At 41.5% G+C, this 144,179-nt stretch overlaps 2 protein-coding genes across 8 annotated transcripts in view; both read left to right on the plus strand.

Annotated features, from left to right (window-relative positions):
* Window positions 1–22,557, plus strand: part of celsr1a (cadherin EGF LAG seven-pass G-type receptor 1a) — a 149,348-nt gene extending 126,791 nt beyond the window's left edge. For 3 of the 5 annotated variants that reach the window (XM_075471305.1, XM_075471307.1, XM_075471310.1), the window contains 11 exons: window positions 9,762–9,936; window positions 10,040–10,152; window positions 10,506–10,585; window positions 10,675–10,801; window positions 10,888–11,013; window positions 12,932–13,068; window positions 16,616–16,716; window positions 16,949–17,089; window positions 18,432–18,695; window positions 18,789–19,167; window positions 21,388–22,557. In XM_075471305.1, the coding sequence (XP_075327420.1) occupies window positions 9,762–9,936; window positions 10,040–10,152; window positions 10,506–10,585; window positions 10,675–10,801; window positions 10,888–11,013; window positions 12,932–13,068; window positions 16,616–16,716; window positions 16,949–17,089; window positions 18,432–18,695; window positions 18,789–19,167; window positions 21,388–21,415 (1,671 nt within the window). In that variant the 3' untranslated portion in view covers window positions 21,416–22,557. Of the gene's footprint in view, window positions 1–9,761; window positions 9,937–10,039; window positions 10,153–10,505; window positions 10,586–10,674; window positions 10,802–10,887; window positions 11,014–12,931; window positions 13,069–16,615; window positions 16,717–16,948; window positions 17,090–18,431; window positions 18,696–18,788; window positions 19,168–21,354 lie in introns of all 5 variants that reach the window. The other 2 variants (XM_075471306.1, XM_075471308.1) reach the window with 2 other exon arrangements.
* A 10,559-nt stretch (window positions 22,558–33,116) lies between these two features.
* On the plus strand, window positions 33,117–99,331 carry gramd4a (GRAM domain containing 4a). Of its 3 annotated transcripts, XM_075471311.1 has the most exons (20): window positions 33,117–33,531; window positions 45,368–45,581; window positions 55,261–55,381; window positions 76,722–76,842; window positions 79,018–79,082; window positions 81,039–81,174; window positions 81,338–81,363; window positions 81,467–81,558; window positions 82,304–82,395; window positions 83,649–83,697; window positions 83,770–83,841; window positions 83,925–83,968; window positions 85,105–85,214; window positions 87,135–87,289; window positions 88,885–88,902; window positions 89,690–89,834; window positions 91,140–91,233; window positions 91,316–91,406; window positions 91,491–91,559; window positions 93,904–99,331. In XM_075471311.1, exons 1-20 carry the CDS (start codon window positions 33,503–33,505, stop codon window positions 94,012–94,014), a joined length of 1,854 nt encoding a protein of 617 aa, XP_075327426.1. In that variant the 5' UTR covers window positions 33,117–33,502; the 3' UTR covers window positions 94,015–99,331. The 3 variants fall into 3 exon arrangements, with proteins under 3 accessions (XP_075327426.1, XP_075327427.1, XP_075327428.1); XM_075471312.1 differs by lacking the exon at window positions 88,885–88,902 and having other exon boundaries at window positions 33,118–33,531; XM_075471313.1 differs by lacking the exons at window positions 33,117–33,531; window positions 45,368–45,581 and adding an exon at window positions 54,887–55,172.
* The last annotated feature ends 44,848 nt before the right edge of the window (window positions 99,332–144,179 follow it).

Consider the following 144,179-nt stretch of genomic DNA (forward strand, 5'->3'; position numbering starts at 1 on the left):
TTTGTTACGCTTCCATCGGTCTGGCTTCATAGATTTAATTTAAGGAGGAGAATCGGACGACAAAAAGCACACGCTGTTGAGCAGCTTAAATCCTGCGTCCAGCAAAGATGGACTCAAATTCAAATAATTAAGAGTCATAAGGGCGATGGAACACAAACAGAAATCTATCCCAGCTTTTTACAATGGATCAAATTCACTCAGTGGGGTCACATGGCCCTGAAAGGATCAGATTATTGGCTAAATTACAATCAGACTGAGCTGAGTAAGGGTAATTCTCCTTGGATATGTGGCGGTGAATGAATGGGATCAGAGGCACAAAGCGTGTCATACCCCGGTATGATAGGTGGCGCTGTACCCATTCCAGCTGTTGCTAATAGAGCCACTTCCTGTTGACCTCTTCACCACCAACAACAACAACAAACTCAGGCGTTGGAGAAAGATGGAGAACGCAGAGCCAGATGAAGCTACGTCCCTCTACATTTGCTCTGTGATGAGCTGCTTGTTGCACAAACTCGATGCCCAACGGAGCATTCTCCATCGCGTTGTTTGTTTCTTTCTGACGGCGACAACAACAGGAATATCGTCTCCTTTGACTTCCGGGTCACGACCCCGGGAAAACATCTGGAGCATGCGCAGAACGCAAAGTCTGATTCACCACGTGCTTCAGCGTCTACAAGCAGGTTTAGAGTGACTTTCAGCCCAGTTATCTCGGGGTCTGAATCCCATCCGATCCAGTTCTTAGTCAGATTAAGGTGTCTACATGCACTTAATAACTCAGTCTGATTGTGATTTAGCCAATAATCCGATCCTTTCAGTGCCATGTGACCCCACTGAGTGAGAAAGGCATCTCAAAGTGGAAAAAAAACTGCCCTGATCTGCTCAGCATCACTTTAACCCCAAGATTTGCGATGGTTGAGCTGATTTTCTGGGCCACAGAACCCAGATCTACGTTGGGGGGGGCAGTCGATCACTTCTGTCTTTTCTGCTTTAAAATTCAGAAAGTCGACACCCATCCAGGCTTTTACGTTGTTTCAGTAACCGTCCGCCAGAGTTCCTTTTAAGAGCCACAGAAATCTGACCCTCGCCTGTAAAACAGTCGAATCAAACGCCGCGTTTTTTAAGCATGAAACCAAGCGGGAGTGAATAGAAAGAGAGAAGAGACGGGGGCCGGGATGTGAGCCCTGTGGGACCCCCCCCCCACAACAGGGGAGCAGAGGAGGACATTATTTTTATCTTCTGAAGGTTTTTTGACAGAACCATCAGTTCATAGATTGGCCTGCAGACCTCACACCTGCCGTGACGCTGCAGCTGTGTCGCTTTGAGCTCATTTTAAACGGGAAACGTGTGGAATTCGCCCGCCTCAAGCTGTTTGTTTCGGCTCGACTCCAGTGCGCTGCAAACGGGTCGATATCTCTGATTTATGTTGGACGTTTTCACCAAATTAACGTCACAACCCAACGAATCCACACATACGGAGACATGAAGGCAAAGAAGTCAGTGAAATGACGCAGGGAAGCGCGTTTATTCATTTATTTATTTACTTTTAATTTATTTGAGAGAATGAGCATTGATCAAAGTTATTCAACATACATATTTTTTTCTTATTTCCCCCCCCACCCCACCATGCTGCCTATACAAAAAAATAAGCTGAATAATAAAAATAAACATAGTGAGTGAAAAGTACACCCCAAATGTTACACTAGAAAAAAGTTAGACATGAAAATATACAAGATTAAAATAATAAAAAAAATAAAAATAAAAAAAGACAATAATGATACAAAATGAAAATAATTTTTAAAAAATTTATAAAAAAAAAGACAATAAAGATTCAAACTAAAAATTAAAAAAATTTAAAAAGACAATAATAATTCAAAATAAAAATTTAAAAAATTTCAAAAAGACGATGATACAAAATAAAAAATAATAAAAAAGAAAATAAAGAAAAAGTGGATATTCAGAACAGTACCAGTAGGCTGTTTGCTTTCTTTAATTGTCACGCCACAGTTCTTCTGGGGTCTCTGAGTCTTCATTCCCGTTTACTTTTCAGTCATCTGGGAGGGCTTCAAGCTTCTCAAAATAAGATTAAAGTGGGGCCCAAGTTTCATGGAATGTTTGGGTCGATCCTCTAATGCAATATTTTATCTTTTTTAACTTAAGTAATAGAATCAGGTCAACCAGGAGCAGGCTTTGGGTGGATGTGCTGATTTCCACTCCAGTAGGAGAGTTGAAAAAGCATAGCATTCCCTCCCCTGGGACTCCAAATACAGCAGTTTCAGCATTGGGTTGGATATCTCTGTTAAAAGCTTCAGATAACGTTTGAAATATCGTAGTTTATTACAGGAGCAGAACATATGGGCTCAGCTATACGACAACGCTCACATGTTCCTCTGACATTCGGATCCTGTAACCTCTGTAATACACTTTAATACACTTTAATACACTCCTGTAACCTCTGCAATACACTTTAATACACTCTAATCCACTCCTGTAACCTCTGTAATACACTCTAATACACTCTAATCCACTCCTGTAACCTCTGTAATACACTCTAATACACTCTAATCCACTCCTGTAACCTCTGTAATACACTCTAATACACTTTAATACACTCTAATACACTCCTGTAACCTCTGTAATACACTTTAATACACTTTAATACACTCTAATCCACTCCTGTAACCGCTGTAATACACTCTAATACACTTTAAAACACTCTAATACACTCCTGTAACCTCTGTAATACACTCTAATACACTCCTGTAACCTCTGTAATACACTCTAATACACTCCTGTAACCTCTGTAATACACTCTAATACACTTTAATACACTTCTGTAACCGCTGTAATACACTCTAATACACTCTAATACACTCTAATCCACTCCTGTAACCGCTGTAATACACTCTAATACACTTTAATACACTTTAATACACTTCTGTAACCTCTGTAATACACTTTAATACACTTTAATACACTCTAATCCACTCCTGTAACCGCTGTAATACACTCTAATACACTTTAATACACTCTAATACACTCCTGTAACCTCTGTAATACACTCTAATCCACTCCTGTAACCTCTGTAATACACTCTAATACACTCTAATACACTCCTGTAACCTCTGCAATACACTTTAATACACTCTAATCCACTCCTGTAACCTCTGTAATACACTCTAATACACTCTAATACACTCTAATACACTCCTGTAACCTCTGCAATACACTTTAATACACTCTAATCCACTCCTGTAACCTCTGTAATACACTCTAATACACTCTAATACACTCCTGTAACCTCTGCAATACACTTTAATACACTCTAATCCACTCCTGTAACCTCTGTAATACACTCTAATACACTTTAATACACTCCTGTAACCTCTGTAATACACTCTAATACACTCCTGTAACCTCTGTAATACACTCTAATACACTCCTGTAACCTCTGTAATACACTCTAATACACTCCTGTAACCTCTGCAATACACTTTAATACACTCTAATACACTCTAATACACTCCTGTAACCTCTGTAATACACTCTCTAATACACTCCTGTAACCTCTGTAATACACTCTAATACACTTTAATACACTCTAATACACTCCTGTAACCTCTGTAATACACTCTAATACACTTTAATACACTCTCTAATACACTCCTGTAACCTCTGTAATACACTCTAATACACTTTAATACACTCTAATACACTCCTGTAACCTCTGTAATACACTCTAATACACTCCTGTAACCTCTGTAATACACTCTAATACACTCTAATACACTCCTGTAACCTCTGTAATACACTTTAATACACTCCTGTAACCTCTGTAATACACTTTAATACACTCTAATACACTCCTGTAACCTCTGTAATACACTCTAATACACTCCTGTAACCTCTGTAATACACTTTAATACACTTTAATACACTCTAATCCACTCCTGTAACCGCTGTAATACACTCTAATACACTCCTGTAACCTCTGTAATACACTCTAATACACTCTAATACACTTCTGTAACCTCTGTAATACACTTTAATACACTTTAATACACTCTAATCCACTCCTGTAACCGCTGTAATACACTCTAATACACTCCTGTAACCTCTGTAATACACTCTAATACACTTTAATACACTCTAATCCACTCCTGTAACCGCTGTAATACACTCTAATACACTCCTGTAACCTCTGTAATACACTCTAATACACTCCTGTAACCTCTGTAATACACTCTAATACACTCTAATACACTCCTGTAACCTCTGTAATACACTTTAATACACTTTAATACACTCTAATCCACTCCTGTAACCGCTGTAATACACTCTAATACACTCCTGTAACCTCTGTAATACACTCTAATACACTCTAATACACTTCTGTAACCTCTGTAATACACTTTAATACACTTTAATACACTCTAATCCACTCCTGTAACCGCTGTAATACACTCTAATACACTTCTGTAACCTCTGTAATACACTTTAATACACTCCTGTAACCTCTGTAATACACTCTAATACACTCCTGTAACCTCTGTAATACACTCTAATACACTCTAATACACTTCTGTAACCTCTGTAATACACTTTAATACACTCTAATCCACTCCTGTAACCTCTGTAATACACTCTAATCCACTCCTGTAACCTCTGTAATACACTCTAATACACTCTAATACACTCCTGTAACCTCTGTAATACACTCTCTAATCCACTCCTGTAACCTCTGTAATACACTCTAATACACTCCTGTAACCTCTGCAATACACTTTAATACACTCTAATACACTCCTGTAACCGCTGTAATACACTCTAATACACTTTAATACACTCCTGTAACCTCTGTAATACACTCTAATACACTCCTGTAACCTCTGCAATACACTTTAATACACTCTAATACACTCCTGTAACCTCTGTAATACACTCTAATAGACTCCTGTAACCTCTGCAATACACTTTAATACACTCTAATACACTCCTGTAACCTCTGTAAGACACGTTAATACACTCTAATACACTCCTGTAACCTCTGTAATACACTCTAATACACTCCTGTAACCTCTGTAAGACACGTTAATACACTCTAATACACTCCTGTAACCTCTGTAATACACTCTAATACACTCTAATACACTCCTGTAACCTCTGTAATACACTTTAATACACTTTAATACACTCTAATCCACTCCTGTAACCGCTGTAATACACTCTAATACACTCCTGTAACCTCTGTAATACACTCTAATACACTCTAATACACTCCTGTAACCTCTGTAAGACACGTTAATACACTCTAATACACTCCTGTAACCTCTGTAATACACTCTAATACACTCCTGTAACCTCTGTAATACACTCTAATACACTCTAATACACTCCTGTAACCTCTGTAATACACTTTAATACACTTTAATACACTCTAATCCACTCCTGTAACCGCTGTAATACACTCTAATACACTCCTGTAACCTCTGTAATACACTCTAATACACTCTAATACACTTCTGTAACCTCTGTAATACACTTTAATACACTTTAATACACTCTAATCCACTCCTGTAACCGCTGTAATACACTCTAATACACTTCTGTAACCTCTGTAATACACTTTAATACACTCCTGTAACCTCTGTAATACACTCTAATACACTCCTGTAACCTCTGTAATACACTCTAATACACTCTAATACACTTCTGTAACCTCTGTAATACACTTTAATACACTCTAATCCACTCCTGTAACCTCTGTAATACACTCTAATCCACTCCTGTAACCTCTGTAATACACTCTAATACACTCTAATACACTCCTGTAACCTCTGTAATACACTCTCTAATCCACTCCTGTAACCTCTGTAATACACACTCTAATACACTCCTGTAACCTCTGTAATACACTCTAATCCACTCCTGTAACCTCTGTAATACACTCTAATACACTCTAATACACTCCTGTAACCTCTGTAATACACTCTAATACACTCTAATACACTCCTGTAACCTCTGTAATACACTCTAATACACTCCTGTAACCTCTGTAATACACTCTCTAATCCACTCCTGTAACCTCTGTAATACACTCTAATACACTCCTGTAACCTCTGCAATACACTTTAATACACTCTAATACACTCCTGTAACCGCTGTAATACACTCTAATACACTTTAATACACTCCTGTAACCTCTGTAATACACTCTAATACACTCCTGTAACCTCTGCAATACACTTTAATACACTCTAATACACTCCTGTAACCTCTGTAATACACTCTAATACACTCCTGTAACCTCTGCAATACACTTTAATACACTCTAATACACTCCTGTAACCTCTGTAATACACTCTAATACACTCTAATACACTCGTGCACCTTTTTCCAACAACCTGCTGTTTCCTTTAACCCGAATAACCGACTTTGATCCCAGTGGAATCGGTGAAGAGTTGTTTTCAGATGAGATATTTCAAATTAAACGCAGCCTTGCACTGGAAAAAATGCCCCTCCAAAAATAAGTAAGAAAAACAACAAATAAAAGACGTTTTTGCTTGAAATAAGCAAAAAAATCTGCCAATGGAACTAGTGAAAATCGGCTCGTCAAGATTTCTTGAAATAAGATGTGATATTTAGGACTTTTGAGTTAAAAGTGATCTTGAAATTAGCTTAAAAACCTCTTCAAATGAAAAAAAAGCTTGTTTCATATGATATGTGACTCAAAAACAATTTGTTTTCAAGACTTTTTCATTTAACAAGATATTCCAGATGTATTGTATTAAAACAAGTCCCTATATCTGGCTGAAATGGTGCTTGTTAGGCAGTTGTGTCTTATATTAAGTGTAATGAGATATTTTGACTAGAAATGAGACAAATATACTTGGTAAGGCTTTGATTTTTCCCAGTGTGCCGGCCCGGTGCAGCAGGATAAAGGGGCCCACTGTGAGAACCTGCCAGACAGCCCAACATATTCATTTGGCCTCTAACGCTGGGTTAATAGCGGCTTTACGAGGCTTAATGGGCCGGGCCTCCCGGGGACTCTTCCTTTATTTGATTTTGTGTTTTTGATGTTCCACTAATGACTGTAATTTTTGGGAATGTGCAGGTTTGTGAGTTAATTCTCAGCCCGCCGCTGGATGTAACTTTATTATCGCGGCGTCAGGTGCAGCAGGAAATGCATCGAGCCGGTCTCAGACGTGCACGCTCGTGCACTCTGAGGGATCAGCAGGGTGACGGGCTTCCTTTTAAAGCCTGCTGCCACAGATGTGTGGACACACTCGTGCTCTGACTGGTACCTGTCTGCAGAGGCAGGCCTCGGGGGGGCAGGCCCTGGCAAAGCTTTCCCAAAACAAGCTCTTACTTTCAGCTTCATCAACCTCTCGCACGTCTGCTGGATGCAAACATGATTAATCTTCTGATGCTGAGGCCTGGAAAGCCGACACGCTGAGAGACTGGAGGACAGATTGGGCTGTTAACCCGAGTCGGTTACCTCCGTGTGAGCTTATCTTTAGCTAACCGTGAAGGTTCAGTTCAGGAAAGTGAGACGTTTAAAACGAACGGCCGTGTCTGGTCTGGCTGAACCAGATGTTTCTGCACAGCCTCCAGCTGTCATCCAGATGTACGTTTTGGAAGCTAATCAGAGCTACACTGGGAAAAAAATCAAAATTACCTGGTATATTTGTCTCATTTCTAGTCAAATATCTCATTAATATAAGACACAACTGCCTAACAAGTACCATTTCAGCCAGATATAGGGACTTGTTTTAATACAATACATCTGGAATATCTTGTTAAATGAAAATGTCTTGAAAACAAATTGTTTTTATACCGATTTCACATGAAACAAGCATTTTTTTTACATTTGAAGAGGTTTTTAAGCTAATTTCAAGATCACTTTTATCTCAAAAGTCCCAAATATCACATTTTATTTCAAGAAATATTGATTTTCACTAGTTCCATTGGCAGATTTTTTTGCTTATTTCAAGCAAAAACGTCTTTTATTCGTTGTTTTTTTACTTTATTTTTAGAGGGGCATTTTTTCCAGTGTAAAACTCAGGTTTACGGGGCTTTCGCTGCTGCTGCTGCTTCTGCTTCTGCGGTTTTAGTTTATTTATGGAGAGTTCACACCTCCAGCTGTTTGCAGTGCCAAATCATTAAAGTCCGGATCAGATCGGGATCGGATCGTTCCAGGTTCCAGGTTCCAGGTTCCAGGTTCCAGGCGCCTCTTCCTGTAAAACTCTGACTCACAGCGAGCCGGCAGGGATGAGGCGGGCCTGACCGAGCATGCGTTCGCTGCCTCTGTTCTTGGTTCTGTTCAAACCGTGAGCCTCAGCAGGGGAGAAGGTGGGCGATTTGCTTTCTGCACGCAGAGTTGAGGCGTGTGCGTGTCAGACCTGTGGAATGCTGCCGGTGTGCGCCCCAGGCCGTCTGCAGGATGATTTATACCGCTGTCAGAGCTGTCTCCGTCTCCCTCTGATCACACACACAATCACTCAGATGCGCTTTATCACGAGCGCTGGGACATTCCCTGACAGCCTGCATTCCTGTGGCAGGGCGAAGCTCCTTTAACACGAGCTGGGATTGTTGTTGTGCAGCCGCAGACATACAGTAGCTGATGTGAAGGAGCTGAAACGCCATCCAGAAGTGTTCAATTTCCGTGTTTTGAGGCGTTAATGGATTGATTCAACCCTTTCTTTTTTTTTTTAAATTCTCTTTTTTATTCAGAAAGTTACATCTCCATCGCATACATCACAACACATACAATAACTCAGTTTGCCAGGGATTCAGTGATGTAGTCCATGCTGCCCTTCTGGTTCCCAAACCATTCCAGGTGGAAGTAATAACACAAACAACAGAGTTGGGGAGCGCACCCCTACATGCAATCAATATATCGCACACACTAAAAAATTTAAAATATTTATATATATATATATATATTTTTTTTTTTTATATATAAATATATAATTTTTTACCCTCTTATATTTTTTGTTATATATAATTATTTTATATATATATATATATATATATATATAATAAATAGAAGAGGGTAAAAAATTAAAAATATGTATATATATTTATATATTATTATTTATATATAAATTATTTATATATATATATATATATTAAAAAAATAGAAAAAGGTACATTTTTTTTAATATTTATATAATTATTTATATATTATTTATATTATTATTTATATATTAATTATTGTTATAAAATATATATAAGAGGGTAGGTTGAAACAAAGCACGAGTATAGTCAGATATAATCAGATCTGATTGGTTTTACATACTCGGCCCACTTGGTCCAGATCTTATAAAAATTTTCTTTCTCAACTTTGAGGGAAAAAGAAATCTTCTCCATAATATAAATCTCGTAAACAATTTAAATCCATTCGTTGATGGTGGGAGGTTCCACTTTTAACCATTTCCTAGTGACACATTTCTTACTAGCTGCCAACAACATGGTCAACAATTTTTTTGTCTTTTATGTTCCATGTTTCAAACTTTATATTTATCGCCCAAGAACACAGTTTCACATTTTAATGGAATATTCACATTAAATATATTTTCAATATGTTTGTGGATCTCTTCCCAGTAGGGTTTTATTGCTTGGCAGTCCCAAAAGTGGTTGGCTCCATTAGATCCACTGTAGTTGGCACATTTTCTCCCAGCTCTCCATAAATTATCCTTATTTCCGTTTCCTCTTTACGTATTCTCTGTCTTCTCTGGTTGATTCGACCCTTTCTCGTCCAGTTTGTGTGCACAGTGATCGCCATCCTGTTGCATTACTTCTACATGTGCACCTTCGCCTGGATGTTCGTGGAGGGGCTGCACATCTACCGCATGCTGACGGAGCTGCGCAACATCAACCACGGCCACATGAGGTTCTACTATGCCATGGGCTGGGGCATACCGGCCATCATCACCGGTGAGAACCGCCCGCCATCCGTCACAATGAGACTTCTGATTCCTTGCTGCCGGGGTGGATGGGACTCAAGTGTTTTTGCCCCTCGTGTGTTCTGTGTGTGCAGGTCTGGCGGTCGGCCTTGATCCTCAGGGTTACGGAAACCCTGATTTCTGCTGGCTCTCCGTCCACGACACGCTCATCTGGAGCTTCGCAGGCCCCATCTTTGTGGTCGTTTTGGTAAGAGATTTACACTTTGTGAACATTTAATTCCATTTATCTCATTTACAGCCCCCCCCCCCATCATGTTTGGGACAGAGTTCCATCTTTCTCCTACATCTCAGCTCCATCATGTAGACGTTACAACTCTTTTTATCCTCAGTCCCCCTCATTTCAGGCTCCATAATGTCTGGGACAGGTGGCTTCCAGGTGTGTGTCATGGAGCCACCATCACTCTGTCCCAAACATTATGGAGCCTGAAATAAGAAGGGTTGTAGTGTTGTTTGGTCGTTTAAAATGCGTTTTAAAAACTCTAAAGCGGTGGCATGAAAGGAGAAGAAATGAGTCTGACTTTTTACTCCCCGTTCTTAAAGGTGAACATCGTCATCTTCATTTTGGCGGCGAAGGCCTCGTGCGGTCGCAGGCAGAAGGCGTCGGAGAAGTCCGGAGCCATGTGAGTTTCTCTTTTACATTAATTATTCAAACTACAGCCCATCAGTTACTCTTTAATGCAGCTTTAACGTTTCTCCGGGTCTTCTTCAGTCCTGCGCTGCGCATGGCGTTCCTCCTCCTGCTCCTCATCAGCGCCACCTGGCTGCTCGGCCTCATGGCGGTCAACAGTGATGTCATGACTTTCCACTATCTGTTCGCCGTCTGCAGCTGCCTGCAGGTAACAAAGTGGGACTCTCTACCCCGCCGTGAATCCATCCTCAGCTCACACTGTGTCAGTCACGCCGGGTTTTGCCGTCTCTGCAGGGAGTCTTCATCTTCTTCTTCCACGTGATCTTCAACAAAGAAGTGAGGAAAAACCTCAAGAACGTCTTCTCGGGAAAGAAGAACGTACAAGACGAGTCCAGCACCACGAGGGCGTCCCTGCTCACGGTGAGAGAACAACCTTGTGTGCTTGTTTTAGATGGATATGTATGATCCCTGCTGAAGGAGAGGCGGAATATCAACCAAAAACCCAGAAAAAACACATGAAATCCAAGTGAAATAAGGAAAACTTTAGGCTTTGGGGGGAGTTTAGCCTCGTTCCCTCAGCCAGAACACTGAGGATGGGCCAAAACATTACACCAAGGCGACAAAAGAGAGACTAAAGAAGAAGAAACTAGGGATGCTAGTATCAGGTATCCGACCGATAAATCTAATTTACTCGTTAAAGTTAATTGATACCAATTTATTGCATGAAGGACGCGATCAGAGGGTGGTTGTTGTCATTTTTGTTGTGCTTTTTTTTGATTGGCGGCTCGTGGAAATGCCGAGCAAATCAGGAACAGTTTGGTTAGGCCAGTGAGACCGAAACCCGTCTTACAATTCATTGCATTTTTTTTGTGGTAGAAGTATCGGCAAGTACTCAGATCCAAGTATCGGCATCGGTACTCGGTATCGGCAAGTACTCAGATCCAAGTATCAGTATCGGTACTCGGTATCGGCAAGTACAAAGATCCAAGTATCGGTACTCGGTATCGGCAAGTACTCAGATCCAAGTATCAGTATCGGTACTCGGTATCGGCAAGTACAAAGATCCAAGTATCAGTACTCGGTATCGGCAAGTACTCAGATCCAAGTATCAGTATCGGTACTCGGTATCGGCAAGTACTCAGATCCAAGTATCAGTATCGGTACTCGGTATCGGCAAGTACAAAGATCCAAGTATCAGTATCGGTACTCGGTATCGGCAAGTACTCAGATCCAAGTATCAGTATCGGTACTCGGTATCGGCAAGTACTCAGATCCAAGTATCAGTATCGGTACTCGGTATCGGCAAGTACTCAGATCCAAGTATCAGTATCGGTACTCGGTATCGGCAAGTACTCAGATCCAAGTATCAGTATCGGTACTCGGTATCGGCAAGTACAAAGATCCAAGTATCGGTATCGGTACTCGGTATCGGCAAGTACTCAGATCCAAGTATCAGTATCGGTACTCGGTATCGGCAAGTACTCAGATCCAAGTATCAGTATCGGTACTCGGTATCGGCAAGTACAAAGATCCAAGTATCAGTATCGGTACTCGGTATCGGCAAGTACTCAGATCCAAGTATCAGTATCGGTACTCGGTATCGGCAAGTACAAAGATCCAAGTATCAGTACTCGGTATCGGCAAGTACTCAGATCCAAGTATCAGTATCGGTACTCGGTATCGGCAAGTACTCAGATCCAAGTATCAGTACTCGGTATCGGGAAGTACTCAGATCCAGGTATCAGTACTCGGTATCGGGAAGTACTCAGATCCAGGTATCAGTACTCGGTATCGGGAAGTACTCAGATCCAAGCATCTGCATTGTATCATATATAGTAGAGCTTCTGTAATCCCTCCTGAGTAGGGCTGAGCAATTTTATCGATACTGCGATATAAATCGATATTCTGTTTCCCGATAAAGTATCGATTTTTCAGCCGCGAGTATTATTTTTTTATAAAGCAAACTTTATTGAAAAGTTAGCCGTTACAGATTAATATAATACAATACAATACCAAGGGGGTATTGAACAAATTATACAAAACATTATACAAAACAAATTTTTGATAAATTAGTGAATAAAAATCGAATCGTTGGCTGAATATCGTGTATCATATCGTGAGATTTGCTACTCCTGAGATGTGTGCAAACCTGGAACCAACTCAGTTTATACCTTTCATGTGTTGTTTCTGGATTTTTGGTTGACTCCCTGTCTCTCTCCTTTAAAATGAAACAACCACAAAGATAAGAGACAAGTTGATCAGTTGATCCAATCATCATTGTGCCGGTTCGCCTCATAAATGTGTTGTTGAGGTGTAAAAGTCCCGTTTCCGCCCTCAGCGCTCTCTGAACTGCAACAACACGTACACGGAGGACGGCCCGCTGTACCGCTCGGCCATCGGCGAGTCGAACGTCTCCCTGGACAGCACGCTCAGGTCAGCAAAGAGCCGCAGCAGCTACCTGGCTTACACACTCAGGTACAACACGCCACTGACCGCACGGCCGCTTTACTAAACCGCTGCATGACGAGTGAGTGTCTGTTTAACTGCTGCTGACGTCTCACACCTACTAACACGCCTCTGATTTATCCGCACATGCTTCTCCTGCCGAAGCTCGGTGAATTCGCTCCATCGGGTGTCAGTGCTCGCCGTCTTATGATGGCGAGTTCTGCTTCTTGTGTGAATGACCATGATGAAATGTGCCGGTTGCATGGCTCATGGCCGGGCTGCAAAAACCCAATGCACACATACAGGGAAACACACGAGCATGTGAACATCTGATACAGATTTGAAGCACCTGGACAGACGGTTTGTGTCTGTTTCCGGTTCTGATTCACTGAAAGTCACCTGTGGTGTACCACAGGGCTCCGTGCTGGGCCCCAAACTGTTTATAGTCTACATAAATGACAAATGTAACGCGTCTAAGATGTTAAAGTTCACTTTATATGCTGATGACGCTCATTTATATCGCTCTAATAAACGTTTGGAAGTGCAGCAGAAAGGCTTTGATGTAAAGAATGTAAATATATAGAAATTATACATAAAATGGATGACATTATAATAATTAAATGTTGTTTTGCTCCCGAATAGTTCCACAGGGCTCCATGCTGGACCCCAAAATGTTTATATTCTACATAAATGACAAATGTAACGCGTCTAAGATGATTAAGTTCACTTTATTGGCTGCTGACGCTCATTTATATATCGCTCTAATAAATGTTTGGAAGTGCAGCAGAAAGGCTTTGATGTAAAGAATGTAAATATATAGAAATTATACATAAAATGGATGACATTATAATAATTAATCATGTTGTTTTGCTCCCTAATAGTTCCATACGTGACCTCCTGTGTGGAGGTTTGAGGAAACACAAAAAAAAAGCAACATTAATCCAGTTTATATGCTGCAGAAGCTCCAGTTTATTAAACAGTTTATTCTTCTCTTTCATCAGCTTTAGCTTCAGTCGACGCCTTTTTGCTCGATAATTTCTTCATTTAACTTCTCATTTTTGTTGTTTTGTGGGGAGAAAAAAGGTGAAATTAGAGGAAATGTGAGAAATATCCACTTGATCCTGGTTCGTTCGGTCGCCGTCTGCCACCAGAAGCTGAACAAATCAAACTTTAACTCCAGATTTTCCAGCTTTGATTCTCATGAACGACTTCATGAGTGTCTGTGAAATACTGTACAGGCTGAAAGGTGATGAAATATAAGAATATATATTCATGCTGGTTTTATTTTTGAGCAAATAATGCCAGTTTTTCACTGTTAAAGCTCCAAAATGAACCATAAAACCAGTTTAACTTACTCTTAACATGCAGCAGAATTTATCCAAAGCCAAAACCTTTTTCTATTCTAAGTCTAACAAAAAATATCCAGATAAATCAAATTGGCTCCAACTGTGGCTTTAAAGTGTTGTTGAATCCATCTTTTTAATCATTAATATGATAAATTGGCCAGAAATCCACTTTTTTTCCCCCCATAAAAAAACTGTTGAGTTTGTAATGGAGCAGCTTGGAGGAGTGATTCAGTTATTTCCTGCCTGATGTGATGATTTAATGGCTTTGTGGACGTAATAATGAGATTTTAACAGATGTCAAAGGTTAATGCATCCATAAATCATCTTATTATTGGTTTGATCCAGGACAGAAAAACTAAAGTTTGGAGTTGAAACAGTTTCAGAGTTTTTAAGATTTTTCCCCCGAATGGAGCCGACTGTACGCCTTCAGGTCGTAAAGCTGTCGTCTGGGTAATTGGAGCTGACATCGGGGTCAATGAGAGCGAAAACGCTGGCGGGGGGAAGATGTGGCGTGCTGCCTGGATGGTTGGGGGGGGGGGGGGGGGGGGCAGGACGAATGGGGAGAAATGCTAAAAGCGAGAAAAAGAGAGATGGGATGGTACCTGTTGAGGTGGAGTGTAACGCATACCTGCTGCCTGCAGCTGCTTCCAGAAGCTTCTCTCAGATCAGCCGGGTCAGACGGATTCAGCCTCAGGACGGATTCTCAGTCCGACCCGGAGTAAAAGCGTTCGGGAGGGAAACTTTAATGATTTAAAGGGACAGTTCGCCTCTTTTGAGATGAAGCTGTGTAACATCCCATATCAGCAACATCATTTCTGAACATCTTCTTACCCCCTGCTGCGTCCTGTTAGCAGAGTTCCAGCCTCGTTTTGGTGTTGATGAAGGTAGTCCGGCTAGTTGGCTGGGGTTTAAAAAATAAAGCGTTTTGCTTCTCAAAACAATATGCGTTCAACAGAGTAATACATTTGCATCACAAAATCGTTCTTCAGGAAAAAGTCAGACCTTTCCTTTCCTTTCTTTCCCTTTCCTTTCTTTCTCTTTTCCTTTTGTTTCCTTTCCTTTCATTTAGTTTTGTTTCCTTTCCTTTTGTTTCCTTTTGTTTCCTTTTGTTTCCTTTCCTTCTCTTTCCTTTCCTTTCCTTTTGTTTCCTTTCCTTCTCTTTCCTTTCCTTTCCTTTCCTTTCCTTTCCTTTCATTTCCTTTCCTTTTGTTTCCTTTTGTTTCCTTTTGTTTCCTTTCCTTCTCTTTCCTTTCCTTTCCTTTTGTTTCCTTTCCTTCTCTTTCCTTTCCTTTCCTTTCCTTTCGTTTCCTTTCCTTCTCTTTCCTTTCCTTTCTTTCCTTTCCTTTCCTTTTGTTTCCTTTCCTTCTCTTTCCTTTCCTTTCGTTTCGTTTCCTTTCCTTTTGTTTCCTTTCCTTTCCTTTCGTTTCCTTTCCTTCTCTTTCCTTTCCTTTCTTTCCTTTCCTTTCCTTTTGTTTCCTTTCCTTCTCTTTCCTTTAATTTCCTTTCCTTTTGTTTCCTTTTGTTTCCTTTCCTTCTCTTTCCTTTCCTTTCCTTTCGTTTCCTTTCCTTCTCTTTCCTTTCCTTTTATTTCCTTTCCTTTCCTTTTATTTCCTTTCCTTTCGTTTCCTTTCCTTTCCTTTCTTTCCCTTTCCTTTTGTTTAGTTTCCTTTCCTCTCCTTGTCTTTCTTTTCGTTTCCTTTTCTTTGTTCTCCTTCCTGTTCCTTTCCTTTCCTTTTGTTTCCTTTCCTTTCCCTGCTGCACAGACCGAGCAGTCCCCTGCTTCCGAGCAGTAAACACCGTAACAGGCGCGGCTGTCGGCAGGCGGCAGCAGGCAGTGATACGAAGGGAGAGAAAATAGGGCCAAGAGATTGTGAGGTCTGACTTTTTCCTGGAGAACCATTTTGTGATGCAAATATATTACTCTGTTGAACGCATATTGTTTTGAGAAGCAAAACGCTTTATTTTTTAAACCCCAGCCAACTAGCCGGACTACCTTCATCAACACCAAAACGAGGCTGGAACTCTGCTCACAGGACGCAGCAGGGGGTAAGAAGATGTTCAGAAATGATGCTGCTGATATGGGATGTTACACAGCTTCATGTCAAAAGAGGCGAACTGTCCCTTTAATGTGCGGACAGGAAGAAACTGCAGTTTATTCCCTCAGCGTGTTGATGTTCTGTAAGAGGAGATGTGGAGGCGTGACGCTGTGCTTCCTCTCTGAATCTTCTCAGGGACGAGTCGGCGCAGAAGCCCGGCGTCTCTGCGGGGACGGCCAAAGGACACACGGACCTGGACGGACCGCTGTTCCACAGGAACGGCACCAAAGCAGACGGTGAGCTACGCTCCTGGGCCATGTTCCCTCTCATTTTTCATGTGTCTGGGCCTATGAAAAGCTCCCTGAGCACACTGAGCACCACTACAGATGTGCACGCTGTGGCCACACACCAGTTTCACACCTGTTCAAAACCTTGGATCATATGTGCGAGCAGCTTAGAGGGAACGTTGCTCGTGGGGATGATGGCGCTTGTTTCTGCTTGTTGCTCACGCTCGTGTGTTTCCATCAGACTCCGACTCGGACAGCGAGCTGTCGGTGGATGAACACAGCTCCTCCTACGCCTCCTCGCACTCCTCCGACAGCGAGGACGATGACGTCGACGTCAAGCCGAAGTGGAACAACGAGAGGCCGGTTCACAGCACGCCGAAAGGTTTGTGTTGGTTCTGAAGCTGCGTCCGACGGGCTCTCCTGTCGCTGGTTTCCTCACGTGGTGTACCACAGGGCTCCGTGCTGGGCCCCGAAATGTTTATATTCTACATAAATGAGTAATGTAACGCGTCTAAGATGTTAAAGTTCACTTTATTGGCTGATGACGCTCATTTATATATCGCTCTAATAGACGTTTGGAAGTGTAGCAGAAAGGGTTTGATGTAAAGAATGTAAATATATAGAAATAATACATAAAACCGAAGACATTTTAAAAATTAAACATGTTGATTTGCTCCCGAATAGTTCCACAGGGCTCCGTGCTGGGCCCCGAACTGTTTATATTCTACATAAATGAGTAATGTAACGCGTCTAAGATGTTAAAGTTTACTTTATATATGCTGATGACGCTCATTTATATATCGCTCTAATAAATGTTTGGAAGTGCAGCAGAAAGGGTTTGATGTAAAGAATGTAAATGTATAGAAATTATACATAAAACCGAAGACATTTTAATAATTAAACATGTTGTTTTGCTCCCTAATAGTTCCATACGTGACCTCCTGTGTGGACGTTTGAGGAAACGCATAAAAAGAAACATTAATCCAGTTTATATGCTGCAGAAGCTCCAGTTTATTAAACAGTTTATTCTTCTTTTTCATCAGCTTTAGCTTCAGTCGACGCCTTTTTGCTCGATAATTTCTTTATTTAAATTCTTATTTTTGTTGTTTTGTGGGGAGAGAAAAGGTGAAATTAGAGGAAATGTGAGAAATATCCACTTGATCCTGGTTCGTTCGCTCGCTGTCTGCCACCAGAAGCTGAACAAATCAAACTTTAACTCCAGCTTTGCTTCTCATGAACGACTTTGGGTTGTTTTTTTTGAGTAGTTTGTGTTCATGAGTGTCTGTGAAATACTGTACAGGCTGAAAGGTGATGAAATAACAGAATATATATTCATGCTGGTTTTATTTTTGGGCAAATAATGCCGGTTTTTCCACTGTTAAAGCTTCAAAATGACCATAGAACCAGTTTAACTTACTTTTAACATGCAGCAGAATTTATCCAAAGCCAAAACCTTTTTGTTTCCTCAAAGTCTAACAAAAAATATCCAGATAAATACACAAATGAGGCATTTTAAACATGAATCTATTCAGCAGTAAAGAGGTTAAATCAAAATGGCTCCAACTGTGGCTTTAAAGTGTTGTTGAATCCATCTTTTTAATCATTAATATGATAAATTGGCCTGAAATCGACATTTTAATAATTTTTAATAATGAAACATGTTGTTTTGCTGCGACGGGCTCTCTTGTCGCTGGTTTCTTCACCTCTTCTTGCCTTCTCTGCAGGGGACTCCGTGTCCAACCACGTAAAGCCTTACTGGCCGAGAGACGGCACCACGGCGAGCGACAGCGAGGACCCGGGCGGGGCGGAGAGGCTGAGGGTGGAGACCAAGGTGAACGTGGAGCTGCACCCCGAGAACAAACTGAACCACGTGGGTGAAAGAGAGAGGGAAGCTCTGCAGGAGAGAGACCGGCAGACGCCGAGCGACGCCAGAGAGGCGGCGCCCGTCACTCAGTCCAACAGCAACCACCAGCCGGAGCAGAGAAAAGGTGTGGGCGGGCGGCGTTTCCCCCCCGAGCTCCACCAATCAGTGAGTGGCGTTTATCTGAGGGGCTCTAACCCGAATCCCTGCTTCCTCTCAGGTATCCTGAAGAACAAGATCAGCTACCCGCCTCCGCTGACCGACAAGAACATGAAGAACCGCCTGCGGGAGAAGCTGTGCGACTACAGCTCCCCCACCATCACCTCCCCGCCGCCCAACAACAACAACACCTCCCCCCCGCCGCCCTCCTCCATCAACATCATGGCGCCGTCGTCCCGCCCGCCGTCGCAGGCCTCCAACGACGGAGGAGGTCGCCTTCCCAACCACGAAAACAACTCCGTCACCAAGCCGCCCGTCGCCCCGCGGCCTCAGGTGCCCGTCGGCGCGCCGGCAGCCGGCGTCTACCGGGAGACCAACGGTGGGCTCGCCATGCACTTGAAGTCGGGGACGGTCAACGGAGGCAACGAGTCCGACTCAGAGTAAGCAGAACACGCGGTTCCACCTCAGAGAAAACTAACGCGTGGCGTTTAATCGTGAGGAATCATTAAGATAACGAAGGCTAAAAAAAGCAATAACATCTGCTTATCAGAGTGGATCAAACCCTGTTACCAGGGGCAACGGTTAACAATGCTTCCATGGCAACACGCTCTCTAACTCGATAAGTTCAGGAAGCCGGTTGGTTCTGCTCAGAAACCCAGAACACATAGAAAACAGCAGGAAAATATCAGCTCATCTTCAGCTTAATGGCAGCCACTGTGCAGCACCCCCCCCCCCCCCCCCTTCTTCTTCTTCTTTTAGCAACATCTGTAAACATCTGGAACCGAGGAGACCAGCTGCCGGACCTCTGGTTGTCCCGTTCCTGTCTGATGGAGGATTCTAGCTGGTTCTGGTTCTTGCTGCCATCAAACTGAAGATGAGCCGATATTTCTCATGAAATAGTTAAATATCTGGTTTCTGTGCTGTAGCCAGAAGTGGGTAAAGTAGCCAAAAACTTTACTCAAGTAAAAGTACTGTTACGTCAGAATAATACGACTCAAGTAAAAGTAAAGAGTAGTCATCCAAATAATTACTTGAGTAAGAGTAAAAAAGTGCTTGGTGAAAAAACTACTCAAGTACTGAGTAACTGTTGAGTAACGTCTGATTTATTTGTTAACACAAGCGTTCAATCAGACAGACAAACATACTAAATAATCATCTTTAGGCAAATTAGAGTTCATCCAATTGATAAAATAAATTAAAATTAATTCATTAATAACAAAATAGCTTAAATTTAAAATAATCCAGGTAAATTCAAGAACTTCAATAAAGAATAAAAGAGACTTAGGAAATGTTTAAAACATATGTAACCCATATGTAACCTAAAAAACAAACATTCACCTATCCATGGGGGAAAAAACGAGTTTAAACTCTGTAAACTATAGCAACATTTGAAACATTTTCAGGTGAGAAAGTAGTCGTTTAGATCCCCAACGTGTTGAAAACCTGACAAAATACCGGCTGTTTACAATTTTGTTCCCACGAATTCGGCGCTACTAAAGCTAGCCGCAGTGAGCAACGCACTTCCGGTTATTTTCACAAAATAAAATACCCGTTGCCTTTTATCATAGGGAAAGCCATTACCATACAATTGGTGCTTTTGTTTTGAAAACAGGAAGTGAACCTACCCTCGTTGTAGCTAGCTTGAAACTGCCGTTTTGACAGGAAATGACGATCGGCGACGTCACGTTACGTTGCATCTTGGGTAGTTTGAGTATGAGTAGTAACCTCATGATGCATACCCAACATTTCAGAGAATCTAGTATGCATTCGGGAAAAAAGTTAGTATGTGTAGGTTGAGTAGTAGGAGAAGTATGCGGTTTCGAACGCAGCCTCAGTCTTAGTTCTGCTGGATCGGAGTGCTGCCTTTGACACAGTTGGCCATGCAATCTTATTACAAAGGTTAGAAGACTGGGTGGGAATCTCTGGTAGTGCTTTAAACTCCTATCTTGAGGACAGGAAATATTTTGTTGAAATTGGTAACTGCGTCTCAGACCAAATGGCTATGACCTGTGGGGTTCCCCAGGGGTCAATCCTGGGCCCCCTATTGTTCAATCTCTACATGCTTCGGAGAATCTAGTATGCATCCCGGAACTTAAAAAAAGTTAAAGTTAGTAGGAGTAGTGGGAGTAGGAGGAGAAGTAGGCGGTTTCGAACACAGCCTCTGTCAGAATAAAACATTAAAATGAGGCGTACGCGGGGGGATAAAAATAATGAGGCGTAGAATACCAAAGAGGTAAGAAGAAAAGTAACCAGCTCATTGTAGCCTAATGTAGCGGAGTAAGAGGACAGTTTCTGCTGCACACATCTACTCAAGGAAAAGTAAAAAGTATAGAGATTTAAAACTACTCCTAGAAGTATAATGTTTTCAAAACATGCTCAAGTAAATGTAACTCGTTACTACCCACCTCTGGTTGTTACTCACAGTTATTTTAACTCAATCTGGGTAAAAAACATGATTATATTTCACAAAATGTGCGACTTTTCCTTGAAGTGTAGCATGAAACGATGTGTCTGTCCTCCTTAAATGCTGCATGCAGACTCCCTTTTTATACCTCGCATGTTCTCACCCTCCCCTCCCTGCATCCCCTCCCTGCTGCCCCCCCCAACACCTTGTCCTTCTTTAACAGTGGCAGTAACGAGACTTCGATCTGACCTGTTAGGGAAATCCAGACCAGCCTGCCCTTGTGAGAGAAGGCGTCTGCCCGGGGGAGAGAAGAAAGAAAGAAAGGAGAGCTGGAGAGGACGGAATGAAAGCTGTCAGGACGCCCGATCCATCCTGCCTTTCATGTTTCCTCTCACTGCAGCAGTATTAATAACAGACTGTGGGACCAGGAAGCCGGCAGAGATGTCTGGACAGATGTGAGAAACAGAAAAGGGAATGCTCCGTTGGACTGAGACGGGGAAGTGTGCCAAAAAAACACCGAAGGAAATGGGATGGAGGTTAAAAAACACCCCCAGAATGCCTTGCAAACCTTCCACGATGCTCCTCTGTGGAGGTCACAAAGAGCCCGCCGGGGTTCGTTACGTCGGACCGAAACTGTAAAGTTCTGAAACACTGAGGACAACACGGAGGACGCCATCTTTCTCACGGAGAAACGTGTCCGACAAGCTGGTACAACACACACCAAGTGCTCTTTTTTTTTATCTCCCGGGCCCCTTCAGCCTCACTTCAGTGTATTTAGAGTGTAATTAATGTGTAGATATTTTTTTAAAGCGAAAAAAAGAAAATGATCTATTTTGTATTTCAGTTTGAAGCAAAAGGACGTGTTTGTTAAGCTGAAAAAGAGTTTTGCCCGCTTTCCTCTGGGAACTCAGCTGTGAAAATCACTAAATGTGCTGGTTTATCTGGGAGCAGGAGGTCCGTTGGTGGTTCATTCTGTGAACAGCTGGACCCAAAGGAACATTAATTACTGTTTAAAGCTCACCTGAGGCCTTTTTCCAGTGTCTGTCCCGCCGGTTTGTCTGATAAAACAGGTTAAAACTTTGAAAAATCGTTGAAAAATGGACTTTTTAAATCTTTTTTTTTATCATTGAAGTAAAGGTTAACGTTTTTTAGCATTTAATAACAGATACATACACTTTTTTTTTTTAGATTGTCTGAATACAAATTGCAGCTAATACGTGGCAACTTACACTGTACAGTCCATTTACCACTGAACCCAGAGTGTTCCCCTCATGCAATCATGCCTTTGATGAATGTCCTCGTTTTTGTATGATCTGAGACACTGGAAATGATTTGTAACATAATGTATATTTATTTTTTATGGTTTTAAGACACTGGAAAAAAAGATGATTGTGTTTGTAAAATTAAAAGTGACATTGATTTTTAACTGTCTCGTGACTTTTATGTGTTTTATGTACTTAAATATTTACTTAAAACTCGTGTTTTGGCGGTAAAACGGGATGTTAAAAAGTCTGTTAAAGTTAAAGTATGAATTCAAATAGAGGTGAAAACATGGTGATGTATCAACGAAGCAAGATTAATGTCTCTATCTGTGGGCAATTCAGCAAGTCTTCAGGGTAAATTTGTGCCTCTTTACGTATATAAATGACACTCAATAGTACTTTAATAATCTCCAAAAGGAAATTATATTTCTGGAGTATTAATGATTATTAAATATATGTCATTGTTATAGATAGACGGCAAAATAGAAAATAAATAAGCTGAGAAATGTGTAGAAAGATCTGTTTCTACAGGGTCTGTCCTCATCAGAGTCCAAGCTCGTCCATTTTTATCTCGTGATGTCACATTTCCAATGATGATCAAGGAAAGAAATGCTTGAAACTTCCTCTTCCTTTTCCTCCATTTTGTTCCTGCTCTGCATCCTCGTCGTCTCCTCTTCAACTCATCTTGACCTGGGGTTTTATTCCAGGCATTACTTGGGCTTTGGAAAGCTCAGTTAGCTGCTGTAAGAAGATGTAAACAATAACCAGAGTTGGCAGCAGAAGTCCTTCCAGCAGCACAGCATCCAAACCAGCACAGAAAAATGTTTCCCTATTTTCATGTGAAGTGTAGAAACTGGAAATTGTGTATGTAATTACTGCCAGCAGTTGGTTAGCTTAGCATAGCCTAGCTTAGCATAAAGACTGTAAACAGCAGATGAAAGTAGTTTCTTTCAACATTGTTATCATGAATTTAAAAAAACATTAGAGCTTATTTTCCCCTCCATTTTGTGTATAAACTGTTTAAATTGTGTATTTAATAACAGCTAACAGTTGGTTAGCTTAGCTTAGCACAAAGACTCTAAACAGTAGTTTCTTCCAACATTGTTATCATGAATTTAAAAAACATTAGAGCTTATTTTCCTCTCCGTTTTGTGTATAAACTGTGTAAATTGTGTATGTAATTACTGCCAGCAGTTGGTTAGCTTAGCGTAGCCTAGCTTAGCATAAAGACTGTAAACAGCAGATGAAAGTAGTTTCTTCCAACATTGTTCTCGTGAATTTAAAAAACATTAGAGCTTATTTTCCTCTCCGTTTTGTGTATAAACTGTGTAAATTGTGTATTTAATAACAGCCAAGAGTTGCTTAGCTTAGCTTAGCTTAGTTTAGCATAAAGACAGTAGCCAGACTCTAACCAGGCTACCTCACAGCCAGGAAGATATTTGAAGAAACACGCCTTCCTTTCCATTGATTCCCATCAAAGTTTCACATTTTAAAGTATGAACTCTTTTCTTTAAGCAAACACTCTGTTAAAAAGACATGAAAGTGATACCAAACTTTGCACAAACATTTTGTGAATTGACCAAACAACTGTCACTGCTTGAAAATGACTCTAAAATATGCCTAAACTGATATTATTTATAGATTGTGGAACTTGAATCCAAGGCTGCTTTATGATTCTGTATAAATTATTTTCACTTATTTTTCACTCTTGTGCCCTGCTGGCACAATGCTCTATTATTCCAAAGTAAGCAAGCTATAAACCACACCTCATGATAGTGTTTGTCAGTTGGGCTTTTTTCCTCAGCCATATGTAATAGATTAGGGGAGATGGGTTTACTGTAGCTGGTGGTGAATCAAAGAACTCTGTCAGATAGCTTTGTGTTGAGAGAAGTCTGTAAATATAGCTACAAAGAATCCCTCCTTTTTTATATTTTTGGTCATTGTAGGTTATGTATCATCTTGGCGAAGTTGGGTATCATTTCAGTGATCAGATGCCATCTGAAAAGCTGGAAATAGCAACCGTGTAAAGTAAACTTCTTCACAAACACATAAAGAGTTGAAAGTTTAGACGGCGGCATCGTGTTTCACAGGCCTATTTGATGGTTAGTTGCTATGGAAGTTAGTCCTCCCTTCAGGTGACAAAGATAAAGAAAGAAGTTGGAAGAGAAGGAAAAGTTATCACAACCTAGAAACCTGTTTGTAGTTTGAATAGATAAGTCTTTCTGAGCCTACACTGCAAAAAATCTAAATCTTACCAAGTATATTTGTCTCATTGAGTATCTCATTACACTTAATATGAGACACAACTGCCTAACAAGCACCATTTCAGCCAGATATAGGGACTTGTTTGAAGACAATACATCTTGAATATCTTGTTAAGTGAAAAAGTCTTGAAAACAAATTGTTTTGAGTCATATTTCATATGAAACAAGCTTTTTTTTTTCATTTGAAGAGGTTTTTTAGCTATTTTCAAGATCACTTTTATCTCAAAAGTCCTAAATATCACATTTTATTTCAAGAAATCTTGACAAGCCGATTTTCACTAGTTCCATTGGCAGATTTTTTTGCTTATTTCAAGCAAAAAAAAAATTGTATTTGTTGTTTTTTTACTTATTTTTGGAGGGGCATTTTTTCCAGTGTGTCTTTATTTATTCTATTTATTTTATTTATTTATTTATCTGTTTGTAGTTAGTATACATAAGTCTTTCTGAGCCTACATTACATTACATCAACCTATATAACAGTCAATACTCTTTTAGCCTGAGACGCATATTTGGCTCAAAGCTCAGTCTCAGAGCTCCATCAAACTGACCCAGTGGCATCTTTTATTTTTATTTTTTTTATCTCTGTCTCATCACAGCCAGGCTAACTGAATTATTCAGACTCATGAGAGCCACACTTGGCATCCTGTCGTAACCACAATGCTGTGCACAACCAAGCAGGAAGACATTACATGATTGGTTTAATTGTGCCATCTACTGGTAAACTATGCGAAACACAAGTAACCTGTGTGTAGTGTCGTTAAAGGGAGTCCATTTAACTAACATCACTTTTTTAATGGTGTTTACCTGCCACAGCCCCATTCGATTTGATATAACCAGTAGCTTATAAGCTAATGCTAGCCTATGTTAGCTGATTTAGCTATGATGTTAGCTATGTTAGCTGATATTAGTGAGTCTTTACTTGGCTTAGGTTTTAACTAGGGCTGGGCAACGATTAAAATGTTTAATCTAATTAATCACATGATTTCCCTGATTAATCACGTTTGTACGCAAAATCCAAAAATGAAGTTCGTGGAACTAAAAAAAGATTCAAATTACTTACTCCAGAGTTTTGATTTATAGAATAGAAATAGAATAGAAATAGAAAAATACTTTATTTATCCCCCAATGGGGGAAATTCAAATTCGTCAAGTAGCTCAACATTTTTTTAAATATTTACAATGATTGAATTAACAACAATAAAACAACAATAATAATTCTACTACCAACTAAATAATAATAAATGACTAAATGGCAAAATAAACAAATGTATAAAAATCAATCAATTTGAGAAAAACTCAGCAGTCACTGTTATAAAGCCTTATGGCTGTGGGAACAAAGGACCTGGAGAGGACCTTATGAATATATCAACAAAAGCTGAGCTGAGTTAGCTAAAAAGCTAACGTGCTAAACTAAGTTACACGTTTCAAACAAGCCACAAAATGCAAAAAATATTTGCATTTTCTCTCAGAAATGTTCGAAAGATTCGTGTCAGTATCGTTGTTAATAAGACTGGGCAACGATTACATTTTTTAATCTAATTAATCACATGATTTCCCTGATTAATCACCATTAATCGCATTTGTACGCAGAATCCAAAAATGAATCCAAAAGTAGCGTATAGCTTTTAGCATTTAGCTTTATTTTAAATGTGCTGCCATATGAATGAAAGTGCCATAACATTTGTTGTGCAAACACACTTTTAACATCAGCATCTTTCTGTAGTTTTTATGTAGAAGCCTCGCTCCACTGTCTGTTTCCTTGAATGACTTGCTGCTATCAGTTGTGTGTTTTGCCTTTAAGTGATATTTTAGACTGGAACTACTACGCTGAGAAGACAATTCAACTTGGCTGTAAATGCAGGAGTTTTTTAAAAATTTATTTTGAAATACGTGCTTTTATGTTGAAACAAGTAAAACAGGAAGTAGCGCCGGTTAGCTCCGTGAGTTTGTTTTTATTTTATTCCTCCATGCTTCGTGGTGTTTGCTGTAACTGTGATGCTTTCAACAGACTTTTACAATAATAAAACCTGCGTTAATGCGTGATAAAATATTTATCAGCGTTAAATAATTAACGAGTTAACGCGATAATAACGAGTTAACTCGCCTCGCCCGAGTTTTAACACAGCAAGTCATTGTAAGTTTAGCTTTAAACCTAAAAAAATTCTCATTCAACCTGAAACGTTCATGACAAAGTGAGCTACAAACAGAGCTAAAGCCTTGGATGAGATGTTATTTGTTGCGATTTATTCAGGGTTAACGAACTTTTTCCACTTTGGGGTTTCGCGTCTTCTCCAAACAGTCAGGTTGCACCTCACACCCATGTTGGGATGGGAATTTATAAGATTTTTACGATTCCAATTCCATTTTCGATTCTGCTTAATGATTCGGTTCTTTGTCGGTTCCCTTATCGATTCTCATTTGGAGAAAAAGGACAACAAACCGGTCGATTAGCATCAACTTTGTTTAGTTTAGAAGTAACACGAGTCATGACCTCACAAACCCAACAACGGTGAGGTCCACATTGGTCTATCCTGGCCTGGGTAATTTAACTCTTCCTGCTCTGGTGAAAGGAGAAGCTGGAGGTAGAGGTGAACTGGGGGTAGTACCACCAGCCTCTGGCTCTGAGCCAGTCAGGCTCTGTCTCTCATGATTTCATCTAAATGTAATGCCTGAGAAGGCTTTCATTTAACCTTAACCGTTACTAACAGCAGCTTTTACACTGAGGCAAATGGTGCTAACATGATAGGCAGTGTTTGTTAGTTAGTTACCTGCAGTGTTAGCCGAGGACATGCTAACGTTGCTAACGCTGCTAACGTTGCTAACGTTGCTGAGTTCAGATTCACCGACGTTAATCATTCATTCATAGTTATTGCATGTTGGTAGTATTACCTCCCTTTGGTGAAATATTCACTTTGCAAGTTGCCCTGTTGTCGTCTTTTTTAGGGATGTGGAACCAAACTTTCGAGCGTTTGTACCGCTTGGGCGCCATGTTTACTGTTGGCTGCTGGCTGCGCTGGACGTCATTCGCGCCCACTGGAATCGATAAGGGAATCGTTTGCAAAATCGCCAAACGATTCCAAGGAATTGAAACACTGGGAACCGGTTCTCGATTCCCATCCCTACACCCATGTGTGCCCAGACTTATGTAACATATTGCAGAAGTCTTGAGCTGCCCCTCATTCCTTTATGTAATGTCATGGAAAATGGGACGTGGGCATAAAGTGATGCTCAGCAGTGCTATTTATACAGAAGCCCAATAACCGGTGCTTCTGAGTCCAAAGAACAACTTCCACTTGTGACTCGTCAGTATGGACACATCTACGAAAAATGACATCACCACCAGTGTAATGTTTTTATTTTAAGAACTGAGAACAAGTTTTGGCGTCCGGGTCACAGACGCTGTTAGCGTTAAGCTAACTTCAGGGAACCAGAAGTGTATTAAATGACCTCAGATGTACCGACATAAAATGGTCCAAACAGTTATAAAACAGCTGGAACTGCGACTGTAATCCCACATATATTTAATTACGCTTGCAATGAAGAATCCAGCCTCATGAAATCATGTCTCAGTATTTATTTTTATTCCGACAGAGAGATAAACATCACCCTTCCTCCAAACTGTTCTAAAATTGACTCTGGATGCTCCTGCCGTTGCATAAGACATGCGTGGTTGTGCAACCTTCCAGAAAATACCGGTTTGGGATTAAGAGGTTTATTTCAGAGATCCCAAATGAGCGCAGAGAGGGAGGATTTGGGCATTTTTAAAGTCATCTGAAAAGTAATCACATTAAAGTCACGTGTGTGATGCTCTGACGGGGACTCCCCGTCTGAAAGCATCAGTGAGTACAAAGGGAGTTTTTACAGGTCATTTTCCATCATTCAGCAGCAGATTCCAGCAAGCTAACGTGTTAAACAACTGCTTTAAGAACAGAAGATGAACTGAACTCCCAAAAGCCTTAAAGGGACAGTTCGCCTCTTCTGACATGAAGCTGTGTAACATCCCATATCAGCAACATCATTTCTGAACATCTTCTTACCCCCTGCTGCGTCCTGTGAGCAGAGTTCCAGCCTCGTTTTGGTGTTGATGAAGGTAGTCCGGCTAGTTGGCTGGGGTTTAAAAAATAAAGCGTTTTGCTTCTCAGAACAATATGCGTTCAACAGAGTAATACATTTGCATCACAAAATGGTTCTCCAGGAAAAAGTCAGACCTCACAATCTCTTGGCCCTATTTTCTCTCCCTTTGGATCACTGCCTGCTGTGCAGACCGAGCAGCAAACACCGTAACAGGGTTTCCCAAGCTCGTCACGGTAGTTAAAAATGTTGTAGAAGGTTTATGCGTATTTGTTTTTGTAGATGTTGTACTACAAAATGTATAGGCTATAAAGATACAAGTGCTTTTTTTTGGCTAACCATAACGAAGTGCTGGAGGAAGTGGCCGGGGACAGGGACGTCTAGGTCTCTTTGCTCAAGCTGCTGCCCCCGCGACCCGATCCCCGGACCAGCGGAAGATAATGGATGGATGGATGGATGGATGGATGGATGGATGGATGGATGGATGGATGGATGGATAACGAACTGCGACACTTGAGCAACACTGTGACGAGCTTGGGAAACCCTGCACACCCTCAGCCTTAAAAAACCGAAGCAGCGGGCGCCTGTTTTGAGTCCAGTGTTGTTTACCAGTTCGTTAGCTAACAGGCTGCACTGATAGCTTAATCTATAATGAGAAGAAACAGGGAGCTACAGACAAACTGGTATGTCAGAGCCTCTCCCGGGTGCCTCACATAATTTGCCTACACAAATGTGGGGTTAATCTCAGTGAGCACCATCTTTCCTGGTCCTCAGCAGCAGCTGAAGCCACACAGACACGTCCCATCCTCACTGACGGCTTCATTCAAGTGAAATTATATCGAATTATTCCGACCAGTGCGCAGAACTACTACTCTGAGACTGGAAGCACACCTTTGTGGGTCAGGTCTTCGTGAAGTCCTCTGAGGATAGCAGAGCTTCTCTTCGGTGCCCCACATATTTGCCTACACAAATGTGGAGTTAATCTAAATTAGCACTGCGTCTCTTTGTCTTCAGCAGCAGCTAAATCCACACCGACACGTCCCGTCGTCACGGGCTGCACCTGATGGACCTTTGGACGCAGATATGTGAGTTCTGCTGTCGGCTGCAGATGAAACTCTTTGCTCGAGGTGTCGGTGAGAAGGAAGCAGCGCAGCGACTGCAGGACATCCAGGCAAAAACTCTAAAAAAAAAACTCTAAAAGGTACTCCCGCTTACCTCCTCGTCTCTTATCGTCTCGTCGCAGGGGTCAGGGGTCAGTAGACGACCTCTCTCCCAAACCGAGCTTCTTCCGATCGTCAGATTGTCTTTTTTTAACTTAAAGTTGCTCAATCGCTTGGAAATGCAAACGCCGCCTCAGAGGAGACGCCTCGCTTGGATTCTGCTGCCTGTGAGAGACCAACAAAGTCTCACAGTCCGACTCAACCAACATGCAAAGGTGACTGCAACAAACGGATCCTGTTGAGCTCAACAGATCCATGAGATCTATTTCAGACAAACGAGTAATGGGTTCCAAGGTCAAGGTAGGTGAAAATCTGTCGTATGATAGGCCTGTTAGAGGAAAGGAGGGAACATTCGTAAAACAGGTATGTGTTCATTAACAGATTCATTCATATCTGCATTTAAACTATGTCAAATAGTCTGTAATACTGTTATAATTTCCAATTAAATGTCAAAGAAAGAACCAAAGTTGCTGCTCAGTTTTTGAATTTCACCCGAAATATTATAGACACAGTATTTAAATCAAATCAAATCAAATTTATTTGTAGCACATTTCATGTACAAAACAGTTCAAAGTGCTTTAAATAAAATAAAAGCATTGCAGCAGGGAGTGGAAGAAGCATTAAAAGAATATATAGAGAAAGAAATAAAATCATTTAAATGAATTTAAAAACCAGCAACAGTCCAGATAAGTTCAAAGATATCGTGCAGATTTCATGCATAGACACATGAGAACAGAAATGTTTTTAACCTGGATTTAAAAATGTCTCCATTTGGTGAAAGTTTAATCTCCACTGGCAGTTTGTTCCACTTGTTTGCAGCATAAAACCAGATTACTCTGAAATGTAGTCACTGTATACATATTTTAGACATTTCTTTAAAATCGTTAAGGTCATTTTTTCAACATTTCAAAACAACTGCGACCCAACTAAAAAGTTATTTGTATGTTCAGGATTAAATTAGATTATCTTCTCTGAAGATTGGGTATTCTATAAACCTAAATCTGTAATTTGGTGCCGATATTTGAACCCATCAGAGCACAGAAGACGTGTTCTCTTTCTTTCTGTCCATCTGAGATGAGCATGTGTGCAGAGAACTGAGGTGATACATGGCTTTTCTTTTTGCTTTGGGCTTCGTTTATGGATGCAGAAGCAGTTTGTGTTCAGTGAACATGGTTTTCCGAGGTATTCCTAAGGCCGTGTGGCTGTATTGATCACAGTTGGTTTCCATCCTTGGCACCAGACTCAGATTTCTACAGAGTTTGGCACAAAGTAACGCAAACACAATACATTGGTGGATGCTCCTTTTATACCCAGTCCTGGCACCCTCACCAGCCTGATTGGAGAATCTACCAGTTATTTAGTGAGCTTTCCAAATCCAATTAACGCCTGGAATAAGACCCCAAATCAAGATGCTTTGAAGAGGACACGTCAAGGATGTAGAGCGGGAACAAAATGGAGAAAAAGGAGGAGGAAGTTCAAACCATTTCTTCCCCTGATCATCATGGGAAATGTAAGGTCACTGGAGGATAAAATGGACGATCATGGAGCCCTGATGAGGCAGGAACAGCTCTAACAGCTCACTGCTCAGCTTTAAGACTATCCGGGCAGACAGAGACTGCAGACAGAGCTCTAACAGGAAGGGAGGAGGATCACAGAGCTGGTTAACAACAGATGCTGTAATCCTGGGCATGTCACTCAGTGGGGTCACATGGCACTGAAAGGATCGGATTATTGGCTAAATTACAATCAGACTGAGTTATTAAGTGCATGTAGACGCCTTAATCTGACTAAGAATTGGATCGGATTGGATTCAGACCCCCAGATAACTGGGCTGAAAGTCACTCTAAACCTGCTTGTAGACGCTGAAGCACGTGTTGAATCAGACTTTGCGTTCTGCGCATGCTCCAGATGTTTTCCCGGGGTCGTGACCCGGAAGTCAAAGGAGACGATATTCCTGTTGTTGTCGTCGTCAGAGAGAAACAAACAACGCGATGGAGAACGCTCCGTTGGGCATCGAGTTTGTGCAACAAGCAGCTCATCACAGAGCAAATGTAGAGGGACGTAGCTTCATCTGGCTCTGCGTTCTCCATCTTTCTCCAACGCCTGAGTTTGTTGTTGATGTTGGTGGTGAAGAGGTCAACAGGAAGTGGCTCTATTAGCAACAGTTGGAATGGGTACAGCGCCACCTATCATACCGGGGTATGACACGCTTTGTGCCTCTGATCCCATTCATTCACCGCCATATATCCAAGGAGAATTACCCTTGCTCAGCTCATTCTGATTGTAATTTAGCCAATAATCCGATCCTTTCAGAGCCATGTGACCCCACTGAGTGAGAAGTAGCGTCCAGATGTTTCTGTCCATGTTGTGTGCAGGGGCGATTTTAGGATCTGGTCTTTAGGGGGGCCCAGCCCCCAGTGCTCACAGAGGCACATTATTTCTCACTAATTGAGGCGAACTAGTACATTTATAAATTTTGGAGCCGTATTAGTTTTGCTTTGAGTAGTTTTTCCCCTACAACATTCAGTTTTGACCTCATCATTTCAAAAGACTGCGGCTCGACAGGGATAACAGAGAGCCTGAGACAAATATTGAAGATAGCTCAACATTTATTTTGGGAGTAAAGAGTTAAAACAAAAACATATGCTAGAAAATAAATAAAATGGTCACTAAAATAATGCATTCTTGAGCAAAAAAAAAAAGAAAGTGTTTTCGCTTAGTATAATATTTTTAAAATGTGCTGAGCCAGGGGGTGCCGAGCTATCTCACGGTGGGGCCTTGGCACCACTAAAAATACCCTAGCCTCGCCCCTGGTTGTGTGACATCATCAGCTAAGTTTGTCAGCTTGTTTATTTTTTATTTCATATAATAACAATACAATTTCCCTTCAGGGATTAATAAAGTATTGTTGAATCGAACTGAATCAAATTTAACTGAATTTTGCAACGCAATAGAAGCATTTTATGGAGCATTCCCCAAAGCGTTTTTCTAAATTTACTTTCGATAGTTATCTAAAACCAATAGAAACAGTTATTTACAGTATGTCACCAGGATTAAAGCTGGAAACCTTGGGTCTTTGTTTCCCCTCCTGTTTTTGTAAATCACCACATTTTGGCGGCCACAGGGCGGAGGTAAGGAGCGGTGGCCGAGCACCGCTCACCTCCAGCCAGTGGCACCGTCAGCCAGCAGCGGCCCCTTTAAGAAGGCAGAGCCGCACACTGACGATGTTTCCCCGGCCCTGCTGTCTGCTCCGTGCCTGCGAAATCAACAAGAGACGACGGGAAGGCTGGTGTGTGTCTCTGCGAGGCTAACGGCGCTGGTCAGTCAGCTTTCTCCGGGGAAAGGAGGGACGCAACTGGTTATTTCTGCTGCTTTTGGTGCTCGGTGTCCGGCCGCCTGGTCGCGGAACCCCGAACGGGAGACGACATTTAGTGGGTGTTCGGAGGCGAACGGATATTGTTGGGATGGTTGGACCGAGAGACGGACGCTAATTTGGACGTCCTGAGCAGCAGGTGTACTGACGGATAAAGCAGTCTAAAGGCAATCTCAGTGTTCATGAAACTTTGCTACGATTTACGTGCTGGGTAAGAACGCTTCTTTTGACCTCTTCGCAGCCAATGACATGTCTATTGTCCAAAAAAAACAAGAACTGTAAAATAAAAACAAAGGGTATTGTGTAGGTGTCATTCATCCGCCTGGCCTGTCATCCAAAATGCGGATTATCTGGTTTTCATTTTGTCTCCGTGTGGGGGGATTAAAAATAAAAATGTCGGACAGTTCTTCGGAGGTTCTTGAAACCGTTAAACTCGAGGCCTAATTTCAAACTCAGCCGTTGATGTCAGCCGTTACCTCAACAGGCAGAAGTCCCAACGGTCAAATGCGACCGTTGGTTTGCGCGAGCTAATGTCACAAACTGATCGCGGAGGGATTTTTAAACGGTTTGAAGGCTCTGATTGAGCTTTGCTGTCAGAGAGGGGCTCCGAGTGACTCCAAACGGCCGCAAAATGAGCGATAACTCGTTGGAGCGTCGAAATTAAAAAGATTTAAGGGCTCCGGGAAAACTTCAGAGGCTTGAAATGACACGAGAGGGGCAAAACAACCCATAAAGATGGAAAATCAGCAACGAGAATAAACAAGAAGAGCTGGAAATGAACGCGTTTATGTGCACAGATAACTCAGGAAGCGCATCTCTAAGATTTGTGGGGGTTTTGGGTCCTGTTGGCTTCATATCTGACACATACGTAATAGTATTGGGGCCAGGTATGAGAAAAAATATTTATATTTTGCATGTCGCGAATGAAGTCGACATGTCGGGAATGAAGTCGACATGTCGCGAATGAAGTCGACATGTCGAGAATAAAGTCGACATGTCGAGAATAAAGAGTCGACATGTCGAGAATAAAGAGTCGACATGTCGAGAATAAAGCGTCGACATGTCGAGAATAAAGCGTCGACATGTTGAGAATAAAGAGTCGACATGTCGAGAATAAAGAGTCGACATGTCGAGAATAAAGAGTCGACATGTCGAGAATAAAGCGTCGACATGTCGAGAATAAAGCGTCGACATGTCGAGAATAAAGAGTCGACATGTCGAGATTAAAGTCGACATGTCGAGAATAAAGCGTCGACATGTCGAGAATAAAGCGTCGACATGTCGAGAATAAAGAGTCGACATGTCGAGAATAAAGCGTCGACATGTCGAGAATAAAGCGTCGACATGTCGAGAATAAAGAGTCGACATGTCGAGAATAAAGCGTCGACATGTCGAGAATAAAGCGTCGACATGTCGAGAATAAAGAGTCGACATGTCGAGAATAAAGAGTCGACATGTCGAGAATAAAGAGTCGACATGTCGAGAATAAAGCGTCGACATGTCGAGAATAAAGCGTCGACATGTCGAGAATAAAGAGTCGACATGTCGAGAATAAAGAGTCGACATGTCGAGAATAAAGCATCGACATGTCGAGAATAAAGAGTCGACATGTCGAGAATAAAGCGTCGACATGTCGAGAATAAAGTCGAAATGTTCGAGAATAAAGTCAACTCCTCTGGTCCATCATCTAATTACTTTATTCTCGACATGTCGTCTTTAATCTCGACAGGCAAAATATAAATATTTTTTCTTATTTCTGGCCCTAAAACTCTTCCGTAGAATGAGCTTTGCTGTCAGAGAGGGGCTCCGAGTGACTCCAAACGGCCGCAAAATGACCGATAACTCGTTGGAGCGTCGAAATGAAAAAGATTTAAGGGGCTCCGGGAAAACTTCAGAGGCTTGAAATGACACGAGAGGGGCAAAACAACCCAAAAAAGATGAAAATCGGCAACAAGAATAAACAAGAAGAGCTGGAAATGAACGCATTCATGTGCAAAGACAACTCAGGAAGCGCATCTCTAAGATTTGTGGGGGTTTTGGGTCCTGTTGGCTTCATATCTGACACAGATCTGCTGTTTAAATGGAAAAAGATAAAGAAGAACTTCCTGTTTCTGCTTTACAGTTTCCGAAACTGCATAAATGAATCCGAATAAGACAAAATGTCACGTTCAGCGGACTTTAAAGTTGACCTGAACCGTAACCACCACCGATGCCCATTAGCAGCCATCTTTAATTGGGTTTTATTGCCAGTTAACAGCGATGCGTCTCCTGCCTGAATAACCTCACAGAGTTCACATTTGATTTCAGTCGCTGTCGTGTCCAGTTTTTACCAACGAGGGGGGGCAGATGGACCAGTTGCCCAGGAAATATCGATCGTTTATATAACTATGGGCGGACTGGAGGGTCACAGTGAAACAGGGTTGACCGTCTCCTGTTTCTTATGCTCACGACAGCCCCAGTCCGCTGATACTCGTGACGGTGTGGGAGTAACTCTCACTTCAGCAGCAGTATGATTGCGTCCTGAGGCTGGAATCCACTGAATAGATCTTATTTAATGCACATCGGCTGTGAAATGGGCATAAACCGACAAATATGAATAGAAAAGCTACAAAAGATGGCCCTGATCTGTTGGTTTAGCCATATGCTAAAAGCAGCAGAATGTGTCTAATGGATCTAATTAAAGTTAATAATTATATCTGCATTAAACAAAGCAGGCTTTATTTAAAAACCTTGGCTGTAACCATGTTTATCAGGCCTGATGATGCCGTTTTATTCCTGCCGTGTCACCTGGCTGTGTGTTTTGTTGCCGTTTCCATTCAACATGGCTGTTGCGTAACGCTTTTCCCCCTCCTCTTCTCACCATCTGTCACAGCTTCATTATCGATGCAGGAAAGTCAGCCAAACGGAAAGTTGCAGGCACCCGTTGGAACTTTCTATTGGGTTGCCAGTGGCTTTAAAGGTCACGCTAATCCCCCTCTCTGTCTCTCTGAGTGTCTTATGAAAGTTGGCGGAGGTGGCGGGCGGCTCCGCGGGCACGCGTCTTGCACCTCGCCGCCCCGGCGCTACAGAAACCCGGGCGCCGTGGGGGATGGTGGCGATGACAGGATATCCTTCCGTGGGTTTTTTGTTTTTTTTTGCACCTGTGAGAGGAAACCGGCTGTGCAGTTATTATAAAACTCAGCTTTATTTGGTCCAGGATGAGGCAGCTCTATCAGTCATTCAGGATGGAGCTGGAGCTCATAAGTGACCTCTTATCGATGTAAACAGCCAAAGGCTAATGTGAGGTTTATGTAAGACGGCCGTGTGATCAGAGGAGTGAGCAGAATAGCATGTGGGGGGGGGCAGAAAACAATACCTGAAAAAATCGGTGGAAAACCACTACTACATCTTCAAGCATAATAATAATAATAATAATAACAGTAATAATTCAATTCTGTAATGAAAATATGGTCACACTAGCATAAATCATGACCGTCAATTTTGTTAACCGTGTGGAGTTTTTTTATGAAGTTTTTCTCTTTTGTAAAGAAATGTAGAACTTGTATGATGCATGCAAACGCACCATTACAACGCTTACATTGTTTAACATGCTCCACATTCTCCATTGAGGGTTTAAATTCAAGTAGATACTTGGGGCAAGACATCCAGCCAACTCCAGCTTTTTATTACCTTCATTAAGTCTCCATTTCAGATCATTATATACAACAAAAACATCCGAAAATGTGAAAATCGCCTTTTTTTTTTTTTTCAGCAGCAAGGGGTTAAGGTTACAGAGGGGGGGGAACACGATAACAAAAAATAAATAAAGCTATAAACTTTGCAGATATATGCTTTTTTAAAATCACCACCTGCATTTATTCTATCAATACAAGACGCAAACGGAGATAATAAATCGTGGCCTTTATTCTGGCCAGTTTTCTTTGGCTGGACAGGGCATTTCTCAGGGGGGCAGTGCCCCCCCCCGTAGCCACGCCCCTGCGTGTGATGCCTGTTATTGTACATTATTATTGTACATTATTATTGTACATTATTAGCCCAGCAGAAAGTAAGCGTGCAGCTTTTCCCTGATCTGAAGACCTGGAAGAATACGGTGGCTGTAATAGCACCCGTTAAAGATGCATTTATTATGGTTACTAAGCAGGATGTTTCCATTAAAGCTAATCTTGGCTTCAGATTAGTGTTGCTTTGCACTGTTATTTATTTATATACATTTTTAGGGGGGGGTGCTAGTGGCCTTTATCCAATTCTTTGTCTTATTTAATCATCCAGGGAGCAGGCTTTCTTTTAAAATCCTTGATTTAAGCCTAACTTAAATCACTGGAAACCCAAATGATTGCATTTTTCTGCAGCACACTGTTGCAAACTCCCTACCATAGGTACATTAAAGTTATTAAAACCAACAGCTAAGAGGCTTTGGCTGAGCCCGAGCTTAACTCGGCTGAGTCGACTCCTCGTATCCCAAACAAACATTTAAACTTTAGGTGTTTAATTTTTCTGGAATTCCAGCAGACATAACAAACACCTTAGAGTTCTACCCTCACAGCAAGCCTGTTGGCAACGATCCTTCAGGTAAGAAATGCTCCTGCCGACAGCTGCACAGATGTTAAACTCGTTGTGCTGACGCTGCACATCTGTGCTTATGAATCTGCTTCATGTCGGTGACAGTCTGAGGCTCTGATCAGGTCCTGCTGGCGCTGACTCTGCTGAATAGTTGGCAGTCAGAAGACGCTGATCTCCCGAAGCTGACTTCCTTACAAAAATCAAAGTCTTACCAAGTATATTTGTCTCATTTCTAGTCCAAATATCTCATTACACTTAATATAAGACACAACGGCCGAACAAGTACCATTTCAGCCAGATATAGGGACTTGTTTGAAGACAATACATCTGGAATATCTTGTTAAATGAAAAAGTCTTGAAAACAAATTGTTTTGAGTCACATTTCACATGAAACAAGCTTTTTTTTTTTACATTTGAAGAGGTTTTTAAGCTAATTTCAAGATCACTTTTAACTCAAAAGTCCTAAATATCACATTTTATTTCAAGAAATGTTGACAAGCCGATTTTCACTAGTTCCATTGGCAGATTTATTTGCTTATTTCAAGCAAAAACGTCTTGTATTTGTTCTTTTTCTTACTTATTTTTGGAGGGGCATTTTTTCCAGTGTAAGGGAAGATGGGTAAAAATGAAGCTGTATCTATTACATGTCCTATTATTAATAGCTACACTGGAAAAAATGCCCCTCCAAAAATAAGTAAAAAAACAACAAATAAAAGATGTTTTTGCTTGAAATAAGCAAAAACATCTGCCAATGGAACTAGTGAAAATCGGCTTGTCAAGATTTCTTGAAATAAGATGTGATATTTAGGACTTTTGAGATAAAAGTGATCTTGAAATTAGCTTAAAAACCTCTTCAAATGTAAAAAAAAGCTTGTTTCATATGAAATATGACTCAAAACAATTTGTTTTCAAGACTTTTTCACTTAACAAGATATTCCAGATGTATTGTATTAAAACAAGTCCCTATATCTGGCTGAAATGGTACTTGTTAGGCAGTTGTGTCTGATATTAAGTGTAATGAGATATTCAATGAGACAAATATACTTGGTAAGACTTTGATTTTTTTTTCCAGTGAATGGTTGTGCCATTAGTCCCAAGTAATTTTTTTTCTTGGGCAAGTCAAAGTCAGCTCACCTTATTATTGCAATTTTACCTGCAGAATCTGATCTTAATAAAGTGAAAACACAAAGATATAAGTAACTGTCAGTAAACATCATTGGCCAATGTGTCCAACCTGTCCACCCCGTATCATATCAAGCTAACGTTAGCTAACTACCGGCTAGGCTAACAGGATAATATTAGCTAATTTGACAAGCACTTACTGGTCAGAATGGATCTTCAGATGACGAACAAAGTTGGAAGTTATGCTAGATGCTTAACACTCAAGTTATTCAAGTCATCGTGTAACAAGTCAAGTGCCGAGTCTTTAACTTCCAAGTCCGAGTCGAGTTTCAAGTCTTTTATTTTTTGTCAAGTCACAAGTCATCAAAACAGCAACTCGAGTCCCCATCTCTGGTCTCTGATGTGTAGAATTAGACGGCAGCTTTGCACAGAAACCCCTCCCATCACCTCCCCTGAGATTAGGTGGTGTTACCGTCCCTTTGGATGCCTTTGGCTTCCAGTCTTCTCCATTTTTAACTCGGCAAATATCTTATTTTCCGGTTCAGGTCAGGCTGATGGAGTGCTCTCTGCTTATAGACTTACAGTCTTTGAATCGGAACAGCTTGCTGACAGTTTTCAGTTTCTGCATCTTTGCACAGATGTTCGAACTTTAAAGAAAAAATGAAGCCGTAAGACTCGCTGATCCTGAGCAGTCAAAATACAAAATGTCTGGATGAGGAACTGGAGCTGTGAGCGAGATGTGGAGCAAACATGGATAGATAGATAAATACTTTATTCATCCCAATTTGGGAAATTGTTTTGTTGCAGCAGCATACACCAAAAGATATGAAAACAATTAAAGTAAAAACAAGCAAATAAAATAAAAATAGTGAATAATTATCAAGGTCAAACATGGTCAGTCTGAGCCGGTTTCCATGAATTTACTCATTATTTAAAACTGTTTTAATGGTGATGACAGATTTTTGCTATATTTCCCCGTGTGAACATTCATACGAGGCTGATGGAATAAAACCAGCTCAGAGTGGCAGCTCGGGTAACTTTATGTTGGTCGATCGGTCCTCTGTGGCTCCGGTTTGGGAACATCGATGTAGGCCAGAGGACGTTAGACCGTCCCTGTCTGCCCGACTCAGCCGCGCACTGTGATTGGCTGCAGGACTGAGTGTGACCAAGAGTAACCCCGAGCTACTACGGGTCATTAGCAGAAGATTAGCGCGAGTCGCACATAAACTCTGGCATTATTAGAGCTGCTCAGGCTGACTGATGTCTGCAGGAAGACGCCGGCCGGCAGATTGCAGGTGTTTCTGTTCCCATTCGGTTTTATTTGCTGGTTTGTTCGGCTGCTTGTGCAGATCTGTGGTTTTATGAGCTTGGTGTCAGCAGTGACTTATGATTAGGTGAAGGTGTTTGGAGGTGCTGCGTGTTTACATGAATCAGCAGCGCTCATTGTGTGCAACATTCAGAGTGATCAAACCTTGAGCTGAAGCCCACTCCTCCTCCTCCTGTCCTCTCTTCATTCTTTTGTTTCAGAAGGTTGGAAACTGGCTGCAAACAAATGAAAGAAACCTTTCTTTTATTTTTTATATATAACTTCATTTTTATTCATTTTTTACAGCTGCACACCATCTTAGCAAAATCAACAGTCATGAAATATAGTGGTTCAATAAATCAAATCAAATCAAATTTATTTGTAGCACATTTCATGTACAAACAGTTCAAAGTGCTTCACATAAAATAAAAGCATTGCAGCAGGGAGTGGAAAAAGCATTAAAAACACAAGAGAATATAAAGAGAAACAAATAAAATAATATAAATTAATTTAAAAACTAGCAACAGTCCAGATAAGTTCAAAGATATTTCATGCATAGACACATGAGAACAGAAATGTCTTTAACCTGGATTTAAAAATGTCTCCATTTGGTGAAAGTTTAATCTCCACTGGCAGTTTGTTCCACTTGTTTGCAGCATAACAGCTAAATGCTGCTTCTCCATGTTTAGTCTGGACTCTGGACTAAATGCTGAGTTGCTCTAAATGAAAATTAATAAAACATAGGACCAATTGCACAGATTTGAAGTGAAAATTACATAAAGATAAATAACTGAACATAATTTATAAAAAAAAAGAGATAATTTTAATAGTAGTGATAATTTGAAAGGGAAAAGAAAAAAATATAAGTAGAAAAAATTAAAGATTTTTTTTAAAGGAAGGAGAGAAAGAAGAAGGGAGGAAAGAAAAGGAAAGATCCACTCTAGGTATCAAATGGCTGGTGGTGTGAATGTATTTAGTACCTAACCAGAAGTCTTATGCTATACACTTATTGTATTAGCAGAGCTATAACAGGTTTCCAAAAGAAACCTTTTTGAAATAAAATAAACGAAGCGGCGGCAGCCTGAAGAGTCCCGCAGTGAAACACGAGGACGCGTAACGTGCTCTCAAACGGTTAAACTGAAAGCTGCAGGGTTTGTTTATGGGACATTTTCCTGTGTATGGAGGCCCGGAGATGTGCCACTGTGCCTCAGATGGTTTCATGGCGAAGCTGTTGCACCTCACCTGCTCTGAGTGGGGTCATGTGGTTACCGTGGGAACGGTTTCTACAGCGACAGGTGTAAAGGAAAGTGTATATTGAACATTTTCACTCACCCCTGGGGGAGGAAATGTAAACCCATCAGTCACCTCTGTAATTTCTGCCCTTTCGTGTTGGAAACTTGATATTTGTGTGATTTATGTTCTCAAAAAGTAGGGCTGGGCAACGATTAAAATGTTTAATCTTGTACGCAGAATCCCAAAATGAATCCAAAAGTAGCGTATAGCTTTTAGCATTTAGCTTTATTTTAAATGTGCTGCCATATGAATGAAAGTGCCATAACATTTGTTGTGCAAACACACTTTTAACATCAGCATCTTTCTGTAGTTTTTATGTAGAAGCCTCGCTCCACTGTCTGTTTCCTTGAATGACTTGCTGCTATCAGTTGTGTGTTTTGCCTTTAAGTGATATTTTAGACTGGAACTACTACGCTGAGAAGACAATTCAACTTGGCAGTGTTTACAGATGACTTTGGTTCTGTCGACTCCGCCGTCTGGAAGAACTTTAACATGAAAACGGCCGAGTAAAAGTTCCGTACCCTTCTCCATGTTTGGTGGATCCGCCGATTACTTTCTTTTCCTGTTCCACAGCAGACAGCAGCAGACTTTTACAAAATAAAAGCCTGTGAGCAACAGACTTTTACAAAATAAAAGCCTGTGAGAAACAGACTTTTACAAAATAAAAGCCTGTGACCAACAGACTTTAACAAAATAAAAGCCTGTGAGAAACAGACTTTTACAAAATAAAAGCCTGTGAGCAACAGACTTTTACAATAATAAAACCTGCGTTAATGCACGATAAAATATTTATCGGCGTTAAATCATTAACAAGCTAACGCGATAATAACGAGTTAACTCGCCCAGCACTAAGATAAACCTTTCACCAGCATATCTGATGGCCTCCTTTCCTTAACAGCGTCCATCTCAAAGATGGCGCCTCGTTCTTTGTGTGTGCACTTCATCAGCTTTATGACGGCGTGCTGATGCGTGGCTACCAGACATTTCTATCCTAAAGTAACACCAGAGTAACTCTGGCTCTCCTCATAGTTGGCCTCATGTGACGCCTCTGTCACAACAACGGATCTTTGTGTGAGACCTGCCAAGTTAAAACCGCTCTCGTTCATTTTAGAAACCCCACAAATGTGTGAAGCGAGCGTGAAACTAAAGGTCGTGAGCTGCGGTATGTCAGCCTCAGAATGTGCAGAACTAAAGTCGCTTTACTGTCCAAAACGAGTCCAAACGCGTAGTTTTAAGGGTGATAACTGTCTGGTGTTGCTTTTATAACCTGTAAAAATAGGCTGACAAACAGCACTGGTTTCCATCTGCTTGGTTTTCCATAAGATAAGCGTTCACCAGGAGGCTTCAACAGAGTTTTCTCATCTTATCTCAGCCTAATGTAAACACTGACCTGGGAAAGAGGACTTACCTGCTGAACCTCTGTTCATCTTTACTTCTGAGACTCTGCCTCTCCAAGGTGCTCTCTTTTTTTTTTTTATTTCTTTTTTTTTTATACCCAATCACGTTACCGACTCGTTGACAATCAGCCTAAATAGTCGCCACGTGTTGCTCAAAATCAGACTTCTACAATCGTGTGATTGAGTAAAAAATCTCCAGAAAAAAGGACGTTTCAGTCGACTTTTTATTGATTTTAAGTTCTCATCTGTTTGAGTTTTACATGAAGTTATATTCTGTATTATAATAAAGTTAATCCTCTAACTGAGGTACGAGTTAGCCAGATGTTACAGAGGTGATCTGTGGTTCCTGGTTGCTGCTCCAGATGTTTTAGACAGTAAGATGCAAGCAGGAAGCCGATCAGCTTATCAATCGCAGAAGAGTTTTATCACCACCTGAAAGGTTTTCCTCTAATCTTTGACCAAATGCTGCAGGATCGCCACAGGCTGCTCCCGGTCCGGTATGCAAACAGCAGAGAAACCTTTCTGCTGCTTCAGGCTTTTGATTTTCAGATCAAAACCAGCTTTGATCATTCAGTTTTATTCTAAAAAACAATTTAATTAGCTTTTAAAAGCCATGTTGCATGAACATTCAGTCATTCTGTACAGAAACTCTGTGGGTGTGAGGGTTAAAGGTTGGCATCTATTCTGCTTTAAAGCTGGCTTCAAATTGGATTTTCACCATTATTTGTACTTTAGATGGCTTCATAATCTGTGTTTATAGAGTTTACTGTGGTGATTCTGTGTGTGAAATGAGTCAAACGGCCCCCCGCTGTCATTGCATCTGGTCCCCTGACACCAAAACACTGCTATTAAGTGTTCTTCCACCTCCCACAAGCTCCCCCAGCCGCTGCCTTTGCTTTGGAAATGGAGTCAGTAACCGAGGCCAGCATATCTGCTGCTGTTAGCTGCGTTTCTAAAGGAGGAAACAAAGACTTTGACCTTTCTACGGAGGCCAAAGAGCGCCGCCAAACTCAGGAGGTGGGAACCTGAGGAGCGTTAAAGGTCAGAGGTCGCGTGTCAGCTTGTTGGCAGCTTGACGAGGATGAAGATGAGTTCCACTTAGAAAAGGGAAACGAACGCTGTGTGAAGTTTACTGAGTGAACGTTCCTCCACAACCACGAGAGACCGATGACATCGCACAGAAATGATTACGTCGGGTTTTTGCTGCTCAAAGTGGTTTTACAAGCTGCTGAATCATGCAAGTCGATAGTTTAATTACATTCAGTCCGAATATGTCCCGCTTTCTTCTTCACCTGAAGCGGTTTTAAGGGTTGGGGTTAATAAAAACTAGGGCTGGGCGAGTTAACTCGTTATTATCGTGTCAACTTGTTAATTATTTCATTTAATTTACATATTTTATCGCACATTAACGCAGTTTTTTATTTATTATTTTATTTTTTATTTTTGGGTGGGGGGGGGGTTGTGCCTTTTTTTTTTTAATGGATAGGAAAATTCAGAGACAGGAAGCAGGGGGCAGAGAGAGGGGGAACGACATGCAGCACCCCTGTTTTATTATTTATTTTATTATTGTAAAAGTCTGTTGCTCACAGGCTTTTATTTTGTAAAAGTCTGCTGCTCACAGGCTTTTATTTTGTAAAAGTCTGTTGCTCACAGGCTTTTATTCTGTAAAAGTCTGTTGCTCACAGGCTTTTATTTTGTAAAAGTCTGTTGCTCACAGGCTTTTATTCTGTAAAAGTCTGTTGCTCACAGGCTTTTATTTTGTAAAAGTCTGTTGCTCACAGGCTTTTATTTTGTAAAAGTCTGTTGCTGTCTGCTGTGGAACAGGAAAAGAAAGTAATCGGCGGATCCACCAAACATGGAGAAGGGTACGGAACTTTTACTCGGCCATTTTCATTTTAAAGTTCTTCCAGACGGCGGAGTCGACAGAACCAAAGTCATCTGTAAACTCTGCCAAGTTGAATTGTCTTCTCAGCGTAGTAGTTCCAGTCTAAAATATCACTTAAAGGCAAAACACACAACTGATAGCAGCAAGTCATTCAAGGAAACAGACAGTGGAGCGAGGCTTCTACATAAAAACTACAGAAAGATGCTGATGTTAAAAGTGTGTTTGCACAACAAATGTTATGGCACTTTCATTCATATGGCAGCACATTTAAAATAAAGCTAAAGGCTAAAAGCTATACGCTACTTTTGGATTCATTTTTGGATTCTGCGTACAAATGAGATTAATCGTGATTAATCAGGGAAATCATGCGATTAATTAGATTAAAACATTTTAATCGTTCCCCAGCTCTTTAGTTAAAGTGTTCAGAGGAAGAAGAAGTGAGTTTTTGTGTGGTCTTTGTGATGAACTTATTGATGCTCCACAGGGTTGCCGTGCGCCATGTTAAGGTAAAGCCCCGGTCCGCGGTGTTGACCATGCTGAAGCGCCTGGACAAGATCCGCTTCAGAGGTCCCAGGACGAGAGACGACTTCCCAGATCTGGGCGAGTCGCCACCCGCCTCCGACAACGAATGTAGCGACGAGGTGCAGCCGAAGGCCAGAGCGGCTCTGCGAGACGTGGAGGACGCCCTGCGAGACCCTGTGAGTACTACAGGCTTCCATAAGTGTGCGTGAGACACCACGGACACATCTGTCCTGCGTCTGTCTCCTGTTTGATTGGTTGGTGTTAGCAGTTCCACCTGAGAGATGTGATCTGACCGCGCTGTTACGTAAAAACTGTTTTTTTGCATCCCTCTCAGCTTAGTGACTGAGTTATAAAACCAAACTGAGCTGTTTTTTTTTTTTTTAACCCTCATACCTGATTTAAAAAAAACTCCTTAATTTCTGAAAAGGGACATTTTTTTGTCCCCTTTTAAAACGACCTAAAAACATCATGTTAATATTTTTTTCCACTTTTTTTTCATAAATCTTTTATTCCACTTCAGTTTTGATCATAACTACCAAGTTTTATATTTTTTTCCCAAAAAATTAACCCTTTAGATGCCAATTTGAACTTTTTAGCCCAAATTTTAAGCCTTTAGGTGCCAGTATTTTCAAAATATGGAATGCTAAGTGGAATTATTGAGTAGGGATAATAATTATGGTCTGGGATATGTCAATGATTAGCAACAACATTGACTTTTGATTTTTTTTTTTGTTATGCTTGATTTAAAAAAACAAAAAAAACCTCCTTAATATCTGAAAAGGGACATTTTTGTCCCCTTCTAAAATGATCCCCAAAATACCATATGTTAATATTATTTTGCGCTTTTTTTTTTCCCCAATACTCATTTCTTCCACTTCAGTTCTGATCATAACTACTAAGTTTTCAATTTTTTTTCAAAAATTTAAAGTGATACTCCGGAGTAGATTCACCCTGGGGTCATTTGAACCGTGATATCCAGCCAAGTAGCCCACCCGCAGTTTTTCCGATCTTGGCTGAACATCAGCTGAGTTACTGAGTTATCCCGAATAGCTTCGTACAAGTGCTAATGGACCCTGGCAGTATCTCCAAAATTACCACACTAAAATCACATGCCATGACACCAAACTTCTACAGTAGTACAAATATGGTCTGTACTCACAAAACGATGCATTTGGAAGTTTGTACATAGTCCAGGAGTTTATTATTATCAACACAAGCCTGATAGCTTCTCTGCTGCTAAAGCTGCGTCGACGTCACTTCCTTGATCTGGGAGCTTCAAAGTAAGATGAGGGTTGATCTACTACTGTAGACAACAAAGTATATGCTATATTCTACATGATTCTTTATGTTGTAGAGTTGTGAATTTATTTTATCAATGGAGAAATTGAGCAGCCTTGCGATCCATTGTATATGATGTGTGTTTGAAATTCGAAAAAATACTCAATAATGCACAACTGGACCAAATATGATGAGTATCACTATCTACAGTGTGAAATTAGAGGAGAAAGTTCACCCCAAGTGGAGAAAAATGTCCCCCATCAGGGATCAGGGTTAAAGGGTTAATTTTTTAAAAATAATTGAAAACTTAGTGGTTATGATCAGAACTGAAGTGGAAGAAAAGATTTGTGGGAAAAAAAGTGGAAAAAAATATTAATATATGATGTTTTTAGGTCGTTTTAAAAGGGGACAAAAATGTCCCAAAAAAACTCCTTAATTTCTGAAAAGGTACATTTTTGTCCCCTTTTAAAACGACCTAAAAACATCATATATTAATATTTTTTTCCACTTTTTTTCCATAAATCGTTTATTCCACTCTGATCAGTTTTCAATTATTTTCAAAAAATTAACCCTTTAAATGCCAATTTGAACTTTTTAGCCCAAATTTTAAGCCTTTAGGTGCCAGTATTTTCAAATTATGGATTTTTTTTCAGAAATAAAGGAGTTTTTTTTTCTTTCTACACAATGAAAAATTGCATTGTATATGATGTGTGTTTGAAATTCGAAAAAATAGTCAAAAATGCACAACTGGACCAAATATGATGAGTATCACTATCTACAGTGTGAAATTAGAGGAGAGAGTACACCCCAAGTGGAGAAAAATGTCCCCTATCAGGAATTAGGGTTAAACTCTGAGGAGGAAACGGATGTAATGGAGGGAGGGCTCATCATGAAGGGGGGGGCAGTGGAAATGAGGATTTATGGTGGACACGACGCCGAGATGGCAATCAGCAGCGGACGGGAGCGGAAATGTTGAGATGAGGAGATACCGGACAGCAGGAAGCATTAAAGTGGGAGAGTGATGAAGGAGGCGCCGGGGGAGGAGCCTCTGATGGTCCCCAGAGTGTCTTTCTGATGGCGACTGAAACATCTCTCAGTGCATGTGCAACACGTGCACGTGTTTTTCAGGCGTACACCTGCGTCTCTGCGTGCGCTCTGGTGTTTGCTCGTGTGAGCCCTCGCTGGGAGGCATCGCCCACATGGCAGCACTGATGAGTCACTCTGAGGCCTTAAAATAGGCCGAGCTGGGCCGCACACACACACGAGAGGCGTGTGGTGGCAGCAGCCGTGCGTGCCCACCTGGTGCCGCCGCCGCCGCCGTCCGGGACGGGATCATGTGACCCGGGTCTGGGCCTCGCCATCCCCTCATCTGTCTGGAGGAGGACAGCGTTTGCCCTTGGGCTGCAGGACGCCAAGCTGCACGTCATCCGTGTTAAAGAGGCAGGATGGCGTCGGCCAGGTGGCGTTCAGGCAGACGCGTGCAGGGGATCTCACCTGCTCCGTCAGCAGCGTGTGCAATTTAAAATCTGATGAGATTTCTAACCCGTAATGAGTATCTTCAGCTTCGCTGTGCTTTTAAATGATCAATGATAAAAGTACTTTATTTCTACAGCCCTTTACAGACGATCCTTACGGTGTACCAAAGGTCAGAAATAAGTATAATAATAATAATAATAATAAATTAATAATAATAATAATAATACGGTGTACCAAAGTGCTTTACAGCAGGTAATAAATAAAGAGAAGAAGAAGTAAAAACAAATAAAAACAATAAAAGAACAGTGAAAGCAATAAAATACAACAAAATCTAAGATAAAATAAGATAAAAGTGTCATCATGCTACTGGGTATTAAAGCCATCCTAAATAAGCAGGTTTTTAGCCTGGATCTGAAGAGGCCCAGGTCAGAAATAAGTATAATAATAATAAATAAATAAATGAATAATAAATGAATAACTCATAAATAAATAAATAAATAACAAATAAATATTAAATAATAAATAAATAATAATAATACGGTTTATCAAAGTGCTTTACAGCAGGTAATAAATAAAGACGAAATTAAGTAAAAACAATAAAAGAACAGTGTCGAATAAGATAAGTGTCATCATACTACTGGGTATTAAAAGCAGTCCTAAATAAGTAGGTGTTTAGCCTAGATTTGAAAAGGCCCAGGTCAGAAATAAGTATAATAATAAAAAAATAAATAATTAATTAATTAATTAATTAATTAATTAATTAATTAATAAATAATAATAATACGGTGTACCAAAGTGCTTTACAGCAGGTAATAAATAAAGAGAAGAAGAAGTAAAAACAACAAAAGAACAGTGAAAGCAATAAAATAAAACAAAATCGAATAAGATAAAAGCGTCATCATGCTACTGGGTATTAAAGCCATCCTAAATAAGCAGGTTTTTAGCCTGGATCTGAAGAGGCCCGGGTCAGAAATAAGACTTAGCTGGACGGGGGGCTTATTCCAGAGCCTGGGGGCAGCTTTGGGAAAAGGCTCGCTCACCCCAGGGTTTGTATTCTGACCTGGGCACTTCCAGCAGAAACTGATCTGCTGACCTCAGAGCTCTACCAGGACTGTTAAAAGCTCAGATAAATACGACGGGGCGAGGCCGTTAAGAGCTTTAATAACACACATTAAAAGTTTAAAATCGGTTCTGTAAAGGACAGGAAGCCGATGGAGGGAGTTAAGAACAGGAGTGATGTGCACACGTCTGTTGATGTTGGTTAAAGACGGGCAGCAGCGTTCTGCACCAGCTGAAGGCGGCTGAGAGAAGATGGGTTCCACATCTGTCCGCGCAGGGATCTGTTTTCTCACTAGTCACAGGTAGCCGAACCTATAATCTCATCCTGTGGATTTAAAATAAAGTCTTTTATCTCTCACTTTCATACGAAACGTTAAAGATCAGTTCTGTTCAGTCTGAGAGTTTAAAGTAATCGCTTTGGATTACAGTTCTGCTGTAAATCCTCCTTCTTTGAATTGTTTCCGGTTCATTATCCGCTCCAGAAAACAAATGATCGGGGTTCAGATGTGTCGGGTAACTAACTGAGGAGCTAAAGATGCTGCTGCAGAGGGTCCTGGTTACATTACATTACATTACATTACATTACATTACATCGCATTACATCACATTACATTACATCACATTACATCACATTACATCACATTACGTTACGTCACGTCACGTCACGTCACATCACATTACATTACATTACATCACATTACATCACATTACATCACATTACATCACATTACGTCACGTCACGTCACATCACATTACATTACATTACATCACATCACATTACATTATATCATATTACATTACATCACATCACATCACATTACATCACATTACATCACATTACATCACATCACGTCACGTCACGTCACATTACATTACATTACATTACATCACATTATATCACATCACATCACATTATATCACATCACATCACATTACATCACATTACATCACATTACATCACATTATATCACATTACATTACATCACATTACATCACATTACATTACATTACATCACATCACATTACATCACATTACATTACATCACATTACATTACATCACATTACATCACATTACATCACATTACATCACATTACATTACATTACATTACATTACATCACATTACATTACATCACATTAAATTACATTATATCACATTACATTACATTACATCACATTACATCACATTACATTACATCACATTACATTACATTACATCACATTACATCACATTACATCACATTACATTACATTACATTACATTACATCACATTACATTACATCACATTAAATTACATTATATCACATTACATTACATTACATCACATTACATTACATTACATCACATTACATTACATTACATTACATCACATTACATTACATCACATTACATTACATCACATTACATCACATTACATTACATCACATTACATTACATCACATTACATTACATTACATTACATTACATCACATTACATTACATCACATTAAATTACATTATATCACATTACATTACATTACATCACATTACATTACATTACATTACATCACATTACATCACATTACATCACATCACATTACATTACATCACATTACATCACATTATATCACATTACATCACATTACATCACATCACATTATATCACATTACATTACATTACATTACATCACATTACATCACATTACATTACATCACATCACATTACATTACATTACATCGCATTACATTACATTAAATTACATTATATTACATTACATTACATCACATTACATCACATTACATTACATCACATCACATTACATTACATTATATCACATTACATCACATTACATCACATTACATCACATTACATCACATTACATCACATTATATCACATTACATTACATCACATTACATCACATTACATCACATTACATCACATTATATCACATTACATTACATCACATTACATCACATTACATCACATCACGTCACGTCACGTCACGTCACATTACATTACATTACATCACATTACATCACATTACATCACATTATATCACATTACATCACATTACATCACATCACATTATATCACATTACATTACATCACATTACATCACATTACATTACATCACATTACATTACATTATATCACATTACATTACATCGCATTACATTACATTAAATTACATTATATCACATTACATCACATTACATTACATTACATCACATTACATCACATTACATTACATCACATCACATTACATTACATTATATCACATTACATTACATCGCATTACATTACATTAAATTACATTATATCACATTACATTACATTACATCGTATTACATTATGTCACATTACATTACATTACATTACATTACATTACATTACATTACATTACATCACATTACATTACATTACATCACCTTACATCACATTACATTACATTACATTACATTACATCGCATTACCTTACATCACATTACATTACATCACATTACATTACATTACATCACATTACATCACATCACATTACATCACATTACATTACATTACATCGTATTACATTATGTCACATTACATCACATTACATTACATTACATCACATTACATCACATCACATTACATCACATTACATCACATTACATTACATTACATCGCATTACATTACATCACATTACATCACATTACATTACATTACATCACATTACATTACATCACATTACATTACATTACATCACATTACATTACATCACATTACATTACATTACATTACATTACATCACATCACATTACATCACATTACGGTCCTTCTGCAGACGCTTTTATCCAAAGCGACTTCCAATAAGTGTGTTCCACAGCGGTAGGCAAAAGAACTTCAGCTCACAAGAAATCATAAGTGCATTTCCTCCCAAAACCAAACAGCTAAGAGCAGAACTAGTGCTGGAGTAAGTGCGGTAAGTTAGGTACCGAGACAGATGGGGAAAAAGACATTTAAGGAAACAAATAAGTGCGTAATGCAAGGCAAGTTTATTTATATGGCACAATTCAACTACAGGGCGATTCAAAGTGCTTTACAGAGACATTAAAACAGTAGAAATAAAAAGCATGATTCAAATTTTAAACAAAAAAGAAAGAAATAAGAACAAGAAGCTGGGACTAAACAGGTGATGTCCTCAGAGGGCGGATCTGGGTATTGTTTCCTGAAGAGATAGGGACTCAAGTCGACTCGAGTCGCTGTTTTGATGACTTGTGACTTGACTTGACCAAGAAAAAATTACTTGGGACTTGCACATGTGTTGCACACCTTATTATTGCAGTTTTACCTGCAGAATCTGATCTTAATAAAGTGAAAACACAAAGATATAAGTAACTGTCAGTAAACATCATTGGCCAATGTGTCCAACCTGTCCACCCCGTATCATATCAAGCTAACGTTAGCTAACTACCGGCTAGGCTAACAGGATAATATTAGCTAATTTAACAGCACTTACTGGTCAGAATGGATCTTCAGATGACGAACAAAGTTGGAAGTTGTCGTCTGGCTGTCTGAGATGTTGATGCCGCATGTCTTGCACTGTGCTGTTCGTCTTTTGCCGTCAAAATGGTGATTATGAAAGCCGAAGACAACGACTCTCGGTCCCGCTGACATGTTGATGCATATCTGATATGAGTTTATTCTCTCCAATAAACACTAAGGTATGTAGAGAGGGCATGGCTGACTGACAGGGTAGGGATCCAATCATGACCTGCGCTCCTACCGGGTAATCCATGTTATTTTCATTAAATTAATTTATTAATTTTGTATTCAAACTGAAAACATGAACTGAATAACACTCAAGTCATTCAAGGCGAGGAGCAGCCTGTAAAGAGCAAAGGTAATGTGGGGTAAAGTGATTACTGAGAGGAATGAGCCTCGGTTAATCTTCCGGAGAGTTTGGACTCGACTGATCCGGGCTGAGTTTATAACTCAGAACCAGAGCAGGAAGCAGCTCCACACTGTGGGAGCAGAGGCTCAATAAACAGGAGAAAGGCTGAAGCATGAGGAGTTAAGTGGCTGTAATCTGCTCCTTAACACTTAGTGTAACTCATGTAGGGTCCCTGTCCCGCTCTGCCTGCTGGGAAGGCTTCTCACTGTTTAAATAATACTTCAGGCCTGCGTTTAATAACCAGCGCAGTCAGACTTACCTCCAGGTTTCCATCCTCAGAGAAAGAGATGTTCTTACTGTTCTTACTGTCCAGAAAGTCCCGACCCAGCTGTTTCCTTCCTTTCACAGAGGATTGTCTGCTTTTTCACCCGTTTTCAGTCTTTAAACTCTTTGTTTACGGTATTTAACTGATGGCAAAGACCTGAGAGCTAATCTGGACCTCCAGCTCAGGGTGTACAAACTCATTTATTGCATTTCCACTTATGTTTGCACACGTTTAAATTAGGGCTGGGCGTGTTAACTCGTTAGTTATTTAACGCTGATCAATATTTTATCACGCATAAACGCATGTTTTATTATTTATTTTATTATTGTAAAAGTCTGTTGCTCACAGGCTTTTATTTTGTAAAAGTCTGCTGCTCACAGGCTTTTATTTTGTAAAAGTCTGTTGCTGTCTGCTGTGGAACAGGAAAAGAAAGTAATCTTTGGATCCACCAAACATGGAGAAGGGTACGGAACTTTTACTCGGCCATTTTCATGTTAAAGTTCTTCCAGACGGCGGAGTCGACAGAACCAAAGTCATCTGTAAACACTGCCAAGTTGAATTGTCTTCTCAGCGTAGTAGTTCCAGTCTAAAATATCACTTAAAGGCAAAACACACAACTGATAGCAGCAAGTCATTCAAGGAAACAGACAGTGGAGCGAGGCTTCTACATAAAAACTACAGAAAGATGCTGATGTTAAAAGTGTGTTTGCACAACAAATGTTATGGCACTTTCATTCATATGGCAGCACATTTAAAATAAAGCTAAATGCTAAAAGCTATACACTACTTTTGGATTCATTTTTGGATTCTGCGTACAAATGAGATTAATCGTGATTAATCAGGGAAATCATGCGATTAATTAGATTAAACATTTTAATCGCTGCCCAGCCCTAGTTTGAATAAATTTGCTGCTGATACTGTCAGGATAAGAAAAGGAAACAGGAGCATAAAACTCTGTTAATGATAGAAGCTGAACAGCATCCTAACCCGGCTGTTTTTTAAGGCGCTCTCTGCAGTGGGAGGGGCTTCAGGGTTAAAGGCCGGCCTCTCAGGCTCATCTCGTAAATTAAAAGTGGGAACCAAGGTGTATTTTGTGCCTATGCAACAGAATTTTCTGCAGAAATTGTAGTAAAATGTGATTTATTCCCTTCTGTGGCCTCTCAGGGACTGAGTTCAGTTTTTTTTTTTTTTGTAACATCTGCTGCATATAAATGACAGAATAGATGAAATCGGTCGTGATGAAAGGGGGGGGGACAGAATCGTTAACCAGGCTGACGTCAGGGCTCGACCTACTTCAGCTGAGCGGGAGGTTGTGACTGCAGCGGGCGTCTCTCAGGTGCGTTTCCTCTGGGCCGGACCGGCATGCTGCTGCTGCTGCTGCTGCTGCAGCGCCGCCTCCCTGCGTCCCCTCCGCCCGGTCCTGATGCAGTCGTCCTCACCATCCGCCTCCTCTCGCCGGGCTCTGGCTCTCCTCCCGCTGCACGCCTGTCAGTTCGCTTCTCCGTCTCCTTGGCAGAGACGGTGCGGTGTGTCGGGAATAAGCTGCTGCTGCAGCGTCTGTGTGTGTGTGTGCTCGCTCTCTTAAAGGAGCCTCTGCTGTGGGCGAGCACAGATGCTCCACCTGCAGTGCTCAGCCTCCGTTAGCATCGCTGCGCTCCTCTGCATCGTCCTCTCCCACCCGGACACTCGTTGTCCTCCACTTTGCAGCCGGCTGTCAGAGTTGGAAACCTTTAGTATTCTTATTCTGCTGGTCGTAGACGTGGGGAGGAACCATTGTGAGTCATGGCTCCGTGCTGATGTGTGATCTGGATCCGTCCCTGCCTCTGTTCACCTGTTTCTCTCTGTGTTTTTTGTGAATGACAGGCCGGTTCGGGGTCTCCCACCATGGCTGCCGCCATCCAGGACTTCCAGAGGTCGGAGTCGGAGCGGCTCAGCGAAGTCAAAGGTCACCTGGAGATCGCCTTATTGGAGAAACATTTCCTACGTGAGTACACGCGCTTTTACGGCCATGTTTGTGCACATGATAAACACGTCAGGGTTCCCTGCATGTGCTGGAAAAAGCCGGTTAAACGGAGGCAGGAAACAGACATGTGAAACCGGAGAGCTCCCGCGGGGGGGAAGTATTGCTGATAAATCGTGCGTCAGCTTAAAGGAAGAAGCATCTCGTGGTTTCTTTGTGGTTTGGCACTCGCTGCCTTTTGTCCGACATGAAAACGAAGCCTTTAGCTGCTCTGCTGCATCTTATAAAGGCTAAACAATGTTAAATGAACCTGGATCCGTGTGGAATCTGATATTTAGAATGGTTTCTGTGTATTAGAAACCTTTAAATTACGCTGGAAGCTCTGGTTAGAGATGCACGAAACATTGGAAAGTATGTATTTTTTTTGCCACATTGTTTTTATTCTCAGTTTTTAACACTTTTACATACAGCCTTTACATTTCTATGTTTTCATTCAACTTCCATACAAAAAGTAGAACAAAACGTAACACTCAAAATAAGGATGCTCCTCCTGCTAACTGAGGTGATAATCTATATACAAACAAGTATTATTAATACATGCAAGATAAGACATAAATATAAAGAAAACATACAAATCTTACAGGGTCAGGATCTGCATTGCCCACAAAGATTAGTCATCCACTTCTATTAAATCCTTAATGTAGCTGATGAAAGGGCTCCACATGTCTGTAAATAATTGCCGTTTAGCCTTTAATATGTGAGTTATTCTCTCTAATGGAAGGCTTGCTAACATCTGTCTTATCCACTGAGTAGTTACTCGCTCTGCAGATCTTTTTTCACAATAATGCAACACATTTCTTAGCATAAAGCAAGCTGAGGGGTCTATAAATGCCCGCTCATTAATACTATAGTTATGTTTCTCTGGGTATATGCTCTGGAAAGTATATTTAATGTGAAAATACCTTTCCAGTTTTGCATTTTTATTTTTTATTTTTTCACCCAGGACACTAAAACAATGACTTATTTGGTGCTCTGATATCTGTTTGTAAAGAAAACATCACTAGATACTGGCTGCTTCCTCACTCCCCCACAATAGAGGAATGGAAGGATATGGTTAATGAAAAAATGACTTTTTCACTTCGCCTACAAATGAACAGATTTATTAAGCTGTGGTCAGAATGGGTCACGGCCAGATTTCGTGGAGTTAACAAATTGATAGATTTGGATTTTGTGGTGGTGTTTTGTCTTTTTTTTGTTTTTATTCATTTATTTATTTAATTCTTGGGATTTATTTGTTTTTTTTCAGTTTTTCTCATAATCTGATGCAAGGCAATTTTATTTATAGAGCACAATTTGTACACAAGGTAATTGAAAGTGCTTTACAGCTACATAAAATCACAAGAAGGCAATAAAATCATTAAAAAAAAATTAAAATAAAAAAAAAACATTAAAAATAATCATTAATTCATTCATTTAAAAGTGAAGAGTGCAGATAAAACACTTTCAGGTGTCATATGCCCAGCTAAATAGAACTGGATTTAAACATTGTCAGAGTTGCATACACAGCTCTCAGGAAAAGGTTGCTCGCAAGGGCGAAACCATAGTGTAGATATTGGGGGGGTCCAAATTAGAACCGTAGACCATATTCCAGCGGGGGGTCTGGGGGTCGTCCCCCAGAAGATTTTTTATTTCTTAGATGCCATTTCCTGCATTCTAGTGCATTTTAGGGTGACCTGTACAAATCCTAAACCCATGAAATATATACTGTATAGAACAGTAGATTTCAGCCCTTGGTCCAAATGTGAGCCCTTCCCAAAATATTTATATTGAAAATGTTGTACAATTTTCATATAGGTGTATTGATAAAGATGTGCTTGTATAGAACATAGTTTTTAAGAAATGCAGTATAATGACCAATTAACAAGTTACAATTCAAAGCTCGTTTTTTATTGTATGTCAAGTAGCAAAACACAAATACAAAATGTGCAATTGTAAACTTATTCCATACTATTTTGTTTGTATACTGTTTCCCACATTGAAAGTAAATCTGGAACAGCAAGGGACTGATCTAGGAAAGAAGGAGTACTTTTATATGTCACATACTAGACAAAATATTGGAGGGGACAGATTGGTACTTTCCCAACATTGGGGGGGACGTGTCCCCCTCAATGTCTATGGTGGTTACGCCCCTGGTTGCTCGGTCTCCTGTTTATTTTCTTTAATATTTTCTTTAATTGTTTAAAGAAACCCAGATGTTGATGTCCCAACATACCATGTACATACTTTTTACTTTAATAAAATAAATAAATTAGACTGGAAGGAGGAAGTTAATCAGTTTACCAGAGAGGAAGAGGAAGAGGCCACAGTGCTGCCTGCTCACTGTACGAGCACCAAACTGAGCCGGAAGTCTCAAAAGTTGGTTTGAAACTGGCTCTGCAGCTGAAACTGGAACCTAAGTGTGAGATAAAGTGCATTAAAGAAGAAGTTTTCCTGCAGTGGAGTCTGCTGCAGCTGGTTCAAACATCCGTGTACATTTCTGTTGCATCCCTCTGTTCTTTTTACTTTAATAAAAAGAAAAATAAATTAGACTGGAAGCAGGCAGCCAGCTGAAAAGTTTTTGCTGCCTGCTCAACAAATTGATAGATTTGTTTTTTGTGGTGGTGTTCTGTCTTTTTGTTTGTTTTTATTCATTTATTTATTTAATTCTTGGGATTTATTTGTACGAGCACCAAACTGAGCCGGAAGTCTCAAAAGGTGGTTTGAAACTGGCTGGATGGAAAAGGAAACTGGAACCTAAGTGTGAGATAAAAGTGTTTAAAGGAGAAGTTTTCCTCCAGTGGCAGCTGCTACAGCTGGATGGAAACTGGAACCTAAGTGTGAGATAAAAGTGTTTTAAAGAAGAAGTTTTCCTGCAGTGGCAGCTGCTGCAGCTGGATGGAAACTGGAACCTCAGTGTGAGATAAAAGTGTTTTAAAGAAGAAGTTTTCCTGCAGTGGCAGCTGCTGCAGCTGGATGGAAACTGGAACCTAAGTGTGAGATAAAAGTGTTTTAAAGAAGAAGTTTTCCTGCAGTGGCAGCTGCTGCAGCTGGATGGAAACTGGAACCTAAGTGTGAGATAAAAGTGTTTAAAGAAGAAGTTTTCCTGCAGTGGCAGCTGCTGCAGCTGGATGGAAACTGGAACCTAAGTGTGAGATAAAAGTGTTTAAAGAAGAAGTTTTCCTGCAGTGGCAGCTGCTGCAGCTGGATGGAAACTGGAACCTAAGTGTGAGATAAAAGTGTTTTAAAGAAGAAGTTTTCCTGCAGTGGCAGCTGCTGCAGCTGGATGGAAACTGGAACCTAAGTGTGAGATAAAAGTGTTTTAAAGAAGAAGTTTTCCTGCAGTGGCAGCTGCTGCAGCTGGATGGAAACTGGAACCTAAGTGTGAGATAAAAGTGTTTTAAAGAAGAAGTTTTCCTGCAGTGGAGGCTGCTGCAGCTGGATGGAAACTGGAACCTAAGTGTGAGATTAAAGTGTTTTAAAGAAGAAGTTTTCCTGCAGTGGCAGCTGCTGCAGCTGGATGGAAACTGGAACCTAAGTGTGAGATAAAAGTGTTTTAAAGAAGAAGTTTTCCTGCAGTGGCAGCTGCTGCAGCTGGATGGAAACTGGAACCTCAGTGTGAGATAAAAGTGTTTAAAGAAGAAGTTTTCCTGCAGTGGCAGCTGCTGCAGCTGGATGGAAACTGGAACCTCAGTGTGAGATAAAAGTGTTTAAAGAAGAAGTTTTCCTGCAGTGGAGGCTGCTGCAGCTGGATGGAAACTGGAACCTAAGTGTGAGATTAAAGTGTTTTAAAGAAGAAGTTTTCCTGCAGTGGCAGCTGCTGCAGCTGGATGGAAACTGGAACCTAAGTGTGAGATAAAAGTGTTTTAAAGAAGAAGTTTTCCTGCAGTGGCAGCTGCTGCAGCTGGATGGAAACTGGAACCTAAGTGTGAGATTAAAGTGTTTTAAAGAAGAAGTTTTCCTGCAGTGGCAGCTGCTGCAGCTGGATGGAAACTGGAACCTAAGTGTGAGATAAAAGTGTTTAAAGAAGAAGTTTTCCTGCAGTGGCAGCTGCTGCAGCTGGATGGAAACTGGAACCTAAGTGTGAGATAAAAGTGTTTTAAAGAAGAAGTTTTCCTGCAGTGGCAGCTGCTGCAGCTGGATGGAAACTGGAACCTAAGTGTGAGATAAAAGTGTTTTAAAGAAGAAGTTTTCCTGCAGTGGCAGCTGCTGCAGCTGGATGGAAACTGGAACCTAAGTGTGAGATAAAAGTGTTTTAAAGAAGAAGTTTTCCTGCAGTGGCAGCTGCTGCAGCTGGATGGAAACTGGAACCTCAGTGTGAGATAAAAGTGTTTAAAGAAGAAGTTTTCCTGCAGTGGCAGCTGCTGCAGCTGGATGGAAACTGGAACCTCAGTGTGAGATAAAAGTGTTTAAAGAAGAAGTTTTCCTGCAGTGGAGGCTGCTGCAGCTGGATGGAAACTGGAACCTAAGTGTGAGATTAAAGTGTTTTAAAGAAGAAGTTTTCCTGCAGTGGCAGCTGCTGCAGCTGGATGGAAACTGGAACCTAAGTGTGAGATAAAAGTGTTTTAAAGAAGAAGTTTTCCTGCAGTGGCAGCTGCTGCAGCTGGATGGAAACTGGAACCTAAGTGTGAGATTAAAGTGTTTTAAAGAAGAAGTTTTCCTGCAGTGGCAGCTGCTGCAGCTGGATGGAAACTGGAACCTAAGTGTGAGATAAAAGTGTTTTAAAGAAGAAGTTTTCCTGCAGTGGCAGCTGCTGCAGCTGGATGGAAACTGGAACCTAAGTGTGAGATAAAAGTGTTTAAAGAAGAAGTTTTCCTGCAGTGGCAGCTGCTGCAGCTGGATGGAAACTGGAACCTAAGTGTGAGATAAAAGTGTTTTAAAGAAGAAGTTTTCCTGCAGTGGCAGCTGCTGCAGCTGGATGGAAACTGGAACCTAAGTGTGAGATAAAAGTGTTTTAAAGAAGAAGTTTTCCGGCAGTGGCAGCTGCTGCAGCTGGATGGAAACTGGAACCTAAGTGTGAGATAAAAGTGTTTAAAGAAGAAGTTTTCCTGCAGTGGCAGCTGCTGCAGCTGGTTCAAACATCCATGTTCTGCGTTGATGGGACCGTGCAGCAGCCGGCCTATTTTTAGCTCCAGTTTCTGGACTGACTGCATAACATTTGCATTAATTACTCATAGGATTCCCTCAGAGGAGCATTAGTCATAGCCAAAATCACAGAATCACTGTAAGGAGCTTTGGATGCTCGGATGCTTTACTTTCTAAAGCAGTGTAATGCATGTGCAGGGGCAGATCTGGCTGTGCAGGGGCAGATCTGGCTGTGCTGGGGTGGGTAACGGCCTGTAAACTGTCCACACTGTGCACGTCTATCCGGGAGAAAGTGAGAGGCTGTGAAAGGGAATACCTCGGGCTGTGTCCTCTGTGGACAGGCCTGGCTTCATTGTCCCAGCGTCAGGATGAGCTCCCCTTTCACCAACTTTCTCCTGAGTCTCTCTCCCTTCTGTTCCCTTGTCGCCCTCTGCTCGTCCGTAGAAGGTGATTCTCTCTCTCTCACGCGTCCCGTCTCCAGCTGACGTAATCCTGCTTCAGGGAATAGTTTCGCACCTAATGGAGTCCCGTGCTCTCAGCCCTGTTGTTGAGCATTCGCTGCACTCCCGTTGGCTCTCCTGGCCGAACAATAAACAAAGGCGCGCTCGGTGCATGTGGCTGCATGCACGGTTCAGCCTGCTACATAGGTGCCCGCACGTCATCGCCTCAGTTATGTGTGGAGAACAAACGAATACAGACTTGTCTTTAGTTTGAGCTCGTGTGATTAGCGTGCTGAAACAAGCACCGTGCTGTGGCTTTGTGTGTTGTGTAATGGCTTTTCTGGGAATATAGGAAAATAAGATGCTATAACGGGATTATAATGCTTAAAGTGAGGTCGTTCCCTCTTCCTCTTCACTCAATAAAGGTAAATTACAGGGACTTACCCCCAAAAAGACTTCGACGTGAGACTCGTGAACAACGTGTTATTATTTTTATTCTCATTATTTTGCCGTCATTCGTCTTTTCCGTGTGTTTGTGTAGGATCTACGGCAATTAGGAATGTGCACAAGCTAACATCCAAGCACAGCTATTCACTCTTATCACTGCACACATCCTTTACAGATTCATATCACGTGTCTAAAATGTGTCTCACTAGCAAAAACTGCTCCACACATTGGGAAAAAAATAAGAAAAAGCCTTTGGGCTTCGCTCTTTAAGGTCAAACACAGCGGCTGTGTTCAAAACCACATACTACATACTTCCATACTGCATACTACATACTACATACTGCATACTACATACTACATACTGCATACTTCCATACTGCATACTGCATACTACATACTACATACTACATACTTCCATACTGCATACTACATACTGCATACTTCCATACTGCATACTACATACTACATACTACATACTTCCATACTGCATACTACATACTACATACTGCATACTTCCATACTGCATACTACATACTACATACTACATACTTCCATACTGCATACTACATACTACATACTGCATACTTCCATACTGCATACTACATACTACATACTTCCATACTGCATACTACATACTACATACTGCATACTTCCATACTGCATACTGCATACTACATACTACATACTACATACTTCCATACTGCATACTGCATACTACATACTACATACTGCATACTTCCATACTGCATACTGCATACTACATACTACATACTGCATACTAAATACTGCATACTGCATACTGCATACTACATACTACATACTACATACTGCATACTGCATACTACATACTGCATACTACATACTTCCATACTGCATACTGCATACTACATACTGCATACTTCCATACTGCATACTGCATACTACATACTACATACTACATACTGCATACTTCCATACTGCATACTGCATACTACATACTACATACTACATACTTCCATACTTCCATACTGCATACTACATACTACATACTGCATACTTCCATACTTCCATACTGCATACTACATACTACATACTGCATACTTCCATACTGCATACTGCATACTACATACTACATACTACATACTTCCATACTTCCATACTGCATACTACATACTACATACTGCATACTTCCATACTGCATACTGCATACTACATACTACATACTTCCATACTGCATACTGCATACTACATACTACATACTGCATACTTCCATACTGCATACTGCATACTACATACTACATACTGCATACTGCATACTACATACTGCATACTACATACTGCATACTACATACTACATACTGCATACTACATACTACATACTGCATACTGCATACTACATACTGCATACTACATACTACATACTACATACTTCCATACTGCATACTGCATACTACATACTACATACTGCATACTGCATACTAAATACTGCATACTGCATACCACATACTGCATACTACATACTACATACTGCATACAAAGGTCGGACCACCGGTCCAATCAGCGACGAGTCATGTTAAATCTCACTGTCCCCCTTTTTTTTTTTAGAAAATGATGTAAGTGTATCGAATCGTTGGCTGAATATCGTGTATCGTATAATAATAATAATCGCCACAGCCCAATATCCAATAATAATGTTTCTATCTTCTTTCTAATTAACTTGAGATTTAAAATCTGAGATTTCTACACAACTTCACAGTATTTGTTGACACAGTTACTGTTCAATCAGATACAGAAAGCTTAAAGAGCTCTGATCCAATGTAGAATTAAATAAAAGTAGGTTTGAACGGCTTAAAAAAGATATTAAAGATAAAAAAAAAAAGATGAATGTGTATTTTTCATTGTTTAGCCGCTGCTCTAATGAACAATGACGACATTTAACAGGCTGAACTTCTGTTTTAAAACATGGATAATGGCAGTCCTGAGTGTGATCAACGTGGAAACTCTTCTCATCTCCTCAGCCGAGTATATTTCAGCTTCAGTTTTAGCTGTTTCTGTCACTTTGAAGTAAAACAAAGAAACGTTTTGGCCTTTAAAAGTGGGAAAAAGCTGCATTTCCAAAGGAAAAGCACAACAAAAGCTGCTCATTTAACCCCAGAAGTGAGTTGTTCCTCGGATGTTTCTCCACAGTGAGCTGAGCTGAGCGTGGGTTTGTTTTCTCTACCTGAAATAAAGCCGGCGTTTTATCTCCGAACTTCACCGGAGGCGAGAGTCCATCCCAGATGGAAGCTGCCGTGATTGGCTGCTGCGATTCAGAGGACGTGAAATTGGTTAATCTGGCCGCCTTCTGTTGTCGTTTACAGCTTTAATACGTTTTCTTCCACCTCTTTCTCTACTTTTCAGCTTCTTATTTACTCCTTTTTTCTCTTTAATGTCTCATTCTTCCATCCCACTGCAGAGAGGCAGTTCACTCATAAAGTTTGAGTGTCTCCAAACCTGGAAAAATGAATTATTTCACATTTAAATAGTTTTTTAAGACATGAAGCTACTGATGGATCATCTAAAGCAGCACGCATGGTTTTTATCCTAATTTGTACCAGAAGTGTTTGGTGTTATTGCCTCAAAGCTTTGATACATGCAAATATTGCATATTTAATGACCGTCCCCACCTCACGCTGCCAGTAATGGCTGTCCTGTTTTTAGTGGCTTCTGCCATAAAACTACAGTTTTTATGTTTTACATGATTTATGTCGAGGTTGTTATCCTTTTGTACGAGGCCGTTAAAAAATAAATAATAAAGAACGGAGCAGCAGAACCAGCTTCTTCGGCTCGGGTTTGTAAAAGCTGCATCTGAACACCAAATGGACTTTCTTTTTAACATTTATACTTATAAACAGTGTTGTTGGTAATTAGATTACTCTAATTACTTTTATCGAGTAACGTAACGCGTTAGTTTCCTGCGTTCGGTAATCAGTAACTTAGTTATTTTTTCATGGTGGAAGTACGCACATTATTTTCAATTCACCAGCCAAAAGGACAAGAACAACACAACGGTACAATGCTCTCTCTCTGTGATGGTGAAAAGCTTCTGTCCACCTCAAAAAATTCCACTTTGAATTAAAAAAAAACATCCACTCCGTCCCGCTGGTCTTCTTCTGCTACGTTTCCATCACTATTATGAAGAGTAAATGTCAGTGGACGAAGGCAAAGTGAGTTTAGGCCTGTGGGACTTGGACAGTATTTTCATAGTTCAGCTATTAGGTTATATTTGTCATTTGCCTGCTGTGTGCCAGTGAGCCATTTTTATTGTTCGTTTTATTCTGCATTTTTGTTAGATGGTTGATTGGTGGTTAATTTAATTTATAAATAGATCTGAATCATCAACCTGTTTGCCTCAGATTCTGTTTCATAGCTGCATCATATCGGCTGCCTGGGCTGAGTACCAAACGTTAGGCAACTCCTGAAGTTTGATCACATGATAATAATAATAATAAAATGCTATGTGGCATATAACTGACCATCTTTCTTGTTATTGTTATCCTGCAGAGTTCATTTGGTTGGATGACTGATGTTATTCATGGTCAGGACGTCTCGGTGCATTTAAAGTGTGTCTGCGTCAGTTAAGCTGCAGCAGGAGTACTCTTAACGCGTTACTTTTATTAATAGGCAACTTTGTAACGTAACTGATTACTTTTATAAATACGTAACGTTGTAACCTAAGTAACTGCTTTCCAAAGTAACTATAACCCAACTCTGCTTATAAATGACGTATTTTCTGAGCCAAACCGGCCATTTTTAGACGTCTCCAGATCACAACATGTTGAACGACGTGTTGACATATTCTCACGTTGTTTCTGAAAGCCCAAAAAACAAAGAAGGAACTCCATTATCTCGGTTATTAATTATTCAGAAGCCCTGTGGACGATGCAGAGACTGTGGATATTACAGCTGCTGGTTCAGAGCTCGTTACAGTAATGGATGTAAAAGCAGGAGGAAGCGCCAGCTCGGATCTGTCCCTCGGGTATCTGAGCTGAGCTGAACTGAGCTGACCCTCCTACAAGTGGTGAAAAGGCAGCAGATCGGAGCTCCCCTCACGTCATTACACCAGCAGGCTTAATGTGCCGAGCGTTTACTGCTTCTCCCGGTCCGGTTCTTCAGAAGAAGCCTGAAATAAAGCCGGCTGCATTACAACCGGCCTGGTTTGTGTTCGCACAGGATCGACAGAATATTGGCAAACTGTCTGGGCTTTTCTACGTTTTTGGCTCATTAGTTCGTCCCTTTAAAAGTGGGAACACGGTGGGTCCATATTCCCGTTTTACATGGTGCAGCGGGCAGGCCGGCCCCTAATTGGAGTTTATTGGTTTTACAGCGACTTGTTCCATAAAGTTGGAAAGGTCCAGATACTGGGGGGGGGTCATGTGTTGAAGGTCAGCGCACGGAGGGGGGCGGGGCCTGATCGATGGTGTCCCAGCAGCTGGCCTACTTCCCACCGGGCACAAACCTGCAGCAGCACCAGGGGAAGCTGATGGAACTGGGCCTGTAATGCAGCCGTTTTAAACCCCACGAGCATAAACCGGCCTCGCACATCAGGAAGTGTGTCAGTAATTAGATGAAATGTGTCAGAAATCAGATGAAATGTGTCAGTAATCAGATGAAATGTGTCAGAAATCAGATGTAATGTGTCAGAAATCAGATGTAATGTGTCAGTGAACAGATGAAATGTGTCAGAAATGTACCGACACACAGTAGGCCTGCGACTTCTCAATGTCAACATCGAATGTCTGAGTTTAATACGCTGCAGTCGCATGATGAATTAAAGCTGCGAGGCGCTGGATGCCGTAGCACATAACCCCAATGCGTAGGGCTTTTTGAACATTTCTAGGGGGCGCCACTGAGCCATTTCGCTCCCATTTCCCTTTTCCCACACTCGATAATGGCAAAATGGCACGAAAACGCACCTTCCATCCAAAATGGCCGCCTTCCTGTGGACGTGGGACCATGGCGGCAAGAGACTTTTTTGTGCGTCTGGGCATGATGAATGAGTGTACCAAATTTCGCCGTCCCACGCGAAACTAACCCCAATGCGGGGACCATTTTTAAGCATCGTAGGGGGCGCTACAGAGTCAGTGAGCGACTCCCAAATATATAAAGTTTAGATTCTTTCATGTCGTCGACTGGCACATGGCGCTCGCAAAATTTCAAGAGTTTTCGAGAATAATAATAAGAAACCTTACAGATACAATAGGGTCCCTAATAACTCTTTAAGGTCCAGATTTAGCTGTTTTCTTTTGAATAAATAAACAGTGAACTAAGGAACTGGTGCCATGGAAACAAGGAGGATATTTTACATTATTAATCTATAAACGTGTTGCAGGAGGAATCGATGCTGCTCTTTGGTTTAAACTGCAGAAAAAGGCCTTAAATGTGTTGCTTTTTCCAACATAACGAACCAAACCACAACAAAGCGAGCTGGGCTCCAGATCGGGACTGTTTATTTGGGGCATTGCGACTAAGTTTCAGGACCTGATCCACCAGTGCGAGCTGGGAATATGCGCCCCCATTTTTTATTGTCTTCTTATGAGACACCCTGACGGGGGGAGGCAGGAATCTGTGACCGGAGACACATTTAAACGTGTTTTATTGCATTTTAATATGATTACAGATTAATGTTTTTCTAATTTAAGCCCATCAGTGTCACAGTAAAATGGTTTCTGAGCCTCATCGCTGGTGATTCCTGCTGAAAAGTGTTTCCTGTCGAAGATGTTTCTAAAGCGAGGAGGCGTTGTTGGATGGACGGCTCAGGAGAGAAGGCTCTGAAGCTGGAAACAGCTGGCAGCTCGCCCTCTGTCCCACTTAGAGCTCCGCTGTCCACACTGTTTCTGCTTTGTTGTGGCAGGTGTTCCCACATTTAAAAAAGAAAAAACCTCCTTTCGGTGAAGGCAGAAAGAGAAGCTTCACGATCAGAGGCTGTGAGCTGCTGAATCCAGATGTTGTGTGTTGACTTTGGAAGCTTCTCTTGTTTTCTTAACTCTTCCCCTGAAAGCTCTCGATTCCCATCGCTCAGATATCTGATGTCATGAAACCTACGATGTGATTACTGTTCTCCAAACAGGCAGAACGCTGAATTATAGAACGCTGTTTATCTACACCAGTGCTTCCCAAACTTTTTGTGCCCAAGGCATACCTATTGTGCCAAACAGTCCTTATAACACGTGTTATCACTCATATCATGTCAAATATCTGTAAATGTGCATAATTATTTACTAATGCCAAATAAAATGTGACATTTTAGACAACTTGGGTAAACAAAGATGCTTGGGTACTACGATGCAGAAGCATCAGCTAACTGGCAGTTAAGTTAGCATTAGCTCACTAGGAGTTAAGTTAGCATCAGCTCACTAGGAGTTAAGTTAGCATCAGCTCACTAGGAGTTAAGTTAGCATCGGCTCACTAGGAGTTAAGTTAGCATCGGCTCACTAGGAGTTAAGTTAGCATTAGCTCACTAGGAGTTAAGTTAGCATCAGCTCACTAGGAGTTAAGTTAGCATCGGCTCACTAGGAGTTAAGTTAGCATCAGCTCACTAGGAGTTAAGTTAGCATTAGCTCACTAGGAGTTAAGTTAGCATCAGCTCACTAGGAGTTAAGTTAGCATTAGCTCACTAGGAGTTAAGTTAGCATTAGCTCACTAGGAGTTAAGTTAGCATCGGCTCACTAGGAGTTAAGTTAGCATCGGCTCACTAGGAGTTAAGTTAGCATCGGCTCACTAGGAGTTAAGTTAGCATCGGCTCACTAAGAGTTAAGTTAGCATCGGCTCACTAAGAGTTAAGTTAGCATCGGCTCACTAGGAGTTAAGTTAGCATCGGCTCACTAGGAGTTAAGTTAGCATCGGCTCACTAGGAGTTAAGTTAGCATCGGCTCACTAGGAGTTAAGTTAGCATCGGCTCACTAGGAGTTAAGTTAGCATCGGCTCACTAAGAGTTAAGTTAGCATCGGCTCACTAAGAGTTAAGTTAGCATCGGCTCACTAGGAGTTAAGTTAGCATCGGCTCACTAGGAGTTAAGTTAGCATCGGCTCACTAGGAGTTAAGTTAGCATCGGCTCACTAGGAGTTAAGTTAGCATCGGCTCACTAGGAGTTAAGTTAGCATCGGCTCACTAGGAGTTATGTTAGCATCGGCTCACTAGGAGTTAAGTTAGCATCGGCTCACTAGGAGTTAAGTTAGCATCGGCTCACTAGGAGTTAAGTTAGCATCGGCTCACTAGGAGTTAAGTTAGCATCGGCTCACTAGGAGTTAAGTTAGCATCGGCTCACTAAGAGTTAAGTTAGCATCGGCTCACTAGGAGTTAAGTTAGCATCGGCTCACTAGGAGTTAAGTTAGCATCGGCTCACTAGGAGTTAAGTTAGCATCGGCTCACTAGGAGTTAAGTTAGCATCGGCTCACTAGGAGTTAAGTTAGCATCGGCTCACTAGGAGTTAAGTTAGCATCGGCTCACTAGGAGTAAAGTTAGCATCGGCTCACTAGGAGTTAAGTTAGCATCGGCTCACTAGGAGTTAAGTTAGCATCGGCTCACTAGGAGTTAAGTTAGCATCGGCTCACTAGGAGTTAAGTTAGCATCGGCTCACTAGGAGTTAAGTTAGCATCGGCTCACTAGGAGTTAAGTTAGCATCGGCTCACTAGGAGTTAAGTTAGCATCAGCTCACTAGGAGTTAAGTTGGCATTGGCTCACTTGCAGTTAAGTTAGCATTGGCTCACTAGCAGTTAAGTTAGCATTGGCTCACTAGCAGTTAAGTTAGCATTGGCTCACTAGCAGTTAAGTTAGCATTGGCTCACTAGCAGTTAAGTTAGCATTAGCTAGCTTCTCCCGACAGAGCGCCCTTGGTCCACCTGAAGCCATAAGACGGGTAACTTTCATGATGCTGTCAGCTGACAGTTTTTCCTCTTTTCTCTCGGTGGTGGGTGGTCGGCGGTCTCTGCTCTGGTTGTTGGTGGTTTGCTCCGCACCACAAAGCGCTCTATTTTCCCTCTTTCTCTGTTTTCATGTTGTCCTTCAGCCTGTGATGTGTCACAGTCTCATAATTCCCACCTGAGCAGCTGCGTTAACAGCGAAATATGAGGATTTTTTTTAAATAATTGTTTTTAGGTATAGAGTTTGCCTGTATTATGAAATGAGTGCCTACTGAGTACTGATATAGTAAATCAAAAAATAATCATTTTCGTGTAGTTGTATATTGCAATAATAACGTGTGGTTGTCACTAAATCCCACGGCACACAGTTTGGGAACCACTGATCTGGACTATTTATTCCATATTTATATATTTATCTCCACCACGCCGGCTGCACGCCACGGGACCAAGATGTCAGCGAAGACGGCGTGAAACGAGGAAGAAGAAGAAGAGAGAGCTGTGAAGTTTCAGATTAGTTAATGAAGTCATCCTCATGTTGTGGAGAGAGGGGGGGGATCTAGGTCATCCAGGAAAATGAGGGCCAGAGTGGGAGGACATTTTTAGATAAGTTGGAGGAAAGTAGGGTGTAGAAAGATGGAGATAAGGAAACTCTGTCAGCGTTTAACCCAAATGAGGATGAGGAGTAATCTCACGCTCTGTTTCATCGGGCGGCCGGAGGCCCCAGAACTCGGCTTTCCCTTCTGCCCCCGCCGGCCGGCGTTCTGGCCGACATTGTTGTGAAAGCGAACAATGCGAGGCCAGTTAGAAGCAGCTCTCACTCTGCGAACACCCCGGCCCCCCCCCCTGCCCTCCTGCCATGAAAGGAGCCATTGTCTTCGGCCCGGACTGGAAAAGTCTCGCAGTACTTTTCCTTTCAGGTTCTCAGATTCCAGGGTCTGTGCCCAGAAACCTTAGATTCCAGGGTCTGTGCTCAGAAACCTTAGATTCCAGGGTTCAGAAACCTTAGATTCCAGGGTCTGTGCTCAGAAACCTTAGATTCCAGGGTTCAGAAACCTTAGATTCCTGGGTCTGTGCTCAGAAACCTTAGATTCCAGAGTTCAGAAACCTTAGATTACAGGGTCTGTGCTCAGAAACCTTAGATTCCAGGGTTCAGAAACCTTAGATTCCAGGGTCTGTGCTCAGAAACCTTAGATTCCAGGGTTCAGAAACCTTAGATTCCAGGGTCTGTGCTCAGAAACCTTAGATTCCAGGGTTCAGAAACCTTAGATTACAGGGTCTGTGCTCAGAAACCTTAGATTCCAGGGTTCAGAAACCTTAGATTCCAGGGTCTGTGCTCAGAAACCTTAGATTCCAGGGTTCAGAAACCTTAGATTCCAGGGTCTGTGCTCAGAAACCTTAGATTCCAGGGTCTGTGCTCAGAAACCTTAGATTCCAGGGTTCAGAAACCTTAGATTCCAGGGTCTGTGCTCAGAAACCTTAGATTCCAGGGTTCAGAAACCTTAGATTACAGGGTCTGTGCTCAGAAACCTTAGATTCCAGGGTTCAGAAACCTTAGATTCCAGGGTCTGTGCTCAGAAACCTTAGATTCCAGGGTTCAGAAACCTTAGATTCCAGGGTCTGTGCTCAGAAACCTTAGATTCCAGGGTTCAGAAACCTTAGATTCCAGGGTCTGTGCTCAGAAACCTTAGATTCCAGGGTTCAGAAACCTTAGATTACAGGGTCTGTGCTCAGAAACCTTAGATTCCAGGGTTCAGAAACCTTAGATTCCAGGGTCTGTGCTCAGAAACCTTAGATTCCAGGGTTCAGAAACCTTAGATTCCAGGGTCTGTGCTCAGAAACCTTAGATTCCAGGGTTCAGAAACCTTAGATTCCAGGGTCTGTGCTCAGAAACCTTAGATTCCAGGGTTCAGAAACCTTAGATTCCAGGGTCTGTGCTCAGAAACCTTAGATTCCAGGGTCTGTGCTCAGAAACCTTAGATTCCAGGGTTCAGAAACCTTAGATTACAGGGTCTGTGATCAGAAACCTCAGATTCCAGGGTTCAGAAACCTTAGATTCCAGGGTCTGTGCTCAGAAACCTTAGATTCCAGGGTTCAGAAACCTTAGATTCCAGGGTCTGTGCTCAGAAACCTTAGATTCCAGGGTTCAGAAACCTTAGATTCCAGGGTCTGTGCTCAGAAACCTTAGATTCCAGGGTTCAGAAACCTTAGATTCCAGGGTCTGTGCTCAGAAACCTTAGATTCCAGGGTTCAGAAACCTTAGATTCCAGGATCTGTGATCAGAAACCTTAGATTCCAGGGTTCAGAAACCTTAGATTCCAGGGTCTGTGCTCAGAAACCTTAGATTCCAGGCTCAGAAACCTTAGATTACAGGGTCTGTGATCAGAAACCTTAGATTCCAGGGTTCAGAAACCTTAGATTCCACGGTCTGTGCTCAGAAACCTTAGATTCCAGGGTTCAGAAACCTTAGATTACAGGGTCTGTGCTCAGAAACCTTAGATTCCAGGGTCTGTGATCAGAAACCTTAGATTCCAGGGTCTGTGATCAGAAACCTCAGATTCCAGGCTCAGAAACCTCAGATTCCAGGCTCAGAAACCTCAGATTCCAGGCCCTCTTAGTGTGCAGAGCCCCACCTCTCTGCCCCAGCTCTCCAGCAGCTCTGGCCACTGACCTTCTCTCTGCCGGCGCAGCAGTCGTCCCTGACCTGCTCTCGGCTCTGGACGCGCCACATACACGGTGGGGGGGGCGTACGCCTTGATTTTGATGGGCAAAAACGAGCCGGGCCGGACGAAAGGAAGCCGCAGCCGTGGCTGGATTTCAGGAAAAAGCCAAGGCGGCCACGCTGCCGTCGCGCTCCTGCGTGAGCCTCCCGGGAACCGGCCGCCTGCAGAGACGCGCCGCCATGTGCAAGCTGGAGGACTGCACCTTCGACACCTTCGACAGCTTCGAGCTGCTCTACAGCGGAGCCGTCGACCGGATCAGAAGCCACAAAAGTAGCCTCGGCCTCAGTAAGTTCAACGGCTCCAGGCTCAGGAATCTGCAGGAAGGAGCCTTTAACGCCGCGTTTAAACTCGTGCTAGAGAAAATCTAAATCTTACCAAGTATATTTGTCTCATTGAGCATCTCATTACACTTAATATAAGACACAACTGCCTAACAAGTACCATTTCAGCCAGATATAGGGACTTGTTTTAATACAATACAGCTGGAATATCTTGTTAAATGAAAAAGTCTTGAAAACAAATTTTTTGAGTTTCACATGAAACAAGCTTTTTTTGACATTTGAAGAGGTTTTTAAGCTAATTTCAAGATCACTTTTATCTCAAAAGTCCCAAATATCACATTTTATTTCAAGAAATCTTGATTTTCACTAGTTCCATTGGCAGATTTTTTTGCTTATTTCAAGCAAACGTCTTTTATTTGTTGTCTTTCTTACTTATTTTTGGAGTCAGTGCACTGGAAAAAATGCCCCTCTAAAAATAAGTAAAAAACAACAAATACAAGATGTTTTTTCTTGAAATAAGCAAAATAAATCTGCCAATGGAACTAGTGAAAATCGGCTTGTCCAGATTTCTTGGGACTTTTGAGATAAGTGATCTTGAAATTAGCTTAAAAATCTCTTCAAATGTCAAAAAAAGCTTGTTTCATGTGAAATCCGACTCAAAACAATTTGTTTTCAAGACTTTTTCACTTAACAAGATATTCCAGATGTATTGTATTAAAACAAGTCCCTATATCTGGCTGAAATAGTGCTTGTTAGGCAGTTGTGTCTTATATTAAGTGTAATGAGATACTCAATGAGACAAATATACTTGGTAAGATTTAGATTTTTTCCAGTGGACTTTAGTTTTACAGGCCGTGGTTTGGGATTCTTTCCAATAAAGTCTGATGAGAAGGTGGATTAAATAACCCGCCTCGGCCTCGGTAACCTCTGCTTTCAGAACCCACATGGAGCCTTTTTGCCTTTTAATAATCCTGAACATGAGTTTGTGTATGAAGGAAAGCCAGCACGGCGGAGAAGGTCAGCTTGATTAAAGGTGACACCTCATGGCATTTAGCTAATCCCTCCTCTGTGTTACAGATAAATGGTATTACTGGTCCGCATGATGTCCACAGAGATGCTGCGGCGCTGTGACCCGGGCGAAAACGCTCGAGTCTAATTTTAGAGGCAGAACAGACGTATTGACAGAATTATTAATATGGTTTCTGATGTGGAACAGGGGGGCGACTGCGCTCCGTCCCTCTGTGTCTGACACACTTATATGTTGTGTTGGATCACAAACTGGCTGCCCCATTTCTTTTTGTAATTCACTTTTTTATTGCTTTTCAACAGTACAACAAAAGGAACAACATACATGAACAATGACGAGAATAAAACAAAATAACATGAGAGAAAAAAACAAACAAACAAACAAAAAAAAACATTACTCGCTAAAAAATGCTTACATAAACTAATCCAAACATAAAGATAATTACATACATCAACATACACAGGGTTAACATCTCACCTGGCTCCCTCCCACAGTCACCACATTTAGGACACATCTATCCACATAAAGATTCATCAACATTTTCCCACCAATCAATAGGGGTGTAAGCAAATATCGATACACTTAAATATCGCGATATTTTATTTGACGATACCGTATCGATATTCAACGGCACTGTATGGATATTTTTATTAACAATTAACATGCAAATATTCACGGTGTTTGTTAATTTTTGTGTTGCAATTAAACCTCCGGCCGCTAGTTGGCAGCAGTCATTGTGTCCTCCGCGCCAAAGGAACAATGAAATCCTGCGAGATCAGTTCTCACAAGAACATAAAACTGAGGATCGCTGAGGACGAGAGCTTTTAAAGCTGATGTTTGGGCATATTTTGGTTTCAAAAAAAGGAAAGCAGTTACGACTACGACAAGAGCCATGCGGCGTGCAAACTCTGCAACGCCAGAGTCAAGTACTCGGGTTATACGACAAATTTGCGAGCACATGTGGCGAGACACCATAACAATGTAGCATAACAGGCTAACGTGAAACGAGTGGATCCTGCTCAACGAACTATTCAAGATGTTAACTTTTCGAAACTACCAGCGACCTCAACTCACGCAACCAAGCTTTCATTTATTTAGGCAGATGGGTAAATTCCTTTATTGAGATTACACTGAAAAAGTGGATGTTGCAGGGCTCTGTACTTTATTTTTGTCAATAACAGTTTACATTTTTTGTGAATATTGTAAGAACCCTACAAGCACTTTCATATTTGATTATAGAGAGAGTATATGCTAATTTCTATGTGGTAACAGCCAGAATAAGTGTTATGACATTTGAAGGTATAGAGACCATATTTTCTTTTGATAAAAACTACTTTGAAATCAAAAACTCATCTCACTGGTTGTGAACCTCTAAGCAGATATCTTAAAATATCTAGACCTTTAATATAATATTGTTTTGTGGCAACAGTGGATTTCCCTTTAGCTCTAAACTCTGTAAACTTTAGCAACATTTGAAACATTTTCAGGTGAGAAAGTAGTCGTTTAGATCCCCAACGTGTTGAAAACCTGACAAAATACCGGCTGTTTACAATTTTGTTCCCACGAATTCGGCGCTACTAAAGCTAGCCGCAGTGAGCGACGCACTTCCGGTTATTTTCACAAAATAAAATACCCGTTGCCTTTTATCATAGGGAAAGCCATTACCATACAATTGGTGCTTTTGTTTTGAAAACAGGAAGTGAACCTACCCTCGTTGTAGCTAGCTTGAAACTGCCGTTTTGACAGGAAATGACGATCGGCGAAGTCACGTTACGTTGCATCTTGGGTAGTTTGAGTCTGAGTAGTAACCTCATGATGCATACCCAACATTTCAGAGAATCTAGTATGCATCCGGGAACTTCTCGCATACTCAAACTCGCATACTAACTCAGAAAGTTAGTATGAGTAGTAGGAGAAGTATGCGGTTTGGAACACAGTGCCGGTCTGTTATTCTGACTACACCTCCCAGGGTGCATTGCTGCATCTAACTTCTGGCAGGGGCCATTAAGCTGCTTAGCTCATTGTAACCTTTAACCAGCTTGTTGAAGGCATGCTTATGTGGGCGGGGGGGGGGGGGGGGTTAAATGTACAACAGGAGTCATATTGTGTGAACACATTAAGAGAGAAAGAATCCTCCAAATCCTCTTCCTCTGAAACTAGATGTGAAACTGAGCTCGGCTGCTTTTACCAACCAGAGCTGTTGGAGGCTGAAGCGTCGGCGTGATGGTGGAGGAGCGGCGTCCTCCCCCAGGAAGAACGCCAGCTGCAGGAGGCTCTGAATGTAATGAATGTTTTATCAGATTTACCAGTCAGAGACGGAGGATAACGGCGAGGTTTGAGGTTGTGAGAAAGAGACGAGTTCCCGATGATGCAACAGGTCGGCGCAGGCCTCCTTCTTTATGGCAGCAGCTCGTGTTCAGGTGGTTTTTTTGTGTTATTGGGGTACATTTAAGGATTTAACCTGCATCTGTACCCGTGAGTGGCTTTTGTTTGGCCTCTCTCCTCCAATATTCATGCGTCCAATAAGCCGAGAGGAAACAGCCGGGCGTAGAAAGTCCAGACACCCGAAACCAGCTGATGGCAGCAGCTGATTGAGAAGCAGGAAGTGGACTCAGATGGAAAATCTCTCTTTCAGATGATAAGATGTTTCCATCTTATAGTTTTTTTTAGGAGGGATTCTGTGAAATTTCTCTGTTTTCATAAGAATCTCCGACCCGTTAACCTCCCAACAGACAGATCGCCGTTTTGTTCGCATGGCTCTCATCAACACCAGATCCGTCGCAAATAAGACTTTTATCCTAATACCCAGCAGTATGATGACACTTTTATCTTATTTTATCTTATTCGGTTTTGTTTTCACTGTTCTTTTATTGTTTTTATTTGTTTTTACTTATTCTTCTCTTTATTTATTACCTGCCGTAAAGCACTTTGGTACACCGTATTATTATTATTATTATTTATTTGTTATTTATTTATTTATTGTTTATTTATTGTTTATTTATTATTCTTTTATTTTTTTTTACTTCTTCTCTTTTTTTATTACCTGCCGTAAAGCACTTTGGTACACCGTATTATTATTATTATTATTATTATTTGTTATTTATTTATTTATTGTTTATTTATTGTTTATTTATTATTCTTTTATTTTTTTTTCTTCTTCTTTTTTTTTATTACCTGCCGTAAAGCACTTTGGTACACCGTATTATTATTATTATTATTATTATTATTATTATTATTATTTATTTGTTATTTATTTATTTATTGTTTATTTATTATTCTTTTATTTTTTTTACTTCTTCTCTTTTTTTATTACCTGCTGCAAAGCACTTTGGTACACCGTAATGATTGTTTGTAAAGGGCTGTAGAAATAAAATACATCTACATTTATGAGGAAATGTGAAGATGAGCCGCTGACCTCCAGGGTTTGTGTTGTTTTTTTTTATTCCAGAGGAGGAGCTGAGGAAGCTGCGCGAGGAGACCAACATCGACTCCCTGCGGCAGGAGCTGGAGAGGGAGCGCAGCAAGCGGCTGGACCTGGAGCAGAAGATGAACGAGGTGCTCAAAACCAGGTGAGACGGCCAGCTCGTACAGCCGGGAGGCTCAGACGGCGACCCTGCGCGGAAAGGTCGCCGCGGGTTCAGAGTGAGCGCTCGTGATCTCAAGGTTTCTGGTTATAAATAGAAGTGTCAGCTGCTCGGGAGGCGGGGAATTCCACAAGGAGGTGTGTGTGTGTGTGTGTGTGTGTGTGTGTGTGTGTGTGTGTGTGTGTGTGTGTGTGTGTGTGTGTGTGTGCGCTTTGGAAGGTAAAAACAGGATTGAATCACACGCCGGTCGGACCTGCCAAGTGCACGCTGTCACATGATGTTCTGAGGCTCTGAGGCCCTGAAGTGGCCGCCGGCTGCCGGTGGGAAATTCCACCGATGGTCGCCAGGTGATTATCGGCGCGGCGACGAAGGAACCTGCAGCAGGAATGTGTGTGTTCAGCTTCTGTCAGAAACATCGTGTGTGTGGCGGCTGAGTGGCGTCTTTCAAGTCCTTATTCAGCAAGAGAATGTGATCCAAACTAATAATTAATTACTTCATAAGAGACAAAAAGAGATCAAACTGTTCCTGTGTTTGTTGGACGTTACTGAAAACCAGAGAACTGATGGATGGAGTCTGTCTGCAGTTCTACCAGGTGCTGATGGAGGGATTATTTCTGTAAAGTTAAAGGAACATATGAACGTTCTGCTTTGGACGAGGACACATCAGCGTCTCTGAGAATGAACCGAACGCACCGCCTCGTGTTTTTTTTTTTTTTTTGGAGAGACAGTGTGAGAGAGACAGGAAGCAGGGAGCAGAGAGAGGGGGAACAACATGCAGCACAGGGCCGCTCGGTGCGGGAGTCGAACCAGCTGCAGCGAGGACTGTAGCCTCTGCAGATGGGGCGCCTGCTCAGCCCGCTACGCCACCGCCCGCCGCCAACATTATCATATCTGGGACAATTGCGGGACAATGGGAAAAAAACTTTAAAAAAACAAAAAACTTGCGTTATTATTATTAGTTACTTATTATAAGCCCCCTCTGTCCATTTTAATTGTTTAAAAAGCTAACAGCGACAAATACATTGATGTTCATGCATCAGTACAGAGCAGCGCATTCTAGAATGTTCTAGAATCTTTGGCCCACGTCTGCCCTCACACGGCTCACATTCACATCCAGATTCAGATTTAAATTTATACAGGCGAGAGATTCAGGAGTCGTCCCATTTAATTAAGATAAGCAAGCAAAATAAACCAGGTGTACACTGCCATGCAGGATGCATTCACACGATCAAAGAAAGGTTTCACAGAAACAAAAACACATCAGTTAATGGTAGGGTGGCATTCTCAGCTGTGATACAAAGAATGGTAGAGCTATTCCAACCAATATATGACAGAAAGAGTCCCCATGTTTTACAGAAAGCATCATATTTGCTGTAATTTACACGTCAGATAGTCCAAAGCAACATATTCCAGTGTCACCCCGTGCCACTGAGCCTCAGATGGAGCTTTATCCATTATCCAGTTCAAAAGAAAACACTTTCCAGCACAGAAAGCAAGCGTTTGGTGAAGTTTTCTCTTAAATCTGTCAGTAATGGACAAAGTAGCAGATATGAGGGGTCATCATTTCAATTAGTAGACAGAATCTTATTCATTTCTTGCTCAATGACCCACCAAAGCTGCTGTACAAACAATGTGTAAGGCCACCGGTTTATAATTTTAGGGTTGAACTTATGACGTTCAGAGGGAGATATGTGGGCCCTGTGCAGGAGCTTTAGCTGCATGGCTCTCACTCGATTGCATATGCTCAGTCCTTTTTGTTTTTAAAGAGATGATCCGTCGTTCCCACGGCAACGCACACCTCTGCCTCCACCTGTCCTGCTGTTTCATCGGACATTCACAGTTTAATTAAACGAACGAGGGGCCGCAGGTCCCCTGGACTCTGGTAAAACTCCTCCAGTGTTTCCTGTTCTTTGAGGGTTGGTTGGAGGGAAGATGAATATTTGCTTAAGTTGGCAACATGGAAGCATTAAAGGTGAAATCTGACAGTGTTTGCATAAAGTTGATGTGACGGCTGAATCTGAACACATATCTGTGGTGTCGGCTCAGGTTGTTTGACTCGGGCAGATTGCGTCTGCAGCACTCGTGACTCTTTGTTGTTGATCTGCACTTCCTGACACATGACCAACCTTCCTCTTCTTCTTCTTCTTCTCTTTCTCTCAGACTGGAGGACTCTCCGCCGCAGCCTCCCCGAAAGCAGCAGCAGTCCCCCTCGAACAATGGCACAGGTAGGACCCGGCGGGGGGGCAGGGAGGGCGTCTGGGGGCAGGAAGTGAGGACTGTGACGTCCTTTCAGAGTGAATCAAGAGGTCGGTGTGTGTGCATGGGAGGAGAACAGAATAAGAACAGAACAGAGCGGGTCGGAAGCGTTTGTGGCTGATTGTGGCGAGAAGTTAGAAACTCAGAAACTCAGTGAACATAATAAACAGTTTTTTAATCTTATTTATCCAGATGTGCCACAGGAGAGTGATTTAAATACATCAGTGAGGGGAGAAGCGTGTCAAGTGTGTGAATAATTCAGAGTTTGACTTCCGATGACCCAGTGACTTCTGTGAGGCTAATTTGGGAAAATGGGTTATGATTGTAGATCGCTTCATGTAGGGCAGACAGCTGGGAGGAGTCTGTTTGAGTTGGTCCAGAACTCCTTTCTTTCAGTTTCCTTCCAAGCAGCCAGACTTTCTTTAACCTTTTTAAAGTGTTCTCCAGCTTTCTGAAGTTTTTCTTTGGACTTTTTCTGCTTTTTTCCTCATTTTCAGTCCAGTTTTTTCTTCATTAAGCCACTTAACTCTGAGCTATGAACCATTCAGGCAGGAAAAAGGATCCTAACTCCTAGATTGGAGTCAGACGAGCAACAAAAAATTATTAGATTTTTTTTTACATTCATTTACTCAAATAGTGGCCTAAAATGAACAGAAACACACATTTAATTATAATTTCTTGTATAACAATTCATTTCCAACTACATGTGTATGATTGTGACAGCCATATTAAGTATTTTATGTCGTTTTGAAGCATTTTGGTCATGAGACGCCTCTTATTTCTTTATATTTTGCATCCAAGCAGCTTAAGTGATCTTCAGCAATAGTTTTTCATCACTTTTCTTTGGACATTTTCTGCTTTTTTCCTCATTTTCAGTCCAGTTTTTCTTCATTAAGCCACTTAACTCTGAGCTATGAACCATTCAGGCAGGAAAAAGGCTCCTAACTCAAGGGATGAACCAGAGTTGTGTCCAACTGAGCAAAGAAGCCGTTTTAAACTGGATCTTTAGGCACTTTGTTCCCAGCAGCCTGTCACAGAGACACATCATTTGTTCCCATTTCTTTAGCTGCATCTGTGAAAAACAGCTTCATCGTTTCAACTTTTTTGTACATTTACGTTTAAACTGCTTTCAGTTACCAAAAGAGTCAAATTAATATGTGAAATCCAGTTTAAAAAAAATCCCAATCCCAAAAAAATGAACATTATCACGTCTAAAAGTAGAAAAGTAGGAAAAAAACAGACAATAATAATAATTATATGTTATTCAACATCAATAAAAAGTAAATAAGATTTAATTTAAAGCTTAAAAAAGGAATATAAGATATAATCTAATGACTAATTATGGAACAATTAATATAAATGAAATGATTAAAGTGTTTTATGCCACCAGAAATGAATAACCTAGAAGCTCTTTGTGGGTTTTAGACTGGAATTAAGATTTGTTCCCATTTCTTTAGCTGCATGTGTGAAAAACAGCAAAGATAACACAGTGTGACAGACAGAAAACAGGATTTCTGCAGCAACAAGGTGATTCCCAAAGAGCTGTTAGCTGAAAACTTGGCATATCTCAGCATGGTGTGCAGCGTGTCCTTAAAACATTTGAGGAAACTGGACAAGTGGAGGACAGAAGAAGAAGTGTCAGGCCTAAAGAACTATCTCCAGCAGATGAACAGGATCTGAAAGTGATGTCCTTAAGAAAGAGGAAAACATCCAGCAAAGACCTGACACAGGAGCTGAGAGAGCAGACTTTTAAAAACCCCAAATATCTCTGGCTTTAGCAGATTTCTTCATTGATTTGACACTTCAGAGACGCAGTCACGGTGACGTTGGCTCGCCACGAGCCCGTTTTATTTCAACTGAACACAATCCTTGATGGAGGTTGATTCAGAAGTGTGAAATGTACCTTTACCCGTGGGCTCTGACAGATAAGATCCAGAAGGAGGTGTGGAGCTCCCGGCTGCAGAAGTGGCTGTACGAGCGCTTCGGCGTTTACATCGAAGACTTCCGCTTCCAGCCGGAGGAGAACACCGTGGAGGCCGAGGAGCCGCTAAGTGCTAAAAGGTGAGCCGGATGTGCTCGTTGCTAAGGGAGACGGGGGAAACTTATCCTTTAATGACCGTCCAGGACAAAGAGGCCACAGTTTCAGCTCCTCATCTCCCAGAAAAAGCTGCTTTTTCTCTGCTTCTGCTGCTTCTCACCTTCACTCTCTGTGTTTTCCTTCCAGGCTGACAGAAAACATGAGGCGACTCAGTGAGTAAACAAACCAGCTTTTACCGCTCACACGTGTTTATTCCATAAAGCGTGATGATTTAAAGGAACATACCGACACAGAGCGGGTCGTCTTCTGTTTCAGAGCGGGGAGCCAGGCCTGTCACCAACTTCCTAAGGAACCTCTCCGCCTTATCCAACTGGCACTCTGTCTACACCTCAGCCATCGCCTTCATTGTGAGTCTGAACTTTGGTTTTTAAGGCCAGACTCGGCAGGCAAAAACTCCTTCAATACGTGTTCTTTCAACCTGCTATAAAGAAAACGTTGAATACATAAATTAAAATGTGAAAAATTTAAAAAATAAATAAAGGTGAAGCCTGATAACGACTACCAAGGAAGTCTGAAGAAGTTTTATTTTTGAAATTTCCTTCAGAGTCTCAATGCAGCAGTTTCTTGGCAGCTTAGACGAAGTTAAACGTTTTCTGACCTTCTTTTGAATGACGGAGGTCAGAATCCATCAGAGCTTTAACAGTAGCAACACGGCAGTGTGAACCCGTTTTATAGAGGTAAATGATGTAAAGGTAGAGCCATGAAAGGACACAGATTCACTCCTATAAACATTTAATCTCATCATAACGTTCAAAGCAAAGAGAAACTGGGTTCAGTTGTTGAAATAACTTTATTTAAAGTTCCCAGAACAAAGTAAAAGTCACTTTGAAAGGATTTTTTTTACAAAGTAACGGTAGTTTATCTGTTGCATATTCATACAAAATGAGGTTTTATTCCACAAACTAAAGCTGCGTCAGACTTAAAGTCCCATCGGTTGATCGATGGATTGGTGCAGAGCTGCCTGTAATACACTCATCTGTAAAGGAAACAACGTTTTTCCTCAGAGCGTCGTTATATTTCCTTTACAGACTGCCGCTGAACCTCGTTAGCTTTGGGAATGATCTCGTGTGCGTTGTCTCCTGTTGGTTCCAGATTTACATGAATGCTGCTTGGCACGGCTGGGCCCTTCCCATGTTCCTCTTCCTGGCCATCCTGCGCCTGTCCCTGAATTACCTCATCGCCAGGTAAAAACATCCATCATCACTCAGGTGTTACTGCCTCCTCCCTGCAGAGGCTGGGCCAGGGCAGGACACTTGATATTTGCTGATTATTTGCTGATTATTTGCTGATAGTTGCTGATTATTTACTGATATTTGCTGATTAATTGCTGATATTTGCTGATTATTTGCTGATATTTGCTAATTAATTGCTGATTATTTGCTGATATTTTCTGATATTTGCTGATTATTTGCTGATTATTTACTGATATTTTCTGATTATTTTCAGAATATTTTCTGATTATTTGCTGATTATTTGCTGATTATTTACTGATATTTTCTGATTATTTTCAGAATATTTTCTGATTATTTGCTGATAGTTGCTGATTATTTTCTGAATATTTTCTGAATATTGGCTGATTATTTTCTGAATATTTTCTGAATATTGGCTGATTATTTTCTGAATATTTTCTGAATATTGGCTGATTTATTTCCTGAATATTTGCTGAATATTTTCTGATTATTTGCTGATAGTTGCTGATTATTTTCTGAATATTTTCTGAATATTGGCTGATTATTGGCTGATTATTTGCTGAATATTTTCTGAATATTTTCTGAATATTGGCTGATTATTGGCTGATTATTTGCTGATTATTTGCTGAATATTTTCTGAATATTGGCTGATTATTTTCTGAATATTTTCTGAATATTGGCTGACTATTTGCTGAATATTTTCTGAATATTGGCTGATTATTTTCTGAATATTTTCTGAATATTGGCTGATTTATTTCCTGAATATTTGCTGAATATTTTCTGATTATTTGCTGATAGTTGCTGATTATTTTCTGAATATTTTCTGAATTTTTGCTGATAGTTGCTGATTATTTTCTGAATATTTTCTGAATTTTTGCTGATAGTTGCTGATTATTTTCTGAATATTTTCTGAATATTGGCTGATTATTTGCTGATATTTCCTGATTATTTGCTGAATATTGGCTGATTATTTACTGATTATTTTCTGATAGTTGCTGATTATTTTCAGAATATTTTCTGATTATTTGCTGATTATTTTCTGATTATTTTCAGAATATTTTCTGATTATTTGCTGAATATTGGCTGATTATTTACTGATTATTTGCTGATAGTTGCTGATTATTTTCTGAATATTTGCTGAATATTTTCTGATTATTTGCTGATATTTTCTGATAGTTGCTGATTATTTTCAGAATATTTTCTGATTATTTGCTGATATTTTCTGATATATTTCCATCTTCCTGCAGAGGTTGGAGGATCCAGTGGAGCATCGTGCCTGAGGTCTCGGAGCCGACGGTAAGCCGAGTTCCTTCGTTCTGTTTGGCTGTTTCAGAAGGAAGTTTGACGCAGTTTTCTTGTTGAACGCAGGAGCCTCCAAAGGAAGACCTGACCGTGTCTGAGAAGTTCCAGCTCGTCCTCGATGTTGCACAGAAAGCTCAGGTACGCCTCACCTTTGTTCAGTCGGTTTACAGACATAAGGAGACGCCGCAGGTCTCACGCCGTGTTTCTGCTGCTCTCCACAGAATCTTTTTGGGAAGATGGCGGATGTTCTGGAGAAGATTAAGAAGTAAGTCTTTAAAATGTTTCTTTGGAGCCTGCACTGCACTTTTATTTCACTTAATTATGCTGCAATATGTGCAACAATCAGATTGCACTGTAACTTTTTACTTTAACTTTTACTATTTTCATTCTTTTGTATATTATTTAGACATCTTTACACTGGAAAAAACCAAAGTCTTACCAAGTATATTTGTCTCATTTCTAGTCAAAATATCTCATTACACTTAATATAAGACACAGCTGCCTAACAAGCACCATTTCAGCCAGATATAGGGACTTGTTTTAATACAATACATCTGGAATATCTTGTTAAATGAAAAAGTCTTGAAAACAAATTGTTTTGAGTCACATATCATATGAAACAAGCTTTTTTTTGACATTTGAAGAGGTTTTTAAGCTAATTTCAAGATCACTTTTAACTCAAAAGTCCTAAATATCACATTTTATTTCAAGAAATCTTCACAAGCCGATTTTCACTAGTTCCATTGGCAGATTTTTGTTGCTTATTTCAAGCAAAAACGTCTTTTATTTGCTGTTTTTCTTACTTATTTTTGGAGGGGCATTTTTTTCCAGTGTATACTGTGTGCCTTATATCTTTTTGTGTATCCAAAGCCAAGAGCTCCGGAACTAAATTTCATTATGCCTGCATACAGTGGAAAAAATGCCCCTCCAAAAATAAGTAAAAAAACAACAAATTAAAGACGTTTTTTGCTTGAAATAAGCAAAAAAATCTGCCAATGGAACTAGTGAAAATCGGCTTGTCAAGATTTCTTGAAAATAAAATGTGATATTTAGGACTTTTGAGATAAAAGTGATGATGAAATTAGCTTAAAAACCTCTTCAAATGTAAAAAAAAAAGCTTGTTTCATATGATATGTGACTCAAAACAATTTGTTTTCAAGACTTTTTCATTTAACAAGATATTCCAGATGTATTGTATTAAAACAAGTCCCTATATCTGGCTGAAATGGTGCTTGTTAGGCAGTTGTGTCTGATATTAAGTGTAATGAGATACTCAATGAGACAAATATACTTGGTAAGACTTTGATTTTTTTTTCCAGTGTAGTGAGAATAAAGATTCTGGATTGTTGATGAGCAGCACTGTGGGTGAAATCTGAACCTCTGCCCTCCTGTTTCTGCCAGTCTGTTCATGTGGGTGCAGCCTGAGAGCACCAGGAAGCTGTACATCTGCCTGTGGGTGGCGTTCATCTCCTCCTGCGTCTTTCCCTACAAGCTGATGGGCTTCATGATGGGTGAGGGACGCACACGTCAAACACATCCCCACAGATGTGGCGTGACTGCAGGGATTTAAAAAGCTTTAAACAGTCAGATCGTGCTCTGACTCGGAGAAGAAGCCACATTATTTTTATTTTCAGTTTTTAACACTTTTACATACATTTGTATGTCTTCATTCAAATTCCATACAAAAAGTAAAACAAGACATAACACTCAAAACAAGGATGCTCCTCAGGGTGATACCAAGGTGATAATCTATATACAAACAAGTATTATTAATACATGCAAAATAAGACACAAATATAGAGAAAACATACAAATCAGGTCAGGAGACATTGAAAATATAGCAGTTTTTTAACAGAAATTGGTGTTTAAAGGTATTTATACACTGGTATTTAAAGGGTTAATTTTTGGAAAATAATTGAAAATTTGGTGGTTATGATCAGAACTGAAGTGGAAGAAGAGATTTATGGAAAAAAAAGTGTAAAAAAAATATTAACATATGGTATTTTGGGGATCATTCTAGAAGGGGACAAAAATGTCCCTTTTCAGATATTAAGGAGGTTTTTTTTGTTTTTGTTTTTTAAAATCAGGCATAACAAAAAAATGCAAATGTCAATGTTGTCGCTAATCATTGACATATCCCAGACCATAATAATCCCTACTCAATAATTCCACTTTGCATTCCATATTTTGAAAACACTGGCACCTAAAGGCTTAAAATTTGGGCTAAAAAGTTCAAATTGGCATCTAAAGGGTTCATTTTTTTGGAAAAAAATATAAAACTTGGTAGTTATGATCAAAACTGAAGTGAAATAAAAGATTTATGAAAAAAAGTGAAAAAAAATATTAACAAATGGTATTTTGGGGATCATTTTAGAAGGGGACAAAAATGGCCCTTTTTCAGAAATTAAGGAGTTTTTTTTATTTTTTAAATCCAGCATAATAAAAAAAATTTAAATCCCTAAAAATCAATGTTGTTGCTAATCATTGACATATGCCAGACCATAATAATCCCCACTCAATAATTCCACTTTGCATTCCATATTTTGAAAATATTGGCACCGAAAGGCTTCAAATTTGGGCTAAAAAGTTCAAATTGGCATCTAAAAGGTTAATTTTTGAAAATAATTGAAAACTTGGTAGTTATGATCAGAACTGAAGAACTGAATAAAAGATTTATGGGAAAAAAGTGGAAAAAAATATTAATATATGATGTTTTTAGGTAATTTTAATAGGGGACAAAAATTTTCCTTTTCAGAAATTAAGGTTTAAGTTTTTTTTTCAACACAATGAAAAATTGCATTGTATATGATGTGTGTTTGAAATTCGAAAAAAGAGTCAAAAATGCACAACTGGACCAAATATGATGAGTATCACTATCTACAGTGTGACATTAGAGGAGAAAGTTCACCCCAAGTGGAGAAAAATGTCCCCCGTCAGGGTTAAAGTATTTTTGAACATCGTACCATATCTGTAACATATGCTTTACTGTTGGGTTTTTAGTTTGTTTCTTTCATCTTTTTGCTGTCTGAGTATATGTATTACAAACTTTAAAAAGCAGCTAAAAACACACATCTATACACCCTCGCCTTCTACTAGTTTTATGGATTCTATTATTATTATTATTATTACTATTTGTATATTGCATTTTTTGTTTCTCTATTGTGCTCTATTTTGTTGTTCTTGTGGTTGTTATACTTTATTTACTTTGTATTTTGATCTTATTTGTAAAGCACTTTGATTTTATGTATGACAGGTGCTATATAAATAAATTTATAATTATTATTATGAGGGAAGAGGCAACCCCAGATCGTGAGGCTCCATTACAGTCCAATGTGGAAGCTCATTTGTTGAAAAGTAGAACATAATAGACCTGCGCAGTCCAGTAGTACCACAGTAAGTTCATTTCTGAGCCTGGTTTTTCTTCTTGGCAGGCGTGTACGCCGGCATCAAGTTCTTCATCATAGACTTCCTGTTTAAGAGCTGTCCGAAGCTGCGGGACAAGTACGACACGCCGTTCATCGTGTGGAACAGCCTGCCCACCGACCCCCAGCTGAAAGAGAGGACCAACGCCACCGTGTCGCGGCGGGTAAGAGGACGCCGGCGCCTCCCTGTTAAAGGCTTCCTCCTCACGCCACCGACCGTCCAAAGCTTAAGCAGAGAGTTTGTAGACTTTTAAAGAAGAATCAGGATGCCTCCTGAGGAATGAGTCACTAACTAAAACCTGATTTGTTCAGAGTTGGCGCTCACTCGTCATCTTGCATCACATGCAGTTCTTTTAGCTTCTGATTCTGACCCTTTAACAGCACGAAAGTGTGTAACCTAGCAACGTAACTATGACAACACTCTGAAAAGAGCTGCGTGCTCATGCGCGTCTGTGGTGTTTTCACCAACAAAATGTTTCTTAAAGGAAAGTTTTAAAGGATTTTTGAGCCCTTTTCTCACAATTAAAATGTAATAATGGTGGCGTATAACATCCGTTTCCTCTGAAATATGATTGAATGTTTATTCAGAACACAGCTAACGCTCTACCGTGTCACAAGTCAAGATGACGAGCAAGCGTCAGCAGTTTTCCTTTCGCACGTTTACCTGCCGGGTGTTTTTTTCTGTCAGGTCTTAAAGGGACAGTTCGCCTCTTCTGACATGAAGCTGTATGACATCCCATATCAGCAGCATCATTTCTGAACATCTTCTTACCCCCTGCTGCGTCCTGTGAGCAGAGTTCCAGCCTCGTTTTGGTGTTGATGAAGGTAGTCCGGCCAGTTGGCTGGGGTTTAAAAAATAAAGCGTTTTGCTTCTCCAAGCAATATGCGTTCAACAGAGTAATACATTTGCATCACAAAATGGTTCTCCAGGAAAAAGTCAGACCTCACAATCTCTTGGCCCTATTTTCTCTCCCTTCGTATCACTGCTTGCTGTGCAGACCGAGCAGCAAACAGCGTAACAGGCGCGGCTGTCGGCAGGCGGCAGTTTTCCCTGAGTTTTTTTTTAAATAAAATTATAATTTTTTTATTTAATAAATTATTCATTATTTATTTATTTTTTATTTAATACATTTTTATAATTTTATAAATAATATTAAATTATTGTTTAATAATCATAATAATAAAATTATTATTATTATTTTTATAATAATATAAAAATAATAATAATTATTATTGAAATATTATTATTATTATTATTCTTAATAATAAAATAGTAGAATATATGAAGATAATATTTGTATAACATATATAAAATATATTTTATACATATTTTATACATTTTCTATATAAAATATATTTTATACATGGCACGAGCCGGAGAGAAAATAGGGCCAAGCGATTGTGAGGTCTGACTTTTTCCTGGAGAACCATTTTGTGATGCAAATGTATTACTCTGTTGAACGCATATTGTTCTGAGAAGCAAAACGCTTTATTTTTTAAACCCCAGCCAACTAGCCGGACTACCTTCATCAACACCAAAACGAGGCTGGAACTCTGCTCACAGGACGCAGCAGGGGGTAAGAAGATGTTCAGAAATGATGCTGCTGATATGGGATGTTACACAGCTTCATGTCAAAAGAGGCGAACTGTCCCTTTAAAGCTAGCTAAGCATCCCAGATAGCAGAGTAGCTCAGCTGCTCACCGTCTGTTGTGGTGTCTGTGCCTCAGTCACAGGTGTGCTCTCGTTTCTCTCTCTCAGCTCTCCTGCACTGAGAAGGTAGGAGCTGGTGTGTCTCCCTTTGGTTCCTCCTCTGTGGCTGGGTGTGCTGCAAGCTCACCTCAAAGCGAGCGAGCGAGCGTGTGGGTGTGCGTGTGAGCGCGAGCGTGAGCGTGATGCTTGACACCTCGAGTCCGGCCGGCAGTGATTGTGAATGGATCAAACTGTCCCCAAACATTTTTTCCTCATGCTTTTTAACATGGCAGTGGGCTGTTTCTGTGCATTCTCTAACAGCTGCCACACTGCTGACATCTTTGATCCATTGGTGTAGATGCTCTGTGAGGGCTAGCCGTGTGTTTACCGAGTCATTTAGTGCCATGTTAGCGCCTTAAAGCCCCCCCCATCCCCCTTTGCACATAGTAAGTGAACCCTAGAGTTGAACTTAGTCCTGGATAATGTGAATGAGGGTGCATTTTCAGTGAGATAATGAGTATTTCTCTACTAACCAGCAGGTGTTTCGGGTTTGTTTACTTACTGTCTGGTGCGTATGCTGAGCGAATGATGGCCTCACTCTCAGCTTTGCACGTTACACCTGAGCCTGATGCAACAAAGTGCACATTTTGCAAAGTTAAAATAAGGAGAAGACCTCTCGGGCTGATGCGGAGGGATTCTGGCAGTGATCTGAACTGTCTTCTGTTTTTTTTTGTCATCCTCTTCACTCATTTTCCGCTCCTCCTCCTCCCCCCTTTTTTTTTCTTGATGTCTGCTCTCCCGTCATCCTGTTGTCTCCTTTTATTTCTCTCTCTTTTTTTTTCCTGCTGTTTTTTCGCTCCCCATCTCTCGCCAGGTTCAGCCGGTCGTGTCGCGCAGCAACCTCGCCGCCGTCCCGTGTGGCGTGAGCAGGGAGGAGGAGACGGGGCGCTCCCACAGCACCAAGAAAGGAGCTTTCCATGAGATCTTCAACCTGCCGGAGTCGGAGCGCCCTCTGGCGGGTGAGGGGACTCACTGCAGCTCACCGGCCTGGCTTAAAGGGACAGTTCGCCTCTTTTGACATGAAGCTGTGTAACATCCCATATCAGCAGCATCATTTCTGAACATCTTCTTACCCCCTGCTGCGTCCTGTGAGCAGAGTTCCAGCCTCGTTTTGGTGTTGATGAAGGTAGTCCGGCTAGTTGGCTGGGGTTTAAAAAATAAAGCGTTTTAGATAGATAGATAAATACTTTATTCATCCCAATTAGGGAAATTATTGTGTTGCAGCAGCGTACAATATAAAAGATATGTAAACAATTAAAGTAAAAACAAGCAAATAGAATAGAATAAAAATAAAAATAGAGAATAAACATTAGCTATATACAAGTCTACAGTATGAAGAGTAGGGTAAATAATAATAATAGTAATAATAATAATAAACATCAGTAAACTAAATAAAAACAGATTTGTACATTTAACAATAAAGGTAAAAATAAATTTAACTGAGCAGACTGAACCAATAAGAAATATGGGGTATAAGGATAATTTACATTATATTGTACTATTTTCAAAACAATATGCGTTCAACAGAGTAATACATTTGTATCACAAAATGGTTCTCCAGGAAAAAGTCAGACCTCACAATCTCTTGGCCCTATTTTCTCTCCGGCTCGCGCCATGTATAAAATATATTTTATATATTTTATAAAAATATTATTTCAATATATTTTAATATATTATAATTTTAATATACTATTATTATTATGAAATAATAATTATTTGATTATTATTAGTATGATTAAATAATAATTTAATGTTATTTATCAAATTATAAAAATGTATTAAATAATTTATTAAATAAGAAATTAGATTCGTATCACTGCGTGCAACCAAGCGATTGTGAGGTCTGACTTTTTCCTGGAGAATGATATTGTGATGCAAATGTATTACTCTGTTGAACGCATATTGTTCTGAGAAGCAAAACGCTTTATTTTTTAAACCCCAGCCAACTAGCCGGACTACCTTCATCAGCACCAAAACGAGGCTGGAACTCTGCTCACAGGACGCAGCAGGGGGTAAGAAGATGTTCAGAAATGATGTTGCTGATATGGGATGTTACACAGCTTCATGTCAAAAGAGGCGAACTATCCCTTTAAAGAGGCGAACTGTCCCTTTAAAGAGGAGAACTGTCCCTTTAAAGAGGCGAACTGTCCCTTTAAAGAGGTGAACTGTCCCTTTAAAGAGGCGAACTGTCCCTTTAAAGAGGCGAACTGTCCCTTTAAGCGTTTGCAGTGTTGGATTAAACGTGTTCCCCGTGCTGTTCACAGTGTGTGAGAACGGCTGGAGGTGCTGCCTGATCAACAGAGACAGAAAGATGCCGACGGACTACATCAGGAACGGCGTGCTCTACGTCACGGAGAAGTAAGTGGCTCATCTCCATCTTTAGGTCGGAGCTCCATGTTTGTGTCAGTCAGTTTGACTCGGCTCTGTTTGTCCCCGTCAGCTATCTGTGCTTTGAGAGCTCCAGCTCCAGATCCGGCTCCTCCAAGAAGAACAAAGTGATCAAGCTGGTGGACATCACAGACATCCAGAAGGTGCCGTCTCAGTGTTGAGTGAAACGCTTTGGTGGTGGCGTGCTGCGTTTCAGCCTGATCAAATCTGACCTTCTTTCCCCGCAGTACAAAGTGTTGTCGGTCCTGCCGGGAAGCGGGATGGGCATCTCCATCGCCACTCCGTCAACTCAGAAGGTAACGCATGCCCACGGGTCAGAGCTTACACACCAGGGGTCCGTTTCACAAAGCAGGTTTAGTGAAAACGCTGAGTTTATTAACCAGAAATGAGGGAAACTCTGAGTTTATTAACCAGAAATGAGGGAAACTCTGAGTTTATTAACCAGAAATGAGGGAAACTCTGAGTTTATTAACCAGAAATGAGGGAAACTCTGAGTTTATTAACCAGAAATGAGGGAAACTCTGAGTTTATTAACCAGAAATGAGGGAAACTCTGAGTTTATTAACCAGAAATTAGGGATACTCTGAGTTTATTAACCAGAAATGAGGGAATCTCTGAGTTTATTAACCAGAAATGAGGGAAACTCTGAGTTTATTAACCAGAAATGAGGGAATCTCTGAGTTTATTAACCAGAAATGAGGGAAACTCTGAGTTTATTAACCAGAAATGAGGGAAACTCTGAGTTTATTAACCAGAAATGAGGGAATCTCTGAGTTTATTAACCAGAAATGAGGGAATCTCTGAGTTTATTAACCAGAAATGAGGGAAACTCTGAGTTTATTAACCAGAAATGAGGGAAACTCTGAGTTTATTAACCAGAAATGAGAGAAACTGAGTTTATTAACCAGAAATGAGGGAAACTCTGAGTTTATTAACCAGAAATGAGAGAAACTGAGTTTATTAACCAGAAATGAGGGAAACTCTGAGTTTATTAACCAGAAATGAGGGAAACTCTGAGTTTATTAACCAGAAATGAGGGAAACTCTGAGTTTATTAACCCTGAAATGAGGGAAACTCTGAGTTTATTAACCAGAAATGAGGGAAACTCTGAGTTTATTAACCAGAAATGAGGGAAACTCTGAGTTTATTAACCAGAAATGAAGGAAACTCTGAGTTTATTAACCAGAAATGAGGGAAACTCTGAGTTTATTAACCAGAAATGAAGGAAACTCTGAGTTTATTAACCAGAAATGAGGGAAACTCTGAGTTTATTAACCAGAAATGAGGGAAACTCTGAGTTTATTAACCAGAAATGAGGGAAACTCTGAGTTTATTAACCAGAAATGAGGGAAACTCTGAGTTTATTAACCAGAAATGAGGGAAACTCTGAGTTTATTAACCAGAAATGAGGGAAACTCTGAGTTTATTAACCAGAAATGATGGAAACTCTGAGTTTATTAACCCTGAAACGAGGGAAACTCTGAGTTTATTAACCAGAAATGAGGGAAACTCTGAGTTTATTAACCAGAAATGAGGGAAACTCTGAGTTTATTAACCAGAAATGAGGGAAACTCTGAGTTTATTAACCAGAAATGATGGAAACTCTGAGTTTATTAACCAGAAATGAGGGAAACTCTGAGTTTATTAACCAGAAATGAGGGAAACTCTGAGTTTATTAACCAGAAATGAGGGAAACTCTGAGTTTATTAACCAGAAATGATGGAAACTCTGAGTTTATTAACCCTGAAATGAGAGAAACTCTGAGTTTATTAACCCTGAAACGAGGGAAACTCTGAGTTTATTAACCCTGAAATGAGGGAAACTCTGAGTTTATTAACCAGAAATGAGGGAAACTCTGAGTTTATTAACCCTGAAATGAGGGAAACTCTGAGTTTATTAACCAGAAATGAGGGAAACGCTGAGTTTATTAACCCTGAAATGATGGAAACTGAGTTTATTAACCCTGAAACGAGGGAAACTCTGAGTTTATTAACCAGAAATGAGGGAAACTCTGAGTTTATTAACCAGAAATGATGGAAACTCTGAGTTTATTAACCCTGAAATGAGGGAAACTCTGAGTTTATTAACCAGAAATGAGGGAAACTCTGAGTTTATTAACCCTGAAATGAGGGAAACTCTGAGTTTATTAACCCTGAAATGAGGGAAACTCTGAGTTTATTAACCAGAAATGAGGGAAACTCTGAGTTTATTAACCAGAAATGAGGGAAACTCTGAGTTTATTAACCAGAAATGAGGGAAACGCTGAGTTTATTAACCCAGAAATGAGGGAAACTCTGAGTTTATTAACCAGAAATGAGGGAAACTCTGAGTTTATTAACCCTGAAACGAGGGAAACTCTGAGTTTATTAACCAGAAATGAGGGAAACTCTGAGTTTATTAACCCTGAAATGAGGGAAACTCTGAGTTTATCAACCAGAAATGAGGGAAACTCTGAGTTTATTAACCAGAAATGATGGAAACTGAGTTTATTAACCTGAAATGATGGAAACTGAGTTTATTAACCAGAAATGAGGGAAACTCTGAGTTTATTAACCAGAAATGAGGGATAAAGATGAGAAGACACAGTTTATGTGTGTGAAAACAGCAACACGGTTTAACCTTCTCTGTGTCCCCCCCCAGCCGTTGGTGTTTGGTGCCATGATCCACAGAGACGAGGCTTTCGAGACCATCTTCACTCAGTACATGAAGATCATGACCACCACCAAACCGCCGGCCAGCGCCGAGCTTTAGAGCTCCGCCTCCGCCCACGCGCCTCCACCCCGGGGCGCCTCCCGGGTTTCACCTGAACTGGAAGACTCTTCCTCCTCTCACAGTGGACTTCTTCCTCGTTGGTGGACGCCACGCTGGGCCGCACCACCAGAGGAGGGTCGGGGGGGGTTTTATCAATCATCAGAGGGCTGATGAGGGGCTGGTCCTCCTCTCCCAACCTCGCAGACCACCTGACTCGCTGGCTTACTTGTTTCTGTGTTTGCATGTGTGAGTGTGTACGTGTCGGTGTCAAGTGGCTTCGTTTTCCTCTGGCTTCCTCGTCCGCTTCCTGTTCCAGGAGGACTCGTGAAGCTCCGACCCCCGGGCGTAAAATGGCCGCCCGGCAGATGTAAAACGGTTTCTTTTTAACTGCCAGACGTGTAGGAAACAAATGTTTTAGCTTTATAAGTCGCAGCTTCGTGTTAAACTGGTGCCTCCTGGCGTAGCCGAGGAAACTGTAGGCGTGCGCACGGAGCCTTTCTGTTAGTTTACGTTGCTTCTGCGTATTATACTCGCTGGACACGTTCCCGCGTTGGTCGCCAACGAACGGCAAATGTCGACCATCTGCTTTGTCTGTTTGTTGGTGAGCGTCAGTGAAATATGTGTCAGACGTGTTTGCCTTTCTGTCTTTTTAACAAACAGCCTTTTTGGACGCGGAGCTGCTGGTCACGTGCACAACGTGCACGACTCCGACTGCCGCTTAGATGGGTCGCACAGCGGGAGGACGCCGCCGCCCACAGGGCGTTCCTTCCTGTTCATCGCACTTTATCAGAGACTGCAAATGTGGATGTTTCCGTGCTCAAAGCTTCAGCCGGTTGCTGCGCAGATACGGTGTGAACTCGCTGCGTTCACACCAGATACTGTGTTCACACCAGATATGGTGTTCACACCAGATACAGTGTTCACACCAGATATGGTGTTCACACCAGATACGGTGTTCACACCAGATATGGTGTTCACACCAGATACGGTGTTCACACCAGATACGGTGTTCACACCAGATACGGTGTTCACACCAGATACTGTGTTCACACCAGATACTGTGTTCACACCAGATACGGTGTTCACACCAGATATGTTGCGTTCACACCAGATATGTTGCGTTCACACCAGATATGGTGTTCACACCAGATACGGTGTTCACACCAGATATGTTGTGTTCACACCAGATACGGTGTTCACACCAGATACTGTGTTCACACCAGATATGGTGTTCACACCAGATACGGTGTTCACACCAGATATGGTGTTCACACCAGATATGGTGCGTTCACACCAGATACGGTGTTCACACCAGATACGGTGTTCACACCAGATACGGTGTTCACACCAGATACGGTGTTCACACCAGATACGGTGTTCACACCAGATATGTTGCGTTCACACCAGATACGAAGTTCACACCAGATACGGTTTGAACTCGCCGCGTTCACACCAGATACGGTTTGAACTCGCCGCGTTCACACCAGATACGGTCTGAACACGCCGCGTTCACACCAAATACGGTCTGAACACGCCGCGTTCACACCAGATACGGTCTGAACACGCCGCGTTCACACCAGATACGGTTTGAACTCGCCACGTTCACACCAGATACGGTCTGAACTCGCCGCGTTCACACCAGATACGGTTTGAACTCGCCGCGTTCACACCAGATACGGTCTGAACACGCCGCGTTCACACCAGATACGGTTTGAACTCGCCGCGTTCACACCAGATACGGTCTGAACACGCCGCGTTCACACCAGATACGGTTTGAACTCGCCGCGTTCACACCAGATACGGTCTGAACACGCCGCGTTCACACCAGATACGGTCTGAACACGCCGCGTTCACACCAGATACGGTTTGAACTCGCCGCGTTCACACCAGATACGGTCTGAACACGCCGCGTTCACACCAGATACGGTCTGAACACGCCGCGTTCACACCAGATACGGTGTGAACTCGCCGCGTTCACACCAGATACGGTCTGAACTCGCCGCGTTCACACCAGATACGGTCTGAACACGCCGCGTTCACACCAGATACGGTCTGAACTCGCCGTGTTTACACCAGATACGGTCTGAACTCGCTGTGTTTACACCAGATCAAAAAGGAACTTGAAATTGAGGATCCTGGTCCATAACGGACTTTAAAATCGGGAGCCTCACAGTATTTAATAGCTGGATATTTAAATCTAAAGGCTTGTTGGTGATGTAACCACGTTTAATCAGGATTTATTTGTTGAAAGTCTGTTTTTTCGGTCCATAAAGGAGGATTTTGAGCCGTTAGATTTATTTTTTCCTCTTTCTTTGCCACAGTCGGAGCTCCTCCTGGTGTTTCTGGAGATCTTAAAGTCAGTTTTTGTGTGTTTTTTCGCTGAGCAGCGGAACGATTCAGCGTCACTTTACTCGGTAAAAAGCCGCCGGCGGGAACGAAGCCGGTCTTTGCTCCCGCAGCACGGCTCCACACGTAGAAGTTTTAATGCCAAACCACATCAGACACTTTACGGGACGGGAGGTCGAGAAGCAGCTCCCATCGGCACCGGATCCAGTTTGACTTTTACTCTGATCCGCCGTTAAACGACTGAACTGGATATGAAGCAGGCAGAGAGGCGGCCGACCAGTTCCACCATCACCTAACATCCGTTTCCTTTCAGCCAACCTGCCCAGAAGTGGATTTTTCCGTTTGTTGTGGAGTGAATGGATCCACCAACGGGGGCCGGCGGTCAGCCTTTTTCTACTCTGTCGAAGCGCAGAATGTATCACGTTTTTAACGTCTAACATCGCTTTTCTTTCTTTTTTGCCAAAATCTTTTAGTGTCAGCCATGTTTTGCCTACGCTCATGTTTACAGAAGGTTGTAAAAGTTGTGTTAACCGAGTCCGTTTGAGTTCCTGCGACTCTGGAACGATGAAGACTGGACTCGCTGTTTCCTGAACTAATCTCACGACTCTCTGCTCTCCAACTTTAGAAGTATTTCCCAGCTGTAGGAGGCATGTAAAATGGTCATATCCAGCACGCCGGGACTCGCTGTAAACGCCAGTTTCACACGTTTCATACCGCGCAGAGATGGTCACGTTTAACCCAAACATGGCTGTTTCTGACGGCTGGTCCCTTCACCGTCACTGTGTTCAGCCTCCTGAGAAAGCGAGGAAACGCCACCTGTAGGTAAGAGTCATTTTATCGTTCCTGATGGGGAAACAGACACTCAAATGGAACAAAAACCCTCTGAGACGGTAAAATATTTAGGTTTTTATAAAACCTACCCAAAAGATAAAAGTTTCAGATCAGGAAGGGGAAAAACTGATGGAATCGCCTTACACTCATCCTAAGAGCTGGAATAAGGGAAACTGGACTGAGGGAGGAGAAGAAGAAGAAGAAGACGACTTTTTTTTACTTTTAACAAAACATTTATTTACACAATTCAATCAAAAACATGCCACACAATATCAGAAACAAACAAATAATCAATAGCTGGAATTATATTGCAATTCCCCTTCATTTGAAATGGTGCACAGCACTTTTTTAAAGCCCCACAGTTCTGTAAACTCTTCCATGCCCCCGGTAGCTTTCACATTGCACTTCCACAGAGCCACGACATCAAGTTGAGGTCCCGCCTGCAGTTTGTCCCTCCGAGAAAGATAGACGGCCATTTTTGCCTCTGCCACTAAAAAAAATTTAAATCCGAGACTGAAAACTGGTGTCTTTGCTGTAATGTACACCATAGTTAAAACTGAATTGGTAAACAACACTCCGTAAAAGCTAAAAACTTTTGCTAAAAAATTTTAAAACTCTCTCAGCCTCACACACTCAATTAAAACGTGAAACACAGGCTGTGTTCGAAACCGCCTACTACTCCCACTACTCCTACTAACTTTAACTTTTTTTAAGTTCCCGGATGCATACTAGATTCTCCTAAATGTTGGGTATGCATCATGAGGTTACTACTCGTACTCAAACTACCCAAGATGCAACGTAACGTGACGTCGCCGATCGTCATTTCCTGTCAAAACGGCAGTTTCAAGCTAGCTACAACGAGGGTAGGTTCACTTCCTGTTTTCAAAACAAACGCACCAATTGTATGGTAATGGCTTTCCCTATGATAAAAGGCAACGGGTATTTTATTTTGTGAAAATAACCGGAAGTGCGTTGCTCACTGCGGCTAGCTTTAGTAGCGCAGAATTAGTGGGAACTAAATTGTAAACAGCCGGTATTTTGTCAGGTTTTCAACACGTTGGGGATCTAAACGACTACTTTCTCACCTGAAAATGTTTCAAATGTTGCTAAAGTTTACAGAGTTTAGAGCTTAAGAGAAATCACTCCTTAAGAGGAGTGAAATGCATTGTGGGTAAACGCTCTGCATACTGTCTGATCGATCAGTATGTAGTATGGAAGTATGTAGTAGGCGGTTTCGAACACAGTCATGGACTCTCAGACATACTGCAAGAAGAAGAAGAAGAAGAAGAAGAAGAAGAAGAAGAAGAAGAAGGAGGTCGGGGCGCCCTTATTTAAGCTCTGAGCTCTGTTACCATGACTACTGACGAGACATTAAAGAAGGTAACTCAGCTCAGAGAAGCAAGAAGGTTGTGAAAGGGTCGAAGGACAGAAAAGTGTCAGAAAGCAGCTGAAGGAAAATGGGATTTCCATCCAGAGAAGCCAACCTTAAAGCATCAGTAACGCCTGAAGGGAAGAGAAGCAGCCGTGGACGGTTTAGTTTGGTCCAATGAAACACAGAAAGATGAAGGAAAGCCGCACGTTTCCCCCATCAGTGACACAGTAAAGGACCGGAGGAGATGTTCTTCTTACTTTAGCTCCATCTTCCTCCTGCAGAGCCGCTCCACAAGGAGGCTGAAACCTGCCTGCAGTGGGATAAAGAAGAGCTCGCTCCATCAGTTTCTCCTCTGCGTGGGTCTGTGAGCCGGCGAATAAAAGCAGATTTTTCTGCTCACAGTGACGTCGGTGGCTGGGACTCGCTCAGAAACAGGGATGTTTCCTCCGGTGTTCTCACAGTTTTACTAAATGTGTCAGTGTTAAGGAAGCGTTTTCCAAAAGCATTTCAGCATCTGGGGACTCGCGGCGCAGCTCTTCTTATTTCGGACAAACCGCGGAGGATTCGGTACGAAGCAGTCGGAGAACAAAGTGTTTTGGCGGGAGGCAGAGATGCTTCCTGCCGTTTTCTCACAGAGGAATTTATACACAAAGTTATTGAAATGTACAGTGAAGAAAAGAAACCACTGAGTTTTTAAAAGACATGTCTATTGTAAAAGAAAATGTGATGTACATTTTTTTAATTTAAGTAAACCGATTGATGATATCAGCACGACTCTGTCTCATTTCATCTGCTGCAGTACCGCCCGTCGGCCACAGGGGGGCAGGCTGAGATCTTTGTTGCCTCATTTAGCTTCCTGCTTCCACAGGGAGGTCAGAGGTCAGGGTTAGCTGCCCAGCCTGCAAACTTCTGCACATTAAAGAAGATTTTTAGTCTGTTGGAGTCAGAAAGTAGCTGCTGGTGCCAAAGGAACCCAAAAGAAGGCGTTTGCACGACTGTTAGAAGGACGAGAACAAGGAGGAGTGATGCTTTCCAGCATTAATCCAACAAGAAGGTACGTACCCACATGACAAACCACACAGCTGGTGAAGGGTCGCTTTCTTCTTCTCTGGTTTTAAAGTCCTGAGTTTGGTGTGAACTCGCTGGGAAAGTGTCACGTTTAAGGTTAAACGTTGGACTTAAAGCTGAAATATCAGCAAATACTGAGAATGAAACGGAAAATCCAACAAATGATTTGTTTTGCTGAAACATGAAATAAGTTTAATTTCCTTTTTAAACTCTTTGCTCTCAAAGAGGAAGTCAAGGTTTAACAGAATCTGTGTTTTATGGTGTTAACGACTCAAAACTCAATGAAAATGAAACAATAGTTTAAAAGGCAAAGAGGTTCAAATATTAAATAAATAAATACAACAAGATATTAAGAATTGGTGGAACTCAGGTGGTTTAAAGGTTTATTTAGCATAAAGTCATTAAAAAAGTTCCCTCAGTTACGCAGCCACACTGGAAAAAATCAAAGTCTTACCAAGTATATTTGTCTCATTTCTATTTAAAATATCTCATTACACTTAATATAAGACACAACTGCCTAACAAGTACCATTTCAGCCAGATATAGGGACTTGTTTGAAGACAATACATCTGGAATATCTTGTTAAATGAAAAAGTCTTGAAAACAAATTGTTTTGAGTCATATTTCACATGAAACAAGCTTTTTTTTTTTCATTTGAAGAGGTTTTTCAGCTAATTTCAAGATCACTTTTATCTCAAAAGTCCTAAATATCACATTTTATTTCAAGAAATCTTGACAAGCCGATTTTCACTAGTTCCATTGGCAGATTTATTTGCTTATTTCAAGCAGAAACATCTTTTATTTGTTGGTTTTCTTACTTATTTTTGGAGGGGCATTTTTTTCCAGTGCAAAGTAACTAAATGAAGTTCCTCCGGTTGTTTTATTCCTAATTTTAGGAGCGAATCAGCATCTGAAGACCTGAGGTTCATAAACTGAAACCAAAGAGCTTTAAAAACCAGTAAAAGAATCTTAAAATGAGTCCTGAAAGCAGAGCCTCTTTTTCAGGCCCGTCAGTGATGAAAGTGTTGATCAGTGCGTCTGCGTCGGCCTGAGAGAAGAACGGTCGCCATCTTTGTTATATTTCTAACACGGGATGTAAAACTCATGCTGGAATCGAATAGAACTCTGTTTTACACTGGAAAAAATGTCCCTCCAAAAATAAGTAAAAAAACAACAAATAAAAGACGTTTTTGCTTGAAATAAGCAAAAAAATCTGCCAGTGGAACTAGTGAAAATCGGCTTGTCAAGATTTCTTGAAATAAGATGTGATATTTAGGACTTTTGAGATAAAAGTGATCTTGAAATTAGCTTAAAAACCTCTTCAAATGAAAAAAAAGCTTGTTTCATATGAAATGTGACTCAAAACAATTTGTTTTCAAGACTTTTTCATTTAACAAGATATTCCAGATGTATTGTCTTCCAACAAGTCCCTATATCTGGCTGAAATGGTGCTTGTTAGGCAGTTGTGTCTTATATTAAGTGTAATGAGATATTTTGACTAGAAATGAGACAAATATACTTGGTAAGACTTTCTGTGGGTTTAGCTGTAAAACAGATGTCTTCCCTTCCCGTCCTTCAGGGATCCGTCTGATCGTTCTCTCTGAAGACGGCAGCTGGGCCTCAAACCTTCGAACGGTTTAAAGCCCGTTTGAAATGACGCCTCCCGCTGCTCTGCTTGATGGATTCAGATTATTTTTAGTCGGTCCAGCAGAGACGTTGTTTAACGGCTTCATTTACCGTCTGTGCAACACGGTTTGACGGCTCGGCTCGGCGTCCTTGTCCACGTTGGTGTGAGTTTAGTTTCGGTCTGATGCTCTAACTCTGACAGTGTCCTTCTGGAACTGTCCCACATCTTTTTACGTGTAAATTTGTTCAGTTTATTGCAAATTTACTCGTTTCAGACCATTTCTTGTAGAAAGACTGTCCAAAAAACTCCAACAGGAAAAAATGCCCCTACAAAAATAAGTAAAAAACAACAAATAAAAGACGTTTTTGCTTGAAATAAGCAGTAATATCTGCCAATGGAACTAGTGAAAATTGGCTTGTCAAGATTTCACTTAACAAGATATTCCAGATGTATTAAAACAAGTCCCTATATCTGGCTGAAATAGTACTTGTTAGGCAATTGTGTCTTATTTGAAGTATAATGAGATATTTGACCAGAAATTAAACAAATATACCTGTTAATTTAGATTTTTTTTTCCAGTGTAGCTCTGCACTGGAAAAAATGCCCCTCCAAAAATAAGTAATAAAACAACAAATAAAAGACGTTTTTGCTTGAAATAAGCAAAAAAATCTGCCAATGGAACTAGTGAAAATCGGCTTGTCCAGATTTCTTGAAATAAAATGTGATATTTAGGACTTTTGAGATAAAAGTGATCTTGAAATTAGCTTAAAAACCTCTTCAAATGTTAAAAAAAAGCTTGTTTCATATGATATGTGACTCAAAACAATTTGTTTTCAAGACTTTTTCACTTAACAAGATATTCCAGATGTATTGTATTAAAACAAGTCCCTATATCTCATACATCTCAACCAGACCTCAGAAAATCGTTTAAAATAGTAAAAAATGACACTTTTAAGTCATAAATAAGCTCCTGTGAGAGCGGCCGTGTTTCCTAATCCCTGAATATTCTCCAAACATCTTTTCTTCACGTTATTCTTTCTGATAAACAACTGTTCTCATGGACTCGAATACAAAAGGAAACGTAAACACTCTGTCATTAAGAGCTTCAGCTTCACTCTAAATCAAAGTCTTTTGGGTAAAAAGGTGTAATAATCTTTTCTTTTTCGTAATGTTCCACTTTCCGTCGTCATGGCCACCTTAACTGGACATTTAAAAGCTTCTCTCGTCTCTGTGCTGGTGGCTAAACTTTAATAGTTCCAGCTTAAACTTTTTAGCATAAAGAGACCAGAGTCTCAGCAGTCCCACTTCAATTTATCCAGCAATTGCATAGTCTGGTTGGTTTTGCTTCAGGGCCGTTCCGTGTTAGCTCAACCCAACCAGGGGCTCCCCTCGCAAAGTTTTCATTTGCTTCTTTTTATCTGGTGAATGATGAATCAAAATGACCAAAATAAATCACACACAGAAGAACCAGCAGGTTTGTCAGGGTAAAATTCTGCACCAGAAGCTCAGAAAGGAGTTCAAAAAGGCCGCAGCAGCGTTGTTTATGTGTCAGATAGCTTGTTTATTTCAAGGATAGACTCATTTTCGAGGGGATCCTTACAAAAACATAGATGTAATCGTCAGTAGTATGAGATCATAATTAAAGGTAAGTCCATAACAAGATGCGAAACATTTAAACACAAAAATACCCACAATCCCTCACACTTAATGCTCCCCCACGCCGAGCCATCCACCAACCAGTACCTATGCACACATGTACATAAATAATCTGACATACTATACAGTACAGACACTCGTTGTGTACACAACAACATCAAAAACGAGCAGGATATTTGACGAAGAGTAAATAAAAATGATTTAAAGATATGAACAGAAGTGATGGATCTGAGTGAGTGAGTTTATTCCAGTCTGATGGAGCTTTAAACTTAAATGTGCAGCGACCAATTTCTTTCCTGATTCTTGGTGTATAGAAAACTAAATGATCAGTATGCCTTAGGCCAGGGAGGGGCAACTTCCATGATACAGAGGCCCAACATTTTTTCAGCACTATCATTGGAGGGCCACATGACCACGCACGTGGAATAATTGGATATGAAAGACGCTACAAATGATTCTCAATAAGAACACATTTTATATGAATTTATATCTGTATGTTTATTGCACCAACATACAACTATTTTCTGCATATAAATGCATTTTAACACGTCCTTAATAAGCAACAAAGACAAAACATTTGCTTAAAAAAGCGCAAAAAGGAATTTGAACTCCTTCATAACAAAGAACAACACTGAAGACGTACTCTTCTTCCCATTTTGGCTGAAAAATGCGATTTTCTCGGTCAAGTTTTCTCTTTTTGCCGCTGCTAGTGGCCATGGCTCTAGGCTTTCCTATTCGCTGTTGCGGAAAGCGGCCCGGGCCCCGCTATCGTTTGCGCATGGCGCGCCCTCTATCGGTCTATTTGCGGGCTGTACTGAGTAAGGACGAGGGCCGTGTTCGGCCCCTGGGCCGCCAGTTGCCCATCCCTGCCTTAGGCTGTACTGTGAACAGAAAGGTATAAGATACTGTTTTAAATACTGAGGGGAATTAAAATAGATACTTTTAAAAGTAAATAAAGACCAACGAAATGTCCTTCTTGCCTTGGGAGCCTATTCAAGGACTCCTACATTAGACAGTGGTGGGTCCTGTATGGGCACCTCAGGACAAATCTACAAAGACTGTTATATAAAGTGTTTAAGTTACGAATATTTGTTTCTGGAGTGTTGCTATAAATAACAGCATAATCAAGGATTAGGCACCAGTTGTGTCACAATTCTTCTTCGAACTTGCAAAGAAAAACATTCAACAGACTGTAAAGTGACTTAAGACGACCATAGATTTTCTTTTTGATTAGGTTGAAGTTTGAAAGATAGCTGAGAGTCTTGCCAATGGTTAATATTTAAATTCATCAACTTTTTCTAGCGTTGTACCATCCAGGTAGTTAATATTCCAGTTGTTTGGTAAAAGCAAAGGATTTTGTCTCGTGCCAAACAACATAAGATATGATTTATTATTATTCAAAAGCAGCTTTTGGACTAGATTAAAATCAGACCGTATTGAATAGCTGATGAGAAAAATAAGTTTTCGGTCTGCTTGGACATTTTTAGGATTTTTAGATTTAAAAAAACCTGAATTAAATGTGAATAACGCAGCCATCTGTCATCGCTGGTTGCAGTCAACAAGCTCGATTTGGGTCGATTATGTCTGTGAATACCTTCTTCTTACGAGTTGTCTCGCAGCCAAACTGTGGCGGCTTCACCTGGCTGCGAACCTTCTGATTTTTAATGCCTCTGTGTCCTTTTTTCTTCCCAATTTAGTACAATAACGCTCCTCAGAATATGAAACTTTTCAGTTTTGGCTCATTTCTTTGAATTTAAATCTGGCAACACCGAGCTTAAAGCTAGCTCATTAGCACGCTAAAAGAAAAGAGTTTTCCTGTGTTGGAACAACACAAAAAGTCAGAACCAAACTCACTTGAATACATTTAGCTGTAAATAATTATCTTTTAGCAACCTTAAAGTTTAATCGTGGAGTTTAATTTGATTCCTCGGATAGTCGGGGGGCGGCAGAAGCTTCTAAATGATCAGATCTTTCAGGATCCGCTGAGGCCTGTTTGGTGTGTGGACAGATGCCGGCGGTGGTGGGTTGAGGTGACCTCAGACATTTGGCTGCCCGACCACCAGTCATCAGCTAAATGTTGAAATGATGCCGGCCATCCTGGCTGTAACAGCTGTCAGCAGCGAGCGTAATGACTCACACACACTCGTGCACGTCAGCGTGATGCGTGTGCTTTTAAATGAATGTCCTTGTGGATGCTAATGGACAGAATGCACACAGATGAAGCCACATTTAGCACCTTAGCATCTTCTTTTACTATCACAGAAGCTAAAATGATCAAACTGACCCGAGTTAGAGACGAAGAAGCAGCAACAGTTTGTCTTTACGGGTGATTTACGTGTGTTTACCGTGTTTTATGATATCAATGAAGCTTCCAAACACCGCTAATAGAGGCCAAATGAGGTTTTTCCGACTGGCTGAAGCCTTCCAGAAAGCAGCAGAGACGGACACGCCAGCTAATGAGAAGCCGTCAAAATCTCTGAGTGGCTGAGTGGGGGCAGAACTGGATAATTAGAGGTGGGTCAGCTGAGGTGGATGAAATAGAAACCGATCATCCATTCATCATCTTCCTCTTATCTGAGGTCAGAACCAACAGGTCCAGGAGTTAAACACAGCCCCTCCTCCAGCTCCTCCTGAGGGATCCTGAGGTGTTCCCAGGTCAGATGGGAAATTTAATCCCTCCAGAGAGTTCTGGTTCTGACCCGGGGCCTCCTCCCAGGAGACATCCTGACCAGAGGAACCCCCTCAGCTGACTCCTTTCTATGTGGAGGAGCAGCGGCTCTACTCCCAGCTCCCCCTGGATGATGGAGCTCCTCCCCCTGGATGATGGAGCTCCTCCTTCTTGATGATGGAGCTCCTCCCCCCGGATGTTGGAGCTCCTCCCTCTGGATGTTGGAGCTCCTCCCCCTGGATGATGGAGCTCCTCCCTCTGGATGTTGGAGCTCCTCCCCCCGGATGTTGGAGCTCCTCCCTCTGGATGTTGGAGCTCCTCCCCCTGGATGATGGAGCTCCTCCTTCTTGATGATGGAGCTCCTCCCCCCGGATGTTGGAGCTCCTCCCCCCGGATGTTGGAGCTCCTCCCCCCGGATGATGGAGCTCCTCTCCCCGGATGTTGGAGCTCCTCCCTCTGGATGTTGGAGCTCCTCCTTCTGGATGTTGGAGCTCCTCCCTCTGGATGTTGGAGCTCCTCCCCCCGGATGTTGGAGCTCCTCCCTCTGGATGATGGAGCTCCTCCCCCCGGATGATGGAGCTCCTCCCCCTGGATGATGGAGCTCCTCCCCCTGGATGTTGGAGCTCCTCCTTCTGGATGATGGAGCTCCTCCCCCTGGATGTTGGAGCTCCTCCCCCTGGATGTTGGAGCTCCTCCCCCTGGATGATGGAGCTCCTCCCCCTGGATGTTGGAGCTCCTCCCCCTGGATGTTGGAGCTCCTCCCCCTGGATGTTGGAGCTCCTCCCCCCGGATGTTGGAGCTCCTCCTTCTGGATGATGGAGCTCCTCCCCCCGGATGATGGAGCTCCTCCCCCTGGATGTTGGAGCTCCTCCTTCTGGATGATGGAGCTCCTCCCCCCGGATGTTGGAGCTCCTCCCCCTGGATGTTGGAGCTCCTCCTTCTGGATGATGGAGCTCCTCCCCCTGGATGTTGGAGCTCCTCCTTCTGGATGATGGAGCTCCTCCCCCTGGATGTTGGAGCTCCTCCTTCTGCATGATGGAGCTCCTCCCCCTGGATGTTGGAGCTCCTCCCTCTGGATGATGGAGCTCCTCCCCCCGGATGTTGGAGCTCCTCCCCCCGGATGTTGGAGCTCCTCCCCCTGGATGTTGGAGCTCCTCCTTCTGGATGATGGAGCTCCTCCTTCTGGATGTTGGAGCTCCTCCCTCTGGATGTTGGAGCTCCTCCCCCTGGGGCAGAGGCTCCTCCCCGACCCAGAACTGAGGCCTCAGATCTGGAAGAGCCGACTTTCATCCCATCTGCTTCACACTCAGCTGTGAACTGAAGGCCAACAGAACCACATCATCTGCATAAAGCAGAGATGGAACCCCGAGGTTCCCAAACCAGACGCCCCCCCCCCTCCCCGACTAAACCTCCAGATCCTGTCCATGAAACCACAAACAGGATCAGAGACCAGGGGCAGCCCTGGTGCATATTCCTGCCTCTTTATTCAAGGTAACACAGGGACTGGTGAGCTTCCAGTAGATTTACTCTGGACTGTTCATTAAAGCTCTAATTCTTTGTTTACCTATCAGTAACCATGGTGACCAAAACTCACCTGGAAAATCCACTGACTGCAGCGGGAAATGTTCGTGGGATCTGAGCTGTAACTGCCAAGATGGCAGAAAGGTTTGATCAGTGAGAATGAAGCACAGGAAACGCCCAACTAGAAGGATCCCAAGCTAACGCCTCATTGTGTCTTTTCCACGTATAAAACCCTAAAGTTTAAATGCTCATTGTTCAGTCCGTCTCTCCACTGTTTTATTGAGTTAAAACACATCTTTATGACCCACATAGTGCCTTAAAAAACCCCACTGCATGTGATTTAATAGAATAAGCACACTGCTGTTTTTGGAAGTATTATAATTCATTTAAATTAGCCAAAAGAAGAGGATCGAATTTAGCAGGGGGTCCGATTTTGGCTCATTACCGGCTTATTAATTAGCAGATCTGGCGTTCGGCAGCGAAATTCAATTAATCCCAGACAGGTCCACTTTCTCTCTCCTTTTCCTGTCTCCATCTTTTTCCTTCTCAGATAGATTTGGAAGTTTTTAGCCCAACAGTTAAAGAACTAACCAGAAAACGATATCTAGAATGTTTGGTTTGATTATATTTCCGTACATTAAACAAACATCACCTTTTCACCACTTCTCCCCTTTTGTATGAATTTTCCACATTATCCCTAAAAATAGAAACACTAACATTAGCCTTCCAGCGCGGAATACATGTGACAAAACTTTCCAAAAATATGAAATAAATATATAATGAGACAGTAGAGCATGCCATCCATTATTGAGATGTGCTGTATAAATTAGGCGAAGCCTTAATAAACGAGAGGCACTTGAGCTGGTTAATGCTCCTCCATATCTCTGTGATATATTGAACATAAGTAGTTATGTTAATGAGGTCATTATTTAAGCTAATTCACATTCATTAGCAAATAACTCTATGTCAGCATACATGTCCGCAGATAATGGCTGCTATTAATGGAGGCTCTGCATCCTAACTTATTAAGGAGGAATCGTAGTTTCTCCTCCTCGTTAGTGTCTACATTTATCCAGCGAGGTGTTTCGGAGTCTGATCGGATTGTTGGCTCTGCTGAACACGAGACTTTTATAATGTAGTGTTGTTATTAGCTTTTAGCTCGAAGACAAACGTGGGGGAAGTTTCAGATGTTTACAACCTGCCGACAGTCATTTTATATCCGGATTTCAGCAGACTTATTCACGCGTTTGTTGGGAAGTGGCGGTTTTGGTCCCAGTTTGGTTCACGGGTTTCGCTAACGGCCCACAACGTCTCCAGTGGGCTCGACGGGGGTTTCTGGTCCCCCAGTCAGGCCTTCTTCATGTGGGGGACCAGGTACACTGGAAAAAATGCCCCTCCAAAAATAAGTAAAAAAACAACAAATAAAAGACGTTTTTGCTTGAAATAAGCAAATAAATCTGCCAATGGAACGAGTGAAAATCGGCTTGTCAAGATTTCTTGAAATAAAATGTGATATTTAGGACTTTTGAGTTAAAAATTATCTTGAAATTAGCTTAAAAACCTCTTCAAATGAAAAAAAAGCTTGTTTCATGTGAAATATGACTCAAAACAATTAGTTTTCAAGACTTTTTCACTTAACAAGATATTCAAGATGTATTGTAATTGTAATATACTTGGTAAGATTTAGATTTTTTCCAGTGTAGGGTCTTTCCTTTTGAGCTGTCACCTCTGCCGCCCTTGATATCTCCTTGATGACCTGGCGTACGGCTTACAGATCCCTCATCAGCCTTATAGCGGACCCAGGTTCCACTGTAACCTCAGAATATCGCAGTTTTTTTCTTTCAAAGGCTTCCTGAACGCCATCCTCCCAAAGAACTTGTAAGCTCAACAAAGTATACCTTGAGCTGTGCGTTGGACCCTAGGTCCAGGTTAGGCCTCGGGTTGGGGATTTCTATCTCTGGTGTCATTGGCCCGCGTCCACCAGCATTTGCCAACACCCTGGGCTTCAGGGGGTACTTCTGTTGTCTTTGTTCCAGTTCCTGAACCAACACATGGCACACTTGAGTTAGTCTACCTGGGTGGCAAAGCATTGTTCTCTTGCTTTCCTGAGTTGCTGCAGACATTTAAGGACTTTATTGTCGTCTCCAGGCGTATCATCCTCGAGCGAGGCTTACTTTGTGCTCAGTTGGGTGTAGCTGGTGTTCAACACGATAGATTTTCACCCAGCCTTCGGCTGTGGTTTTGAGGTGTAAGAAGGATTTTGTTGAATGGGGAAACTTAACCCATTCGCCTCCATCGCCCACATGTCATTTCAGCTGATCTTGCGCTTTTCAACCCTCTCCTAGCTCGTCCATTAGCCTGTTTGGCCTTCATCACAGCCCCGGCGCGCCTTCTCTCCTCCTCCCGTTGACAGACTTTGGCCACTACCCTCCTCTTTTCTGCTGGGGTCGCCTTACTGCAGCAGGATTGTCTTTTGCCAACCCCCCCCCCCCAAAGCCACTTCTTCCATGTCGTAATTTGCCAACGATTTCAATAAAGTCCAAATTTTACGAGCTGGACTGCGTTCTCAGCTGTCTGCTTCCATCCAGTTGATGTGGCGGGGGCAGCGTCTGCATATGGGATGCCTGCTCAACCCATAGAGCTAACCTGCGAGCGTCATCCTAACCCCAACATCTTAATCCTAACCCTAACATATTAGCCTAACCTTAACATCTGAGCCTAACCCTAACATCTGAGCCTAACCTTAACATCTGAGCCTAACCCTAACATCTGAGCCTAACCTTAACATCTTAACCTAACCCTAACATCTTAACCTAACCCTAACATCTTAGCCTAACCCTAACCCTAACATATTAACATAACCCTAACATATTAACATAACCCTAACATTTTAATCCTAACCCTAACATCTTAACCTAGCCCCCACCCTAGTTCAAATGAACTAAAACTATTTTTTACTGTTGGGTTTGTTGGTAAAAAGTGTAAAGTAACGCCAATCTTTGAGTTTCGTCTACATTATCTCCTGGATGTGTCAAATGCTTTCAAAGCTTTTTGGAATATTTTCCAATCATCACGTTTTTTAGACACTTTTGTGCGACTATAAGGTTTCAAACCTCGACTAACCAGCGCTGTCAGGTGCTTTTTCTCCCGTTTTAGCTCACTCTGCTGTTTAAATTAGCCTGACCTGACTAAACCCGCTTCACGCCACTGAGAAGCCCACTCATGAATATTTGAACAGAAGTTTGCTTACTGCAGAGTGAACTGTGCCCCCCTTTGCTTGGAGCCACATACATGCAGCAACTCATGCATGAAGCAAAGCGAGAATACGCTGGTTTTAACATGCAGAGCTGCTTTTCTTCTCACCGTATACAACCGCAGGTCCCCACATATCCTCACTTTCACACCCATGTACCACACACACTGTAATGTGATGGCTTTGGATGCTAATGAGCTGCTGTGGTGTTTACCCGACACGCATGGTGGGTGTCGCATGGGGGGCAATGCCGCCTGCTTTTAATGATGTTTATTTGGCACGTCTGAGTTGTGAATGAGGGATGAGCTGTATGTGTGAGTGTCTTTACGACTGAGTGGCAGATGTTTAAGATTGGGGGGGGGGCACAACAGGCAGGTAACAGCTGAGAAAGTCACGGCCCATCCTTTACAACTGTGTTCTGAGCACGGCGTACTCTGATTCTGGTTCTTTTGTGCGATCAGCTCGTGTTATTATCGCATTAACAGCACAACCTGGAGCTGTTTTTCCCAGTGAATAAAAGTAAAGTTGTGTTTGCTTGAATCAATAGAGGTTGGATGGAGTCTCCTCATAACCAGCTAACTTTCAACACTAACAAGAAAAACTTTTATTTTGAACATCAACACAGCTTAAAGGAGGTTTTTTATTATTTAATTCAGTTCAGTTTCATTTAGAAAGCTCCAAATCACACCAAATGTAGTTTTTATGTTATTTTCTTCCTTGTTTTAAGCTCAAATTCTCAAAATCAGCCAAGGAGGAAGAGGGATTACTCGTAGCTAGTGTTAGCTACAGGCTAACTAGCCCGTTAGCTACAGGCTAACTAGCATAACCTTCAAAGGTAAATCATCTCTTTTTGGGCCCCTTTACACACTCTTTACCAGAAGAAACAAGTCTACATGTTCTGTAACTGATTGACTGTTTGTATTTGTTTGTTCTGTGATAAAATAAAAGTCATCGTTCAACCGTTTGGCGTCGTTAAGGTGACGTAGTGCGTGTCAGGCCCTTTTAGCCTCTCGCATGGTATTGCCATGATGTGTTTATTGATTCCCCAAATGAAAACATAGGTGTGGAATAACATGAATTGGCCCTCAGCGTGGGCTCCTTCCATTTAGCCTTTTTTGATTGCCGACCCAGTGAATCACGCCACCACTTTTGTTAGTTATTTCTAAATATATCCCACTGAACACACATGAGTCTTTCTGTGCGACAGACGCGCTGCACCTGTTTCCTCTTATGAGCTAATTCAGCATCTCTGTTTCTGTTGGCCTGTTTGGACACAGGAAGCCAGATGATGGCGATAAAAGAACACCTGCGTCAGGAAAGATGAGTTGGGATTTATGATTCGTTTCATTTGCACCGTGGAGCTGCTGTTTCTGTAGTCGTTGTGGCCTCAGAGGCTGTTTTCTTTAGGATTCTTTTGTCTCATCAATCATATTATGTATTACATTTTTACAGAGAAAACAGGCAGTTTGGACATTTCAATCATTAAAAAGGGCGACAAATGGGGTAATTTGAACTGTTTTCTTTATTTTAGATGCATGTTTCGAGATGGTCACGAGCAAGAAAAACACACTGAGCAGCAGACGGTGTGTTTTAACATAAAGATGTGACTTTTTTCATCTTTATTTGCTTCCTTTGGGTTCAATACTCAGAAAGCATTGGATCGCCTTTCATTGTTATGCTGACGACAGTCAAATATACATGCCACTAAAAAAAGGAAGCCCCTACTTCTATGTCTTGAAGACATTAAAGCCTGGATGGCTTTAAATTTCTTAAACTTTAACAACATGAAAACAGAAGTGATGGTGTTTTGTCCCAGCAGCCCCTGTGAAACATCCATTATTGATCTGTTTCCCTTTGACGTCTTATTTGAAGCACAAAATTTCTAATTTGGGTTTTTATAATAGACGGTGATCTTAAATCAGATCGCCAGGTTGGAGCAGTGGTCCAAGTCCTGCTTCTATCATCTTAGGCAGCCGGCAAAGATTGAGCAAATTCTTTTAAGACAAGATTTTGAAACAGTAATTCATGCCTTCTTTTCCATATTTTGCATGTGTATTGATTTTCGTCTGTACAGCACTGCTGTTCACTGGAAAAAATCAAAGTCTTACCAAGTATATTTGTCTCATTTCTAGTCAAAATATCTCATTACGCTTAATATAAGATACAACTGCCTAACAAGCACTATTTCAGCCAGATATAGGGACTTGTTTTAATACAATACATCTGGAATATCTTGTTAAGTGAAAAAGTCTTGAAAACAAATTGTTTTGAGTCACATATCACATGAAACAAGCTTTTTTTTACGTTTGAAGAGGTTTTTAAGCTAATTTCAAGATCACTTTTATCTCAAAAGTCCCAAATATCACATCTTATTTCAAGAAATCTTGACAAGCCGATTTTCACTAGTTCCATTGGCAGATTTTTTTTTCTTATTTCAAGCAAAAACGTCTTTTATTTGTTGTTTTTTTACTTATTTTTGGAGGGGCATTTTTTCCAGTGTTGTTTTAAAGTGCTTTATAAATAAAGTAGTAGTAGTTTAAAACAAGGTTTTATGTCCCAATCAGACGAGAAGAGCCCATGCTGTCCATCATCTCATAGCCAAACAACACCTCTTTGCCCACTTCCGTTTGTCCGATATTCTTTCTTCCGTGCTGAGACTTGGCTATTTCCCAAGCTTTCCGCCGTCCTGCTTTAATTACGGAGTCTTTTGAGCGGTGCATCACAGAGCTGGAGGTGATCACAATGTGGTTATTCATGTCACATCCAAAGGAAGGAAGAAGGAAGGTGGAAGTAATTGAGTCCGGAGCAGAGGCGCACACCTCTGCTGCTGCCAGGGAGTAATGAGCACGAGTGCTGGGGAGTGTTTCTGTGGATGCTTCAGTCCGTCGATCCGTCCACTTCTGTGTTTACTCGTCCATCAGCGTGATTGGAGAAGGACTGGAAGTTGTTCTGTGGAGTGTTTCTGAAGTAACTCACTTAATTTTGATGACTAAGGCAGGAATGTGCAACAAGTATATTCCACGTCTCATTTAGAGCTTCTTTCTCAGTTTATTATCAACTTGTTTCAGCACGAACCGAAAGAAAAATCTGAATCTGATGCTTATTTAATCATCAAGTTGATGCTTCGGGTCCGTTTTGGGTCGGTTTGAATCAGTCGATGGTGCGTACAGCAGCTTTAAAAATGCATTTATTGTTGCTTATGTGACGCATTCTTGTCTCTCTTGATCACAACATAAAGAGTTCTGCATCTCGTCGTGATGCATTCAGATCAGGGAAGGAAATCCCGGTTTTCTGATGCTCAATGACCCCAAACGATTGGGCTGGGCAACGATTAAAATGTTTAATCTAATTAATCACATGATTTCCCTGATTAATCGCATTAAAATGATTCCAAAAGTAGCGTATAGCTTTTAGCATTTAGCTTTATTTTAAATGTGCTGCCATATGAATGAAAGTGCCATAACATTTGTTGTGCAAACACACTTTTAACATCAGCATCTTTCTGTAGTTTTTATGTAGAAGCCTCGCTCCACTGTCTGTTTCCTTGAATGACTTGCTGCTATCAGTTGTGTGTTTTGCCTTTAAGTGATATTTTGAAATGAAAATGGCCGAGTAAAAGTTCCGTACCCTTCTCCATGTTTGGTGGATCCGCCGATTACTTTCTTTTCCTGTTCCACAGCAGACAGCAGCAGACTTTTACAAAATAAAAGCCTGTGAGCAGCAGACTTTTACAAAATAAAAGCCTGTGAGCAGCAGACTTTTACAGAATAAAAGCCTGTGAGCAGCAGACTTTTACAGAATAAAAGCCTGTGAGCCACAGACTTTTACAAAATAAAAGCCTGTGAGCCACAGACTTTTCCAGAATAAAAGCCTGTGAGCAGCAGACTTTTACAAAATAAAAGCCTGTGAGCAACAGACTTTTACAAAATAAAAGCCTGTGAGCAACAGACTTTTACAAAATAAAAGCCTGTGAGCCACAGACTTTTCCAGAATAAAAGCCTGTGAGCAGCAGACTTTTACAAAATAAAAGCCTGTGAGCAACAGACTTTTACAAAATAAAAGCCTGTGAGCAACAGACTTTTACAAAATAAAAGCCTGTGAGCCACAGACTTTTCCAGAATAAAAGCCTGTGAGCAGCAGACTTTTACAAAATAAAAGCCTGTGAGCCACAGACTTTTCCAGAATAAAAGCCTGTGAGCAGCAGACTTTTACAAAATAAAAGCCTGTGAGCAGCAGACTTTTACAATAATACAATAAATAAAACATTTTAAAAAAGCGTTAATGCTTTAAATATTTATTGATGTTAAATAATTAACGAGTTAACTCAGCCCCAGCCCTAATAAAGAACCTAAATAAGTTGAATGAGGAATGAAGTGTTGCAGAGTTTAAAGAGCTGAAATATGGAGATGTTTCCTCTGCTGCTTCACTTAAATGTGATTAAAAAAAAAAAAACACTAAAATCTTCTTTAAATCATTAATTAAAGCAGAAAAAACTGGACTTTTTTGTTTCTGGGTGAGAAAAACATTCCCATTTTGGTGATTTTAAGGATAAATTGATGAATCGCAGCTGATTGATTATCACAATAAAAGTTGTGAATGAAGCTGGAACGTCTCTGCAGGTATTTGGCATGTTTGGCTGGTTAGAACAGACTTTTACAAAATAAAAGCCTGTGACCAACAGACTTTTACAAAATAAAAGCCTGTGAGCGACAGACTTTTACAAAATAAAAGCCTGTGAGCAACAGATTTGACAAAATAAAAGCTTGTGAGCAACAGATTTGACAAAATAAAAGCCTGTGAGCAACAGACTTTTACAAAATAAAAGCCTGTGAGCAACAGATTTGACAAAAAAAAGCCTGTGAGCGACAGACTTTTACAAAATAAAAGCCTGTGAGCAACAGATTTGACAAAATAAAAGCCTGTGAGCGACAGACTTTTACAAAATAAAAGCCTGTGAGCAACAGATTTGACAAAATAAAAGCTTGTGAGCAACAGATTTGACAAAATAAAAGCCTGTGAGCAACAGACTTTTACAAAATAAAAGCCTGTGAGCAACAGATTTGACAAAAAAAAGCCTGTGAGCGACAGACTTTTACAAAATAAAAGCCTGTGAGCGACAGACTTTTACAAAATAAAAGCCTGTGAGCAACAGACTTTTACAAAATAGCATCTCTGCCATTTCAACACGTCTCCTCAGCTTTTTCTTCTCCATCACCCTGAACTGCCTCCTTCCATCAGACTCGTTTACAGCCTCTGCTCTCGCCCTCGTTGCAGATTCAGGTTTTATTTCCTTCCTCCCCCGTCTCCGTCGCTTGTTCATAACAATCAGCACTATTCTCTCAGTTTTCATCAGCCTTTTGTTTCATGACTGAGAGGAAAGTTTCACTCTGACTGCAATGCCTCAAATTACAGCAGTAAAGATTTATTGATGTTAAAAGTGCAACTTTAGCAAGACTTTTTGCTCTATCTCCTCAGCTGGACCGCTCAGCCAGTTTCTCTCTGACTGATGATCCTGATAAACGATGTGAAGACCAACATTTCAGCCAGTTTATATAAGTGAGGAGCTGCTAATCATTACAGACCATTCTGCACCACTGTGAATGCATCATAAAATGCCTGCTGGCACCAAGGTTTTGAGCTGTTTCCTCCTGTCCTCATTGGTCAGTTGCTGCTTCTCTCCAAGCTGAATCCATCCTCCTTTATTACTGATGGAATTATCTCACAGGATAAAAAGCTGTTTGTCACGTTTTCATTGTCCAACATTAAGGTTTCTGGAGTTTAAACCCAGTGCTGCACCATCAGTGCCTCCTTCTGCCACTTGATGGCAGTCTGGGAGCACCGCTGGGTTCAGCTGCTCCTGCAGACGCCTGCAAGCAGCAGTGTTTATGGGAGATGTGTCCACTTATGTTAGAACCTGCATATGAATCTGGATAAAAGCGGGATCTGCAAACGCTTTAATGCCATTTTTGACTTATGTGCACACAGATTTCATGTGCAGCTTCATCCATACGGCACACTTTATATCCTCCTTTTCCTCTGTGAAATACTGAAATTCTGATGAAGGCCGAGAGAGAAGTCGTCAGGATTATCATCCATCCTGTGAAAGAAGAACGCAGGCCGCAGGTTTTATTTGAAAAGGCTTCAGTCGTGCAGGAAGAGGAGCCACGACAACACGAGTAAAGGCCTCGGTATGCTTCTCTGTGGTCACACAGACGCTGTTAAACCTTTCTCCGTTGGGATGCAAGGCAGTTCCCCTCCCGATCAGTAGGCGGCGCTACGCTAGACGACCCAATCTGGCGACGTCTATGGTGAAAGTGGCTGATCGGTTGTTCACCTTCCGGCTCCGTTCCTCCTCACAGCGAACGATGGCGACCGAGAGAGAAAGACTGTTGTTGGAGTTGGAGCTTGTTGATGTTGAAATGCAAATAAAATGACCAAATGTTGACCGGCACACAGTAAACTCTTTCAGAAATGGCAGTGTTGTTGTTCTGAGAGGAAGGAGCTAAACCGGGAAAGTGATTCAGGAAATGATGTTGTTAGCCGACCAATCACAACCCTTGGGGTCTCCGTCACCTCGAAGAATTTTGGTCGATGCACGCAAGCGACGGATAGCGTCTCCGGGAGGGTCTCCGTCGATGGAGAGGGCTCTCTAGCCTTTCCCGGACGACCATAAATCAGGCTTAAAAGCTGAAGAGTGAAATGTTGGAGGAAGATAGCCTGGGAATTCCCATGCTGCTTTGCGCGCAATTTCATTCTCACTGCAAAGTCAGCCTGGAAACCACCGCCCTTATTTTTGCCTGAGTTAGGGAACCAATCACAGAACGGCGGGGGCAGCAAGGCGATGACGACGTCTATGCGCGACACCGAAGCTTGTAGAGTGTTAATCCAACATGGCAGCGGACACAACGTTACCGTTCGATGCAGCCTTAGAAAGTGTTTTAAGTAGCTTAGAACGCAAGTTTACTTTTAAAAAAGAGCAACGTTTGGCGTTGAAAGATTTCTTCCTCGTTGAATTTCTGTCGCTCTACATACGTCATCTGGTATAAGTGATACAATTGGCTATGAATCGCGCGCAAAGCAGCATGGGAAGAACCAGACGCCATTTGATAGACATTCGTAGCGCCCAATAAACGGCTCTAGGCATTCGTAAACCACGCCTCAAATACGAGAAAATGCACACCTAGTTCCCAGACCACCATCTCATCGAGATGTGGACGCGTCAGCCAGGCTAGGAGGAGGAAGCACAAAGGTGCAAATAGCTCTTTCCTACATGAGCATTTCAGAAATGATCAAATAATTCTCTGGAGTTTGGAGTCGAATGCTCTCAAAGGTCAGATAAATCCAAATTTTGCTCCAAATCTCTGCTTGGAGAACCTTACCTCCTTCCCTTAATCAGGAACTTCCTCATAAAGACAGAAAGTCTTTACGATGAGGATGTGCTCGTTACATCCTGACCTCGTGTTTCCAGACAAATGGCTTGAATGGCGTCAATTTCGTGCTAAATTCAGCTGTTTCTGGGGTCACTGCCCTGGCAGAGGGCTTCCTGTCCTGCTATATCAGGAGAAAACACATGAAAATAAATAAACTTATCAGACACGAATGCTCGTAGTCGAGCTGCGGTTTAGTTTCACGCCAGCTAGCAGAGTTTTTCTGTTATCTCGCCTTTCTGAGGCTGAGCTGGTTGATTTAGTTTGTTTAAGGGAACAAAGAGGGAAGTCATGACTGAAAAAATAGAAATAGAATAGAAAAATACTTTATTCAATATGTATATGTATTCTTTTTCATCATTATTTACTTATCAAAAAAGATCTGGAGCAGTAAAAAAGAGCAAAGTTTATTTCTAACTCCTGAAACCAGAGAAAAAGCATTCTTCAAATTAAGCTTTTTTACTGTAGAAAAGTCTAGAAACTGACGTCTCGTTGTTTTTATTAGGTGACAAAGATTTAGGGTACATATAAATATATATATATATATATATATATATATATATTCTTTTTCATCATTATTTACTTATCAAACCAGATCTGGAGCAGTTTTTTTGTGTGAAGCTGCTAAAATTCATGAGAATTTCACATTGAAATGGCACAAAAAGGTTCTTATTCTGACATTTCAGCCAGTTTTACCACTTCTAGCCTAGTTTCTAAACTCTATTGAGCGATTGATTGATAAGATGTGAGTTCAGAAAAGTCAGGAGTATCGATCCGAAGGCCTCCGGCCCCGTTTAAATGGAGCTTGATGCTTTTTTTGGTGATCATTTTCCACTCGTCTCTGTCCCATCGTCTGCATAAATCTGATGGTTCGACCGTTCATTCCTGCCTCGACCATCGCTTCTCCACTCAGGGCACTTGGCCTCTCGCCAGGTTTCCGGTTCCCATGGCGACGTGACGTGGGGGGGGGGGGGGGGGTAAAGAGTGAAGTGAAGCGGGCGAGCGTTGGAGATGAAGATGAAAGGAGGTGGAAGGCTGTAATCAAGTTGTCTCCTTCGGTCTCACCTGGGATCCATCTTCTCACCTCCGACCCGCCGCCACATAAATCACAATCCGTCTCATTGCGGCGCCCAACCGTGGATCCACGGTGGGACGCAGGAGCAGGGGAGGGTGGGCGGCTTCCGGCCTTGACCGCGGCCAGACTCGGGTGTGTGTCGGTGGGACGCTCAGTGGCGCCGGGCCACAGTCCAGAGAAGTCAAAATGAAGATGGATGGAGGGTTAAAGGTGTAATGATTGTGTTTTACAGGCACTTTTCTCCTGCTGTTCAGACTCTAAACCAGCGATACTCACTATTTATTTCACCAGAGCCATGTTGGCAGAGCACAATCAAGGGCAGAGCCACTTTTACCACAACATACTAAAGTCCCCTTTAGCAAATATGCATTTCTACATATAAAACATCCCACAGAAAAACAAACAGCACAGCCAATACATTTTCTATTCAGACCACATTTACCTTAATACTGGGATGAGCAGAAGCTGGCGTGCATGTGCTCGACTTTCTTCATGTTGTATTTGTAGTTTGTTGTTGTAATCATAGTGAGACATTCAGGATGAGCATGGTTTTTCTGCTGGTTTTTGCCCTTTTTTTAATTAAAAACCGATCCATTGTGCCTGCATCTCGCTGGCTAAAGGAGCTAGCGTGCTCTGTGTTTAAGCGGGCTGCGTTGCCAGGTTTAACATTTCCCCCTTTAGGAAACACCATTAAGCCTTAATTATTACTTAATAATAATACTTAATACGCTGTATTAATTCGCTGTATGTTATTTGAAAAAATGTATTGTTACCATGGGCGTCGCACCCGTGGGGGACTTTTACAGCAAGATGATTTCACCCCCCCCACATTTTCCAAAGGTTAACCCGTTTGCCCACCCTCGTAGTGCACCAACATACAAAATGGAGCGCACCTCAGCCCCCTTACGTTGGTCAAACTGAGCGGACATCCACCCAATCACAGACTGTTGTCCGCGACCCGGCCACTGGCCCGGGAAGTTTGATATTACGTCACAGACGAACTATACTGTGAGACTTACGAGCTTCTGTTACTCAGACCCCTAAAATCAACCCCATCTCTCTGTCGGTGGCCAAATGACCAAATAAAGTTTTCACAAATCATAAAATGTGTTTTAAAGACTCTGAACCTTCTTTAGAATAATTCCATCCAGATTTGAGCAGTGTAACTATTGTAGTTTCCATACAGGATCTAGTTTAGGGTGATGAGAATACAAAAAAAAAGCAGTAAAATGGCCCTGTTCTGCATTTTCACGAATCAGAAAAAGGTTCCACAAATCCCAAACAAGGTTTTAATGAATCTACAGCCTCTTTAGAATAATTTCCTCCAGATTTGAGCAGTCTAACTATTGTAGTTTCAATACAGGACCTAGTTTAGGGCGATCAAAATGCAGTGAAATGGCCAACTTCAGCGTCGTGTCTATGGGCTTGATGTGGCGCTCATGTGCCCCCCTCACATTTAAAATCACTGCTCCACCCCTGATTGTTACCATGTTGTTATAAGCTACTCTATGCGAGTGCGAGCCGCACAATGAGTATCTCTGGACTCCACTGAAGGGACGCCGGGCTTCTCCCCGTCTTTTCCTCTCTGGAATATCTCCCGTAGTCCTTTATTTCCTGCTTTCCCCTCTCTCAGTAGCTGTTATCCCCTTCCCTGCAGGCTGGCGAGGAACAGGAAAAATAAGTGAAGGTTTGGGCAGCTAAGGCAGAACCGTCCGAGTACTTCGTAATTACGGCGCGGTTGCAGGCTGGCGGCTCGCTGCGTGGGACGGCGGCCTCCTGCCATCAGCCTCCCTCAGAGAGGTCAGGCTGAAGCCCAGAAGGGCAGCAGATGTGCTGCAGATGTGCCGCCTGTACGCCAGCTGGGTGCCGTGTCAAAACACTGAGAGTCACAATCCAGGAAGCGAGGAAACGTCTGGTAACACGGGACCGATTCCGACACCTCTGCGTCTCATTCTGTTCAGCAGCAGCTTTCTTTAAGCGAACCAGGATGCTGCTGTTTGCTGTTGCCGGGCAACGTTCATCACCACGGTTCTAATAAACATTTTGTGTAGGAGTGTGAGAGTCCTCAGAGGCCAAACTGAAACGATCAGAGCTTCTGAGAAATCAGGTGCGGTCGAATTAAAGCGGCTTGAATCCAGTTGTTGTGACGGTTTGAGTCAAACTGTCTGTTGGCCCCAGGTGAGCAGAGACGAGAAAACCGGCTCCACGTTACGGATGAAGACTGTTAGAAAGGAGCAGAGGGGGGTAGGAACGAGTTACATTTACTTGAGTAAGTTTTTGAAAACATTATACTTCCAGGAGTAGTTTTAAATCTGTATACTTTTTACTTTTCCTTGAGTAGATGTGTGCAGCAGAAGCTGTCCTCTTACTCCGCTACATTAGGCTACAATGAGCTGGTTACTTTTCTTCTTACCTCTTTGGTATTCTACGCCTCATTATTTTTATCCCCCCGCGTACGCCTCATTTTAATGTTTTATTCTGACAGAGAGAGAGACTTCCGCCAAAGGCTCTACCACCTGACTGTGTTCCACCAATCAGACGCAGCCGTGCAGTCTGGTCACGTGACCGTACTCGATCTCAGCGGCGGGACGGGTTAGCTTTAGCATTAGCAGTCGTAGCAAACAAAGAAAGAAACAGATGAAAAATGTCAGAACCAACGGTGGGAAATGAAGACGCAGACGAGGCCTCATACTGAAAGCATGTTTACCTTACAAAGAGTGAGAAACAGCAGCTACATTATGTGTCTTCTGTGGCAACCAAAACAAACGCACATTTCAGCAGAAACTCAACATCTAACCTGAGGAAACATGTAGCGCCAAGTTTCCTAAACTCGTTTTTCCCCCATGGATAGGTGAATGTTTGTTTTTTAGGTTAAGGCCTCAGTATGCTTCTCCGTCAGGATGTCGGATACCCAAGGCAGTTCACCTCCCGATCAGTAGGCGGCGCTACGTTAGACGACCCAATCTCTTGCGTCTATGGTGAAAGTGGCTGATTGGTTGTTTACCTTCCGGCTCCGTTCCTCCTCACAGTGAACGATGGCGACCGAGAGAGAAAGACTGTTGTTGGAGTCGGAGCTCGTTGATGTTGAAATGCAAATAATTCTGACCAAATGTTGACCGGCACACAGTAAACTCTTTCAAAAATGGCGGTGTTGTTGTTCTGAGAGGAAGGAGCTAAACCGGGAAAGTGATTCAGGAAATGATGTTGTTAGCCGACCAATCACAGGCCTTGTGGTCTCCTGGAGTCAGGAATGTTAACGTAATAGAATGTAATAGATAGTAATGTTGGCCGACGCAGGCAAGAGACGGAGAGCGTCTTCGTAGACGACCATAAATCAGCCTCATCCTTCAAGGAGACGGAGACCGTCGGAGACCTGCTTCACTTTCTACAAGCAGGTTTATTTTGACGCACTTGATATTCGCCTGTTGCTATTTATCTACCGGGCGTAGCTGGCCATCCAATAATAATTGTGTTCATTTAAAGATTCTTTGTGGCAAGTAAAGCTGTTCATGATATCGATTTCATAAGTATGGTTTTTATTTTCCACTCGCCTTGAATTTCCGGCGAACGTTGCCAACATTCGCAAACACTCTGAGGGGCTAGTTCTCCGCGAACATAGCCTACAGTGGAACTCTACGTGAGTTTGACGAAGTCAGCAATGCAACTATGGAATTATAGAATGGCATGTTAACACATTGACTCCCAAGTCACGTAAAACTACGTTTTTACTGCCCATGCGTTGGCTCCCACATGGTAAAAATACATTTTTACATTTTTTTATGGATTCTGAATCTATACATTCTAATGCACATTCTGTGTGATTTTTGTAATTATGTGATGAACAGAACTGACATAGATGGTAGTCAAAAACTGGTGTCATCATCTGGACATTTTGATCATTACGCCAATGGCTTTGCGTCAACTCAAGAACAATTGTGATAACGCTGCATTGATTGTTGTGCATTTCCGCATTTTGTCCAATCGCACGTGTCTGTTTCCAGAGGGTGGCGGTAAAGTAACATAAACAAACAACAAGAAGGAGAAGAAGACACGCGACAAGTCTAAGGAGGCAGTCTAATGAAGCTTTGCAACATGCGACACGACGCAAATCCTCTGACCCGGATATGTAAGTATCTAAAGTGCAACAGGCTGAAAGAGCGCACGTTTCACAAAACCCCCGATATCTCAGTTTGTTGTTGATTTTGGTGGCTACCCGCCTTGGTTTAGCTAAGGATAGCTCGCTAATGGCGGCACCTAGAGAGACGCAGTTTTGACCCACAAAGAGTTTAAAGTCTCAGCTTTCAAACGAGCCATAACACGTTTCAGTGGCCCTATCACATAATATGCTGTGACTGTACAAAAAACGTCAAAAAAATGGTTTATAACGCTGGGATTCTACGACATAATTCTGTAAACACCGCCGGTATTCAATGTGTTAACTAGACAATCTTTAACTAAATCATTTAAATTTAACCATTCAAATAAAACATGTTCACCACGAACGTTCGCCACTGTTTGAGACAGTTTATAAAGTAACTAGACAATCTTTGATTGAATGCACCTCAGCTCTCGGGGCCCCCTAGTGGCTCGGGGCTCCAAGCAGTTGCTTGTTGACGAGGTGCGCCTCTGAGTGACGGCGGCCACAGGAGTGGAAAGTGGACATCTGGTGGGATGATTCGGCGTTCATGCGTGGTGAGGCTCAGGATCACCTGACTGCCGGCCATATGGGTGGGCTCGGCTCCCCCCCCCCCCCCCCCCCCCCCCCCCCCCCCCCCGGCCCGGTATCCCTCCGCGTCGCTGCACTCCTGCTGACTTGCTCGTTCCTTTTAATGAAAGACCGGGTTCACCTGCACCGGAGTGGAAATTCCACCCTCGTCATCCCCCGTGTGTCACGCCGGGTTTTATTTCCTGCTCCCGGTGCAGATTCAGAGGGACGGGCAGCGGGCATGATGCATGGAAATTATAAGCAGAGATGAGGTTTTAATCACTATCTGGCTGAAATGCGGCTGTTGCATTAACAATGAGTCATTTAAGGGGAAAGTGGAGCTTAAAAATGTTCAAAAGATGTCAGATTCTTTGAGAGAAGCCATATCATCACTTCAGCCACTGTTAAGCTCTCTAAAAGTTCTCTTTTGTTCAACACTATTAATCATTTTTTGGCAGTCTAACCCTGACACCTCCAAACCTGGAGGAAGAAACCTTTATTCAGACTCTGACAGATATTTGTAACGCTGCTAATGGCTCAAATGCAGCTTCCAATCACTCCTTTAAGCCTCATGTGGCTGAAGCACAGAGTTCATCCAGAAAGTTTAACCTCAGCTGTACGAGATGTGGACAGATGGGGACAGATAGGGTGTTAATAAGGAGAAAATACTCCTGATTTTAGCCCAGAATCACCCAGAGTTTGAAGAGACTTTAGATTTAATCGAGCATATAATCAAGCTTTTTGTGCTTCTGGAACTAGTTAACAGGAAGTTAGTAAACCATAAACCTGTTCGAGGAGCTTTTCGTGTTGTCACCTGCAGGAAAGTGTAAACAAAGCATCCACCTCTTCCTACCCTTAACCTTACCTCCTAATCTTAACCTTACCTCCTAATCTTAACCTTACCTCCTACCCTTAACCTTACCTCCTACCCTTAACCTTACCTCCTACCCTTAACCTTACCACCTACCCTTAACCTTACCTCCTACCCTTAACCTTACCTCCTAATCTTAACCTTACCTCCTACCCTTAACCTTACCTCCTAATCTTAACCTTACCTCCTACCCTTAACCTTACCTCCTACCCTTAACCTTACCTCCTACCCTTAACCTTACCTCCTACCCTTAACCTTTCTTCCTAATCTTAACCTTACCTCCTAATCTTAACCTTACCTCCTACCCTTAACTTACCTCCTAATCTTAACCTTACCTCCTATCCTTAACCTTACCTCCTAATCTTAACCTTACCTCCTACCCTTAACCTTACCTCCTAATCTTAACCTTACCTCCTACCCTTAACCTTACCTCCTACCCTTAACCTTACCTCCTAATCTTAACCTTACCTCCTACCCTTAACCTTACCTCCTAATCTTAACCTTACCTCCTATCCTTAACCTTACCTCCTACCCTTAACCTTACCTCCTAATCTTAACCTTACCTCCTACCCTTAACCTTACCTCCTAATCTTAACCTTACCTCCTACCCTTAACCTTACCTCCTACCCTTAACCTTACCTCCTAATCTTAACCTTACCTCCTATCCTTAACAGCACTTCCTGACCTTAACCTAAACTGAGACCAGGACACAAGAACAGAGCTGAAGCAGGACAAAGATAAGTATATATATATATATATATATATATATATGGAAGAAAGAACAATAACTCAGGCAAACATAAAAGTGGGACTAAAAACAAAAAGGAAAACAGAGAATAAATCCTGATTTAAATCAATAACTCAAAGATAATAAGAACACAAACAAGAAAAGAAAGAAACACAGAAAATAACTGTTTCATACATTAACTATGATGAACTTTCAGTGCTCAAAGTTCAAATAAAACTGTTTGTTTGCACAAAAAAAGCCCCAAACGAGGGCTTGTGTTTTAGTTCATAAACATTGAAAATTCAACAGGGTTCACAAACTGTAGCAGTAAACACGTAAATATCCCGAGCTTTGCCCTCATTGCGCCCACAGGAGAAACGGCTGATCACCCTCCTCCTCCGTTGACATTGAACTCCAGGTTAATCTCCACAACACTCCTGCTGATTTCTCTGCCTTCTCTGTGACAGAAGTAACAATTAGTGCGAGTCCCCGAGCAGCGCCGGCTTCACACTTCACCATCGCATCATTCCCAGGCTGCACACGGGCGGCTTCGGCACAATGCTATTACTGAGGCCACCACATAGGAAATAGACTGAGAGGAGAGCTTATTGATTGTCTCTGTGAGAGCTGGTTGATTTTCTCCCTCTGTCCCTCCTCTGTCTCTCCACCGCGTTACGATCCAAGGTAACTAAACTAAAACCTGCCTCCCTGTTGCATGCGCTACGTCATAATGTCACGATTAGAGCTAAATCATACGATAATGCGGCTTGCTATCATCATTAACCCTCGGTGGAAGTGCAGAGATGCTCTGTGGCTGCTGGGGAGAAGCTTTTTGGCTTAAGTTGTTTGAATAGAGTCAATTTATTATCTGCCCTTTCCCAACTAATTCTGTTTCAGTGCTCACTTACACACCGCCGTTTGATTTACAAGAGAGCATTTAATATTCATGCGGGCCTGGGAGACATCAGACGAACTCCCAGGAGATTTATCGGCTCTTTCTTTTCTGGTTTCTGGTTGCGGCTGAATGTTTAAAAAAAGGTAAACTTGCTTCTTCACCTCGGTCTGAAACATTACTCAGAGTCCATTCTTTATTGTCATTCTGCTGCCGTTTGGGTTCATTGTTTTGTTCCCGTGTGGATCTGAAGCTTCTGAGTCATAAATACAGTACAGTAATACTGATAAGGACGAGATGGGGCCGGGGTTCTTCTGCTCCTCCTGCAGGCGCCCAACCACACGCCCTGACTTTTAATGACCCGCCTGCTCCTTTAGGGGAATGCAGAGGAAGAGATTAGAAGCCGGAGAACATCCAATATTTCTGAATGTCAAGAGCAGTAAATAACAAAGTCCTTGAAGAGCCCCGAAAGGAAAGTGTGTCAACGCTAACGCGTGCGGCCGTGAATGCGAGATGTGGCTGAAGTGAGCGTTTCCTGCACATGCAGCGGTCCAGAGGTGAAGCCTGATCCAGATTGGCTGGTGGTCTGAGGCTCCGATCCGTAACCTTTTCTTTATCCGACACACTCTGTGTGTGCATATGTATATATTCATACATCTCTGAGTCCGGCCTGCATGTGAGCGTGAACGTTTATCTGAGGATCTGGAGGTGTAGTCGGGGGGTGGAGGGCCTCAGATGTGTTAAGTACGGTAGCCCTGAAGTGCAAAACACAACGACATTAACCAAAACGGAAAAGGTACCCTCGGGCGAAATGAATCATCGCTGATTGGACTGGTGTTGGTCCGTGCTTTAAACCGGAAAGACTACGGTTTACATGTTTTCAAAATATAAGCGCTGCTAGTGACAATGTACACATTGCTATTAAAGAATACTATATTAAAAAATAAGTAATAATGAACTCATATGATGATGGTGGCCTTAACTTTTTAGACTTTTACACTTCAAATAATACTTTCAAAATAAATTGTTTTAAACAATTTATCAAGAACCCATCTTCAATTTGGAACTTCATACTAAATGTTATTTTCTCTAAATTAGAAGGCCTAAATTTCTTTTTACTTTGTAATAATAATGTTGAAAAAATCCCCTCAAAGCTATCATCTTTCATAAACAGCTTCTTTCTCGGTCATTGAGCTACAAAAAGATTTTTCCCCACATAGAAACTACATATGGAACAATATTGGTATGAAGCACTTCAGGGCCACCGTAGTTAAGTATAAGGCTGGGCAACGATTAAAATGTTTAATCTAATTAATCACATGATTTGCCTGATTAATCACGATTAATCGCATTTGTACGCAGAATCAAAAAATGAAGTTCGTGGAACTAAAAAAGATTCAAATAACTTTAAAACCCCAGAGTTTTGATTTATGAATATATCAACAAAAGCTGAGCTGAGTTAGCTAAAAAGCTAACGTGCTAAACTGAGTTTCCGGATGGTGGAGGGAGGAGGGCGGAGCTCCAACATCTGGAGGGAGGAGCTCCAACATCTGGAGGGAGCTGGGAGTCGAGCCGCTGCTCCTCCACATAGAAAGGAGTCAGCTGAGGTGGTTCACCTGGTTCGGATGCCTCCTGGTCGCCTCCCTTTGGAAGTTTTTCTCAGCCCTCGTGGCGCCACAGATGATAATCTTCTGGAAGATTGATGGAAGATTAGTTCAATAAATCCGCGTTTACATTCAGAATCCTTTAGAAGTAAAAGAAATAAGAGCAGCTCGTTGCTTTGACTTACTGTAGATTTACACACCTATAGTGTAGGTTTGATTTATGATGTCACCACTGCAATGTGACATTGATGCATTGAACAAGATCTGAAAATATTGTCTGCTGTAATATTGGCTTAAAGACGGCGGGGACTGGCCTGATATGAGTTTGAAGGCCTCTTTTCTGTCCTGTCACTGGGTTTATCTTTTAATTTGGCGCGTCAGAAAGCAGCAGAGGACGCAGATATGGCTGAAAAGGCAGCTTCAGACAGTGTGCCAGCTTTGGAAACACTGAACCTTTTCGCTTATATCCACATGGTACGTCCGATATTAGCATAAAATGCTATCCTTTTAGGCTATCTCCTTTTGGATGAAATTCTATCGAATGACAATGTTGAGGACTGAAAATTGTTGTGTGTAAATGAATGAGTCGAGTCACCAAGGCTGCTTTAATCTCTCCACCGTGATTGAAGACCCGCTACTCAGCGTTGTTGACGAGTTTTCTCAGATTTATTTGCTAAAATCCGCAGCAGAAAACACATTTCTTCTCCTGACGACCACGACACGATAAGAGACATCTGTTAGAAGGATTACTGCTGCAGCAAAATGAAATTAACCTCAGCACTACAACAGGTGCTGGTATCACAAAATGAGTTGAGATTAAGGATCGAATCATCGGCGGGATCTTAATTCCGTTGTCTCGTTTATTCAGTGTTGGCGATGCTATCTTTAGGAGCTATTTTCATTTGCTGTTTGGTTCTACTTTGGCTACAAGGCTGTTTATTCAGACCTCCGTTATGACACATAAGTGCATAAGCCAGCGGTCTCACAGTGAGCCGTGAAAGGGCCGGTGAGGCTGCAGGTTATTGTTCCAACCCTGCAGACTAGGGCTGGGCAACGATTAAAATGTTTAATCTAATTAATCACATGATTTCCCTGATTAATCACGATTAATCGCATTTGTACACAGAATCCAAAAATGAATCCAAAAGTAGCGTATAGCTTTTAGCATTTAGCTTTATTTTAAATGTGCTGCCATATGAATGAAAGTGCCATAACATTTGTTGTGCAAACACACTTTTAACATCAGCATCTTTCTGTAGTTTTTATGTAGAAGCCTCGCTCCACTGTCTGTTTCCTTGAATGACTTGCTGCTATCAGTTGTGTGTTTTGCCTTTAAGTGATATTTTAGACTGGAACTACTACGCTGAGAAGACAATTCAACTTGGCAGTGTTTACAGATGACTTTGGTTCTGTCGACTCCGCCGTCTGGAAGAACTTTAAAATGAAAACGGCCGAGTAAAAGTTCCACAGAGGCTACAGTCCTCACTGCGGCTGGCCCCGGTTCGAGTCCCGCATTGGACGGCCCTGTGCTGCATGTTGTCCCCCCTCTCTCTGCCACCTGCTTCCTGTCTCTCTGAACTTTCATATCCATTAAAGGCAAAAAAGTCCCAAAAAATAACAAAATGACAAACAAAAAACTGCGTTAATGCACGATAAAATATTCATCGGCGTTAAATAATTAACGAGTCAACGCGATAATAACGAGTTAACTCGCCCAGCCCTCTTTAAGACCTTCAGTGCAGACAGTTCAGTTGATTGAATGAAACGAGTCAGCTTCAGACCCCTGGCATGAGCTAAACCTGATCACCGAGGTGGCAGTGATGCTCAGAGCTGTTTGCTGACCACCATGAAAGAAAGCCACAACAGAGGAGTTCTTCCCCGCTGTGAGCTTAGATGCTAACGTCGCAGCTGTTAAACACCTACAGGAATATAAACTAGAAGCTAGCATAGCATTAAGTCACTGTGTTTGTCATGTGTTCGAAACCGCATACTTCTCCTACTACTCCTACTAACTTTTTGAGTTAGTATGCGAGTTTGAGTAAGCGAGAAGTTCCCGGATGCATACTAGATTCTCTGAAATGTTGGGTATGCATCATGAGGTTACTACTCATACTCAAACTACCCAAGATGCAACGTAACGTGACGTCGCCGATCGTCATTTCATGTCAAAACGTCAGTTTCAAGCTAGCTACAACGAGGGTAGGTTCACTTCCTGTTTTTAAAACAAAAGCACCAATTGTATGGTAATGGCTTTCCCTATGATAAAAGGCAACGGGTATTTTATTTTGTGAAAATAACAGGAAGTGCGTTGCTCACTGCGGCTAGCTTTAGTAGCGCCGAATTCGTGGGAACAAAATTGTAAACAGACGGTATTTTGTCAGGTTTTCAACACGTTGGGGATCTAAACGACTACTTTCTCACCTGAAAATGTTTCAAATGTTGCTAAAGTTTACAGAGTTTAGAGCTTAAGGAAAATCAGCTTCAGGCTGGCTGATTTCGGCTCGGGCAGGAGCGAAATGCATTGTGGGTAAACGCTCTGCATACTGTCTGATCGATGAGTATGCAGTATGCGGTTTCGAACACAGCCAGTGTGTTTGTCATTAAAGGCTTTTTCTTATTTTTTTCCCAATGTATGGAGCAGTTTTTGCTTGTGAGACATATTTTAGACACGTGAAATGAATCTCTAAAGGATGTGTGTTGTGATAAGAGTGAATAGCTGTGCTTGGATGTTAGCTTGTGTGCATTCCTACTTGTTTTTCTCCGCTTTCACCTGCATATATTCAGCCTTTTTGTGTGTTGCCTGCATGCTTCTGTGGTAGATGGTGCAGGACGAGCTCTGCTGACGCAGACGTGGTCGAACGCAGAAGTATTTTATTGGCCTCCAGGTCCAGATGCATCAAGTCTGGAGAGATCTTCAAAGCACCAACTGCCTCACTGGGGGTGCTTCTCACTTTCAGCAGGGTAAAACCTCAGGATAACTGCTGTTATCTCTCATCCTCCCCAGACTCCCGACACAGCTGCTTAGTATCAGACTCTACAGTTTTGTCCCTTCCTGGTTGGGTTTAGGCCATTAAACCACCTTTTTTGGGTTAGTAAAAAATTCATAATTTGATTAACGTGGCGCCATTTTGTCACATCTGTTGCTCTGAGAGTCCCGACACGTGTGTGATTTGTTTCAAACATGGAAACTATCTTTGTGCTTTGTGAGGCAGGATTTCACCAGAAAAAAAACAGTTGTGTTGTTGGGTTTGCAGAGTGAAGACGGCGTGAAATCTCTGACCTTTCACAGAGGCGGTGCACACTGCCCGAGGTGGAACTGGAGACTGATCATGAACCGCAGAATTATTGGAGAATTTGCAGAGAAATATGTCAGGACTTCATCCCACACAGATCTGCCGTTTTAAGGTCTTACGTTTGGAATTTAGCCATCATCGCCTCGTTACTTTTTGGAGTCATATTTGAATAAGAGGGTAGGTCTGAATATTATTATTATTTTTATTTTTTTAAAGATTATGTAATGATTTATTTTTTCTTTTATTTATTTATTTTTAAATTTATTTTAGTATTATTATTGTTTTAAATTATATAGCTGTTGTATTTCTTTTCATTTATTCTTGTATTTTATTCTTTTAATTTATTGTTTTTATTTTTCTGTACAGCACTTTGGTCAACTGAGGTTGTTGTAAAGTGCTTTATAAATAAAATTGGATTGGATTACCACCAAATTATTAGTTAAGTGAGACGTTTTGATGCAGCAGCTTGGTTTGGATGGTGCAGTCGCATCGGTCTGATTATACCATAGAAGAAGAAGAAGAAAACATCTGGATGCTGTTGCTCTGTTTCCTTCTGATAAAGGCAAGGCGAGTTTATTTGTACAGCACAGTTCAACAACAAGGTGCTTTACAGAAACATTAAAACAGGAGAAATAAAAAGCATGATTTAGATTTTAAACAAAAAAGAAAGAAATAAGAACAATGGATGAAATCAGGAGTTAAAATGTGATTAAGTTTTGAAACTCAAGCTTCAGATATGGAGCTTTATTCAGCTGAAAATAGGTGTGTCTTCAGCCTGGACTTAAACACACTGAGTGTTTCAGCTGATCTGAGGCTTTCTGGGAGTTTGTTCCAGACATGTGGAGCATAGAAGCTGAGTTCTGAATGAGCTGCAGTTGTCTAACGGACTTTTTAGGCAGACCCGTAAAGATGCTGTTACAGTAATCAAGCCGACTGAAGATGAATGCAGGGACTAGTTTTTCCAGGTCCTGCTGACACATCAGATCCTTTAACCTCGATATAGATTCTTCTTTCTCAGTCGGGACCTCTGAAAGTTGAGGCAGTTGAATGGTAGTTGGGCCACCTTGAACCTCTATATCAGCCTCCTTGCATAAAGTCTGGGAGCCCGGAGTGGCTAATCGGGAAGACCGGGACGATTCCCGGTGGGCCGGTGTTCAGGCATGGCAGTGGCTACCGCCGTCCTCTGGGCCATCTTCGTCTGTTTTCAGTTCACTCGGTCGGTGGTGTTTGAAAGATGGAAAGTAAAAAGAGCAAAGGGTGGCGCGGAGAAAGCTAGAATTAAAAAGAGGAAAGCTCTGGAAAGAGACGCAGCTAAATAAGAAAAAAATGGGAAACTTTTTCACTAAAACGAGCTCGCGGCTTGTAACGTCAAACGAGGACGATGAAACGGGTAATATGTGGAACTCTGCCTGCAAACCACCGTTCAAGTTAATTAATTATCAACTCCATGAATTGTGTGGCACATAACACAAAGTAATAAAATAATAGCATGATGTGACGCCACATAACTGGGAAACTTTGTCTTGTAGCCCCTCAGAGTCAGAAGCACCGAGCAGCACCCATGAGCCCACAGGTCCAGAGTTGGCAGGTAGGATTACTCATTGAGTGGATATTATTAGAATTAGTATAATGAAAAGTATGGTGTAGACCTGCTCTATATGCAAAGTGCCCCGAGATGCTCGATGATCCAGCTCCACATTAATGAAACTGACCTGAACTGATCAGAAGGCTGTAAAAAGGAGAATTATGACCATTTTTAATATTTGAGAAAAAATACACTAAATCACAAGGCTTTACAGAACAGTGCGCTATTCTAGACTTAAAGGGACAGTTCGCCTCTTCTGACATGAAGCTGTGTAACATCCCATATCAGCAGCATCATTTCTGAACATCTTCTTACCCCCTGCTGCGTCCTGTGAGCAGAGTTCCAGCCTCGTTTTGGTGTTGATGAAGGTAGTCCGGCTAGTTGGCTGGGGTTTAAAAAATAAAGCCTTTTGCTTCTCAGAACAATATGCGTTCAACAGAGTGATACATTTGCATCACAAAATGGTTCTCCAGGAAAAAGTCAGACCTCACAATCTCTTGGCCCTATTTTCTCTCCCTTCGTATCACTGCCTGCTGTGCAGACCGAGCAGCAAACACCGTAACAGGCGCGGCTGTCGGCAGGCGGCAGCAGGCAGTGATACGAAGGGAGAGAAAATAGGGCCAAGCGATTTTGAGGTCTGACTTTTTCCTGCACTGGAAAAAATGCCCCTCCAAAAATAAGTAAAAAAACAACAAATACGAGACATTTTTGCTTAAAATAAGAAAAAAATCTGCCAATGGAACTAGTGAAAATCGACTTGTCCAGATTTCTTGAAATAAAATGTGATATTTAGGACTTTTGAGTTAAAAGTGATCTTGAAATTAGCTTAAAAACCTCTTCAAATGTAAAAAAAGCTTGTTTCATGTGAAATCCGACTCAAAACAATTTGTTTTCAAGACTTTTTCACTTAACAAGATATTCCAGATGTATTGTATTAAAACAAGTCCCTATATCTGGCTGAAATGGTGCTTGTTAGGCAGTTGTGTCTTATATTAAGTGTAATGAGATATTTTGATTAGAAATGAGACAAATATACTTGGTAAGACTTTTCCAGTGCAGGTCGTGATCTAAACTCCAGGGCTGGGAATGAGTCCCACTCCGGCCCTGATGCCCCCCCCATCCGGTGACTGAGCGCGTAATCAAACGAGTTGCTTCGGTTCTTAACTCGGCTGTGAAGGACGGAGCATGTGACTCTCATTATTTCCACATCTTCTTCTCTGCCTTCCTCACGTGGAGATGCCACCTTTGAACGAGAGCGGGGGGACGACAAAGGGAAGGAAGGAGCAGAGACGTGACGGGCGATGAAAGCGGGGCAGCAGATGAGTTTTTGATGGTGTGTGTGGAGCAGGAAGGCGACAGCCGGGATGGATCTCTGATCAGCCGATGCGTGGAGGCGGTTTGCAGCAGAGGGCAGCCCGTTCTGGCCCTTCTTCCTCCTGCTCGCTCCCCCCGTCGTTTCCTCTCAGCCTTGACGGAACAAGACCACCCATTGGGGACGTCTCTGATCAATGCAGTCATTATCTTTGCCGCACAGACGTGGGGGACAAATGGGGAAGAGATGTGCAGCGAGGAGGTCGCAGCAAATGTAAATGTGTGTGCCGGCGGAGGCCGCACCATTAGCCAGGCTGCGGAGCGAGCCGGCTCTCTGGCCTCAGGTACAATAACAAGTGGAGGTTTCAGTCCTTCTCCCCTCCTCCCCCCTCGCCGTGTCCTCCCCCTCACTGCTTCTGTCTTCACTTCCTCCTGTTGTTTGCAGTAATAATCCCGGCTGACGCATCCTCACTTCCTGTGTTTGTTTGTGTCCGTGCACGTTCCCAGAGGAGCAGCAGCGGTGTAATGATTCCTGTCTGTTGGCTCTGCAGCACCTGTACGCGCCTCAGTGTTTGCAGACACAACATCTCTGTTTGCTGTTTGCCATGCTCCCCCCCAAAGGCAAAAAACTGTTGTTGTGCTGCAAGAGGAAGACACGAATTAAAAAAGCATGAGAAGTTGGAAGTGAAAGGAGGGGAAAAGGAGCCGGCGGGGCAGCAGAGATCCTGATGGGGGCAGCAGAGGACCTGCTGTGAGTTCCCTCGGCCGCTGGAAGCAAAGAACATGACACGACGCCCAGAAGATCTATTTGCGAGCATCAGTGGGTGAAGTGGGATCATGGGAAATACAAATGAAATCTAAAACATGCCGCCGGCTGCTGGAGGCCGGCTGCTCTTTCCTGAGAGGGAAAGTGATTCCCTGCATGGATGTGAGAAAGATGCACGGATAAAACGATAAAAAGCTGCGAACCCCCTCCATAACTTCCAGATTTGATAGTAACAAAACAAATTTGTCACCAGATAGGAGACCACACCCACATATTTAGGGACTGCCCAAAGTTGGAAAAACCATTGGGAAGAGATTCAGAAAGAACTATTCTCTATATTAAACATCGATTTACCTCTGACCCCACGATTTTATATCATAGGAGCACTCCCTACACTGGAAAAAATCAGTCTTACCAAGTATATTTGTCTCATTGAGTATCTCATTACACTTAATATAAGACACAACTGCCTAACAAGCACCATTTCAGCCAGATATAGGGACTTGTTTTAATACAATACATCTGGAATATCTTGTTAAATGAAAAAGTCTTGAAAACAAATTGTTTTGAGTCACATATCATATGAAACAAGCTTTTTTTTTTACATTTGAAGAGGTTTTTAAGCTAATTTCAAGATCACTTTTATCTCAAAAGTCCCAAATATCACATTTTATTTCAAGAAATCTGGACAAGCCGATTTTCACTAGTTCCATTGGCAGATTTTTTTGTTTATTTCAAGCAAAAACGTCTTTTATTTGTTGTTTTTTTACTTATTTTTGGAGGGGCATTTTTTCCAGACTGCATGCTCAGGCTTTTGGTGTTAAAAAGGAGCAGCAGAAACCAGCCTGAGATGCACAGCATCCACGTTTCTGCCCAGGATGTTCGTATTCCACCAGCTTTCATGCTGGAATTCATATCTGGCTGTGATCCTTCAGCCCCAGTCAGACCTGCATATGTTCCTCCTGCCCTCCTGCCCTCCTCTTAACAAGATAGAGCTTCTCGGTGGCAGGTTACCCTTTCAGAATTTGTGAAATTGCCGCCGCCACACTGGGAGCGCAGCGTGAGACGCTGAACTCATCACCCTCTTATTGCACTCGTGAAGTTGTCAGCGAGCTTCAAACGTGGCGCTCGCTCAATGACAAAGCAGATTTCCAGCTGTGCAAAGATGAGGAAGTAAACAAGCCTCTTTCTTCTGCTTTCTTTCCCACCTCTTCCATCACTTTGTGTGTGTACAATCAGGTGCAGCCGCTCTGAACAGCTGCAAAACAGCTGCAAAACAGCTGCAAAACAGCTGCAAAAGACCCAAAACGCTCTTTTTGTGTTCTGGTGCTTCAAAGTCTGAGGTGATCAAGTCTGGAAAACACCTTTTTATTTGTCTTCTGTGATGAACACTGGAACAAATGCCCCTCCAAATATAAATTAAAAAAACCCAACAAATAAAAGACGTTTTTGCTTGAAATAAGCAAAAAAATCTGCCAATGGAACTAGTGAAAATCGGCTTGTCAAGATTTCTTGAAATACGATGTGATATTTAGGACTTTTGAGATAAAAGTGATCTTGAAATTAGCTTAAAAACCTCTTCAAATGTAAAAAAAAAGCTTGTTTCATGAGGAGTGTTCCTCAGAACATTTAGCAAATTCTGTCTTTGGTGTTATGAGTATTTGAACCTGGCTTGATTAGGCATTCCCAGACTGGCTGAACTGTAAAAGAGTAACCCGAGTTAATCTGTTTGTGGCCAAAACACACAAGTTTGGACCAGTCCAAGCTCCCAGCTGCAGGGGTCGGTTTTTGGGTGTGTGAACAGTCATTAGCTGCTAGCACCACAATCCAGGGTGGAAAACTGTTTGGTTGGCAGTTGTTTCATAATTATTAAAGACTTCTCACCCGAGCCGTGCACTTTAATGGGGAAGTTCGGTTTTTGGACCTTATTTCTGGCATAAAACACGTTCATCTACTCACCGATGACAGTTTGGTGAAAGTCAGCGTCCTTCGGAAGATATTTAGATCACTGGAGATCGGCGTATATCCATATAACAGGGCAGAGACAATACTTTCAATTCTGACGACGTGGACAACGACTCTGGCTGTGTTCGAAACCACATACTTCTCCTACTACTCATACTAACTTTCTGAGTTAGTATGCGAGTTTGAGTAAGCAGAAGTTCCCGGATGCATACTAGATTCTCTGAAATGTTGGGTATGCATCATGAGGTTACTACTCATACTCAAACTACCCAAGATGCAACGTAACGTGACGTCGCCGATCGTCATTTCCTGTCAAAACGGCAGTTTCAAGCTAGCTACAACGAGGGTAGGTTCACTTCCTGTTTTCAAAACAAAAGCACCAATTGTATGGTAATGGCTTTCCCTATGATAAAAGGCAACTGGTATTTTATTTTGTGAAAATAACAGGAAGTGCGTTGCTCACTGCGGCTAGCTTTAGTAGCGCCGAATTCGTGGGAACAAAATTGTAAACAGCCGGTATTTTGTCAGGTTTTCAACACGTTGGGGATCTAAACGACTACTTTCTCACCTGAAAATGTTTCAAATGTTGCTAAAGTTTACAGAGTTTAGAGCTTAAGGGAAATCAGCTTCAGGCCGGCTGATTTCAGCTCGGGCAGGAGAGAAATGCATTGTGGGTAAACGCTCTGAGCGATGAGTATGCAGTATGCGGTTTTGAACACAGCTAATGATCTGTGCTTCTCTTTCTCTTTAAATTGTTTGTTTTGTTTATGCTGCTTTATGCTGTTCTTTATGTCTTTATGTAAAGCACATTGAGTTGCCTGTGGTATGAAATGCACTAAATAAATAAAGATGTCTTGCCTCTACACGGTGAATTAAAAGTTTTTTCCGACTCTCACCAAACTGTTATCGGCGAGTAGATGAACGTGTTTAATGCCAGATATAAGGTCCAGGTTTAAAAACTTCCCCTTTAACTCCTAACTCGGGGTTTTCCATAATAAAAGTTTTCTTTAAAGTTCTTTACCAGCGACTGTGAGTTGAAACAAAGATGAAGTCGTCTGATAGACTGTTGAAGTCGTGATAATACACTGGAAAAAATCTAAATCTTACCAAGTATATTTGTCTCATTGAGTATCTCATTACACTTAATATAAGACACAACTGCCTAACAAGTACCATTTCAGCCACATATAGGGACTTGTTTTAATACAATACATCTGGAATATCTTGTTAAGTGAAAAAGTCTTGAAAACAAATTGTTTTGAGTCATATTTCATATGAAACAAGCTTTTTTTTTTTACATTTGAAGAGGTTTTTAAGCTAATTTCAAGATCACTTTTATCTCAAAAGTCCTAAATATCACATTTTATTTCAAGAAATCTTGACAAGCCGATTTTCACTAGTTCCATTGGCAGGTTTTTTTGCTTATTTCAAGCAAAAACGTCTTTTATTTGTTGTTTTTTTACTTATTTTTTGGAGGGGCATTTTTTACAGTGCACACTGGAAAAATCGGCTTGTCAAGATTTCTTGAAATAAGATGTGATATTTAGGACTTTTGAGATAAAAGTGATCTTGAAATTAGCTTAAAAACCTCTTCAAATGTAAAAAAAAAAAAGCTTGTTTCATATGATATGTGACTCAGAACAATTTGTTTTCAAGACTTTTTCATTTAACAAGATATTCCAGATGTATTGTCTTCAAATAAGTCCCTATATCTGGCTGAAATACACTGGAAAAAAGTCAGAAGTCAGATATCGTGTGCTAAAGACTCTCTGAAACACTTTTAACATTAAGTTGTGACAACAGTTTGACCCTCTCAGCATCCTGGATGATCTCCCTTCCCTTTGGTGAAGTCCACCCTCTCAGTTTTGATGTTGGCAGAGCTGGAAAGAGACGGCTGGTTGCACAGTAAAGTAGATCTGCCCCACGGTCCTGTCACTGCGGGTAAATCAGAAGCTCTCAGTGGCTGTTCTCACCCTCAGCACATCTTTGCACCGACACATCGGCTTGTTTTCCCCCTCAGACGCCGCTGAGATGAGATGTCTGCCCCCAGGGAGACGGCCATGATGGAGAGTCACATAAGAGAACACGCTAATGTGGGCTGAAGCCCTCTCAGAGGGTGATGGTTTGTGTTTGTCCGTGTCCTGCTGCGTTCTCCCCCGGAGCCGAGCCGACGCCGGAGCCGAGCACCTCAATCATAAACAGAGAGAGAGGAGTCTGAGGCATCGAATGGATGAGGAGGGGAAAGACGAGAAAGTGACTTAAACAAAGTCTGCAGGGATACACTGGAAAAAATGCCCCTCCAAAAATAAGTAAAAAAACAACAAATAAAAGACGTTTTTGCTTGAAATAAGAAAAAAAATCTGCCAATGGAACTAGTGAAAATCGGCTTGTCAAGATTTCTTGAAATAAAATGTGATATTTGGGACTTTTGAGATAAAAGTGATCTTGAAATTAGCTTAAAAACCTCTTCAAATGTAAAAAAAAAAGCTTGTTTCATGTGAAATATGACTCAAAACAATTTGTTTTCAAGACTTTTTCATTTAACAAGATATTCCAGATGTATTGTATTAAAACAAGTCCCTATATCTGGCTGAAATAGTACTTGTTAGGCAGTTGTGTCTTATATTAAGTGTAATGAGATATTTTGACTAGAAATGAGACAAATATACTTGGTAAGACTTTGATTTTTTTCCAGTGTGTATCTATTACATGTCCTATTATTAAAAGCTACACTGGAAAAAATGCCCCTCCAAAAATAAGTTAAAAAAAGCAACAAATAAAAGACGTTTTTGCTTGAAATAAGCAAAAAATCTGCCAATGGAACTAGTGAAAATCGGTTTGTCAAGATTTCTTGAAATAAGATGTGATATTTAGGACTTTTGAGTTAAAAGTGATCTTGAAATTAGCTTAAAACCTCTTCAAATGAAGAAAAAAAAAGCTTGTTTTCTTTAGAAGATGTTAAGTCATTTTCTAAAATAATTTTACAATATTTTCTTGAAAAATGTCCTCTGCAGTGGACATTTGTTGTTATTTTTCCTGTATTTTTCCAAGTAAGATGGAAGGGATTCACTGGCAGAGGCAGAGGGGATTCTACCGCAGGCTGCTTCAGTTCACTCGGATCATGAGTTCAAGATCCAGAAAGGTTAGCCCAGGTTATCCAAACATTCAGATGTGTTGGGTTCAAATAGTGTCATAATCCATGACCAGAAATCAGCTCTACAAACCAAGACTTTCCTTTAAGATTGTCAATGACCTTGATGTCCTGTGCAAAGTGAGGCAGGGGTGTCTAAGCCTGCCAAGAACCGGGGAAGTTGTCCATTGATGGGCAAATGACTCCATTTACTGGTCGCTGCCCTGTTCGCCAGCATGAAAGGGAAACCCAACCGAGCCCAACTGGACTGAAAGTGTTTGACCATAAGCCGGTGGTCATGGCATCCTCTGCCTGTGGCACTGAGCCTCAGGACTCTGCAGATCACCAATGCATGGCTTCAGTATGAGACGGACTGCCTGTTCTTATGTTGAAATGGATATTTTCATTGAATTCATTGATTGTCATCGTGGTTTAGTTTCTACGGAAGCCCTCATAATGAGATGTGAAGGGGCAGATGAGATAGGTTATGAAGCCCTCATAACCTTTCTCATAATTTCGACTTAGTATCTCAGATTTATGACTTAGTATCTCATAATTATGAGATAATATCTCTTAATTTCAACTTAGTATCTCAGATTTATGACTTAGTATTTCATAATTATGAGATAATATCTCATAATTTCAACTTAGTATCTCAGATTTATGACTTAGTATCTCATAATTATGAGATAATATCTCATAATTTCGATTTAGTATCTCATAATTTCCACTTAGTATCTCATAATTTCGATTTAGTATCTCAGAATTATTACTTAGTATCTCATAATTATGAGATAATATCTCATAATTTTGACTTAGTATCTCATAATTATGAGATAATATCTCATAATTTTGACTTAGTATCTCATAATTTTGACTTAGTATCTCATAATAATGAGATAATATTTCTCAATGTATTTTTATTAAGTGGTGGAAACGGGCTTCCATAGATTTCTGCAGGTTTAATCCTAAAAAAACCACCTGCACAGTAAAAATGAGTGGAAAGTCGTACCATCTTTGCCAAGCTGTGAGCTGTAAAATCTGTAAAACATTCTAACTCACAAAGTGTTTGTCTGAAACATGATGCAGAGCTTTCATACACTGAATTTAGATCCATCTGATGCCACGATGTCTTTAGCACAGTTTGATGTTCGTGGTGTTTCAGTTTCTTATGTCATTAACTGAGCACAGAACACCATTTTCAGTGCCATAGAATGCAGTTTACTAACTTAAATAATAACTTATCAGTCTGCAAACACAGTGGTGTTTGGTCCAAAGTGCAAATTAAAGGGGAAAGATTGCAGGACACTTGAATATCTCCGTCAGTCGGCGCACGTCTGTGCATCCAACAGCAACCATGGCATGTAATTTGTTTGTGTCTTTCCAAAGAGTGACCAGCCGCCCCCCCCGTTGTTGAGCCATGCCTCCATACTCCCACTCCAGAAGAAGAAGAGGGAGCGTTTGCAGAGGCCTTCTGCCTAATGGAGTCATTTGGGGGAGAGCGGTGGCTTGTGCACAGCACTTCTGAGCTTCCATGCTGAGGTCTGCCGCAGATTACTAGATGGCAAGAAACATTATAGGGTGTAATTACTTCAAGCACCATTAGGAACGCGATAACGTCTTGTGCTGAGCAAAACAGCCCGGTCCAGCATGACTGGAAGTGCTGAATGTGTTGGTGTGGATGGCTTTGTGTGCGCCTGCACAAACGGGTCCTATCAAGTGATTAGCAAGTAATGAGTAGATTGTTCCAACAACAGACTCCCTGTTTGCTAACAATGCGCCAGCTGGGGTAATGACTTGTCACTACAAAGCACTCTGCGGTGGCCTGTGGGCAGAGCTGGAGTCAGCAGGAGGGACTGACCAGCGTTTGGGCCATGATCTCACTTCAGTGGCCATGGGGGGGTACATGGGCGTCAAAATTAATTGATGGAATTACTCTGTGTCAATTTGTATTGATTATTCTATTATTTCATACATATAAATGAACTACAGATGAAATTCTGAACAACACAATCAATTGATCTAAGTATCATCTTCCCTTTTGAAATGTGGTGTCCAGAGACGGGGACTCGAGTTACTGTGACTTGGACTCGAGTCGCTGTTTTTATGACTTGTGACTTGACTCGACATAAAATAAAAGACTTGAGACTCGGACTTGGAAGTTAAAGACTCGGCACTTGACTTGACTTGAGACACGATGACTTGAATAACTTGGGTGTTAAGCATCTAGCATAACGTCCATCTTTGTTCGTCATTTGAAGATCCATTCTGACCAGTAAGTGCTCGTCAAATTAGCTAATATTATCCTGTTAGCCTAGTCGGTAGTTAGCTAACGTTAGCTTGATATGATACGGGGTGGACAGGTTGGACACATTGGCCAATGATGTTTACTGACAGTTACTTATATCTTTGTGTTTTCACTTTATTAAGATCAGATTCTGCAGGTAAAATTGCAATAATAAGCTGACTTTGACTTGACCAAGAAAAAATTACTTGGGACTTGCACATGTGTGACTTGGTCCCATCTCTGGTGGTATCTCCCTCCCTCCCAGCCCTCCCTCCCATCCACGAGATGACGGAGCCTGGAGGTCAAAGCTGATGTTATTAGCTGGATTTGTTGTTTGCTAATTAATGTAAAAGATGAAAAGGAAGCAGAAAACTTTAGATTTATTTATCACCAAACAAAGGGCAGGTGATGATGGGTCCAATGTTGCCCCAGCGGCGGAGGAAGGAGGACCAGGAAGTGAAGGCGGGATTCAGGCTGTTAACGAGGCTAACGCTAATGCTAATGCTAACAGGGAGACGGAGACTTGTCCATTGTTATGTTAGCGGCTATGTGAGTGAGACTGCATTTGCACATAGATAAGCTACATAGCAGACTTTTGTGGTGATTTTTGTATATTTATTGATTGATACTGTAGTCATGTGACTATAGTGACCTTGCTATACCTTAGCTTTGGCTGAATTGATGCCGTTGGGGGGGTGGGCGCTACAGCCCATGAAACTGGTCCGTTTTTAGTATAAATGTAGTTATCCATGGATACAGCTTATTGCTCAAATGTTTTTTGTTTTTTTTCAAAATATTTTTATTTCAATACGATTCAATTGATTTTTATTTTTATAGCGCCAAATACAACAAATGTCATCTCAAGGCACTTAAATAATAAAGTCCAATTCAAGCCAATTGGAATTTAACCTTTAACATGCTAACTGAGGCCTGCAGAGTCTGAGGCTGTGTTCCAAACCGCATACTTCTCCTACTACTCCTACTAACTTTTTGAGTTAGTAAGCGAGTTTGAGTAAGCGAGAAGTTCCCGGATGCATACTAGATTCTCTGAAATGTTGGGTATGCATCATGAGGTTACTACTCATACTCAAACTACCCAAGATGCAACGTAACGTGACGTCGCCGATCGTCATTTCCTGTCAAAACGGCAGTTTCAAGCTAGCTACAACGAGGGTAGGTTCACTTCCTGTTTTCAAAACAAAAGCACCAATTGTATGGTAATGGCTTTCCCTATGATAAAAGGCAACGGGTATTTTATTTTGTGAAAATAACCGGAAGTGCGTTGCTCACTGCGGCTAGCTTTAGTAGCGCCGAATTTGTGGGAACAAAATTGTAAACAGCCGGTATTTTGTCAGGTTTTCAACACGTTGGGGATCTAAACGACTACTTTCTCACCTGAAAATGTTTCAAATGTTGCTAAAGTTTACAGAGTTTAGAGCTTAAGGGAAATCAGCTTCAGGCCGGCTGATTTCGGCTCGGGCAGGAGCGAAATGCATTGTGGGTAAACGCTCTGCATACTGTCCGATCGATGAGTAGGTAGTATGGAAGTATGCGGTATCAAACACAGTCTGAGATGTAGCTCTTGGGTTTCTGACCTTGGGGTGACCTTTAACCTTTAACACGCTGACTGAGGCCCGCAGAGTCTGAGATGTAGCTCTTGGGTTTCTGACCTTGGGGTGACCTTTAACCTTTAACATGCTGACTGAGGCCCGCAGAGTCTGAGATGTAGCTCCTGGGTTTCTGACCTTGGGGTGACCTTTAACCTTTAACACGCTGACTGAGGCCTGCAGAGTCTGAGATGTAGCTCCTGGGTTCCTGACCTTGGGGTGACCTTTAACCTTTAACACGCTGACTGAGGCCCGCAGAGTCTGAGATGTAGCTCCTGGGTTCCTGACCTTGGGGTGACCTTGGGGTGACCTTGCTGGGACGTCCACTCCTGGGCAGACTGGCAGCTGTCCTGAGTGTTTTCCACCTGTGAATAATCTTTCTCTCTGTGGAACGATGGACTCCAGATAGTTTGGAAACGGCCTTCTAACCCTCCCAGATTGATTGGCAGACTGGTTTCTTCTCTCGGGGCTTTCAGACACGAAGCCAACAGTCGACCATCTGTCCTCGTGTCTTTTCGGTGGCTTGGCTCCGTCGGATCCTGTTGACACAGCTTCCTTCGGCCCACATGTCCCAGACG

This window comes from Odontesthes bonariensis, chromosome 8 (assembly GCF_027942865.1).
Source record: "Odontesthes bonariensis isolate fOdoBon6 chromosome 8, fOdoBon6.hap1, whole genome shotgun sequence".
NCBI lineage: Eukaryota > Metazoa > Chordata > Actinopteri > Atheriniformes > Atherinopsidae > Odontesthes > Odontesthes bonariensis.

Bases quoted from the DNA above. Each gene is read 5' to 3' on its own strand.
- gramd4a (XM_075471311.1), top strand. From the start codon at position 33,503: ATGAAACTTTGCTACGATTTACGTGCTGG. The intron at 79,083-81,038 runs GTAGGACCCGGC...GGGCTCTGACAG, and splicing joins CCCCTCGAACAATGGCACAG to ATAAGATCCAGAAGGAGGTG. The intron at 81,559-82,303 runs GTGAGTCTGAAC...TGTTGGTTCCAG, and splicing joins CCTCAGCCATCGCCTTCATT to ATTTACATGAATGCTGCTTG.